Below are 130,081 nucleotides of genomic sequence, written 5' to 3' on the forward strand. Positions count from 1 at the left end.
AAAGGGTTTTGTGGGGGGGGGGTCCTAAGGGGGTGTGAGGAGGTCCTTGGGGAGGCAAAGAGTTTTGGGGGGGTCCTGGAGGGGTGGAGGTGGTGTTAATTTGGGGGAGGGGTCACTCACCGGTGCAGTGGTTTTGGGGGGGCGTCTTGACGTAGCCGGGGGGGCAGTGGCACTCGAATCCCCCCGGGGTGTTAAAGCAAACGGCCCCCCCCCCCCCGCACGGGTCCGACCCCCCCTCGGCACACTCGTCCACGTCTGGGGGGGGGCAGCACCGGTGGGTGACTTCTCCCGATTAAAGACCCCCCCCCGATTGAAGACCCTCCCCCAATCAAAGAGCCCCCCCAGGAACCCCCCCCAAGAAAAGACCCCCCCCCATTAAAGGCCCCCCCCAATTAAAGCCCCCGCAAAGAAAAGAACTCTCCCCCGAAGAGCCCCCCCAGTTTAAGTCCCGGGGGGGGCTGGATTTTGGAGGGGTCTTTACCGACACAGTGGAGGCCGGGGGGGGACCCCGGGGCGGGGGTCTCGGGGGGGGGTCCCTCCCTGTAGCCGAGGCTGCAGGAGCAGTTGAACCCCCCCGGGCTGTTGGTGCAGGTCTGGAAGGGGCCGCAGCGGGGGGGCAGCTCCAGGCACTCGTTGATGTCTTTGGGGGGGGTCGCAAGGAGACCTCAGACCCCATAATGGGCACTGCCCCCCCCCAGGTCCCTTAAATGCTTCCCCCCCCCTTAAGCCCCCTCCAGAATGTCCCCCCCGGCCCTCTCCTGCCTCCCCCACAAATACCTCCTTGGCCCCCCCAGGTGACCCCCCCAGCGCCCCCCACAACCCGCCCCAGCCATCCCAACACCCTCCTTGCTCCCGCTAGTGACCCCCCCCGGCCCTCTCCTGCCGCCCCCCAGTACCCTCCACGACCCCCCCAAGGCCCCCCCCTCACATCCCCCTCCTGCCCCTCCCCCAGCCATCCCGACACCCTCCCAGCCCCTCCTCAGTGCCCCCCCACCAAATTGACCCCCCCCAATTGCCCACCCCGGAATTGCCTCCCCCAATTTGACACCCCCCACATCGCCCCCCGCCCCCCCTCACCGTCGCAGCTCTGCAGCAGGGGGGGGGTCCTGCGGCCAGGGGGGGGGCAGGTGCCCGGGGGGGCAGCCGCAGTGAGTGGCGTTCAGGCAGCGCGCGAGGGGGCACTGCGGGCAGGGCAGCAGCTCTGGGGGGGGCACAGCGGCAGCAGGGTCGGACCCCCCCAGTTCCGTCCCCCAACCTCAACCCCCCCCCGGGCCCCCCACAATTCCCCTCCCAGCCTCCAATTCCTCCCTCGGACCCCCCCAACCCCAAATCCTCCCCCCAGGCTCCTCCAGTTCCCCCCCCCAGTTCCCCCCCAAGCCCAATTTACTCCCCCCCTCCTCGAGCCCCCCCATATTGCCTCCCCCTGCCCAAATTTACTACCCTCGGACCCCCTCGACCCCCCCCGCCCCCAATCCCCCTCGGACCCCCCCCCAACTCCCCCCCCCCCCACTCCCCCAACGCCCCTCCGCCCCCCCAGACTGCCCCCCCCAAACTGACCCCCCCAGGCTGCCCTCCCCAAGACTGACTCCCCCCAAACTGCCCCCCGCCAACCTGACACCCCCCCAGACTGACCCCCCCGTGTCCAGGCCACGCTGCTCAGCACCAGGCACAGACCTAAACCGGAGGGGGGGTCGCGGGGGGGGGGGGGTGTCGAGTTTATGCCTCTCGATCCTCCCACCCAGCCCTGCCCCCCCCCCCGCGCGCCCTGACCCACGCTGGGGGGGGGGGGGGGAAGCAAAGCCCTGAGCACCCCAAATCCCTCCCCCTGCGGGAGCCCCCCCAGTATCATTGATCCCCCCTCATTATTTTCTGTCGTATCCCCCCCAGTTATTTAAGCCCCCCCCCCGTTGCTGGTGCCAATTGAGAGCTGCTGGGGGGGGGTACTATTCAGCACCCCCCCCGTGGAAACGAGGACCCCCCCCAAAGAAAACCCCGCGGGGGGGATCGAAGAGGAAATCAAACATCCGCCCCCCCCCCCGGACCCTCCCGCACCACCCCCCCGCATCCAACTTCCCCTTCGCCCCCCCCCCCGCGAAAAGGACTCGAGAGTTTCCCACGGTGCCCCCCCCCCCGCTTAAATTAACCCCAAAGTGCCCCCCCCAGACCTAAATTAACCACAAAGAGCCCCCCCGGAACACAAATTAATCCCAAAGTGCCCCCCCTGGAGCGAAAATAACCTCAAAATGCCCCCCCCAGGATCTAAAACACCCCCAATGAGCCCCCCCCGCACCCAGCCTCCACCTCAAATCACCCCAAAGTTGCCCCCCCCTCAATATTTTAGGAGGAGTTCGGAAGGGACCTAAATGGGTAAGGGGCGAGCGGGGGGGGGGGCAAAAGAAACCCGGGGGGGGGTAAAGGAAATGGGGGGAGACAGGGGACACTCGGGGGGGTTAAAGGTGACCCGGGAGGGGGTGGTCCAGAAGGGATTCATTGGGGGAGTAGGAAAGACCCGGGGGGGGCAAAAGGAATTTGGTGGGGGGGCGAAAGGAACTTTAGGGGGGGGGGCAAAAATAATTGGGGAGGGCAGAAAGGACGCATTGGGGGGGCAGGAGAGACCCCGGGGGGGGCAAAAGGGACTCTATGGGGGGGGTTAGAAGGGACCCACCTGAGGGGGGGCAGAGGAAGGTTTTTTTTGGGGGGGAGTCCCGAGAAGGACTCATTTCGGGGGGGGTAAAAAGAAACTTTCGGGAAGGGGGGGCGGTCAGAGGCCGTTATTTGCGGGGGGGTTACGGGGGGGGGCGATATTGGGCGGGAGGGGGGAGTGGGGGGGGGCGTGGTGTTTATGGGGGGTCCCGGGGGGGGTCTCGTTTCTCACCGAGGCTCCTGGCGGGACCCATCGCGGCCACGGGCGCGGTTGGGGAGGGGGGGGAAAGAGGGGGGGCTCTATTTATAACCTCGGGGGTGGGGTTTGTGGTAAGGCCACGCCCGTTTGGGGCGTGGTTATGGGAGGGGCGTGGTTACGGGTGGGAAAGCTCCGCCCCCCCGGCACTGTAACTGCCTCAGGCTCGGCTCGGAGCGCTCCGGGAGCCCCTCGGGACCCCCCTCCCGTGACCTGCAGCCCCACAGACCCCTCTGGCCCCTCCCCCCTCCCACCCCTGACACCCCCCAGACCCTCCCGACCCCCCCAGTCCCCCACCCACCTCTAAACACCACCCCAGACCCCCTCCCCAGTCCCCCCTTTGGGACCTCCATGTCCCACCCCAGGACCCCTCTGTCCCCTCCAGGACCCCCCTGTGTCCCCCACTGTGTCCTCCTCCTCCCCCAGCACCTTCGGCCCCCCCCCAGCCCCTCCCCATGCCCCCCCATACAGAGGTGACCTTGACCCTGCTCCAAGATCTGTGTCACCTTTATTGGTTCCTCTCCTCCACTGTCCCCATGGTGACCCCGCGGTAACCTTGACCCCACGGTGACCTTGACCCCACGGTGACCTTGACCCCGTGGTGACCTTCCCTGCCTTCTGCTGTCCCATGCTGGCCCTGGCCACGCCCTCCGGTGGCCTTGCTGGCCCTGATTGTCCCTTGGTGGCCTGGCAGTGCCCTGGCAGTGGCCCCGGTGGTCCCCTTGGCTCTTCCCGGGGGGGCCCCATGGTGGTCCTGGCTGTCCTCCCAGTGACCTTGGTGGCCCTGACTGTCCCCTGGACCCTTCCCTTGGTGGCCCCACGGTGACCCCACGGTCACCCTTGGTGGCCCCATGGTGACCTTTGGTGGCCCTGTCTGTCCCCTGACTTCCTGTGGTGCTGGATCCATGGTGACACTGACGGCCCTGGGCTGACCCTGCTGACCCCACGCTGACCTCGGTGGCCCTTGGTGGCCCCACGGTGACCCCACGCTGACCTTGGTGGCCTCATGGTGACCCTTAGCAGCCCCATGGTGACCTCAGTGACCCCACGGTGACCCCACGCTGACCTTGGTGGCCTCATGGTGACTTTTAGCAGCCCCATGGTGACCTCAGTGACCCCATGGTGACCCCATGGTGACTTTGGTGACCCCATGGCGACCCCACACTGACCTTGGTGGCCCAATGATGATGTCAGTGGCCCTTGGCGACCCCATGGTGACCTTGCTGGCCCCATGGTGACCCTTAGTGGCCCTTGGTGACCTCAGTGACCCCACAGTGACCTCAGTGGCCCCATGGTGACCTTGGTGATCCCTTAGTGACCCCACGGTGACCCTTAGCAGCCCCATGGTGACCTCAGTGACCCCATGGTGACCCCACGGTGACCTCAGTGGCCCCATGGTGACCTCAGTGACCCCACGGTGACCCCACGGTGACCCCATGGCGCCCCCTGTGGCCGCTGTGTCCTCCTCGACCCAAAGTTGGTTTGGCAGAAATAAAGGGGGAGGGAGGGGGAGGGAGAGGGGAAAGGACCCCCCCAAAACCGCGGGGGGGGGGGAGGGGACCCCAACATCTTGGGGGGGGAAGGGGAATCCTCTTCCTAACCCCCCCCAAATTTGGGGGTCCCCAAATAGGGGCTGGGATGGGGGGAGGGGAAGTCCCCCCCAGAAATGAGGAAGGGGGGAGGGGGACCCCAAAAAATTGGGGTAGGCCTCCCCTGGGTGTGGCCCTCAAATTTAAGGGGGGGCCCCAAAAATCGGGGGGGGGAAGAATTTAGGTGGTCCCCAAAATATGGGAGGGGGTCCCTGAAATCTAGGGGGGGTCCTCAATATCTGGGGAGGGGCCCCCAGATGATGAGGGGGGGTCCCCAACATCCTAGAGGGGGGTCCCCAAATTGCGAGGGGGGGCCTCTATATACTGAGGGGGGGTCCCCCAAATTCCATGCCCCCCGACGAATTTTGGGGAGGGGCATCCTATACTTTGGGGAGGGGTCCCAGATTCTAGGGGGGGTCCCCAAGTTTTAGAAGGGGGAGGGAGAAGAGAGCTATGTGCGGGGGAGGTCCCCCTGCTGCCCCCCCCTCCCTTCCCCCTCATTACTTTTGGGGGGGTCATTCCCGGGGGGGGTCTCCCCCATCCCTATTTACAACGTGGCGAGACCCCCAGACCCCCTCCAATTCCCCATCCCCCATGCCCCCCCCAGGGTTGAATTTTTGGGGGGGGGGGTGGGGGCTGGGTTTGTGCTTCTGGGGGGGGGTAAATGGGGGGGGGGCAGGGATGTTTGGGGGGTCCATTTACAGCTATATTACAATTGTGTCTTTCGGGGGGGGGATTTTTTGGCAACAAAAATGTCAGCCGGGGGGGGGGGTGGGGGGGTTTAGAGGGAGTCCCCCCAAATTTTACCCCCCCTTTCCCCCCTCCCCTCTCCTCCTCTCCTCATCCTCACCCCCAGCTTGGTGCTGCCAAAGATACTGGGGGGGGGTGCGGGGGGGGGCCACTCCCTTGGATGGCTTTAAGTGGGGACCCCCCCCAAAGATAAAGGGAGACCCCAAGCCCCCCACCAACAGTTCCACTGCGGGACCCCCTCCCCACCCAGGTGTGACCCCCTCCCGCCCCTCCCCACCCCTCCCGGGTTTGGTTTTTGGGGGGGGGCACAAGGATCCCCTCCCCCTTCCCCCCCCCCCATCCTGTCCCCTCCGCAATGTCCTGGGGGGAGGGGAGGGGGCACAAAGAGCCTCGGGGCGGGGGGGAGGTTGATGGGGGGGGAGGAGCCCTCGTGCGAGGCAGTCCTCGTGCACAGCCTCGTGTGAGGGGGGGAGGCCTCGTGCAAGGCCCAGTCCTGGTGCGCTGCGGGGGGGGGCGCGGGGGGGGCTCCTTGTGCAGCTGTCGGGGGGGGGGGGGGGGTGGTCCTCGTGCAAAGCTCTGTCCTCGTGCGAGGCTGAGTCCCGTGCAAAGGCAGATCGCAGCTGGGGCCTGGGCCCGGCGCGGCGCGGGGGGGCCGGGGCGTGTCTGTGCCCCCCCCGCCCGCGGCTGGCTCCCGGTGCGTGGGCAGCAGCTCCTGGTGCCGGCGGTGCCCGGGCCGGGGGGTCCTGGCGCCGGGGGGGGTCCTGGCGCCCAGCTGCTTCCCCCTGCCCCCCTCCGTGCCCCCAGCCCCTCCTGCCCCTGGGGGCTCTTCCTTCCCCCTCAGGGGGGGCTTTTGGGGGGGCTGCCGGGGGAGGGGGTCCGTGGGGGGGAGGGGCTCCTGTGGCACCCCCCGGGGGGCTGGGGGGCGCAGGGCAGTGTTGGGGGGCAGGGGACCGGCTGCGCCCCCCCTCAGAGGCTGGTCACGAGCTGCATCTGCCCATCCGCCTCGCCTCCCCCCGGCCCCTCCCTGTCCGCGCCCCCCCCGAAGACGCCCCCGAGGAGCCGGGGGGGGCCCCCCAGGTACGGGGGTGCGGGGGGGGGGGGGCGGGGGCGGGGTGGGGGCCTCGGGGCTGCTGTCGGGGCAGGAGGAGGAGTCTCGGGTTTGGGGGGGGGGCAGCGGCGGGGGAGGGGGAGCGGCAGGGTGGGGGTGGTGGGGGGGGGTGATGCGGGTGGTGTCCCCCGCCCCCCACCCCCGCGCCACGGGGGGGGTCCGGGTGGGCTCCCAGCCCCCCCCCGCCCCCCCCACCGGCCCGGGTGAGCTCCTGGTAGAGGAGCCCGAGCTCGGGAGGGGGATCTGAGGGGGGAGGCGGAGGAGGGGGCGGGGGAGGGGGGTGAGAGCCCCCCCCCGCGCCCCCCCCGCCCCCGCGCAGGTTGTTGTGCACGAGCTCGGAGATGATCATTTTCTCCAGGGCGGCTGCGTCCGGGGGGGGGCCCTCGGCGGGGGCCCTCCAGGGGCGGGGGAGGTGGGGGAGGACCCCCCCGATTGGGGGGACCCCCCCCCAGGCCGCCTTCAATCCCTGCCCCCCCCCGCAGGCTGTAGCTGTTGTTGAAGTTGCCGTTGAGGGGGAGGGGCTCCGGGGGGGGCTCTGGAGAGGCAAAGGTGGGGGGGGGCAAGAGGGGGGGTTAATAAATGGGGGGGGAATAGAGTGGGGTAGAAAAGTGGGGGGGGAGGAGTGGGGCATAAAAATTGGGGGGGGTCACATGGGGGTGCAGTAAAAAGGGGTCCTGAGGGGGTAAAAAAGTGGGGGGGGGGGCGAGGGGGGGATGGGGGAGGGGGAAGGGGAAGGGAGTGGGGCATAAAAATTAGAGGGGGGGCCCCGGGGGGGTTATGTATGGGGGGGGTAATAAGATGGGTGGGGAGGGAGGAGAGATAAAAGGGCAGGGGGGGTCAGAGATAAATTGGGGGGCAGAGATAGGTAAGGTGGGGGGGTCAGAGATAAATTGGGGGGCAGAGATAGGTAAGGTGGGGGGGGTCAGAGATAAATTGGGGGGGCAGAGATAGGTAAGGTGGGGGGGGTCAGAGATAAATTGGGGGAGCAGAGATAGGTAAGGTGGGGGGGGGTCAGAGATAAATTGGGGGGCAGAGATAGGTAAGGTGTGGGGGGGGTCACTTACTGCTCTCTCGGAAGCTCCCTGGGGACAGAAGCAGCAGTAAGGGGGGGTCAGGGGGGGTCTGGCACCATCCTACCCCCCCCCCAAATTTCCATCACCCCCCCCACAAAGGCCCTGCCCTCCACCCCTCCCCTTAATTACCTCCCCCTGGGGGTACCCTTGGGGGCTAGGGGGGCAATTTTGGGCCACTTAGGGGGATTTTGGGTGCGGGGGGGGGCACCCCCCGGTACCTACCTGGGGAGGTGAAGGCGGGGGGGGAGGCTGGGGTGAAGCCCCCCCCCTCCCCAATCAGGGTGTTGTAGGGGCTGGACCCCCCCCGCGGCTGCAGCACAGGATTGGGCAGGAGGTGGTTGCCCATGGTCCCTGAGGGGGGCAAAACAATGGGGGGGGGGCGTCAGAATTCATTTGGGGAGGGTCTGGGGGGATCCTAGAGGAGTCTGGGTGGGGCTGGGGTGGGGCTGAAAGGGTCGGGGGGGTCTAAAGTGGCCTGGGGTCTGGGGGGGTCTGAGATGGAGCTGGGAGAGGGCCCAGAAGGGTCTGAAGGGGAGGGGGGGGGGCTGGGGCTCCCAAAAGGGCCTGGGGAGGCCAAAGAGTGTTGTGGGGGGGGTCTGACGGTTCTGGGTGCCCCCTCCCCATAAGAGGGTGGCCGGGAGGGGTTATACGGGGAGGGGATGGAAGGAGTGGGGAGGGGTCACAAACTGGGGGGGGGTCCCGAGGGGGGCTCACCTCTGTTGAGCGTGGGGGTGCTGTTGAGGTCCCCCCCCATGAAGCTGGACTCAGTTTGCTTCCTGACTGTGTCGTTCCACATCCTCCGGATCCGGCTCTGGGGGGGGAGGGGTCTCAAATAAGACCCCCCCCCAAATTCCCACCCAACACCACTGAGGAACCCCCCTCCATAAGACCCCCCCCCAAAAAAAATCGACCCCTTCCCAGGTGTGGGGTCCTGAGCTTCCAGTTCCACACCTCCCCCCCAGAATAAGCCAAAGCCTGCACTATGGGGGCGACCCCCCCCCATTTAATCCATTCCCCCCCGTTTTAGATCCCCCCCAATTTAATCCACCCCCCATTTTAGCTCCCCCTCACATTAAGACCCCTCTAATTTACACTCCCCATCCCTCCCCCATATTTTAGGACCCCCCCTCAGTGTGTGTCAACTCCCCCTCGAAACTCCCCCCCCGATTTTAAGTGCCCTCCCCCCCCCCAAATGCAGGAGGGAATCTTTGGGTCCTGGGGGGCATTCTGGCGGGGCTTTGAGGGGGGAATTTTTGGGTCCTGGGGGGGTTGCTGGGGGTGGGAATTTTGGAGGGAGCTGGGGGGGGCATTTTGGAGTGTGGGGGGGGCAATTTTGTGGCACTGGAGTGGATTTGGGGGGGGTCTGTGGTTGCTGGGGGAGGGGCTGTGGGGGTGATGACCTTTGGGGTGTCATGGAGGGCATTTTGGCGGGGGGGAGGTGTCTGTCCCATCTCAGGGGGGGTCTGCTGTACCCCGGGGGGGGGTCTCCCCACCTGTGTGTAGTATCTTGGGTTGCTCCTCATGGCAGAGGTCTTGAGGCTGCCCAGGGGGGGCCCGGGGGGGCTGCGCAGGCAGCAGGAGCTGTGCCGAAGGCACTTCCCCAGCTCCCGGTGCACCTGGGGGGGGGTGAGGGAGGGGGCAGCGCCCATGGGTGACCCCCACTGAGCCACACAGGGCTCAGCCCAGCCCCACCCTCTCCCCCCCACACTTCACCGAGATTGGAAGAGGAAGAGGATGAGGAAGATTGAGCAGGATGAGCTCCTGCCCCCCCCAGTGGAGGTGGTAGGAGGAAGAGGAGGGTGAGGATGAGGATGGGAGATGGAAGATTGAGATTGATGATGATGATGATGATGATGATGGTGCCCCCACCCCAGCAGGTGGAATGGGAAGGGGAAGGGAGAGAGAGAAGGAAAGGGGGAAGGGGAAGCTGCTGACGATGATGAAGGAGCCCCCCCCGGCCCCACCTTCTTCTGCAGGGCGCAGTGGAAGACGAAGATGAAGGCTCCCTGCAGGGCGTTGCAGGCGGTGAAGAGCGAAGCTGTCAGCACCGACTCGCGCGTGACGAAGAGGAGGCCGAAGGCCCAGGTCAGGCCCAGCAGCAGCAGCAGCGCAATGGCCCCCAGGGCCCAGGAGCTGGGGGGGGGGCAGGCTCAGGGACCCCCCCCGGGCTCCCCTCCCAGTCCCCTCCCAGTGCTCTCTCAGTGCCCTCCCAATCCCCTCCCAGTCCCTTCCAAATCCCCTCCCAGTCCCCTCCCAGTGCCCCTCCCAATCCCCTCCCAGTGCTCTCCCAGTGCTCTCCCAGTGCCCCTCCCAGTGCCCTCCCAGTGCCCTCCCAGTGCTCTCCCAGTGCCCTCCCAATCCCCTCCCAGTCCCTTCCAAATCCCCTCCCAGTCCTCTCCCAGTGCCCTCCCAGCGCCCCCTACCGGATGCCATCCAGGCGGCTGCAGTCAGGTTTCAGTGCGGTTGAGCTCCGCAGCATCTTGTGCAGTGTCACCAGCAGGAACACCAAAGTCACCTGTGGGACCCCAGACCCATAGCAGAGACCCCAGACCCACACAGGGACAAAGTCACCTGTGAGCACAGCACTCAACACCAACCCCAGACCCACATAGGGACCTCAGATCCATAGCAGGGATCTCAGACCCACACAGGGACCCCCACTCATGGTCAGACCACAGACCCACACTGAACCCCAGAGCCACACAGGGACCCCCAGCCCCATAGAGGGACCCACAGCAGCCCACGGTGGGACCTCATCTTGGCAAGACCCCCAGCACCGACCCCTCCCTGGCTGAAGATCCCTGCAGGGGATCCCCAGCCCTGCCCCCCCAACCCCCAGCCCTGCCCCTGGAGCCCCCAGCCCCTGACCAGGATGACGACAGCCACAGGCCCCACGAAGCTCCACAGGAAGTGGTTGTCCACTCGCAGCCAGCACCTGCGGATGGGCGGGGCCTCAGTGGGGCACGCCCACCAATGACACACCTCTCACTTACCCCACCCATACAGCCCCCACCCCTCTGCATAGGACTCCGCCCCCATCGCCTGAGCCCAGCCCTTCCCAAAGGCCCTCCCCTCATTCCCAAGTCCCACCCCAGTCACAACCCCACCCCTTTTAGCCTCTCTTCTCCAATTCTCCCCCAGCCCCACCCATTTTTAAGCCACTCCCCTTCTATGGCCCTTTCTCACACCCCTCCCCCATTTGCAAGCCCCTCCCCTTCCCAAGCCCCGCCCCTTAACCCACTCCCTTGCCCTTTTCCCCCTCCCTTTCTCCCCTTTCTTCCTCCTCTCTCCACCTCCCCTCTCCTCCCTTCCCCTCTCCCCCTTCCCTTCTGCCTTCCCCCTCCCTTCTCCTTCCCTCCCCCCTCCTCTGTCTCCCTTCCCCCCTCCCCCCGGCTGCTCACGCCCGCTCGGTGCCATAGCCTCGGTGGTCCACGGCGGCGGCGCCGGCCACGAGCAGCGCGGGCAGGCAGTAGCCGGCGGCGTAGTAGAGCCTCGGGCGCCAGAGCTCGGCCCCGAAGGCCTCCAGCAGCAGCAGGTAGAGATGGACTCCCTCCAGGCACAGCCAGCAGAAGGAGGCCAGGAAGAAGTAGTGCAGGAGCCCGGCCAGGATCGGGCAGGCCACCTGCAGGGGGCGACACTGCCGCCCTCAGCCGGGGACGGGAGGGGAGAGGGAGGAGCAGCTCCTGGGCATGGGGGCACCAAGGGGGTGTGGGGAGGAGAGAGGGAGGAGCAGCTCCTGGGCATGAGGGCACCAAGGGGGTGTGGGGAGGAGAGAGGGAGGAGCAGCTCCTGGGCTTGGGGCACCAAGGGGACCTCAGCATGAGAGGTCCCATGGGTGCTGTGGGGGCTCAGCTGGGTGCCAGACCTGGTACTGTGTCTTGTCGATGCCCACGAGGAAGATGAGCTCTGCCAGGAAGAGGCTGATGCAGAGGTTCTTGTGGATGGTGGCACGGTCGGAGGGCAGCCCCCGCAGGCAGCACAGCGCCGAGATCGACACCCCCAGGCACACCAAGGCCACCACGATGCCCACCCAGGAGATGACTGACAGCAGCACCTCGTTCAGCCGCCCTGGGTACTGACGGAGAGCACCCGGGTGGGCACAGCCTGCGGGGCACAGCTGGCCCCGGCCCCCCGAGACAGCCTCAAGCCCACCCAGGGTTTGCTCTGAGGTGCCCCCAACGCCCCCCGAGGTGCCCCCAAAACCCTTCTGAGATGTCCCCAAACTCCTCCAAGGTGTCCCTAACCCCCTAGCGCACCCCAGCAGTATCCCCATAACGCCCCCTGGCGGCACCTCCCCTGGGGGTGTTGATACCTCCCCCCAGCTGTGCTCCCACAGTGCCCCACGGCGGTGCCCCTCAGGGATACCCCCAGCGCCCCCCATATTGCCCCCTGATAGTGTCCCCAGCGGTATCTCCGCAGCGCCCCCTGGCGGCGCTCCCGGGGGTGTGCATAGCGTCCCCACAGATGCGTCCCCACAGCGCCCCCTGGCGGCGCCCCTGCTCACGCTCTCGCGGTGCGCCATGAGCACGGCGAAGTTGGTGAGGTGGCTGCAGGCACAGGAGGTGTGGGTGCCGTTGGTGGCCAGCAGGCGGCAGCCCTGAGTGGACCAGTGCCCAGTCATGGAGCGCTCCGAGTAGTTCCAGAAGGAGCAGTTGGCGTTGAAGTGGTTCTTGGCCTGGGGGGAGAAGGAAGGGGTTCAGGGAGGGTGCCAAGGGTGGGTTGAGTGGCTCAGGAGGAGCTCAGGAGGGGCTCAAGGATGGGTGAGGAGCTCAGGGGGGTCTCCAGGGCAGGGGGAGGGTCTCAGGAGTGTCTCAAGGATGAGTCGAAGGTCTCAGGAGGGTCTCAAGGGCAGGGGGAGGGTCCCAGGGACGGGAGCTGGGGGTCCTGGGAAGGAATTTTGGGGTCTTGTGGGAAAGGAGTTGGGGTCAGAGAGTCCTGGGGGAGGTCTGGGTGGGTTTGGAGGGGTTTATGGGTCCAATGGGGGGGGGGGAGGAGGAATTTGGGATTCAGGGGGGGGGGGGGCGAGAGGGCGCTGAGGGCCCAGGAAAGACTTTGGGGGGGGACGGGGGAGGGTCTGACCTGCAGGTGGGGCAAGGTGAAGACCACTGGGTCGATGAGGAAGACCCTGCTGGACTCTTTGTTGATGGAGGCAGCAATCACCTGGGAGTTGACCACCAAAGGGGGGGGGGGGCGGGGAGGGGAAGCAGCCCCCCCCCCCGAATTCGGTGCTGCCTGCACTGCCCCCGCCCAGCCGCACGGTGGCGTTCTCCGTGGACAGGAACAGCCCCAGGTTGTTGTAGAGGATGAAGACCACCTTGACCACCCCTGCAGAGACCCCTGTCAGGACCCCCCTCTGAAGACCCCTCCCCTCAACTCAAACCGGACCCGACTCCCCTCCCCCGACCCCCAAATCCACCTCTGACCCTCCCAAATCCACCCTGAGACCCCCAGCCCCCTCCTGATCTCCTCCCAGTCCCCCCCCACCAAGGTCCCACACTCCCCCCCCAGGACCCCTCAAGTTCCCACCCCCAGGGCCCCTTGAGAGCCCCCAAAGACCTCTAAGACCCACCCCCCAGGATGCCCCCAGATAACCTCAGAACCTCCAGACCCCTCCCTCCCCCCCCCCCCCCCCCCCCGCCCCTCAAATGCCTTCAAGACTCCCTGGAACCCCAAAGACCCTCCCAGGACTCCCCCCAGACTCCTTCAGGACCCCTCCCCAAATAACTTCAAGGCTCCCAAGACCCCTCCCACACCTCTCAGGTGCCCTTAAGATGCCTCTGAGACACCCCAAAGACCTCCTGAGACCCCCAAGACCCCACTCAAGCCCTTAAATGCCCTCAGGACCCCTCAAGTCGCCCCCTACGACCCTCAAGCCCCCCATGAGACACCCTAAAGACCCCTGACGCCCCCCCCCGCCCACCGTTACGGCTGTTCTGCTTGAGGGTGTTGGCGGAGAGCTGGATGGAGCCTTCCCCCCCCCCGAACTCCTGCGGGAAGCTCAGCTCCTGGACCTGCCCCTCCGTGCTCAGCACTGTCACCTCCAGCACTGCAGGGGGCAGCACAGCGTCACCGCCCGCCCCTGCCACCGCCATTGCTGGTGTGGCACCAGCGCAGCATGACACCAGCACTGCTGTGGCACCAGCACACCCTGGCACTGGCATTGTTGGTGTGGCACCAGCACACCCTGGCACCAGCACTGCGGTGGCTCCCACACACCCTGGCACCAGCACACCCCTGGCACCAGCACTGGTGTGGCATCAGCACAGCCTGGCATCAGCACAGCCTGGCACCAGCACTGCTGTGGCACTAGCACATTCTGGCACCAGCACAGCCTGGCACCAGCACTGGTGTGGCACCAACACACCCTGGCACCAGCACCCCAGAGATCCCCAGGGTGGGAAGTGGGGGAGGGGCTCAGGCCCCACCCATTGTGCAGGGGCTAACCCTTGGCCACCTCCCAGGACAGGGAGCTGGGGGCACTCTGAGGACCCCTGTGAGTGGATGTGGGGAGTCCCTCTCTCCCCCCTTAGCTGGGGGTCCCTCTCCCCCCCTTAGCTGGGGGTCCCCCTCCCCCAGTCCCCCCTCAGATCCCCTCAGGGTGAGGCTCACAACACCCAGATGGGGGTGGGAGGCGCCCCCCAGGCAGCCTCGGGGGCAGCTCTGTTGGGTGGGGGTCTCCCAGTGATGGGGGGGCTCTCACCCAGGTTCTGGCGGGCGGCCAGGAAGCGGGCGGGCTCTTTGACATTGTCAGCCAATAGGAAGGCTCCCTCCTCCAGCACGTCCAATAGCATCGTGGCTGTGTGAGCCTGTTCCGAGCCGTTCATGTCCCGCCAGGACTCCAAAGCCTCTGGACGCAGGAGGTTGTCCACAGCCTCCACCACGGCCTGCAGGGGGCAAGGCAAATCCGGACACACCCAAATCAGGCCCCGCCTCGCCCCGCCACACCCATTAGCCCCGGCCCCACCCTCTGGGGACGATGCCAGCCAATGAGCACCAGCCCCACCTTCCTCCTCCAATCACAGGTTGCTCACAGCCTCCTCCAGACCACCAGGAGGCAGTGTGGGGCTGAGCACACCTAGATCAGGCCTCGCCTACTAGACCACACCCATTGCTTCCGACCCCACCCACTGGAGATAGCACCAATCAGTGAGTGACAGCCCCACCCTCCTCCTCCAATCACAGCTTGCCCACAGCCTCCCCCAGGCCATCAGGGGCCTGAGCAAACCCAGATCGGGCCACGCCCACTCGGCCCCACCCACTGAACAAGCCCCACTCACCCAAACAGCAACAACCAATGAGAAACATCTCTCCTTTGTAACCAACCGGTTGGTCACAAACTTCTCCAGGCCACCAGAGGGCAGTGTGGGGGTTGCTACACCTCTACCAAGTTCCACCCACTTCCGGACACACCCATGGGCTCAGGCTCCACCCACTGGGCCAGCACCAACCAATGAGCAAGAGCCCCACCCTCCTCCTCCAATCACAGCTTGGGTAAAGATTCCTCCAGGCCAGCAGGGGGCAGTACTGGTGCTGGCTACACCCATGCTGCATCTCTCCCACTTCTGGCCACACCCTGCCACGCCCTGCTCCCGGCCCCACCCCCTCACCTTGATGTAATCTTTGCAGGTTCGCTCTCGTTTGTGCATCTGGGGGGGGAGGGGGAAGAGGAGAAGACATCACTGAGGGACCCCCAAAGTGTGGAGTGGGACTCACAGGTGTGGGTGGTTGTGGGGGCCCAGCGTGGGGTTGGTGGACCCCAAAGGTGGGGGTGGGGTAGGAGAACTTCAACTTCTGGAGCAGGAGAGCCTCAGCTCCTGGAGCACCTCCACAGGAGAGCCTCTACAGGAGAACCTCAGCTCCTGGAGCACCTCCACAATAGAGCCTCTACAGGACAACCTGAGCTGGAGCACCTCAGCAGGAGCACCTCAACTTCTGGAGCACCTCCACAGGAGAACCTCAACTCTTGGAGAACCTCAACAGGAGAACCTGAAGAACTTCAACAGAAGAACCTCAGCTCCTGGAGCACCTCAACAAGAGGACCTCAGCTCCTGGAGCACCTCAACAGGAGCACCTCAGCTCCTGGAGCACCTCCACAGGAAAGCCTCAGCAGGAGAGCCTCAGCTCCTGGAGCACTTCAACAGGAGGACCTCAGCTCCTGGTGCACCTCAACAGGAGGCCCTGAGCTGGAGAACCTCAGCCTCCGGGGAGCCAGCGGCTGGCAGCAGCTGCCCGCGCCCGCGCTCTGCTGCTCACCTTGTTGTAGTTCTTGCCCGCGGACTCCCTCTCCACGGGCCGCAGCGCCTGCAGCTGCGCGTCCAGGATGTCCAGCAGCTGCTCCAGCAGGCGCACGGCGGAGCTGACGTCCCCCGCGTACACCGGGCCCCGCGTGTGCCGCGCCAGCTCCACCGCGATGTTGGCAGCGTTCTCCCCGCTCTTGATCTGGGGGCAGGGGGCACAGCGTGGTCACCCCCACGGGGATGCCCAGCAGCGCGATGGGGGCTCTGGGGGGGTCATGGTCAGGGGCTTTAGGGAGTGCTGAGGTTTCCAGGGGGTCCCCAAGGGCAGTGAGGTCTTGAGGGGAAGCTTCTGGTGAAGGTGACTCAGTAGGGTGGGATGGGGATGTGGCAGTGGTCACCTAGGAAGGGCTCTGGGGGGGTCGTCCTCAGTGATTTTGGGGGGTGCTGAGGGTGGTGGAGGTCTCCAGGGGGTCTCCAGGAGGTCCCCAAGGGTGGTCAGGTCTTAGGGTGCCCTTGGGTGAAGGTGACTCAGCGTGGAGGGACCTCGTGGGATGGAGACAGCCCTAGGAGGGGGGTTGGAGGGGAAATGTTGGGGAGGGTTGGGGTCTCCTCATTCTGGGCATCCATAACTTTGTTTTGGGGGGGGTGTCCCCCTTATTCTTTTGGGGTGTCCTCCCCTATTCCCCCCAGTACCTTCTGGGCCACTTGGTTGACCCAGGGGCTGGTGCAGTTGCTGAGGTCAGGCCCCCGAGGGTTCCAGACCCCCAGGCCCAACAGGCACTGGAAGGAGGCAATGCCTGGGGGGGGCACATGTTGGAGGGGGGTGTCAGGGGCACCCCCAAATGCATTGCAACTCCCCAGAGACCCCCCCCTAGGTCACCCCCCCCCCCCTGCAGTCCCAGTAGTCTCCATAGCTCCCCAGTAACCCCTCCCTCATAAACCCCCAGACCCTTGAGCTCATAATATCCCCCCCGTCCCCCCAGTCCCACATATCCCCCCCATAGCCCCCTCCCCTTGCTCCCCCAGCCCCTCCCAGCCCCTCCCAGTGCCTCCCACTCCCCCCAGCCCCCCCATATCACCCTCCCCTTGCTCCCCCAGCCCCTCCCAGCCCCCCCCCCCAGTGCCCCCCATACCTCGGGTGCCCTTGGGGCAGGGTCTCTCCACCACCACCCCCTGCTGTGCTGCAGGCCACTGCACCCTTCGCACCTCCCTGGCCTCGCACAGCCGCGCAGGGCTCCCCCCGGGCCCCCCCCCCGACCCTCCCGGGGGTCTTCGGGAGGAAACTGGAGGGGGAGGGACCCCAAAAACCCCCGGATTTAAGGGTGGGGGTCCCGGGGAGCCCCCCGGTGTGGCTGCACTGTGAGCAGGTCCCGGAGCACCCTGCTGGGGGGGTCCTGGAGGGGGTGGTCCTGGGCGGGGAGTAAAGGAACCTCCCCCTCTTTTTGCCGTGGGGGTTGGGGAGGGGGCAGCGGAAGTGCGGGGGGAGGTGGGATGAGGGGGGGGCGCGCTGGGGGCTGGAGTGGTCACCACACCTGGGGGGGGGAGGGGGCAGGACAAAAGGGGAGGAGGCAGGAAAAAGAGGACAGACAAGAAAGAGGGCACAAAAAAAGGGGAGGTCAGGGTGGGGCAAAGCCCCCCCAACCCCCCCCACAATTAGATCCCTCCCCCAGGATCCCAACCTTGGGGAGGGGGCAGTGAGTCTGGGGGTGCACCCCCAGATTGACCTGGATTCCCCCCACTGTAACTTAATGTAACCCCCAGCGTGAGCTGGGACCCCCACTGAGACCCCCAAACTGGGACCCCTAAACTGGGACCCTTAAAGTCAACTGGGACCCCCAAAGTGGGACCCCCAAATCAACTGAGCCTCCCCCCCCAAGTGAGCTCCAGTCTGGAGCCTCCATGGCCTTGATGGGACCCAACTGCAGACCCCAACCCTCGGCTCCGTCTCAGCCACGCTCAGCCGGGCCCCTGCAGGGCCTGCCCCCCACCCACGCTCCACTCCCCACCGGCGCTCACCACTGCCGGGCTCGGGTGGGGCGAACTCGAGGCCGTAGCGCAGCACGAAGTGGTTGTTCCAGACGTAGAGTTGGTTGTCGCGGGGGTTGTAGCCCACGGAGGAGATGTACTGGTAGGGGTTGGGGAAGGGCATCTCGAGGGGCAGGCCTCTCCTGGCACGGGTGTCGTAGGCGTATGCCAGGCTGTTGCCGGCGGCTTCGCTGTCGTCGTCCACGTAGACGCTGCGCAGGACGTAGAGGACGCCGCAGACCATGAAGGCGTTGGAGGCCGCGCGCTTGTCGTAGGAGGTCTCCCAGGTGCCCTCGAAGCGCAGCGTGTAGGGGTTCAGCTGGCTGACCACCAGCCTGCCCCCGTTGCCCTCCGTGGCGTAGATGACCCAGAGGCCCTCCTCGTCCACCGCCAGGTCGATGTCGGTCTTGCCGCCCCAGCGGTACGGGGAGGTGTCGTGGTAGTTGGCAGCCCCCACCACGGTCTCGCCGCTCTTGATGCGCGTGCGGAGGTCAAACTTGACGATGTTCCTGGGGGGGGGGAGAGGCTGGGAGGTGGCTCCGGGAGGTCAGCGGTGGAGGCTGGAAGAAGCCTCCAGGATGCTAAGGCTGGTCAGGGTTAGGGGCTGGAAGAGGCCTTCAGGAGGTCAAGGTTAAGGTCTGGAAGAGGCCTCCAGGAGGCCACTGGTGGAGGCTGGAAAAGGCCTCTCCTTGTTGCAGAAGGCAGCTCTGGCACCCCTGCCCATGCCCCCCTGTGCCTGCTGTGCCTGCACCTGGTGTGTTCCTTGTTGTAGAAGACAGCTCTGGCACCCCTGCCCCGTGCCCCCCGTGCCTGCTGTGCCCACACCTGGTGCGCTCCTTGTTGTAGAAGACAGCTCCGTCGTAGACCACGAAGCCGGTGCCGTCCACGCGGTTGGGCAGGCGGAAGGTGGTCGTGTGCCGCCCGCCCACGAAGTCGTCCCAGGTGGCGTACTCGGTGAGGGTGTCGCTGCGGTAGGGCACCCAGGGCATGACGTAGAGGCGGTCCCCAGCCTGCAGCGGGTCCCGGCACCAGGAGCCGGATTGGTGCTGAGACTCGTGGCTGGAGGTGGCGCCGGAGATGCGCTGCAGGACCCCCGGGCAGACGAAGACTGCGGGAGGGGGGGAGAGGAGGAGAGAGAGAGGGGAGGGGGGAGAGGAAAAGGGGAGAGGGGAGAGGAAAAGGGAGAGTAAAAGGGGAGAGGGGAGGAAAAGGGGAGAGGGGAGGAAAAGGGAGAGCAAAAGGAAGGAAAAGGGAGAGCAAAAGGAGAGAGGAAAAGGGAGAGGAAAAGGGAGAGGAAAAGGGGAGGGGCAATAGGAAGGGGAGGGGGGAGAAGGGGGCAGGAGGGACAGGTGGGCGTGGGGGCAAGGGGACAGAGAGAGGGAGGTAGGACATGGGGGCGAGAGGGACAGACGGAGACAGAGAGAGGGACGCAGGGGGGGGAGCACAGAGACGGACACGGCGGGGGAGGGGACACGGGGGAGGGACAGCAAGAGAAGAGAAGCAGCTGATCAGTGGCTGGGGGGGCACAGTGAGGACCCCTCCCCCCCCCAGCCAGCCCCGGGGGACACACCCCCAAACCCCAGGAGGAGTGGGACACAAACCGGGAACACCCCTGGGTGGGGGGGGAAGGGGACACTGGAAGGGGTGGGGGGAGGGGTCCCTAACCCAGGGAGGGGTCAAAGGGAAGGAGACAAAATAGGGGAGGCGGGGGCGAGGGCGACACAAGAGGGGAGACAGGAAGGGGGGGGGAAGTCCCCTCTGTGACCCACCCCCAAAGCCATGGGGCCTCTGCGACCCCTCCCCTTCCACTCCGGAGGAGCAGCCCTAGACTCCCTTTGCTTTTGGGGAGGGTTGGGGGGGCCCTAGACTGGGGACCCCTAAACTAGAGCAGCCCTAAACTGGGAGAGGCCTTAAACTGGGGGGGGCTGAAATTGGGGGGGGATGGCTCTATCTTAAGGAGAGGCTTAAACTGGGGGGGGGGTTAGGTTGGAGGGGGCTTAGCTTGAGGGGGACTTTTTCCCCCCCAAAAAAATTCCTGAGCCCCACCCAGAACGGTAACGACGAAGACAACTGGGGGGGGAATGGACCAGGGGGACCCCCTCCTCAATTTGGGGGTGGATCGAAGGGACCCCCCCCGATTTTAGGGGGGGAGGATTAGTAGAAAAGCTCCCCCCCGATTTGATTGCGAGGGGGGGGAGTGAGATAGAGGAGACCTCCCCGCGCCGCCCTGATTTGGGGGTACGGGGGAGGGGGTGCAGAGGTTGCAGGGAGGGGGGCTGAGGGGAGGGTGGATTTGGGGGGGAGGGGGGCGTGTTTTGGGGGGGGGGGGCGCGCGTGGTCCCGCTGCTCCGGCGCCGGCTGCAGAGAGGCTGGGGGAGAGAAATGGGGAGGGGGGGTTAGAGCTGCGGGGAGAAAAGGGGGAGGGGGCACGAAAAGGAGAGGGGGGGGCGAGGAGAAGCGGGGGGAGGATGACGGCCAAGGGTGGGGGAGGGGAGGGAAGGGAGACCCCCCCCCAGGGCAGAGACCCCCCCCAAAAAATGAATTTCAACCTACCCTCCCCCCAAGGTCTCTGCTCTGGGCGGGGGGGTGGGCATAGGGGGACCCCCCCCCACTGTGGGGTTTAGACCAGGCTGGGGACTCCTCCCCCTCCATGGGGGGTGTCTGTGACGTCATTAAAGGGCATTTCCCTCCCCCCCCTTCTGTGACCCCTCCCCAGTTAAAGGGCACTCAGAGTTCTGAGTCCTGCAGGATGCCTCCAGCCCCCTCTGGGGGTCTCCAGCCTGGCCTGATCCCCCCCCCGAATAACCCCCCCCGGGGTCACACGCATGTGCAAGGGGGTCCTGTGTGCCACACATACATGAGCAATAGGGTCCACGTGTCACACGTGGGTGTGCAAGGGGGTCCTGTGTGCCACACACAAGTGAGCAATAGGGTCCATGTGTCACACGTGGGTGTGCAAGGGGGTCCTGTGTGTCACTCACGTGTGTGCAAGGGGGTCCTGTGTGCCACACACACGTGAGCAATAGGGTCCATGTGTCACACGTGGGTGTGCAAGGGGGTCCTGTGTGTCACTCACGTGTGTGCAAGGGGGTCCTGTGTGCCACACACACGTGAGCAATAGGGTCTATGTGTCACACGTGGGTGTGCAAGGGGGTCCTGTGTGTCACTCACGTGTGTGCAAGAGGGTCCTGTGTGTCACACGTGGGTGTGCAAGGAGGTCCTATGTGTCGCACATGTGTGTGCAGGGGGGTCCTGCGTGCCACACGCGTGTGCGCGGCACGCCGAGGCAGGCAGCGCCGGGCCGCGGGAGTGAGCTGCGTACGCCAGGACCCGAGTGGGCAGCAGGACCCGAGTGGGCAGCAGGACCCAGCTGTGCCCCGCCGCGCGCTCCCCCCCCCTCTCATTTCGGGGGGGGTTAATTTGTGTGTGTGGGGGTCTCCCCCCCTTACTTTTCAGAGCGGGGGGAGGGTCGATACCGGGGGGGGGGCGTAAGGGGGGAGGAGGCGTGGGGAGGGGGGGGAGGGGACTCACAGGCTCGGGGGGGCCCCGCGGTCCGGGGGGGGCGGTGCGGCGGGGGTGGGGCCCTGCGGGAGGAGGAGGAGGAGAGAGAGAAGTTAGGGCCCCCCCCCCCCGCCATCCCCCTCCCCCCCCACATCACCCTGAGACCCCCCCCTCAAACATCCCCCCCCGGCGCGGCCCCTCCCCCGCTCCTGGGGCACCTGTGGGAAGAAGCCGCCGGACCCCTCCCCCCCCAAACAGCTCCCCCTCGCCCGCAGCCAGAGGCCACGCCCCCAGGAAAAGCCACGCCCCAAACGAGGCCACGCCTTCCTTAGGGCCACGCCCACCAACACATTTCCCTCCTCCCCTTTCCTGTCCCCCGCACAGAGAGAGAGAGAGAGACATGGGGGGGGACACCCACGTGTGACCCCCCCGACCCTAACTGACCCCCAAGTGACCTTCTTGACCCACGAGTGACCCCCCCCCGACCCACAGCTGACCCCTAAGGGACCCCCAAGTGATCTGCTGACCCCTCAGTGACCCACATGTGACCCTCCCCGACCCACGACTGACCCCCAAGGTACCTCCCTGACCCACGACTGACCCCTAAATGACCCACGAGTGACCGCCCCCGGCCCATAACTGACCCAAAGTGACCCCTAACTGCCCACTGACCCATAACTGACTGCTAAGTGACCCCCCCGGCCCATAACTGACCCCTAAGTGACCCACCAGTGTCATCCTGACCCACAAATGACCCCTAAGTTCCTCCCCCGCCCATAAATGACTCCTACGTGGCCCCCACGTGACCCCCCCCACTGACCTCTTGGTGACCCTTAACTACCCCCCCCCCGACCCACAACTGGCCCCTGGCTCCTAACTGCCCCTGCCTCACACCTGCCCCCCCCCCGTGTCCTGCCTGCCCCACACGGCCCAAAGCTGCCCTTAACTGCCCCCCCAGCTCCCCCCCCGCCCTGCTAAGTGCCCCCCAAGTGTCCCCAGACTCCCCCCCCCGAGCTGCTCCACGGGCGGGGGGGTGCGGGGGGCTTATAGTTTATTGGGGGGGGATTTTTGGGGGGGGTCTCTGCAGCATCTCCGGGAGGGTCTCCACAGCTGGGGGGGGGAAGGTGTGGGGGGCACAACACAAGGAGGGGTCATGAGACTGCCTCCCCCCCCCCAGCCAGAGTCCCCCAATATGGAGTGTCCTCAAGGGGGGGTCTGGGGACACTTGTGGGGGGGCTCCCAGTTCTGAGACGGTTCCCCCGGGGGGGGTCCTGGGAGGGTCCCCCAAATTTGGGGCACTTTGCGTGGGGGGTCCCAAGGGCTTTGGGGAGGTTTGTCCCAGGGTCCCTTAAGGGGACAAGGGAGACCCTGGGGGGGTCCCGAGGCGGTCACTAAAGAGTCTGGGGACACTTTGTGGGAGGTCCCAATGGGTCTGGGGGGGGTCCCCAAGAGGTCTTTGGGGAGGAGGAAATGTCTCTGGGGACACTTTCGGGGGGGGTCACTGGAGGGCCGAAGGGGACCTCGGGGGGGGGGGTCCCAAAGGGTCCTATGGACCTCCAAGAGGACACTGGGGTGGGGTCGAAGGATTTGGGGGGGGGTCCCAAAGACACTAATTAGTTGAGGGGGGCAGTTAAGCTCCCCTCAACACCCCTGAGCTTATGGGGACCCCCCTCAGCCCGGGGAGGGGGACAAGGAGGGGGGGGAAAGAGACACACGAGGAGGGGAGGGAGGGCTTGGGGGGGGGGGGGGGTTTGGGGAGGGTCTGAGAAAGAAGGGAGGGGTCTGGGAGGAGGAATTTGGGGAGGGGGTTCGGGGGGAGGGTTGAGTGGAACAGGATTTGGGGGCATGGGAGGTGGGTGGGGGTCAGGATCAATCCGGGGAGGGGAGTTTGGGGGGGGTTGGGAGGTGTTCTCGGGGGGGGGAGGTATAGAAGGGGTCTGAGGAGGTTTGGGGAGGAGTTGGGGAGGGTCAGAGGGGGGCGGGGGGGGCAAGGGGGAGGAGTTGAAGGGGGGAGGTAAAGGGGGAGGAAGTTTGGGGGGTTTAGAGGTCGGGGGGGGTTGGGTGTTCTAGGGAGGGGGTCAGGGAGGTGTGGGGGGGGTTGGGGTTCTGGGAGGTTTGGGGGGAGTCCGGGAGGGGTCGAGGGGGATTTCTTTGCGGGGGGGGGGGGAGTTACCTTTTTGTTCCACTTCTACTTTTAGCACCGGAAGAAAAGGCGGGGGGGGGGGATGGGAGGGGTCAGGGTGGTGCGGGGGGGGGGTAAGGGAGGGGGACACACGGGGCGGGGGGGGAGAGGATTTTAGGTTGGGGGGGGCGAGAAAGGAGACAAAGAGAAAAGAGATTAAAAGGCTTCGGCCCCCCCCCCCCGCCCCACCCCTCCTGATTTGGGGGGGAGGCTTGGGGGGGACTCGTGGGGGGGGAGGGGGTAGGGACCCCCCCCTGAAAAAGAATTGAATGTGGAGACCCTTCCCCCGCCCCCCCCCCAGCCAGGCTCCCCCCTCCTCCCTGCCCCCCCCCCCAACATCTGGTGGGGACTTTGGGACCCCCTCGGGGGGGGGACAGACGGACACGGGAGGAGGCATGGAGGGGGACAGATGAGGACAGAGGGACATGAGGGGGGGACAGACGGGGACAGACGGACGCGGGGAGGGACATGGAGGGGGACAGATGAGGACAGAGAGACACGGGGGGGGACAAGATGGGGACAGACGGACATGGTGGGGGACATGGACGGGGACAGACTGACACGGGGGGGGCTTGAGACAGACGTGGGGACGGACTGGGGACATAGGGATAGACGGACACAGGATGGATGGAGACAGACGGACAGGGGGTCCCAGGAGGTTCCGGGGGGGTCTCCCCTTCTCTTCCCTGCCCTCTCCCCCCCCCAACCCCCCCACTGCGGAAGAAGCAGCCTCGCGCGGCGGGCGGGGCCTGGCCCCCGGCACCTGCAAAGGAAAAACGGCCACGCCCCAGCCACGCCCAAACCCCGCTCCCGCCCCACCCTCTCCACCCACCCCTCGCCCCACGGCCCCGCGACCGCCAGCAGCTGGGGGGGGGGCTCGGTGTGTGCTCAGTGAGTGCCTAGTGAGTGCTGAGTGTGTGCTTAGTGTGTGCTGAGTGCTCAGTGTGTGCTCAGTGAGTGCTCAGTGTGTGCTGAGTGAGTGCTTAATGAGTGCTCAGTGTGTGCTCAGTGTGTGCTCAGTGTGTGCTTAATGAGTGCTCAGTGAGTGCTGAGTGTGTGCTGAGTGTGTGCTGAGTGTGTGCTTAGTGAGTGCTCAGTGTGTGCTTAATGAGTGCTCAGTGTGTGCTCAATGAGTGCTCAGTGTGTGCTCAGTGAGTGCTCAGTGTGTGCTTAATGAGTGCTCAGTGAGTGCTCAGTGTGTGCTGAGTGAGTGCTTAATGAGTGCTCAGTGTGTGCTCAGTGAGTGCTCAGTGTGTGCTGAGTGTGTGCTGAGTGTGTGCTTAGTGAGTGCTCAGTGTGTGCTTAATGAGTGCTCAGTGTGTGCTCAATGAGTGCTCAGTGTGTGCTCAGTGAGTGCTCAGTGTGTGCTTAATGAGTGCTCAGTGAGTGCTCAGTGTGTGCTGAGTGAGTGCTTAATGAGTGCTCAGTGTGTGCTCAGTGAGTGCTCAGTGTGTGCTGAGTGTGTGCTGAGTGTGTGCTTAGTGAGTGCTCAGTGTGTGCTCAGTGTGTGCTCAGTGTGTGCTTAATGAGTGCTCAGTGTGTGCTCAATGAGTGCTCAGTGTGTGCTCAGTGTGTGCTCAGTGTGTGCTCAGTGTGTGCTTAGTGAGTGCTCAGTGAGTGCTCAGTGTGTGCTTAGTGTGTGCTCAGTGAGTGCTGAGTGTGTGCTCAGTGTGTGCTTAGTGAGTGCTCAGTGTGTGCTCAGTGTGTGCTTAGTGAGTGCTTAGTGAGTGCTCAGTGTGTGCTTAATGAGTGCTCAGTGAGTGCTCAGTGAGTGCTGAGTGTGTGCTTAATGAGTGCTCAGTGTGTGCTGAGTGCGTGCTGAGTGCTTAGTGAGTGCTCAGTGAGTGCTGAGTGTGTGCTCAGTGAGTGCTCAGTGTGTGCTCAATGAGTGCTCAGTGTGTGCTCAGTGTGTGCTCAGTGTGTGCTTAGTGAGTGCTCAGTGTGTACTTAATGTGTGCTCAGTGAGTGCTCAGTGTGTGCTGAGTGCTTAATGTGTGCTTAGTGTGTGCTCAGTGAGTGCTCAGTGTGTGCTCAGTGAGCCTTTAGTGTATCCTTAGAGTGTGCTTAACCTGTCTTTGGTGTGTCCTTAACATGTGCTTAATATGTGCTTAACATGTCCTTATCATGTCCTGTGTGTGCACTTGGTGTGTCCTTAGTCTATCCTTGGTGTGTCCTTAATGTGTCCTTGGTGTGCACTTAGTTTGTCCTCAATGTGCCCTTGGGGTGTCCTCAGTGTGTGCTTAGCATGTCCTTAACTTGTCCTTGGTGTGCCCTTAGTGTGTGCCCAGCGTCTGCTTAATGTGTCCTTGCTGTGCCTTTCCCATGCCCTTAGTGTGCTCTTAACATGTCCCCAGTGTGCCAGGTGTGTACTTAGACTGTTCTGTGTGTGATGTATGTGCCCAGCATGTGCTTAGTGTGCCCTTAGCATGTGCCAGCCTTGCTCAGCACGCAGGCTGGCACCAGGGGTGCCTTTAGCATGTTCTATGTCCTTAGTGTGTCCTTAGCATGTCCAAGCCCTGCACCAGGGGTGCCCTTAGCATGTTCTATGTCCTGTGTCCTTAGCATGTGCCAGCCTTGCCCAGCCCCCGCAGCCCTGTGCCAGGCATCTCTTTAGTGTGCGGGGGTGCTCCTGGCATGGCCCTGGTGTGTGCTTGGTGTGTGCTGCCCCCAGCCCCTGCCCCACGCGTGTCGCGGTGCCGGAGGCTCCGGCGGCTCCCGGCTGCAGCTCCGGCGGTGGCTGCAAAGCAAAAGGGGGAGTCTGGGGAGGGGTCTAGGGGTGGGGTCCCGCGGCGGCGCCTGGGGAGAGATGGGACCGAGCGACCTCGCCCCTCCCTCCCCCCCACTGAACAGGCCCCATGAAGTGTAGGGCAGGAGCAGATGGGGGGCAGAGGGAGGGAGTCAAAGCACCCGCCGGACCCAGGTGTCAGGCCTCAAACTGGGGGGAGTCTCCATAAATGGGAGGGGACACGGGGCGGGGGCTGCACCCCCAAATCTATGGCGCAGCCCCAAATCTACGGGGCAGGCCCTGAGCTCTATGGGGCAGGCTTGCAGATACGGGGCGGGGGGGGAGGCACATGGGCCCCTCCCCCCAATTTCTACCGGGGGGAGGGTGGCGGAGGAGGGGCACAGCCTCGGCTTGCTCTATGGGGCAGCTGTGGGGCAGTCCCACCAGCAGGTGTGGGGTGACCTCCAGGAGGGGGGCCTGGGGGTGCTGCGGGGCAGGACCCATTGCGGGGCACAGGAGCCCATCTTGCCCCCGGGTACTAGGTGGCACCGGGCCGGCGCCGGGAGGCTGTGGGGCAGGACTCGCCGTGGGGCCGGCGCCGTGGGGCAGCACTCACTGTAGGGCACGCAGTCGTACTGCACCTCCAGGTACTTGTAGGTCCCGGGGCAGGGGTCGGGGAAGGCGTCGGAGCCAGCGACCACGACGCACTGCGTGCGGTTGTTGCACCTGCGGGGGCGCAACGCGAGGTGGCGCTGGCGGACAGCGGCACGGTCCCGCCGGGGACAGGAGTCCCCTCCCGGCCCCGCGGCGACACCATCAGACCTGTGCCCGGCGCCGGCACAGCCTCGGCAGGGCCCTGCCGCGTCCCCAAGCTGTCCCCTTCCTGTCCCCATCCTGCCCCCATCATGTCCCCACCATGGCCCCAGCCTGTCCCCGTCATGTCCTCGATCTGTCCCCATCCTGCCCCAAACCTGTCCCCATCCTGTGCCAAACTTGGCCCCAACCTGGCCCCAACCTGGCCCCATTCTGGCCCCAGCCTGGCCCCATGTCTCCTCTCCATGCCCATCCCCACGTCGCCACCACCCTCCAGCTCTCCACCTCCCCTCACACCTCCAGACCATGCCCAGGTGTCCCCAGACTGTGCTCCAGTGCCCACAAGCCGTGACCCAGAGCCTGCAGGTCGTGCCCCGGCGCCCCCATGCCGCGCCCCGGCGCCCCCATGCCGCGCCCCGGTGCCCACCTTTGTGCCATGATGCGGAAGGCCTGGGGCAGGTAGCATTGGACGTTCTCCATCTGGAAGGGGTCCGCGTCGCAGATCTTGTCGTCGGTGCGGCCGTAGTTGGCATTCTCCACCAGCACCACATCGCTGCCAGGGCAGCGCAGCTCCAGCGGGTACCCCTCGCAGGCCAGCTCCCGCCGCACCAGCCCGAAGGGCAGTGCCGCCCTGCTCAGCCCTGCCGGACCCACGCCAGTGGGGCCAAGGGGGGGCAGAGTCAGCCGGCAGCAGGCGAGCAGTGGGCAGGGTGGGGGGCAGTGCTTGGGCAAGGCTTTGCCAGAAAGCGCCAACCGCCCCACAGCTGACCCAAAAGTGACCCTTAAGTGCCCCGAAAGTGCCCAGCAGCACCGCCCAGCCCTAACGCAAGGGCCACCCACCCCTTGCACCAGCACTGCACGAGCGTTGCACGAGCACCACATGTGCCTTGCACAGGGGTCACAGCCCCACGGGGAGCCTTGCGCGAGCATGGCCCAGCCCTTGCATGAGGATCTCCCTTTGCACCAGTGCTGCACAAGCCTTGCACTAGGATCTCCCTTTGCACCAGTGCTGTGTGAGCCTTGCACTAGGATCTGCCTTTGCACCAGTGCTGCACAAGCCTTGCACATGGATCTCCCCTGGCACCAGAGCCTTGCACTAGGATATCCCTCTGCACCAGTGCTGTGTGAGTGTTACATGAGCATGGTGAGCATCTGCTGCCTCTTGCACCAGCACTGCACAAGCACTCATCCCTTGCACAAGGAGCACACAAGTGTTGCACGAGTTGTGAGCATCACCGATCGACTGCTCCCCTCACACGAGGATCGCAGGAGTGCTTCCCCACCACTGTGAGTGTTGCACATGCCTTGCACAAGCACCTCACGTGCCCTGTGCAGACATTACGCATGCACCACGTGTCCCTTGCACGAGGATCGTGCAGCCCTTGCACCATCACTGCACAAGTATTGCATGATTAGCATGGACATCACTGACTCCTTGAACAAGAATCACTCCTTGCACCAGCACCACATGAGTGCTGCTCCAGAACCACAGCAAACACGGGAGCATCATCTGCCCCTTGCACAAGGACCACACAAGTGTTGCACAAGCAGCACAGCAGTGTTGCACCAGCACTGCACCAGCATCACACATCCCTTGCACAAGCCCTTGTGCTTCTCCACTGCCAGCCTTGCACAAGCCTTGCACGAGCCTTGCAGGAGCTTTGCACAAGCCCTTGCACCTCTTGGGCATTCCACAGGCCATGCACAAGTGTGCCCCTAGCACAGGCATTGTCCAAGCCTTGCACACCTGTCACATGACCCTGGGCCACCCTTTGCACAAGCCTTGCACATGACTCACTGAAGTCTTGCACGAGCTCTGCATGCCCCTTACAGGACCCTCACTCACCCCTTGGACATCCTTTACACAGGTCTTGCACGACTCTTGCATCAGCCTCACACAGGCCTCTTACACTCCTTGCACTGGCACAGCTCAGCTCTTGCACGAACCTCACTTGCCCCTTGCACACCCACGGCTTGGGCCTTGCACATACCTTGCACTGCCTTTGCACACTTGCTCCACGAGCCTTGCACAAGCATCCCTCCCCCCCTTGCACCCACATGCCCAATGCACCACTCTTGCACCAGCACCACTGGCTCCTCGCACCACACTTGCACGAGTGCCACTGGCTCTTGGCACTGCCTTTGCACACTCAGGACACCCTGACCCCACCCCAGCCCCAACTCACTCCCCCTTCAAGCAACCCCAAAGTGACCCCCCCCCCCCCAAATTTTCCCCTCCCCAGTTGACTCCCAAAACATTCCCCGGAGTGACCCCCCCCCAACTGAGCCTCGCCAAGTGACCCCCTCCCCTTTCAATACCTCCCCACTGCCCCCCCAACTCCTTCCCCCACTCCCTTGGTGCCCTCCCCAGTGCCCCCCCCAGTACCTTTACTGGCCGAGGTCACCAGCACAGCTGTCACCAGCAGGCTTCTCAGGGTGGGGGAGGGTCCCGCCATGGTGGGGGGGGTGGGGGTGTCACGAGGAGGGGGTTTAGGGGGGGTGTAGGGATGAGGGGGGGTTGGGAGGGGGTCACTGCCCCCCCCTCAGCGAGAACCGACCTGAAATAGAAGGTGGGGGGAGGGGAAGTCAGAAATGTGGAGGGAGGGTCAGAGAGACCCCTCCCCAAAATAGGTGCTGGGACTCCTGGGACCTCCCCCTCAATATGAAACATAAGGAGCTGGGGGGTCCTAAACAAGGGTCTGGGCCCCTACCCCAAAATAGGGGCTGGGACCCCCCCCAATATCAAACAGGGGTCTGTGGGGGGCAAGGCTCTGGAATCCCACCCCATAAAAAACAGGTGTCCGGGGGGGCCCAAATTTAGGGTCTGGACTGCCCCCCAAATAAGTGACCCAGACCTGTGCCTCCCCCTTCATTTTCTCCTCCCTTCCCCACCCAGTCCGCAGCTCAGCAGCCCCCGGGTGGGGGCAGGAAAACTGCTTAGAGCCCAGTCCCTTCCCCACACACCAGGGGGAGGCCTCAGGAGCTGTGCTTCCCCCCCCCCGACAAAACCCCGAGCCCCCCCCCAAATAAAACCCAAGGCCTTTTACCCCCCCTCAGCACACAAATCTCCTCTTTTTTCCCCAAAAATGGCCTCGGGACCCCCAAGACCCCCCCCAAAGACCTCAACTTTTACCCCCCCGACCATAATCCCCCCCTCAAAATAAGACTCAAAGCCCCCCCCCAATAACCTCTGGAGGCTTTTACCCGCCCCCCCCCAGCACCTGGACCCCTCTTTGTGCCCTTCTCATCACCCTTACGACCCCCCAGGCCCCCCCTCGCTTCCCCCTCACTAAGACCCCAAGCCCCCCACAATAAAAAAGAGGCTCTCAGCCCCCCCCCAGCATCCACATCCTCTCTTTCTGCCTCCCTCCCTTCGCATCACCCTCAGGACCCCCAAGACCCCCCCCAAACGACCCCACAGTTTTAGTTCCCCCCCCCTTCCCCACCGTTTCGCTGCCGGGGGGGTGCCCCCCCCCGCCCAAAGCCGCGGTGCATTGTGGGCACCTCAACCCCAGCGCCGGGCAGCTCCCATCCGGCGCGTTGCCAGGGCAACGGCGAGCGCAGGGCATTGTGGGAAGCTCCCCCCGCAGCATCCTGCCCCCCCCCCCAGTCCCTCCGCCCCGCACATCCCACAGCCCCCCCCCCCCCCCCCAAATCCCAGGATGCTTTGCGAGCAGAAACCTTCCCCCCCTCCTTTTTCACTTTACCATTTCCCCCCCCCCCGTGGGGGAACGGGGAAGGGGTGGGGGCAAGAAGACCCCTCCCGCCCCCTCCGCCCCCCCTTGCACTTGAAGCCCCCCATTTTTATCCCTCCCCCTAAATTTGTGTCCCCCCCATTTTTACTGTCTCTGTGTGCCCCCCAGTCGCCCCCCTACGTTTTTGGCTCCCCCTCCCATATTGCCCCCCCCTTCATTTTTAGACCCCCCCCTAATTTTCACAGGACGCCCCTCCCATGCTGCTCCTCCCCCATTTTCACACCCATCCCCCCCCAGTTCCACCAGCCCCCCACCCACTTCAAGCCCCCCCTTTTTTCTGCATGACCCCCCCCTCATTTTTCAAAGCCCCCCCAATTTTCCCAGCCCCCCCTCCTATTGCACACAGCTCCCCATTTCAAGCCCCCCCCCTCGTTTTTACAGCCCCCCCCAGCATTTTCAGCCGCCCCCCGCCTCCGACCCCGCCGGCACCCCGAGCCCATCCCCCCCCTATTTCCCCAGTGTGTCCCCCCTCAATTTTCCCAGCCCCCCCGGCCCACCCTCTTCGTTCTCCCCCCACCTTTAACACCGACCCTCCTGCCACCATTTTTCTCTCCCCCCCCCATTTTCCTCTGCCCTATTTAGCACAGGCCCCCCCGGCAATTCAAGCCCCCCCCCAGTTTTTCCTCCCCTCATCCCACACCTCCCCCATTTTGCACAGCCTCCCCCTGCATTTCAACCTCTCCCTCCTTTTTTTCCTCAGCCCCCCCCCCGGCATTTCAAGCCCCCTCCCCACTTACAGAGCCCCCCCCATTACCCAGCCCCCTTCCCACCTTCCACAGCCCCCCCCGAGCATTTTAAGCCCCTTGCACGGCTCCCCTCTCCCTCCTCAGGCATTTCAAGCCCCCCCCCCCTTTTTCCACAGCCCCCCCTCATTTACAGACCTCGTCTCACTCTACAACCCCCCACGTTACGAAGCCCCCCCTCATTTACAGCCACCCCTCGCCACACGCTGCATCCCCTCTTTTCTCCCCAGCCCCCCCCATCCTTACAGGCCTCCCCTTAATTTCCCCCCCCGATCATCCTACAGCCCCCTCTCATTTTCTTACCCCCCCCGCACTTCCAGGTCCCCTCCTCTCCTTCTCTCCCCTCCTCATTGCTTTCTCCCCCCCCCAAATTTTTATCCCCCCCCCCATTTCTAGCCCCCCCTCATTATCTTTCTCCCCCCCCAGGTTTTTGTGTCCCCCCCCCCGGGTACCTGCGGGGGCTGCTCCATGCGGCGCGCGGCGCTGGGCGGTGCTGCTGCGCGAGACCCCCCCCGCCCCCCCCCCCCCCCCCCCCGCAGGACACCCCCCCGCGGCCACGCCCAGATAAGTCCCGCCCCCTCCCCCCCACCCTTGCCCCAAGCTGTCAATCAAACACCGATGCAGAAAGGCAGAGGCGGGGGGGGGAAACTCGGACTGGAATTTACTGGGAATGGGGGGGGGAGGCGGAACTGGGAGGAGATAAAACCTGAACTGGGACTCACTGGGAATGGCCTGGGAATGGAGGGCGTAGGAGGGGGGGAACCAGACTGGGAGGGAGGAAAACCTGAACTGGAGTTCCCTGGGAATGGATTGGGAATGGGAGGGGGGTAGGAAATGGGACAAGTGGAGGTAAAACCCAGATTGGAGTGGACTGGGAAAGGGTTGGGAACGGAGGGGAACTGGGGTGGGGGGAAACTGGGGCCTGGAAGGTGTAAAACCTAAACAGGAGTTGGCTGAGGATGGAGAAGGAATGGATTGGGAAGGGATGGGGGCAGGAAATGGGACTGGGAGGGGGTAAAAGCTGCACAGGAATTACCTGGGAATGGACTGGGAATGGAGGCAGAAATAGGACTGGGAGGGAGAAAAACCTGGCCTGGATTTACCTGGAGGCAAGCAGGGGAGAAAAGAAACCTGGACTGGATCAGTCCTGGAACAGACTGAGGCTAAACCCCAGCTTGGATCCATACTGGGGAAGGATCAGGGATAAAACCTGGCCTGGATCCACCCTGAGGGTAGAACTTGGCCTGGATCTGCACAGGGAATGGATCTGTGGTAAATCCTGGCCTGGATCTGCCCAGGAAGGGACTGGCAGAAGAGAGAGGTTAAAACCTGGTCTGAATCCACTCTAGGGGTAAATCCTGGCCTGGATCCATGTCAGGAATGGACCAAGGGTGTAAAACCTGTCCTGGGTCCACCCAGGGATGAATCAGAGGTAAAATCCAGCCTGAATCCACCTGGAATGGATCAAGGGGAGGTAAAACCTGGCCTGGATCAACCCCGGGAGTGGTCCCAAGGGGTAAAACTCAGCCTGGATCCCCCTGGGAATAGACCAATGAGGTAAAACCCGGCCTGGATCCACCTGGGAATGGACCAGTGAGGTAGAACCTGGCCTGGATCCACCTGGAAATGGACCAATGAGGCAGAACCTGGCCTGGATTCTCCCTGGGAGGGGCTGAGGCTCATTAGGGCAATTAATAAGGAGTCAGCTACCACTAATGAATAATTAAGATCAGTCTAAGCCAGGCTACTGATGGTAATTAGCTGATCTTCTAATTAACATATGCTAATGAGGGTGATAATCAAGCAGCAGAGTCATTAGATGGAGGGGGTGGGATTAATTAGGGCTTATTAACGCCCATGGGAGGGGCCAGCCTTAAGGGGGGTGGGGCTTTATTATGGTAATTAATGGGACTTTGTCCCATCCCCCTCTCCCTTCCGATTGGTTATGGGGGGCATGGGGCGGGCCCTAAACTGGGTGGGTCAGAACTGGGCGTCACCTCCCCTGGGGCTACCAAGACCCTTCTAGGGGCTACTGGGATCCTTCCCGCGCCTATTTGGACCCTACTGGGGGCTACTGGGACCCCCCCCAGCTGCCACAGACAACCCTCCTAGGCCAGCAGAATCCCCTCTGGGCCAGTGAGACCACTCCTGAGGCTACTGGGACCCTACCGGGGACTATCGAGAGACCCCCAGAATCCACAGACATCTCCCTTGGCCTAGCAGGACCCCTCCCGGGGCTACCGGGACCCCAAACCCCTCCCAACTTGACTCCCATCTCCATGGACGCTCAAGGACACCCCTGGGGCTACCCAGCTGCGGCCGTCGACCCTCCCCTCACTTAAGTCCCCCCTCCTTGGGCGACTCCCCGCACCTCTCAAGGGCTACCAGGACGCCTCGCGGGTACCAACCGCCCTCCCCCGGCGGCTACCGAGCCCCTCCCCGGGGCGCACGGACCCCTGGCCCCGCCCGCGCTGCCCATCTCCACCCGGGCCCCTCCCCCCGCCTGTCAATCACCACTGACCACGCCACAAACAGCCAAGCCACGCCCCCAAAAGGCAAACCCCACCCCGGGCACCGCCCACCGGCAGCCCCCGCCTTCTATTTTTATCCGCCAACAGCCAATCAACGACGAGGGAAGGCGGGCCCAGCGTCGGAGTGACGGCTCTGTCCATCAATAGAAACGCGACGCCTTCAGGAGCGGTCGGGTCCAATGGCAGCTGTTACGGCACTAGGCTTAACCAATGAGAGTAGTGTGGCTGAGACGACGTAACCAATGGGAAGCGGGGGGCGGGGCGCAGCGGGGCGGGCCGCCGGGAACGGGGCGGCCGGGCCGGGCCGGGCCGAGCGCGGAACCGCCGGGGCCCGCCATGGGCAACGCCGCTGCCGCCAAGAAGGGAGGGGAGCTGGAGAGCGGTGAGGGTGCGGAGCCGGCACCGGGAACCGAAACCGGGAGGCGCGGGGGATCGGGGGGGAACCAGCACTGGGAGGGAACGAACCGGAGAGCAACCGAAACCGGCGCTGGAGGGAACTGTTGGAAGCGGGACCGCAGGGGAAGAGGGACCGAGGGGAACGGAGGGAAGCGGTGCCGAGAAGCGGAGGGAACCGGCACTGGGGAACACGGGACCGGGGGAAAACGGGAAGGACCGAGTCCGGGGGGAACCAGCACCGGGGAGCACCGGCAATGAGAGGGACTGAGTGAGCCAGCGCCGGGAGGCAGGACCTGGGGGACTGGCCCGAGGGAACCGGAGGGTGGAACTCAGGCAGCCGGCACGGGGAACCTGGAAAGCAGGGGAACCGGGACCGGCACCGGGGGCGACCTGGCGCGGAGGAAGCGGGACCAAAGGAGAAGGGACCGAGCAGAGCCTGCGCCGGGGGGACCGGGAGGGACCGGCCCCGGGGGCAAGCGGGACCGGGAGGGACTGGAGCGGCTGCGGAGGAGTCCCCGGGGGTGCCTGGGAGGGTCCCGGTCCCCGAGGGGGATTCGTCGCCCCCTCCCGCACCGCGACGACAGGGGAGCGCGGGGGCGGGACTTAAGGTAAGGGGGCGGGGCCCGTGGGCTTACCATGGGGATGGGGCGGGGCCAAGGGAGCGAGGCGGGGCCTGAGGAATGAGTGGGTGGTGCTTGGGGCGGGCCAATGGAGATGGGCGGGGCCAAAGAGGGAGGGGCGGGGTCTTAGGGGCGAGTGGGCGTGGTAGGGGGCGTGGGCTGAGGTGTAGGCGCGATCGGGGGCTATGGAGGCGTGGTCTGAGAGGGTGGGGCGGGGCGTGCGGGGAAAAGGCGTGGCATGGTAATTAATTGGCGGGACCTGGGTGCTAGGGGAGTGGTTTGTATCGTGGGGCGGAGCCTGGTTTGACAATGGGGCGTGGTTTGGGGGCGCAGGTCGTGGGGTGGAGGTGTGGCTTGTAGCGGAAGGGGCGGGGCCTGGGCAGGCAGAGTGCTGGGGAGGGGTCCCCTGGAGGTATGGGCATGGGGCGGCCAACTGGGGTGTGGCCAGAGCAGGCCCCACCCATTCGGTCCCTGGGGGGGCTCCGGGAACAAAGCAGGGGCACGGCGGCGGTACCGGGACCGGAGAGGGGGCAAGGGGCACAGAGAGACCCCGAGGGGGGCGCCCCGGGGGGACATTGGGGTTCCCGCAAGGGGGTCCAGAGGGAGCAGAGCTGGCACCGCGGGGGGGGCGCCCCGGGGGGTGTTGGGGGTCAACGAGGGGGTCCGGGGACATTGGAGGGACCTAAGTGACACTTGGGGCGTTTTGGGGAGTCCTTCTGGGGGTCCTGGGGGTCCTCCCTCAGCCTAGGGTCTATTTGGGGACACTTGGGGGGGGCTAAAGGGACATTTTGGGGGAGGAGGGCCTGAGGTGGAGCTTGGGGGCTGGGGAGGCACTGGTAAGTTTTGGGGTCCCTAGAGAGGGGTCTCCATGAGCCCCGGGGGGGCGGGGAGGGGCTGGGATGCCCCCTCCCAGCTGTGGGTGCAGCTGCTGCTGTGGGGGCTGCTCCTGGGGAGGCTGCTCCGGTACTGGGGGCACTGGGGAGACCTCCCCCCAAAACACCACCCGGGGTGGGGGCACCCTAAAAGGGGAGAGGGTGGGGGTGGGATGACCCCCCCGGGGTCATATCTGATTGAGGAGGGGGTGGAGCAAAAGGACCCCCCTCTCCCACAAACCCTTAGGGATGTCCCCCCCCAATTAGCAATGCCTCCTCCCCAGCTCCGAGACCCCCTCCCCCCATCTAAAGCTGTGACCCTCCCAAATGAGAGGAGTCCTTCTCCCCCCACTTTAGGGGTGTTCCTCTCCCCCAAATTAGGGGGGTGTGCCCCTTTTGTCCCCCCCTCCACGTTGAAGGGTGCCCCACCCCCATTTTAGAGGTGCCCCTCCCTCATTTAAAGCCCCCCACATTTAAAGCCCCCCCTACGGCTCCCCCCATGTATTATTGGGGAGGGGGCTCTCCCCCCCTTTCCTTTTTAAGCTCTATCCCCCCCCCCCTCCCCCATACTGGGAGGACCGAACTGGGGGGAGAGGAGGGGAGGGAGGAGGTGGAGGGGAGGGCAGGGGGGACCTGACCCAAACTTTAGCCACGTGACCCCCGGGGGGGGCAAAGTCTGCTCCCCCCCCGCCCCCCCCTTCCCTGGGGCCTCTCCTGCAGCCAGGCCATGGAGGACGGTGAGGGGGGGCAGGGGGGGCGAGGAAGGGGTTTGGAGGGGGGGTCGGGATGGAGGTGACAACAGAGGATCTCCCCCGCGTGTTGCGGACTCCTCCCTCACGCGTGGGACCCCTCCCCCCCTCCCCCCCCCCCCAGTGAAGGAATTTTTAGCTCGAGCCAAGGAGGATTTCCTGCGGAAATGGGAGAGTCCTGCACAGGTAGGGGGCACCCGGGCACGGGACCCCCGTGTCACTCCCCCCGTGTCACCTCCCCCGCGTGTCTGCTCCCCCCCCGCGTGTCTGCTCCCCCCCCGCGTGTCTGCTCCCCCCCCCGTGTCTGCTCCCCCCCCCGTGTCTGCTCCCCCCCCGTGTCACCTCCCTCCATGTCACCTCCCCCCGTGTCCCCTCCACCCCGTGTCACCTCCCGGGGGTCTCCTGTCTCTTTGTCCTCCTGCCCCTGTGTCACTTCCGGGGGTCCCCTGTCCCTTTGGGGGTGTCCCCCTGGGGATGTCCCTCTGGAGCCGGCCCCGGGGGTGCTCGGGGCTGGTGCTGACACCCGTGGGGCTGCCCCAGGAGGGGCCGGGGCCGGTGCCAGCTGTGCTGCCCCCCCAGAACACTGCCAGCCTGGAGCAGTTCGAGCGCATCCGGACGCTGGGCACAGGCTCCTTCGGCAGGGTGGTGCTGGTGCGGCACCGGGACAGCGGCAACCACTATGCCATGAAGATCCTGGACAAGCAGAAGGTGGCACAGGGGGCGTGGGGGGCGAGCAGGCAGCGGGGGAGGGCATCGGGGTGGGGGTGGCATCGAGGTGCTTGGGGCTTGGTGGCTCAGGTCTGGGTGGGGTCGGTGCCCACAGGGTGGTGATGACCTCAGGCCAGAGGGGTCCCTGGTGCCCCCCAGAGTGCTTGGAGGCATCAGACCCGAGGGTACTTTGGTGCCCCCAGCTTGGGTGTGCCCTGGTGGCTTTGGTGTGCCCCCCTGTTGCTGCCATCCCCTGGGGGCCTCCTGGGTGTGCCCAGCCTGAGGGCACCTTCCTGGACAGCCTTTGGCTCTCCCCAGCACGGAGCTGCCACCTCTGATGCCCTCCTGGGAGGTCCCCAAGGTGGGGGAGGCCTTCAGGAGCCACCACCGTGCCTGGGGAGGGGTTGGTGACCTGGGAGCACGGGGATGGGGGTGCCAGAGAGGTGCCCAGGAGTTGAGCAGGAGATGTGCCCTGCAGGTGGTGAAGCTGAAGCAGATTGAGCACACCCTGAACGAGAAGAGGATCCTGCAGGCTGTCACCTTCCCCTTCCTGGTGCGCCTCGAGTACTCCTTCAAGGTGGGCACCAGCCCCTGCTGCCACCCTTGGTGCCACTCATGGCATCCCTGTGGCCCTGGGGTGCCCCTCAGGGTGGTGCCCCTCAGGGTGGTGCCCAAGCTGTGCCCTGTCCCTGGCAGGACAACTCCAACCTCTACATGGTCATGGAGTACATCCCTGGGGGGGAGATGTTCTCCCACCTGCGCCGCATTGGCCGCTTCAGGTGGGCACCTGGGTGGGGGCAGGGCGTCCTAAGAGGTCTTTGAGGGGTCCTTAAGGGTCCCAAGGGATCTTTGGGGGGGTCTCTGAGGTGTTCTTGGGAGTCCCAGAGGGTTCTAAGAGGTCTGTGAGGGTCCTTAGGGGATCCCGGGGGGGGGTGCTCGGGGTCCCAAGGGGTCTTTGGGGGAGGTTTTGGGGGGTTCTTAGGGGTCCCAAGGGGTGGTTGGAGGGGGCAGTTGGGGGTTCTTGGGGGTCCCAGAGAGTCCTAAGAGGTCTTTGAGGGGCCCTTAGGGGGTCCTAAGGGATTTGGGGGAGGGAGGGTCTTGGGGGAGCTCTTGGTCAAGGTCTGTGGTGCCCTGGGGGGGTCTCTTGGGTGGGCTTTGGGCGGGGGGGCAGGGCTCAGCTCATTCCCTGCAGCCCCAAAGCTGCCTCAGGGGGCACCTCAGGAGGCTCTTTGGGTTCCTTGGTGTCACTTTGCAGAGGTGACAAAAGCCTTGGGGGTGGGGAGGGGCTGGGGTCCTGGGGGCAGTCTGAACTCTTAAACTGGGGGAGGTCCTGTCGCGTGTCCCCCCCCAAAAGTGAGCCCCACGCCCGCTTCTACGCTGCCCAAATCGTCCTGACCTTCGAGTACCTGCACGCCCTGGACCTGATCTACAGGGACCTGAAGCCTGAGAACCTGCTCATAGACCAGCAGGGCTACATCGAGGTACCCCCGGGACCCCCCCGGGGCCCTCCAGCACCCCAAAACCCACCCCTGGGCCCCCAAAGTCCTTCAAAGTGACTCCAAACCCCCTCTGAGCTTCACCAATTAACCTTAAACTGACCCACCCCCCCCAGTGCCTCCCAGCACCCCAAAACCCAACCCCCCCAAACTCCTTCAGAGTGCCAGTCACCCCCTCTGACCCGCACCAACTGACCCCAGACTGCCCCTAAGCCACCCCCAGCTCCCTCAGTGCCCCCCCGTGCCCCCCATGTGCCCACCCAGCACCCTGAATCCCCCAGTGCCCCTCCCAGCCCTCCAACCCCCCCAGATCCCCCCTAGTGCCCCCCTAGTATCCCCCAAACCCCCTTTAAGACCCTAAATCCCCTCCAGGACCCCTCAGACCCCTCCTGACCCCTCCCCACCCCGGGGGGGGTCTCTGTGCCCCCCCAGGTCACAGACTTTGGCTTTGCCAAGCGAGTCAAGGGCAGGACCTGGACCCTCTGCGGGACCCCTGAGTACTTGGCCCCCGAGATCATCCTCAGCAAGGTGAAGGGGGGGGAGAGAGGCTTTAAACCCCACCTGGGGGGGAGTGGGCTTCTGTCTGGGGGGGGCCCCTAGAACGGAGCTGTCGGGCCCCCCCCAGGGCTACAACAAGGCGGTGGACTGGTGGGCGCTGGGGGTGCTGATCTACGAGATGGCCGCGGGGTACCCTCCCTTCTTCGCCGACCAGCCCCTGCAGATCTACGAGAAGATCGTCTCGGGGAAGGTGGGGAGGGGGCTCAGGACCCCCAGGGAGGGCACCTAAAGGGCTTTCAGGGGTCCCCAGGGGGGTTCGGGGGCTTTAAAAGGAGGTAAAGGGAGGTTGGGGGTCCTCTAGAGGCTGCTTTTAGGGTAGGGGAAGGTGAGGAGAGGGCTTGGGACTCCCCAGGGCAGGGTTAGAGGGTGGGGAGAGGGCTTGGGGGGTCCCCAGGGGGTTTTGGGTCCCCAAACTCCCCTTTCCCAAGCCCCCAACCCCCCCCCCCCCCAGGGCACCCCCAAGCCCCCTTTTCCCATCCCCCAACCCGCAACCTGCCCTTCCCTGACGGGCTCCCTGCCCCCCCCCCCCCCCCCCGCCCAGCCCCCCTGTCTGGCTGCCCCCCCCCAGGTGCGGTTCCCCTCCCACTCCCCTGTGCCCTCCCCCCCAGGTGCGGTTCCCCTCCCACTTCAGCTCGGACCTCAAGGACCTGCTCAGGAACCTGCTCCAGGTGGACCTGACCAAACGCTTCGGCAACCTTCGCAACGGCGTCGGTGACATCAAAGGGCACCGCTGGTTCTCCGCCACCGACTGGATCGCGATCTACCAGCGCAAGGTGCGCGGGGACGAGTCTGGGGGCGCCGGGAGGGGACGCGGCGGGGCCGGGCGGGGGTTGGGGTGCAGCCAGGAGGTCCTCCAAGATCCTGAGAGGGGTCTGGGGGTTCCAGGAGGGGTACAAAGGGCTCGGGGGGATGCTCGGGGAGGAGGGAGGTGTTAAGAAGGGGCTGGGGTGGAGGCAGGAGCTCCTAGAAGGCTCCGGGAGGGGCTTTGGGGATTCCAGGAGGGGGTCCCGGGGGGAGGTTAGGGGTCTTTGGGGAGGGATCTTTACCGTGTGCGGGGGGGGTCCCCTGTCGGCGCCGCCCCCAGGTGGAGGCTCCCTTCGTGCCCAAGTGCAAGGGCCCAGGGGACAGCAGCAACTTCGACGAGTACGAGGAGGAGGAGATCAGAGTCTCGCTCACCGAGCGCTGCGCCAAGGAGTTCGCCGACTTCTAGCGAGGGGGCGGCCCCCGAGCCCCCACCGACAGCCCCCCCAGAACACTAACCCCCCCTCCCCCACCCCGCAGCTGTAAAAGCCCTTCCTGGGGTGGCAGAGAGCAGCAGGGCTGCTGGGGAGGGGGAAGAGGCTTGGGGGGAAGAGAGGGTTGGAGGGGGTCTGGAGGCCGTGGGGGGGGGGAGCTCGCCCTAAATTAAAAGCTGCCTCCCCCCCAATTAAACCTCCTCCGGACCATAAGTCAAAAGCCCCTGCCCCCGTCTTTGAGGGGCACCCTTGGGGGGGCAATTAAGAAGCGATTTGGGCCCCCCCCAATTAATTAAGGGGTGATATATCCCCCCCGGGGTTAATAAACCTGGGGTTTATTAAGGGGCAGTTTCCCCCCCCCAGGTTAATTAAGGGATGATTTACCCCACCCAGGGGTAATTAAGGGCAGATTTATGCCCCCCCCCCCAGGGTTTGAGGGTCAGTTTGGGGCCCCCACCATGGGGCTAATTAAGGGTCAATTTGAGCCCCCCCCCCCCGGGGTTAATTAAGGGTCAGTTTGGGACCCCCGGGGATGACTCGGGTAAATTTGCCCTGTCTGGGGAGGGGTAGCTCCCTACGGGGGACTAAAGCACCCCCAAATTTTTACACTCCCTCCCCTTTTTACCTGCGGGGGGAGCACCTCTTCTGCCCTCCCATTTTAATGGATTTTTGTGGGTTTTGCCCCAGAAAGTGAAAGGGGGAGGATAGGATTTGGGGGGGGGAAGGGGGGCAGGATTTGGGGGGGGGGGGCTAAAAATCCTCTATGGGGGGGCCCCAAACCTGCTCCCCCCCAAGTTGTAAACTTTGAGACAAATTAATAAAGTTTTGGTTAAAAAAGGTTGAAATGGTGTGTGGGGGGGAGGAAAGAGGGGGGAGAGGGAACTGAGGGGAGGGATTTGCGGGGGAGCCAGGAGGAGGAGACCCCCCCTGGGCTTTGGGTGGAGGTCCTAAAGAATGGGGTTAAGGGGGGGCTGTGAGTTGTTTGTGGCTTTGTGCAATTGGGGGTGGGGGGGCTGTTTGGGGGGGGCTGGGTCCTTTAACTGGGTGTGTCCTGATGTTTAGGGCGTGGCGCTTCTTCCTGCAGGCGGAGCTTAGGACAAAAGGGGGCGGTGCCGTGCTTCTGGGCGGGGCTTCACTCTCCGGGGGCGGGGCTTGGAGCAGGGGCGGGTGGAGCTTTGTGGTTCTCTGGTCGGGGCTTGGAGGGGGTGGGCGGAGCTCATCCGCCCGGGGGGAGGGGTCGCTTCCCGGGAGTGGGCGTGGCGACGACGGCGGGGGCGGGGTTTGTCCGCGCAGGGGCGTGCCCGAGCCCCTCGGCGCGGCTCCACCTTAAGGCACGGCGGCGGCTCCGGCTCCACCTTAAGAGAAAAGCGGCGGCGAGGAGCGGCTGGGAGCGGAGCCGGGACCGGGGCGGGGGGGGGGGGGGGGAGCTGGGGCGGGAGGAGAGGAAGAGGAAGAGGAGGGCAGAGCCGAGGAAGAGGAAGGGGGAGGAAGGAAGCGGAAAGGAGAAGCGCAGGGGGAGGAGGAGGGCGGGCGGCAGGGGGGCGATGGCGGGGCCGCCGCCGCCGGCTCCGCCAGGCCCGGAGGCTACCCGGTACCAGGAGTGGATTTTGGACACGATCGACTCGCTGCGGTCGCGCAAAGCGCGGCCGGACCTGGAGCGCATCTGCCGCATGGTGCGGCGGCGGCACGGCCCCGAGCCCGAGCGCACCCGCGCCGAGCTGGAGAAGCTGATCCAGCAGCGGGCGGTGCTCCGCGTCAGCTACAAGGGCAGCATCTCCTACCGCAACGCCGCCCGCCTGCAGCCCCCGCGCCGGCCCCCGCACATCCCCCCGCCGCCGCCACCGCCCCCCCGGCCGCCAGTCCCCGCCACCCCCCCGGCCCCTCCCCACCCCACCCCCCCCGCCGCCGTGTCCCGCCGCTCCGACCCCCCCGTGAGCCTCCGGGATGCTGCTCGGTACCTGGGGGGGGACGGGAGGTTAACGAGGGGCAGGCTGCAGGGCTCGGCGCTGGCGGCCGATGGGGGGGGGTCGTCGTCTGCTGGTGGGGGGGTGGCGGGGGGTGCTGGAGGAGGAGGAAGGTTGGAGCGGACTCGCTTGGCCACCATCGCTATGGCCCGGGCGGAGAGAGGCCGAGGGAGCGCGGGGAGGGCCCGGAAGGTGAGGGGGGGGCGGGGATGGAATTGGGGAGGGGGGCGGGGGAAGTGGCACCGGGAGCTCGGGGTGGGGGGGAAGCGAGGGGACTCCCGGGAGGGGACGAAGGAGACTTCCCACACACAGAGGGACTGGGGTCCGGGGGAGACCCCGAGGGGATCCCCAGGGAATGAAAGGAGCTGGGGGGAGAGGGTCGGAAGGCGACCTGGGTGGTGGGGACCGGGAGGGGAATTGAGGGGGGGCGGACACGGGACCGGGGACTGGGATCGGGGGGGACACACCACGGTAAGGGGACCCGCAAGGGGTGCAGAGGGCGCTGGTGGGGCCGGGACCGGAGTGACGGAGAGCACCCGAGGGGTGAAAGGAGGCTGGGGGGGCACTGGGCAGGGGAATGGGACATGGGACCGGGAGGGGTCGAGGGGACACTGAATGGAACTGGGGGATGGGGGGGTGGACTTCGGGGGGGTCATTTGGGGTGGAAATGCTGCTGGGGGGGGTTGGGGGTTGGTAGATTTCTAACGAGGAAGGACTCCAAATCTGGGGGGGGGGGGGCGACACACGACCCACGCGACCCCTCCCTCACTATTTCCTCCCCTTCACTTGCAGCCCCCCCAGCCCCCCTGCAGCGAATCTTCAGCCAGGGAGGAAGAAGAGGAGGAGGAGGAGGAAGATGAGGAGGGGACAGGCTCGGACGCCTCAGAGGATGGGGCGGGACACCGACAGCTGAACGGGGAGGGCCGGGGGGGTCCCCCCCAGCTCCGTCCCCCCGGGCAGCCCCCCCCCCGAGCGCCCCCCGCCCCAGCCCAAGGCCTGCTCCCCGGGCGAAAGTGCCTGCCACCAGCTGCCCCCCCCCGCGCAGGAGGAGACCTTCGGGCAGCCGGACCGAGCAGGTGACCCCCCCGCGGCGGGGGGTGGGGGGCACAAGGACTGGGGGGTTAGGGTCCGGGGAGGGCAGAGCCATGGGAGGGGAGTGGAAGGGGTGGTTTGGAGTGTGAAGGTCCTGGGGGGGGCATCTGGGGGTGGTTTGGGGAGTTAAGGACCAGGGGGGGCACCTGGGGGTGGTTTGGGGAGGGCCAGAGGCTGGGGAGGCAGTTTGGGGGTTCTGGGGGATGGCTTTAAGGGAGTCAAGGCTCAGGGGGGTGCTTTGGGCAGGAGGGCCCCAACTTTAGGGCTGTGGGGGTCAGGGCTTGAGGGGGTAGCTTGAGGGGTTTCAGGGGGTAGTTGAGGGGGTCCCAAGGCCTGACACTGCTCCCCCCCTCCTTCCTATTTGTGTGTCCCCCCCCAGTGTCCCCAGCTCTGGCCGGGGCCGAGCCCTCGGTGCCACTGTCCCCAGGCAGGCCTGGCCCCGACGGGCCCCCCCCCTTCAGCTGCACGTGAGTCTGGGGGCACTGCCACCCCCCGCGGGACGTTTGCTGTCAACTCCCCCCCCCCCCCGGTGGCACTGGCCCCAGGGTCCCCTGCAGCTGCACCTGGGGGGCTGGGGGGGACACGACTCTGGTGGCTCCTGGGTGTGTGTCCCCTGCCCCCCTGTCCCTGTGCCCCCGTCTCTGTGCCCCCATCCCTGTCCCTGTGCCCCCATCCCTGTGCCCCCGTTTCTGTGCCCCTGTCCCTGTGCCTGTGTCCCTGTGCCCCCATCCCTGTCCCTGTGCCCGTGTCCCTGTGCCCACCTCCCTGTGCCCCTGTCCCTGTGCCCCCGTCCCTGTCCCTGTGCCCGTGTCCCTGTGCCCCTATCCCTGTCCCTGTGCCCACCTCCCTGTGCCCCCATCCCTGTCCCTGTGCCCACTTTCCTGTGCCCCTATCCCTGTCCCCGTGCCCACGTCCCTGTCCCTGTGCCCCCATCCCCGTCCCTGTGCCCCCATCCCCGTCCCTGTGCCCCCATCCCCGTCCCTGTGCCCGTGTCCCTGTGCCCACATCCCTGTCCCTGTGCCCACATCCCTGTCCCTGTGCCCACCTCCCTGTGCCCCCATCCCTGTCCCTTTGCCTGTCCCCCTGTTCCTGTCCCCCTGTGCCCCCATCCCTGTGCCCCCATCCCTGCCCCCGTCCCCATGCCCACCTCCCTGCTGTGCCCGTGCCCAGCCCCCGCCGAGACAAGGCTGCCGACCCTGTGGACTGGTCCGTGCGGGACGTGGTCGATTACTTCACCGAGGCAGGGTTCCCCGAGCAGGCCTCTGCCTTCCAGGAGCAGGTCTGGCACTGCCCCTCGCTGCCCCCTCCCCACCGCCATCCCCGCAGGGGCACCTAAACCCAGCCCCCTCCCTCCGCACCGTGTCCCGAGGGCACATCCCCCGGCGGTGCCCTCCCTGCTGCCAGCCCTGACGTGACTCCTGTGCCACTTCGGGTGCCACCTGGGGGTCCTCGGGGTGTGCTCTCGTGCCCAGGGGGTCCCCTTGACTCCGGAGAGGGGGTCCTGAAGTTCTCCCCTGCAGACTCCTCCCAGCCCTCCCCCACCACCCCCCCAGCCCCCTCCTTCCCCGACCCTGCGCCCCCTAACCCCAGGGCTACCTCTGACCTCCTGGGTGCCCCTACCCACGGGTGCCCCCCAGCTCCCTCTGGGCACCCTGCTCCCCACCCACGGGTGCCTCCTTCCCCTCTGTGGGTGCCCCTCAGCCCTCCCCACCACCCCCTCAGCTCCCTCCAGGCTGGCTCCCTCCTTCCCCTTCCCTGCGCCCCGCACCCCCAAGGGTACTTCTGACCTCCTGGGTGCCCCCAGCTGCCTGCGGGCCCCCCACCCACGCGTGCCCGCCGTGCCCGCAGGAGATCGACGGCAAGTCGCTGCTGCTGATGCAGAGGGCAGACGTCCTGACCGGGCTCTCCATCCGCCTGGGGCCAGCGCTCAAGATCTACGAGTTCCATGTCAAGCTGCTGCAGCGCAGCCACTTCCAGGAGGACCCCGAGCCCCCCCCCGAGCCCTTCCCCGCCTAACGCCCCCCCACTGCCCTCTCCCGACCCGCCGGGGGCACCCCCACGTGCCAGGGGGCACCCCCAAACGTGGGGGGGTGCAGCAAGAGGCAAGAGAGAGGCTCTGAGGGCAGCCTCCTGCCCTCCTCTGGCTGCCCCGCGGCTGCTCCCTGGGTTCTGGGGACCCCCTCTGGAATAATTCGGCCCCAAAATACCCTCGGAATTGGAGGGGGCAGCCCAATAACCCGGGTGCAGCCCCCCCATCCCAACCCTGCCCTCAGGAGTCTTGGAGGGGGCCCACAAAAAGGGGGGACCTCAATATCTGGGAGCAGCTCCAGGCCTCCCCCTCCCCTGTCTGCAGAGAGTGTGGGGGGGGATGTGACGGACCCCCTCTTCTGGGGGTTCCCTTATCTGGGGGGTCACGCCTTTAATTTGGAGGAGTCTCTGAGGGGGGGCACCCCTTTTCTGGGGGCTGCTCTCTTCTGGGAAGGGGTGGTCCTAGGGGAGTCTCCCCCCTCTTTTAGGGAGGGGGTCCTTAAATTGGGGGGGGTCACCCCTCTGCTGGGTGGGGGAGGGTTTACTCTTTTGGGGGGGGTTGGGAGCACTTCATGGGAGGGCCTCACCCTTTTTGGGGGTTCTCCTGTTGGGGTTCCTTCCTTTTTAGAGCCCCCCCCTTTTCTTGGGGGGGAGGATTTTTATGGGGGGGAGGGGTCGGTTTGGGGGGGGCCCACCCCAAGGTGTTTTAAATTGTCCCAGCCTGTGCCTCCCCCCTCCCCCCCAATTTCCCCTTAATCTCTTTACCCAATTCAGGGGGTGCTGCAACCCCCCCCCCCATGTTTTGTCCCACTCCCCCCATCTGTGGTCTCTGTCCCCCCCCCCCGCCCCAGGCCTGGCTTCTTTTGGGTTTTTTTTAATTAAAAATGAATTAAATAAAGGCAAAAAATAGATTTAATTCACCCCCGTCCCGGGAGGCTTTGGGAGGGGCTGGAGGGGAGAATCTGGGGAGGCTAAGGGCGGGGCTAGGGGGTAATGGGGGCTGTAAGTCAATGTTGGGGGGGGTCTGGGGCTCTTGGGGAAAGTCTAAAGGTCCTCTGGGGGCCTAGGGGTCATCTGGGGGGAGGTCTGTGGATGGGGGGGGGGCTGGGGGTCCTTTGAGGGGCCTGGGGCCTTTTGGGGAGGGGGTGCCAAGGAAGGGGGCGTCTCTATAGGGGACGCTTGGGGGGGTGGTACTGGCGGGGGGATCGCTCAGAGGCAGCTCTGCACTCATGAGCCTCCGGTCCAGTAGGTGGCGCTCTCTGCATGCGCACCTGTCGCTCCTGGCATCAGACGGTGGCCGGCAAGGCTCACAAAGCTCCTGCCCGCGAAAAGACCTAACGAGGCCCAAAAAGGCCCAGCCGAGGGGGGCGGACGGTGGCCGGCGAGGCCTACGAAGGCGCCGCAGTGCGAAAGGACCACAAAGCCCTCCCGCTCAGGGTTACGGACGGTGGCCGACGAGGCTCACAAAAGCACCCACAAAGGGGCACCGACGGCAGCCGGCTAGAGCCATAAAACCCGCTCCCGGCAATGCAGACGGTGGCCGGCGAGACCCAAACTGCACCTGCACTGCACCCACCCCCCCCCCCCCCGGTGAGCGGACGGTGGCCGGTGAGGCCCAGCAAACACTCACTGAGATATACGGACGGTGGCCGGCGAGGGCCAAACTTCCCTTCACAGAGCTGCGGACGGTGGCCCTCGGGGCCCATTCCGCGCCTGCGCAGGGGCCTGTTTGTGCATTCTGGCTGCGCGGCGGCGGTGGCGGCGGCGCGGGGCGGAGATGGCGGCGTCCTCGCTGGAGCAGAAGCTGTCCCGGCTGGAGGCGAAGCTGAAGCAGGAGAACCGCGAGGCTCGGCGCCGCATCGACCTCAACCTCGACATCAGCCCCGCCCGCGCCCGGCCCAGTAAGGCTCTGCCTGAGAGGGACTGGCGGGGGGGGGAGCTGGAATCGGGCCCGGGGTAGGGCCCGGGCCCAGGCCCAGGCTAGGGCCACTTAGGCCTGTGGGGTTGTGCGCGAAGGGCTCCGAGGGGGAGGCTGAGGGCGCCTGGGGGGCGGCCGAGGCTGTTTGGGGGTGCTGGGGGCCGCTCGGGGGTGGTTGAGGTAGTTAAGGCTGCCTAAGGGATTCTGAGGGGCAGTTAAGGCTGGTTAGGGAGGAGTTAAGGCTGCCTAAGGGGTTCTGAGGGGCAGTTAAGGCTGGTTAGGGAGGAGTTAAGGCTGCCTAAGGGGTTCTGAGGGGCAGTTAAGGCTGGTTAGGGAGGAGTTAAGGATGCCTAAGGGGTTCTGGGGGGTAACTAAGGCTGGTTAGGGAGGGGTTAAGGATGCCTAAGGGGTTCTGGGGGGTAACTAAGGCTGGTTAGGGAGGGGTTAAGGATGCCTAAGGGGTTCTGGGGGGTAACTAAGGCTGGTTAGGGAGGAATTAAGGCTGCCTAAGGGGTTCTGGGGGGCAGTTAAGGCTGGTTAGGGAGGGGTTAAGGATGCCTAAGGGGTTCTGGGGGGTAGTTAAGGCTGGTTAGGGAGGGGTTAAGGCCTACCAAGGGCTGCTGAGGGATAGTTGAGGCCTGTCAAGAGGTGATGAGAGCAGTTGAGGGTGGTTGAGGGGCACTAAGGGGTAGTTAAGGCTGATTAAATGGTTGTAAGAGGTGGTTAAGGCTGGTTAAGGGCCAGTTAAGGCCTGCCAGGGGGTGGTGAGGGGCAGTTACAGTTTGTTAAGGAGCCAGTGGGTGGTTGAGAGGTAGTTAAGACTGGTAAATGGGTGGTGGGGTGGTTAAGGTTGGTTAATTTGTGTTGAGGGGTGGTAAAGGCAGGCTGCTAAGTAGTTCAAGTTGGTTAAAGGCTGACGAGGGGTAGTTAAGGTTGGTTAACGAGTGCTGAGGCATAGTTAAGGCTGGTTGGGGCTTGCTAAGGGGCAATGAGATGTAGTTAAGGCTGGTTAAAGGGTTCTGGAGGGTGGTAGTTAACGCTGGTTGAGGGGTATTGAATGGTAATTAAGGAGCAGTTATGGCTGGTAAAGGGGTTCTGGGGGTAGTTAAGGTTGGTTAAGGAGCAGTTAAGGCTGGCTAAGGGGTTCTGGGGGGTAGTTAAGGCTGGTTAAGGGGTTCTGGGGGTAGTTAAGGTTGGTTAAGGAGCAGTTAAGGATGGTTAAGGGATCCTGGGGGGTAGTTAAGGCTGGTTAAGGGGTTCTGGGGGTAGTTAAGGCTGGTTAAGGAGTTCTGGGGGGTAGTTAAGGTTGGTTAAGGAGCAGTTAAGACTGGCTAAGGGGTTCTGGGGAGTAGTTAAGGCTGGTTAAGGGGTTCTGGGGGTAGTTAAGGCTGGTAAGGAGTGCTGGGGGCAGCTGAGGTTTTTCACACGGGTTTTGCTGGGGTAAAGGCCAGGGGGGGCCATGCTGGGGCTCACTGCAGGCCACACTTTAAGCCTTCCCAGAGTCGTTTTTAAGGGGGGAGTCCCCACTCCAACTCTGGGGGTGTCCAGTCCTTGCTCCCTCCAGCACCCCTTTCCTTGGTGGGGGAGAGGAGAGCACAGCACCCACGGCAGGGGATCCCTCACCCCTCACTGCCCCCTCCCAGCTGAGACTTTTGCCTTTCTCTGGAGAGGGGATGGGGAAAAATCCCAGGCTGGGGGCTGGGGGTGTCCAGAGCCCCTCCCCTTGCCCCCCCCCCCATATTTATTTCCCCCCCCCCATATTTATTCCCCCCCATATTTTCCCTCCCCTCCATCTCCCCTCCCCCCCATCTAATTTCACTTTCTCCCCAGTTTAATTTTTCCCTGGGGGGAGGGTTTGGGGTTTTGGTTTTCTCCTTTTGGGATTAATTTTTTCCCTCCTTTTTTCCCCCCATTTTTGTTCTTCCCCTCCGCCCCCCTCCCCTTCATCCCCTTCCCACTTCCCCCCCCAACTCCCTCCCCCAATTTTGACCCCTCCCCCACCTCCCCCCTCCAGTCATCGTCATCACCCTTAGCCCTGCCCCCGCTCCGTCCCAGCGAGCAGGTACCAGCCCCTCCCTCATTGTTCTGCGACCCCCCCCAATTCTTTAACCCCCCCTCCCCGAACTCCCCTAACCCCCCCACTTCCTTACCCCCCCCTCTGTCTCTAACACCCTCGCTCCATTCTAACCACCCCCACACTGGGACCCTCCCCACTGCTCCCAGTTAAACTAGTTTGATACTCCCACACCCCCCCCCCCAGTTCCAGTGCACCCCTAAACATGACCCCCCCCGTCCCCCCAATCTCCTGCACCCCTAAAGCTGACCCCCCCCGCATCAGTTTCCACTTCACCCCCCCCACTTCGGGAGCAGCTTTTGTGCCCTCCCCCCCCCATCCTCAGTGTCCCCTCCTGTGTGTCCCCCCAAAAGGTGTCCCCCAAGTGTCCCCTCTTGTGTTTTTCCCAGATGTGTCCCCCGAGAAGTGTCCCCACTGTGTGTCCCCAAATGTCTCCAAGTCACCTCCTGTGTCCCCCCAAGTCCCCCCCCAGTGTCTCCTCAATGTCCACCTGTGTCTGTGTCCCCCAGTGTCCCACTCAGTGTCCCCCCCGTGTCCCTCTGTCCCTTTGTCCTCCCCAATGTCCTTCAGTGTCTCCCTCTGTCCCCCCAGTTCCCTTTGTCCAAGTCCCTGCCAGTGTCCCCCTGTGTGTCCCTCCCCAGTGCCCCTCAGTGTCCCCTCTGCATGTTCCCAGTGTCCCCTCAATGTCTGTCCCCCCCCCCCCCGTACTGGCTGTCGCATGGAGTGTGGCCCCCCCAGTGCATGGCCCAGCCCCACAGCGCATGTGGCATGGGGGGCACTGGGGGGCAGATTGAGGTGGGAAAGGGGCAGGAATGGGGCAGGCTGGGGGGGTGGCTCTGGTCCATGCTTTGGGGTCCCCCATATGTGGGGGTGGAGTCCCTGCCCCTATCTGGGGGGGGTCTCTGTCCCCATTGGGGGAGCAGTCTCTGTCCCCATCTTGGGGGGTGGTCCCTGCCCCTATCTGTGGGGGGGGTCGCTGCCCCACTTTGGGGCTCCCTGCCCCTGTCTGGGGGGGTGGACCCTGCCCCCCCCAGTGGGGGTCGCAGGCGCTGCCCCCCCAGGCCTGCCCTGTCCCTCTCTGTGTCCCCCCAGCCCTGCAGCTGCCCCTGGTGAGCGATGGGGGGGTGCGAGGGGGGGGTCCCGCTGAGGCCCCCCCTGCGGTGCCCCCTGCCCCTGCCCGTCCCCGACAGATGCTGGGGCTGCCCCCACCCCCCTTCCTGGTGCCCAGGAGCCACGAGAGGTGAGGACACTCCCACCCCCTCCCCCTCCCATTGGCTGCCCCGGGGTGGCCTTGCACCTTATTGGCTGCTGCCTGGGAACTGCCCCTGGAGGGGGCCTCGGGGAGGTCGGGGGGAACTGCTGTGATTGGCTGGGGGGTTGGAGAGATGCTGTGCTCTGCTTGGCCAGAGGGCCAAGGGAGGATGGATCTGATTGGCTGGAGGAGAGGCCAGAGTGTCTGGCGAGCTGATTGGCTGCAGGGACAAGGAAACTGAGAGATCTGATTGGCCAGAATACTGAGAAATCTCAGGCTCTGATTGGCTGGAGGTCCTGAAGTATCCTGTGCTTTGATTGGCTGGAGGAGGGCCAAGGGATCATGTGATCTGATTGGCCAGAGGTCCAGAGGAATCAGGTGATCTGATTGGCTGCAAGGCCAAGAGATCTCAGGCTCTGGCTGGAAATACAGAAGCCTCCTGTGCTGTGGTTGGCCAGAGGGCTCTGAATGAGTGATCCTCTGCCCTGATTGGCTGGAAGTGCAGAGTGATGAGATGCTCTGACTTGTTGGAGGCTCAGAGAGATTCTGTGCTCTGATAGGCCAGAAGGCCAGAAAACTCTGTTCTCTGATTGGCCAGAGGTCGTATAGTCCAATGAGCCACAGGTCCACAGGGATCCTGTGCTCTGATTGGCTGGGCAGAACATCTGTGCTGTCCTGATTGGCCAGGCTCCCTCCTGGAACATGCTGACTGGTCAGATGCCCCCTGCCCTATGTGCTGATTGGCCCTGCATCTCCTTTTGCCCCCTACTGATTGGCCAGGCCACTCTTTACCTCATTCTGATTGGCCCAACCCCATTGTTCTCTAATGCTAATTGGCCAGGCCACTTCCTTACCCAGAGCTGATTGGCCAAGGTCATTCTGTGCCTCATTCTGGTTGGCCAAACCTCCCCTTACCCCATGCTGCTTCCTCTTTTGCCCCATTCTGATTGGCCAAGCCCCCCCCCCCCCCCCTTTTACCTTGTTCTGGTTGGCTGGGACCCTTCCTCACTTGATGCTGATTGGCTGGGCTCCTTGGCTTTCTTCTTGCCCCTTTCTGATTGACTCTTTCTTGTCCTCAGCATTGAGATCGACCAGAAGCTGCAGGAGATCATGAAGCAAACAGGATACCTCACTGTGGGGGGGCAGGTGGGAACCCCTCAAGTACCTTCCAGCCTCTGACCCATTGGCCCTGAATCCCCCTCAGCCCCCACTCAAAGCCCCTCAAACCCCTCCCCAATTTCAGGGGGGGTCCTGACCCCTGTCTCCCTGCCCCCCCCAGCGTTACCAGGCTGAGATCAACGACCTGGAGAACCTGGGGGAGATTGGGAGCGGAACCTGTGGCCAGGTCTGGAAGATGAGGTTCAGGAAGACAGGAGACATCATTGCGGTCAAGGTGGGCTTGGAGCCCCCCCCCCGCCCCGTGGAGCCCCTCCTGAGCCCCTTCCCCACCCTGAGCACCCCCTAAAATGGTTCATTTCTGGGCCCCCTGCCCTTCCCCAGCAAATGAGGCGCTCGGGGAACAGGGAGGAGAACAAAAGGATCCTGATGGACCTGGACGTGGTGCTGAAGAGCCACGACTGCCCCTACATCGTGCAGTGCTTTGGCACCTTCATCACCAACGTGAGCCCCGCAGGCACCGGCGTGGGCACCGGCGGGGGCGGGCACAGGGGTGGAAATGGGCATAGGAGCCTCCGTGGGGAGGGGGCAGGGAGCGGAGATGGACATGGGGGGAGGTTCCAGGTGATCGAGAGAGGGACCTGAGGGTAGAGATGGGGGTTTGCTGGAGGCACAGGGCTGGCAGTGGGCACCACTTGAGGCCCCACCATGGGCATGGAGCTGGACATGGAGCTGGGCATGGGACCCCCTCTAGGGGTTGGAAATGGACTCAGTCCCCCCATTCCATGGAGACTCCCCCCCCCCGCCCCCAGCACCCATGGTCTCCTGCTCCCCATTGTTCCTTTCCCCCCCAGCACCTCTTTGCCCCACCCAGTGCCACCCACCAGGAGCCCCCAATGTCCCCAAGCCTCCAGGGGTCTCCCCTCCCCCATTTTAACCCTTCCCCCTCCTCAGACCGACGTCTTCATCGCCATGGAGCTGATGGGGACCTGTGCTGAGAAGCTGAAGAAGAGGATCCAGGGCCCAATCCCAGAGAGGATCCTGGGCAAGATGACAGTGGCAGTGAGTGAGGGGGACACCTGGGGACATTTTGGGGGGGTGGCACCACTGCTGGACCGCCCCCCCCCCCCCCCGTAGGTCCTTGAGGGTGGGTTGGGGACAGCTTGGGGGTGGCTGTGGGTGGGGAGGGGATACCTGGGGACACTTTGGGGACATCCTGAGGGTCTGAGGGAGGTCCTTGCTGCTGCCCCCCCTCTTCCTGCAGATCTTGAGGGGCCTGTGGTGGCTGGAGGAGGAACCTGGGGAGGGGTTCAGGGGATCCTGGGTTGGCCAAAGCTGGCAACCAGCAAGGAGGTGACACTTGGGGACACTCCAGAGACACCCTGAGGGTCTTGAGGGGGAGGGCCTCATTTCCTGCAGGTCTCGAGGGGCCTTTGAGAGCTGGAGGAGCCACTCGGGGAGGGGTTCGGTGCCTCCTGGCTCGGCCAAAGGTGACGACTGGCAGGGAGGTGACAGCTGGGGACACTCTGGGGACCCCCTGAGTCTGTGGCCTGCTTGTCCCCCAGATCGTCAAGGCCCTCTTCTACCTGAAGGAGAAGCATGGAGTGATCCACAGGGACGTGAAGCCCTCCAACATCCTGCTGGACGAGAGGGGCCAGGTCAAGCTCTGCGACTTCGGCATCAGCGGGCGCCTGGTGGACTCCAAGGCCAAGACCCGGAGCGCAGGCTGCGCTGCGTACATGGCCGTGAGCACCAGGGGGCGCCCGCGGGCGCTCCGGCCCAGGCGCTGTGCGCGCTGTGGGGGGAGGCTGAGAGGGCATCTGGCGGTGCTGGAGGGTGGTGGTGGAAGGAGTCTGAGGAGGGCTTCGAGTGCCCGTGGGTGCTGCTGGAGTGGGTTAAAGGGGGTCGTGGGCACCCACGGGTGCTGGGGGAAAGGGGCTCAGAGGGCATCTAATGGGGGGGGGGGGCTTGAGGGTGGAGGTGAAAGGGGTCTCAGGTGGGCTTTGAGCACCCATGGGTGCTGCTGTGTGGCTTAGAGGACCTCTGGGTGCTGCTGGAGTGGGTTAAAGTGTGTTGTGGGTACCCATGGGTGCTGGGGGAAGAGGCTGAGAGGGCATCTGTGGGGGGCCTTCAAGGCCCTGGAAGAGGTCAAATGGGGGGTCAAAGGGGGCTGTGGGCACCCACGGGTGCTGCTGGGCTGGGTGCTGGGGGTCTCCCCAGCAGGCTGTGGGCACCCAGTCCCCACAGCCCCCTCCCCTCTCCCCAGCCCGAGCGCATCGACCCCCCCGACCCTACCAAGCCTGACTACGACATCAGGGCTGATGTCTGGAGCCTTGGCATCTCCCTGGTGAGAGCTGGCACCAGCTGGCACTGAGGAACCCCCAGCCCCACCCTGCCACTCTCAACCTGGCCCCAACCCCTGCCTGGGACCACAAAGTGACCCCCAACAGGTCCCAAGCCCAGCCCTGGGGTTCCCAACCTGGCCCCAACCCCTCCCCAGGTCCTCAGCTTGTCCTCAAGGTGTCCCAAACCCCTCCCTGAGACCCCAAAGTGACCCCAAATGTCCCAAACCCCTCCCTGAGACCCCAAAGTGTCCCCAACCTCTTCCCAAGACCCCAAAGTGTCCCCAAGGTGTCCCAAATGTCTCCCTGTGATGTCCACCACATCCCCTGCCACCTCTACCAGGAGCCCCTACCTCGATCCCCCTCCACCCCACTGCCCCCCGACTGTATCCCAACATCCCCCAGGTGCCACCAAGTGTCCCCCCCCGTTGCCCCCCCAGGTGGAGCTGGCCACGGGGCAGTTCCCCTACCAGAACTGCAAGACAGACTTCGAGGTGCTGACGAAGGTGCTGCAGGAGGACCCCCCCCTGCTGCCCCCCTCCATGGGCTTCTCCGGGGACTTCCAGGCCTTTGTCCGGGACTGGTGGGTGACGGGGGGGGGCAGGGGGCAACCCCCCAGAGCTGGCCCTGTCCCCAAGGGCCACCCAGGGTGGCCCCCAAAGCCCTGACCCACCCCTTCCTTCCCTCCCTCTTCTGTTTGGTCTCCTGCAGCCTCACCAAGGACCACAGGAAGAGACCAAAGTACAACAAGCTGCTGGTGAGTGCCCAGTTGGCACCAGCTTGGCTCTCTCACACCTTTATGGCCCCAGTTTGGTCCCTTTCAAATCTCTGTGGCTCCAGTTTGTTCCCTTCACACCAGTGTGGCCCCAGTTTGGCTCCAGCTTGGCCCCTTCACAGCTCTGTGGCCCCAGTTTGCCCTTTTGTCCCTGTTCCTGTGCCCATGCCCCCTGTGCCCCCTGCACCCATACGCCCGTGCCCCCTGTGCCCCCATGCCCCCTGTGCCCCCATGCCCCTGTGCCCATGCCCCTGTGCCCCTGTGCCCGTGCCCCCATCCCCCGTGCCCCCTGTACCCATGCCCCCCGTGCCCCCCTGCCCCCCTGCCCTGTGCCCACGCCCAGGCTGCCCCCCAGGAGCACCCTTTCATCAAGCGCTTCGAGACACTGGAGGTGGATGTGGCCTCCTGGTTCAAGGAGGTGATGGCCAGGACAGAGTCCCCTCGCGCCGCCAGCCTCGCCCACCACCACCTGCCCTTCTTCACCAGGTAGCACCCGGCACGGCCCCCCCCGCGGGCAGAACCCCCCTCCCCCCCCGCCACAGGGGGCACCCTGTGCAGTGGTGCCACCCAACTGGGCCACCCACGGTGGCCCTGACACCCACCCCCATGGTGACCCCCAGAGTCCTGCTGTGTCCCCAGGGTGTCCCCTGGCCAAGGCTGCCCAGGTGTGCCCCTCCTAGAAGCTCAGAGCTGGCACCTGCGTCTGCCACTGTCCCCACCCCCAGCCTGGGGACACTTGGGCACACCGGCAGGTGGCACAAGGAGCTGCCACCCATCCAGCTGGCCCTGGGATCTGACACTTGGGGACACCAGGAGCTGGCAGCAGGAGGTGACCTGCAGCTGTGGCATGGGGACAGCAGGGGGGCACCAGGAGGTGGTGGTGGCAGCTGGAGCTGGCACAGGGGATGTGACATGGGGGAGGTGGCCTGAGGGGGGGCGACACAGGGAGATGTGACATTGGCACGTGGCATGGAGATGGCACAGAGACAGGGGACAACGTGGGGACCTGGCAGAGGTGGCACCAGCATGTGACAACGAGGGCAGAGATGGCAACAAGATGGGACGTGGGGACAGAGGTGGCACCAGGATGTGAAAGGGGACAAGAGATGGCAGCAGGACAAGGGTGGCACCAGGACAGAGATGGCACCAGGATGTGATAAGAGAACAAAGATGGCAGCAGCATGTGGCATGGGGGACAAAGGTGGAACCAGGATGTGAGAAGGGGACAAAGATGGCACCAGGATGAAGATGGCAGCAGGATGCAGCATGGAGACAGCGGTGACAGCAGGATGTGGCACAAGGACATGGCACTGGAAGGCGGCACAGAGGTGGCCTGGGCACGCCAGGAGGGGTCACAGCCCCGGAGGTGGCACAAGGGGTCACTGAGGTGGCATAGCCCAGGGCCACGCCACAGAGGGGACAATGTGGGGTCACCAGGACACGCCGAGGAGGCAATGCCACCGTGGAGGAGGGCACAAGGAGGTGGCAGAGGGACACTTGGAGGTGGGGGAGGGGAGGTTGGGGTGGGGGCAGAGGGGACACAGGGGGTGGCCCTCGGGTGCCACCAGGGCCTGTGGTGACAATTGAGGCATGGAGAGTGGGGGTGGGGGTCACCTCCTACCTGGTGTCCCCAAGGTGTCCCCTCCCCCAGGCTGGCAGCAGGTGCAGTTTTAGTGCATTGGGGGGAGGAGGCGCAGGTGAGGGTCTCCCCGCGGCTCCCCCCACCCCTGCCCCTCCCCCCCCCCGGGCACTGTCCCTGTTAATTATTAATTATTAATAATTATTGTTATTATAAAGGAGCATGAGGAGCACAGCCTCTGCCTGCAGCCCCCCGCGGACTACTGCAGCCCCCCCCCCCCCCCAGAACCCTGCACACCCCCACGGACCCCTGCAGACCCCCCAGGCCCCTGCAGCCCCCCACGGACTATTACAGACCCCCCCCCCAGAACCCTGCACACCCCCACGGACTACTGCAGACCCCCCCAGACCCCTGCAGGTGTCTGCAGCTCCCTGCAGACTCCTCACAGCTCTGCACAGACCAACCCCGACCCAAGCCCCACCCAGCCCCACCCAGTCGAAACTCAACCCAAAGCCAGGCCCGAACCCAGCCGTGCTGGGGGTGGGGGGGTCACAGGCGTGGGCTGGAGCCGTTGGGGTTCTCCGATGCTGTTCAGAGCCCTCCCCCCCCTCCCCTCCCCCCCTCGAGACCCTCTCCTCCAAATTTCTTTTATGTTAAAATCATTTCAATGTAAAATACAAAAATATGCCCCAGGTACCCCCCCCCCCCACTGTGCCCCCCCAAAAACCTCCTCCCCCAGGTGCCAAGGGACAGGGTGAGGAGGGGGCTGTGCTGTTTACCCCCCCTCCTCACAGCCCCTCCCCCCGAGGTAGTCAGTGCGATTTGGGGGGGGGGGGGTGTGACAGTGTGTGACAGGCTCAGATTGGCACTGGGTAGGGACACACGGTGGGGGGGTCCTGCATCCTATTTGGGGGGGCACAGGGCTGCCTCCCTCTGCTGAAAGCCCCTGGGAAGGGGGGAGGTAAATTAGGGGAGCCTTGGACCTCACCCTGGGTGAGAGGGTGGGAGATTAGTGTTGGGGGGGACGGACCCTTCAGTGGGAGGGTCCCAAGGGCCAGAGGCCACAAATGGGGGGGTGCCAGTTCATAAAATGGGGACCTCCCAGTTAAGGGGGGGGTCCAATAAATGAGGGGTCCTAGGTCCATAAAGGGGTTCCCAGGAAATGGGGGAGGGGGGCACCTGCTTGGGGAGTCCCAGGCTGCCTGGGGGGTGGTTTGTAGTGGTGGTCCCATGCTGGGGACCCCCTGACCTTCAGATGGGGGGGGGGGCACCCAGATCCATTGGGCAGGTGTCCCAGTTTGTAGTGGTGGGTCCCATATGTGGGAGGCGGGGTGTGGCTGAGAGCTTAAAGGGGGGGGGGGGGGTCTGGAGTTGGTGTTAGGGTACCCAGGTATAGAGAGGGGGTCCTGGGGTCGGGGGGGGGTCCCATCTGGGGCCCTTCACGGGGGAATCTTGGGGGAGGCTCCCTCCTCCCTTCTCTAGCAGATTTACTGGGGGGGGGGGGGCTCTGGCTTTCTTAAGTGGGGTGGGGAGGGGGTTTGGGTGCCAGTCCTGGCGTAGAGCTGTGGAGCCGGTCAGGGGTGGGACCCTCGCCCTCCTCCCCACCCAACGACGCCAAAGTCCTGAGGGGGGGGCCCGGTGCTGGGGGTGGGTCTGCAGCGCCCCCTAGCAGCGCCCGACCTTGGCGTCGCCAATGGCTCCCCAGACGTCGAAGACAAACTCGTCCGGGAAGGCGAAGTCCCCGAGCTGGGCATCCAGGGCCTGTGCCAGGGCATCAGGGTCCCCCGCGTCACGACCCAGCTCCACCATGGTGGCAGCTGCGGGCACAGGAGGGGCACTCAGAGGGGCCCCCCAGGGCGGAGTGCCCAGAGCAGAGGTGGGGTCCCAGCTCCCATTTCCAACTCCCCGTGCCCAGGGGGTGCCAGCTCACCCAGCTCGCTGTCCCGGATGCCCATGTAGCTCTCCAGCAGGTCGTCCACCTTGGCCACTGCCAGCTCCTCGAAGGCAGAAGGCTGGGGCGGGGGGGGCAGGGGGCACAGACATTGAGGTGGGGGGGGTGGGACTAAGTTTTAAATTGGCGGGGGCGGGGCTTAAAGTGCCTCCTTACCTGCTCCTCAAGGGTGGCAGGGCCTCTGGCACGCAGCCTCAGGGTGCCTCGGCCACTGCCCACCTGGGTGCCCCCACTGCGGCCCCCCCCACTGCGGGGGCCAATCAGATCTGCAGGGAAATTTGGGGAGGGGATTATTAATGCTTCCCCCCTCCCACTTCCACCTCCCCCCACCCCAAACCAAATCAGGACCCCCCCCCCAATACCCAGTGGGTAGGTGGGCAAAGGGTTTGGGGAGTTGGGGGTGGGCTTCTTATGCACTCCCTGCCCCTCCCTCGTTTTGAGACTGTCCTCAGGATTTTGGGGTTCCCCACACAAAGGTCTGCCATCAGCTGCCCTCCCCCACCCCGATTTTAGGGTCCCCATGAGGACCTCCTCCCATATTTTGGCATCTCCACCAGGACTACAGATCCCCATGAGCCCCCTCCCCCTGATCTACAGGTCCCTGTAAGTGCCCCCACCCCGCGATTGTGGGGGGTGTGTCCCCCCCGAAGTTCAGGGCCTCATCAGCTCTCCCACTCGCCATATTTTGGTCCCCAGGAGCCCACTCAGGCTCTGGGGTTCCCAGGGCTCTCCCAGTGCCCCCTCAGTAATCCAGCATGGGGTCAGTCGCCCCAGGCTGGTGGTGGCATTGCCATGAGGACCTCCCCAGTGCCCCCCCCCAGCCCCCGACAAGTGCTCCCGGTGCCCCTCACCGAAGGCCTTGCGGGGCTCGGTGAGGCGCAGGGCGAAGGTGCGGCCCCGCGGCAGCTCCTTCAGCATCTTTGCCACCTCGTAGTGCCTGGCACCCACCAGGCTGTGCCCATCGATGGCCTCGATCATGTCACCCACACTGATCACTGGGATCCGGTCGATCACGCTGCCCTCGCGGATCCGCTGCCGGGGGGCACCAAGGTCACTGCCACAGGGCACGGGGGGGGGGGGGAGGCACTCCCCATGCCCACCTTGGCCTAGGAACCCTCTGAGGTGCTCTAAGGGTCCCCATGGCATGCCAGGGTGCTCCTCCCCATGCCCACCCTGCTCAGGAGCCCTCTGAGGTGTTCCTCTGCCCCCCCCCCCCCCCCCCCCCCCCCAGGAACACCACCCAGGACCTCCCTTGGCATCCTCCTTCCTCACCCCCACCTCAGCTTGGGCACCACCCGAGCCACCCCCCACTCCTCGGGGCCCTCTCCCAAGGCCCTCTGAGGGGCTCCCCAAGGGTGCCCAGGCTGTGTGCCCCCCGAGGTGCCACCTTGATGAAGGCATAGCCTGCGCCATTGTCGGTGATGGTGAGGCCCAAGGCCTCCTCCGACTTGAAGACCTCAACCTCCTTGCGCTGCCCTTTGGTGTGGGCAAAGATGAAGTCCTCCAGCCCAATCTGCCCCCCCAGCAGCTTCTCCATGTCCACCTTGTGGGTGTTGAGGGTGCAGAACATCACCTGGGAAGGGTGGCACAGAGGGTAGAGCAGGGCTGGGGACAATGCCAACCCCACCCTCGCATCTCCCTGCCAAGGTTACCTCCTCTGGCACCATGATGGTGAGAAAGGATCCTGACCCTGGGCACACTCAGCTCGCCCAGCTGCCATGGGTGGCTCCCAAACCCCTTCAGGTACCCACCTCTGGCTCTCCCTCACAGCACTGTGCCCCCCAAGCCCCTCCAGGTGCCCAACCCTCACTCTCCCCCACACCCCTGTGCCCCCCAGTCCCATCCCGGTGCTCCCCAAACCCTTCCAGCTGGCCCATTTCAGCCCCTCCCGCATCCCCCCCCCAACCTCTCCCCTCTCTGGTGCCCGTCAGGGTGCCCACCTCGGCAGGGGGGATACGGAAGGCCTCCGCGATCTTGCCGTAGAGCTCCCGCACGTTGCTGAAGCCCTCGACCCTGCCCGTGGGGCTGCCGTGGGCCAGCTGCGTGTGGAACACCAGGCGAGGCCGCAGCGCCGCTGGCGGCGGAGGCAGCCCCGGGGCCGCGGACAGGGCCCCGGCCCCGGCCGCACCACCACCCCCCGGGGCGTCCCCGCCGGCTCCCCCGCCGGCCCTGCCCCCCGCCGCCTCCTCGTTCTCCACCAGCGGGGGGGGCTTCTTACGGCGACCCAGGCCCAGAGGCATGGAAGGGGTTGCGGGGGAGAGGGGGGCAATGAAGTGAGGGCTTTTCTTTGGGGGGGCGTTGGGGGCTGGGTGCCCCCTCCCTGAGGAGGGGGATAGGGGAGGTCCTGTGGTGCTTCTGCGGTGGGTGCTGGAAGGAGAAATGGGGAGTGAGGCGCTGAAAAATGGGGGGTGAGGGGCAACGCGGGGGGGCGACACTGAGGCACGGGGGGCGAGGAACAAGGGCTTGGAAGGGGAGGCGGTGAGAGGGAAGGGAGGGAAACTGAGGCAAGAAGAGAGTGAGAATGGGGAGGGGGAGCTGAAGGGCGAGAGGCGGAGGCAGGCACCGGAGAACGGGGAGGGGGCGTCTGGAACGAGATGGGGCCAGAGACCAAGGGAGGGGAGGGAAGGGGGGGAAAAAGGGGGAGTGCCGGGAGGGCAAATGGGGGGGAGCTGCGGCACTTAGTAGGAGGAATTAGGGGGTAAATGGGGAGGGGGTCGGGAGGGGTCTTAGGCACTGGGACCCGACTCGGGGCGGGGGTGTCCGGAGCCCCTCGGACCCCCAGGGCAGTCTAGGCCCGGTGAACCTCCCCCGCCCCCCCCAGGAAGTAGAGTCCCGGGGGCTAGACGAAGCCTCCTCTGCCCCGGGGCCCCCTCAGGGCTCGATGCCCCCCGACCCCGGGGACCCCCTAAGCCCTTCTCCGTTCCAGGACACCTCCGGACCCCCGCAGGCCCCCGCTCACCTCTCGGCCCTTTTCGCCGGGCGCTGCGCGAGACCGGCACTTCCGGGAGGGCGGGGCTAGGCGCGCCCAGACCAGTCAGAGGCCTCGCCCCTAGCCTGCTGGCCAATGAGCAGCGAGCGCCAGGGGCGGGGGCAGTGCGCAGGAAAGGGCGGGGCTCAGCCCTCCCCCCCGGGGCCATGGGCGCGCCCGGCCGTGCGCCCCCGCGGATGGGGCCGACAATAACCAATCAGAGGCGAGAACTGCGAGTCTGGGCGTGCCCGGCACGGCCAATCAGGGGAGGGAAGCGGGAGCAGGGGCAGGACGGGAGGGGAGGAACAGATCCCATGGGGGAAGTGGGCAAGGAGATCCCACTGGGGAAGGGGGCAAGGAGATTCCACTGAGGAAGGAGATCCCATGGGGGAAGGGAGCAAGGAGATCCCATAGGGGAAGGGGGCAAGGAGATCCCATCAGCGGAGGAGGGCAGATCCGGAGGTGGGGGGCGGTGTGTGTGGAACAGATCCCATCGTTTAGCGGAACAGAGCCACAGGGAGGAGCAGCTCCTGGGGGGGTTGGGAGTGGGGCATCCCCTCCTTCCCTCTCCCCCGTTCCCCTTCCCAGCCTCCCAACCTGACCCCCACACGCTCCCCAGTACTCAAACCCCCCCCCCCCCTTCCCCTCGCCCCCCCCCCCCCCCCCCCCCCCAAAGACTTCCAGAGCCAAGTGGAGGTTTCAGTTCTTTATCAGCAGCTCCCAAGTCTGGGCAGTTTCACCCCCAAAAAAAAGGGGTGGGAGGGCCCTGCCCTGCCCCGCCCTGAGCCGCCCGCGGCCCCCTCACTCCAGAACATCCCCTCCTTTGGTGGGGGTGGGAATCTCTCTTAACCCCCTCTACCCCCAATAATGGAATGAGATGGAAGGTGGTGAGAACAACCCCACGACCCCCACACACAACTCCCAGTGCTGGGAAGAACCCCAAATTAGGGTGTGGGGAAAGCTGGAGACCCCCAAAAATGGGGGGTGGGGAAAGCTGGAGACCCCACAAAGTGGGGGGTGGGGGAAATGGAGACCCTCAAAATGGGGGGGTGCACACAGACATGGGGCTGAGGGCACCTGGAGACACTCGAATTATGGGATAGGGGAGTGGCACACACCAGGCAAGGCCCCCACCCCCCTTCAAAGACCCCCAAGATGAGAGGACAACACCAAAGACACTCCATAACCCTCATGAGGTGGGTGAGGGGGGCAAGGACACCAGGAGCTCCCCCAAGACGGGGGTGCAAGGGACCCCAAGATCCCCCCTGAGGCCAGAGATAGGGGGGACAAGGAGGGGGAGGGAAAGGACAGCAGGAGCCCCCCCACGATGGGGGGAAGGGAGGGACAAAGAGACCCCAGGGCCACCACAGCACAGAAATGAGGGAACAAGGACAGCAGAAGATGGAGAGTGGGACACTCCAAGACCCCTCAAGATGGGGATGGAGTGGCACAAAGACACCCTGAGACCTCCAGAGCTTCGTGGGGGGGGGCAAGGACATGTCAGGATCCTCAAGGTGGGGTGAGTGACACCAAAGACACCCCAAGATCTCAAAGAGGGGGACACCTCAGTGCTCCCAGAGACCCCCCCAGCATGGGGTGGGAGATGCCAGAGACAACCCAGGCTCTCAGATTGGGACACCAAGGGCACCTCACCACCCCCAGACCCCCAAGACAGATTGGGACATGCACCAAGCACACCCCAAGATCTTCCACCTGGGGACACCAAAGACACCTCAGGATCTCCAAGATGAGCACTGAGGACCCCACACTCACCCCCCCAACCCCTCCACGATGAGGCCGAGGACACCACAAGCCCCTCCCAGCCTGCAGCCTTTCGCGGAGCCCTCCTCAGCCAGAACCTGCCTCAACCCCTCTAAGCCCCCTCCCAAGCGTGGTCCCCTAAGAGGTTCAAACCCTACCCCAAGCCCCCTCCCCCCCTTCCCCATTCCCCACCACAACCGGGTGAGGGGTGGCGGGGACGGGGGGTGCAGGGCAGGGCTCGGGGCTAGACCGGCAGGATCTGTTCCAGCAGGGTGCGGGAGGCCTGCGGGATGCGGTCCGGGAACTTGACCTCAAACTCGATGATGAGGTCCCCGCGCTGCTCAGGGCTGCGGGGGTAGGGCAGACCCTCGCCCGGGATCCGCCGCTTCACGCCGGGCTTCAGCACGTCCTGGAACACCATGGGGATGGTTCTGCCGTCCAGCGTCGGAGTGTTCACTGTACAGCCACACAGCGCCTGCGGCAGCCACGCCAGAGCTGTCACCGCGGGGCACGGGCACCACACGGGGCACCGGCACCGCGCGGCCCCCAGCACCGCCACAGCAGGAGGAGGTTACCCCGTGGGCAGCGGGGATGCCAGCACGGCCCTGGCACAGCACGGCCATCGCGGGTTACACGGGGACAGCACAGCCTTGGCACCTCACAGCCACTGGGGGCCACCACAGCTGCCTGCCTGACTGCCAGGCTTGTGCCACTTAGGACCACCACTCAGAACATCCCCATCACCACCCCCCACCACGACCACCACCAGCCAGACCACTCCTCCACCCCCCTACCACATCTCTACCACCAGAATCAATGACCCCATCACGTCCACACCACCCACTGAGACCACCCGCCCAGACCACCTCCCATTGTGTCCCCACCACCCACTGTGGCTGTGTCCAGGCCACCAAACAACCACCCAGCACGGCCTAGCACCCAGATCCATCCCCAGCATGTCGTCCCCGTGAACAACCACCTCCCGGGTCTGTTGCCACCCAAAGCAACCACCCCTCACATCCTCAACACCACTAAGACCAACCCAGCTCAGACCTCTTCACCACGGCCAAGACTGACCCACCCCTGATATCCTCACCAAACCGCTCTGGTCAGCCCCACTGCAACCCAGACCTTGGTGTCTACGAAGGCCAACCTGCCTTTGACATCCCTCACCACCGTGACGACTCAACTCGGCCCTGCCTTCCTCACCCTGCCCAAGACCAACCTGTCCTTGCCATGGCCAAACTCTTGCCACCCCTACCATGGCCAACCTACCCTTGACATCCTCACCACCACCAAGACTCAACCCACCCCTAACATCCCCACCATGGAGGAGGCCAACCTGCTCTCACCACCCCCACACCTGGCTGCCTCCGACCCCCCACCCACCTCGCGGAGGCTGATCTTGGCCGGGTAGACAATGTCCGAGCCCTCGCGGCGGAAGACACCGTGGGGTTTGTCCTTCAGCACAAAGACGACGTCGGCAGGGATGTTGTTGGGGGTCTGGTCGCCCTCCTTGGGGAAGGTGATCTTGGTGCCCTCCTTCCAGCCCCGTTTCACCTCGATGGTCAGGATCTTGTCCTCGTTCCTCATCGTCTTCCCGTCGGGGTTGAGACGCTTGTGGGAGATCTTCATTTTCTTGGTGCAGCCGCTGTAGATCTCCTCCAGGGAGACCTTCAGGTCGTAGAGCACTGGGGGGTCCTGTTTGCGGCAGGAGCCGTCAGCACCGGCGCGGGCCCGGGGGAAGCCGACGCTGCCGAAGCCTCCCACGTGGAAGGTGGTGAAGGAGTCGTCACCGTCCTCATCGTCGCCGTTGCGCTGCACGAAGAAGGTGTCGAAGGGGTTGCGGCCGTCGAAGAATTCGGCAAACATGGCGTGGGGGTCTCCGCGGAAGGTGTAGGTGAAGGTGGGCCCGTTAGAACCCCCAGGCCCGGACGTTGGGGTCCCTCCTTTCAAGCCTAGGAGACAGGTTGGAGTCGGTGGCCTTGAAGGGTCTCTCCGCTCCCCCTCCCCCCCGAAGCAGAAGCGATTGGTGGCTGTTGGGAGGTAGCCATCAGGCCCCCGCAGGATGCCGGAGGTGGCCAGGGCAGGGCAGGGCAGGGCAGGGCGTGGGGCGAGCCGCAGGCAGGGTGTGGGGCGGGCGGTGGCGGCGGCGAGCTGGCGCCGGGAGCGGGAACCGGTTCTGCCCGGGCACAGCTCGATGCTGCTGACGGCCCCGGACGGGCCCCAACAGGCCCAGCCGGCTCCATCCCCACCCCCGGCACACCTCGGGTGAGGCTGCCGGCATCCCTCGGGCTGCAGGCACCCCTGAACCTGCCTACCCCTGACCTCCCCAGACCACCGCTTCCTGCCCTACTTTCAGTCATAGCTCCCCCCGGGCCCTTCACCCCCTGACCCACATCCCCTGCCCTACTTTCAGCCAGAGCCCCCCCCCAGGCTCCTCATCTCTTGCCCTGCCTCCACCTTCATCCCCCCGACCCCCACCTCCTGCTCTATTTCTACCCAGAGACCCCAGACCTGCCCCCACCCTGACCCCCCTCAACCTCCATTTCCCTGCTTTGCCTCCATCCTGACCTCCCCCAACCCCATTCTGTCTCCACCCTGACCTCCCCCCAACCCCCTCCCCTGCCTCCACCTTCACCCCCCAGACCTCTCAACCCCTGTCCCGCCTTCATCCTAACCTCCCCAAGACCACCACCCCACCACACCAGTCCCCCTGCCCGGCCCTCAGCCCCATTGTTTGCCTTCATCCTGAACCCCCTCGCTCCAGATTCCAACCCCTGCCACCTGTCTCCCTTATCCTGCCTTCAACCTCGATCCGTGTCCCACTTTACCCTGACCCCCTCAACCCAAGCTGATCCCTTCCAGACCCCACAACCCGGCCTCTATCAAGCCACTTCTCACTGTCCAGACGCTCCCACCACTACTGACTGACTCCCCCCAGCCTGCTGCTTCTATCCTGCCTTCATCCTGCCCTCCCCAGACTCCCACCACACTGCCCTACCCTCACTCTGACTCCCTCCAAGCCCACCACCCTCTGTTCTTCACACTGATCCCCCCAGACTCCCATTCCCCCGCCCTGCCTTCACCCTGACCGCACCCTCCCTCCCTGTCCACTCCGGGGCCCCACACTCCCACCCTACCTCCACACTGCCTCCCTTCCCCAAGGCCCCTCATCGCCCTGGTTACGGCGGCCCCCGGCGCCGCCCCCGCCGCTCACCCTCCTCCCCGTACTTGTCGAAGATCTCCCGTTTCTTGGGGTCGCTGAGGACATCGTAGGCCTCGGCCACCTCCTTGAACCGCTCTTCAGCTCCGGGTTCCTTGTTCTTATCAGGGTGGTAGCGCAGGGCCTGCCGGCGGTAGGCCCGCCGGATATCCTCGGCTGAGGCCCCACGAGCCAGCCCCAGCGTGCGGTAATAATCCTTCCCCATGCCGGAGCCGAGCAAGGCCCCGCCGCTGCCGAGCCGCCGCTGCCGAGCCGCCGCCGCCACCGGAGTGAGGCAATGGCGGAACCTTCCAGAGCCCGCGCCCGCCGCGCCCCGCCCCGCGCGCCGCGCAGCCAATCGCAGAGGGGGACGTAACGGAAGGGGGCGTGTCCAGCGGCAATACGCATGCGCGGCAGGGCAGTGCCGGGGGGGGAGGTTTCTTCCTGCCTCCTTTACCTGCCGGGCCGGGGAGGGGAGGGGGTGTGTGCTGGAAAGGGAGGTGTTACCATGGCAACCGCGTGCGGCCTGGGCCTGGCACCCTGACGGCCTGGGCCTGGCACCCACCGTGACAGCGCGGCCTTGCCACCCAGAGCCACCGCCACTCCCAGTGATAACGCTGTCACCCTCAGGCCACTGTCACCCCCAGTGACAGCCTGTCCCTGCCACCATAGGGTGTCATCACCATGTCACCAACTGCGATCTCAGACGCCCCCTTATGTGCCCTAATGGGGGTCAGGAGAATTCGGGACATGGAGATGCGGGGACACGTGACAGATAAATGGACATGGAGACGTCAAGGCCATAGATCTGGGCACGTAAGAATGCGGGGACATGGGAACACAGGAGACAGAGATACAGGGCCATAGGGGATGGAGGGACATGGGAACACAGGAGACAGGGATACAGGGCCATGGGGAATGGAGGGACATGGGGACACAGGGAGATGTCCTTAGGCCTTGCCCTGTGCCGGTGTACGCCAAATTGTCCCCATGTCCCTAGGCTCTGCTCTGTCCCTTGTACCCCAAATTGTCCCCGTGTCCCCACACCTTGCTTTGTCTCCTGTCCCATGAATCGCCTCCCCTGCCCCCTGTATCCCGAAGTGTCCCCACGGGGTCCTTCCATGCCCAACCCGGTCCCTGCCACCCCCAAGCCCTGCCATTCCAGGTCACGTTGGGCTGCCTCCTTTCTCCATTGGCTAGCTCCGCCGTCACTCGAGCCCCACCTCCCCTTCCGATTGGCGGCAGTGCCGCCGGGCGTTGCCGTTGTTATGGAAACAAGGCAAGACTGGGCGAGGGGAGGGGACAGGAACGCTGCCGCGGAGCTCCTGGCTTCTGATTGGCTACTTGCTTCCACTCAGCACTGCAGCGATTGGCTGGCGCCCCCCAAGCTCCGCCCTCTAGATGAAACGGGAGGATCACGTTAAGGAGAACGGGCGCCCGGCGACAGCAGAGGCGGCGGAGCAGCGGCGGCCATGAAGCACTACGAGGTGAGGCGGGGCCGCCTGCCCTGTATGGGCCTCAGCTCCGTGCCCCGGGACGCGGTCTGGCTGCGGCCTAACCCTCCCGATCACGGCCCCGGCCCCTTCGACTCCCGCGGGCAGCCGCGGGCACAGCCGACGCATGCGCCGGGCCGCAGGTCGCGTGAGTGCGCATGCACGGACCTGCCCGCCCCTCGTTCCGCGCATGCGCGCCAGGGCTGCGGTCGGCCCGGCGCATGCACGGTGCAGGGGCGAGGATGCGGCCTGGCCGCTATCCCGGGGTCCGCCGCCCCCCGTGGGGCCTGGCGCGCTTCGGTGGTTCCCTGCGCGTCTTTAGCAGGACCTGGGCTCGGACGAGGGGTTCAGGCGGTTCAGCGGGATCCAGCTGGACTCGGGCCAGTTCATCAAGGCCCAGCCGCTCCCCTTGGGCCTGCCCCGCTGTGCCCGGGCCTGCCCTGCCGGGCCTGTCCTGTCAGCTCTTTTGCAGCCGTCGCGGCGGCACCGGTGACGGCTCCAGGAGGGGCAGCCGCCCACGGCCGCATCCCACACGGGAAGCGAGCGAGGCATCACCCCAGGGCGGCAGGGGCACAGTATGCCCTTGGAGATGGCACAACGAGAGGGCCCCGCTGCCCCCCCGGGGGGTCGCGGCGCTGTGCCGCCCGTACCGTTCCGCGCCGCCCCACGCGCATCTCACTGCCACCCCCCGGGGACGCTGGGGCAGTGCTGGGAGGGCAGGGCGCATCCTGCTCTAGGCACTGCCAGCCCCGGCCTGCCCAGCAGCCGTACCCTGCTGGCGGGGGGTGAGAGCCGGGGCCCTGGCAACGGCTTCCCCTCGCCGTGGTGCTGCCTCCGGGGGGTGGCACTGGCACTGGCACGGCCTCACTGTCCCCAGGAGAGTGGCACAAGGGACATGCACACCCCTGGGGTGGCCTCGTTCACCACTGGTGGTGGCAGCAGGTCGGGTGAGGCCGTGGGCAGATGCCTGGCATAGCTCAGTGGTGAGGTGGCAACGACGCTGCCGCAGGCAGGACGCGGCCCCACGAGGTGGGGGAGGTGGCAGAGCCAAAATAAACCACACACCCCTCCCCCCGCCCCGGGCCCTGGCACTGTCACCGTACCTGGGCCACCCTCGTGCCTCATGTGGCATGTCTGGGAGTGCCGTGGCAGTGTCACAGCCCTAGGGTGACGGAGCCCTGTGCCCACCAAGGGGGTGCTGGGGTCGATGATCACCCCCGTGCCCAGTGGAGTGTCCCAGGGTGACTTAACCCTGTTCCCCAAAGATGCCACAGGCTGGTCCGTGCCACCCCCGGGCCTCAGCCCCAGCCTCACACAGGGCCCAAACCGGTCCCCTCCTCGCGGTGACCCTGGGGGTGGCACCAGGCCCTGTGGCCACACTCTGGCCAGCCCTGCCCCTACCTTGGTGCCACCGAGGCCCTTGGGCACTTGAGGGGGGGGGGAACGACTCCAACCTTACCTCCCACCCTTGCTGTGCTCCTGTCCCTTCTGTCCCTGCTGGCCACCAGACCCTGTCCCTCCCAGGCCACCTCCAGGGCCACTATGGCCAATAGCCACCTCGGGGTGGGGAAGGGAGGGCATGGGGGGGTTATATTTAGCAGCTCCCCTGAGAGCGATCTGGTTTCAGCCTGGCACTGGTATCCCCTTGGGGACTTGGGGACATGGAGGGGGCAGGGTTGGCAGGGGAGGGGTCTCCGGTGGCCCTGACACCCCTGCCAGGGCTGTGGCCCCGAGCCCCCCACCCTGGGAAGAAGCTGAAAAAGGCTTCACTGTGCTTCGAGGTGGAGATCCTGGATGCCAGGACCCGAGACAAGCTCTGCTTCCTCGACAAGGTACCCCCACCGATGCCCCCCGAGCCTCTGTGCTAGCCTCTGCCACACCCCCCCCCCCCCCCACCTCAGATGGGTCACCCTGCCTGGGCTGGTCACCTTCTGCCTGCTGGGCACACCCTACCGGGGCTGTACAGCCCCCCCCGCTGAGCAACCCCTGAGTGGCTGGAAGACTTATGTGGGCTGGGCACCCCCTGCCTCAGCTGGGCACCCCCTCCCTGGCCTGGGCACTCCCTCTCTGGGCTGGGCACCCCCTCGCTGGGCACACCCTCCCTGGGCTGGGCAGCCCCTTCTTGGACTGGGCACTCCCTGATGCCCTCTCCTTGTCCCCAGGTGGAGCCCCATGCCACGGTGGCAGACATCAAGAATCTCTTCAACAAGGCTCGTACGTGCTGGAGGGGGTACCAAGACCCTCCCTGGGCTGCTGGGGACCCTCGTCATGGTTGGAGACCTGTCACAAGGCCTGGGGACCCTCCATGGGGACCCCCATGGGGACATTGGGGACCACCCATGGGGCTATTTGGGTCTTCACAGTGCCTGGGGACCTCCATGGGGACACTGGGGTGCCATAGCAACCCATGGGGGCATCCTGGGCACCCCGTTGTGCCCATGGTGCCACCCTCTCACCCCCTTCTCTCCGGCAGATCCCCAGTGGTACCCAGCCAGACAGTCCCTGCGCCTGGACCCCAGTGAGTGCCAGCATGGGGGAGGTCTGGGGTGCCCCCAAAGTGCCCCCAAGCCCACGGGGGTGGCAGTCACCAGGCTGTGTGTGTGCCCGTCCCCGCAGAGGGCAGGTCGCTGAAGGACGAGGATGTGCTGCAGAGCCTGCCCGTGGGCACCACTGCCACCTTCTACTTCCGGGACCTGGGTGCCCAGATCAGCTGGGTGACGGTGAGGCCTCGTGGCCCCCCATCCAATGCCCTCCCCCTCCCCCTCCCCATGCCCCTCTGCCCCTCCCCATTCCCCTCTGTCTCTCCCCGTGCCCCCTGCTCCTCTCCTTGCCCCTTCCTGTAACCCCCTGTTCCTCCCTGCCGCTCCCTGCTCCAGCTCCCCCTGGGGGTCTCCCGCAGGTGTTCCTGACGGAGTACGCAGGACCCCTCCTCATCTACCTCCTCTTCTACTTCCGAGTGCCCTTCCTCTACGGCCCCCGCTACGACTTCACTGCCAGCCGCCACTCTGTTGTCCAGTGGGCACCGGGGGGGATTCGCTGGGGCTGGTTTGGGGGCAATGGCACCCGGGGGGGCTGGTTTGGGGGTAATGGCACCTGGGGGGAGGGGCTTCTCCTGGGTCTGTTTTGGGAGTGATGGCACCCGGGGGGGCTGGTTTGGGGGTGATCAGCCCCTGGGGAGGGCTTTACTGGGGATCTGCACCCGAGTCGTACACTGGAGGGGAGAGGGGGGAGGTGGTCATGGATTTAATTTGGGGGGTGGAGGTCCCCACACCCCCAGGATACCAATGGTGGAGGCAGGGCAGGGGGGCAGTACCACTCAGTGTGGCTGGGGACAGGGTGGCACAAGCAGGGTTTGGCAGGGGTGGGGGTGCACCTTCGGGGTGCATTCCTACGTGGTCCCCTTTGCCCCCTTGTCCTTATGTCCCCCTCCGTGTCCGTGTGCCCCTGCCCCTTCCTCATGCCCCCAGCCTGGCCTGCTGCTGCCACTCCTTCCACTACATCAAGAGGCTGCTGGAGACCCTCTTTGTGCATCGCTTCTCCCATGGCACTATGCCCCTCCGGAACATCTTCAAGGTGCCACCTCTGTGCCCTCCCTGGCCCCAACCCTCCCCACTCCTTTTTCCCACCCCTCTCCAACCCCATCCCTTACCCCCAGCACACAAAACCACCTCCGGGCTCAGCTCTCTGGTCCCTGGGTGGCACCGAAGTTGGCACTGCCTTCTGGTGGCCCTAATGTGTGTCCTCTCCCCCCAACCAGAACTGCACTTACTACTGGGGCTTCGCGGCCTGGATGGCCTATTACATCAACCACCCTCTCTACACGCCCCCGGGTGAGCGCCCCTGCCTCCGCCCTCCGCCGCCTCTCCTCATCCCCTCCCCTCTCCCCTCCCTGTCCCCTTTCCTGTCCTTGTCCCCTCCCCTCTCCCTGTTCCCTCCCTGTCACTCCCTGTCCCCAATCCCTCCCCTGCTCTCTGTGCCCCTCTCTGTCCCCTCCATGGGGACACTGTGACAGGGGCAGGAGATGGCACTGTCCCCTGACCCCCCTCCCCGTGTCCCCAGCCTATGGTGACGAGCAGGTGAAGCTGGCACTCGCTGTCTTTCTGGTGGGTGCTGGGGGAGGTCCCATGGATGCTATGTGGGGCGGTGCTGGGCGGGGGGGAGAAGTCCCAGGGTGGGTGCTGGGGGGGTCCCGGGGTGGTCCCATGGGTGCTGGGAGATGCTGAGGGGACACTTGGGGATGGTGGGTGAGGGTCCCATGGGTGCAGGGGCGGTGCTGGGCGGGGGGGGGAAGTCCCAGGGGTGCTGTGAGGTTCTGGAGGTGTTCTACAGGGTGCTGAGAGGTGGTCTCAGGTGGCAGCCTCAGCTGAGGACCCCTCCTCAAATTGTGCCCCCGCAGTTTTGCCAACTGGGAAACTTCTCCATCCACGTGGCCCTGAGGAACCTGCGGCCTGCAGGTGAGGGACAGGGGACAGGGGTGGGGGTGACAGGGGTGGCAAGGGTCGGGGTGGCACAGGAGGGTGTGGCATAGGTGGGGGAAGCATGGGGTGGGGTGTGATGGGGGTAGGACATGAGTGGGGATGACAGGGGTGAGGGTGGCACGGGTGGGGGTGATGGGGGGGGTGACAGGGGTGGGGGTGACCGGGGTCGGGGGGGGGGTGATGGGGGTGGGGCTGGCACGGGTGGGGGTGACGGGTGGGGGGTGACAGGGTGGGGCTGGCACGGGTAGGGGTGGCAAGGGTCAGGAGTGCTACTCGTGGGGTCCCCCTGGTGCTGCCTCCTGCCCGCAGGCTCCAAGGCTCGCAAGATTCCCTACCCCACTCGCAACCCTTTCACGTGGCTCTTCCTGCTGGTGTCCTGCCCCAACTACACCTACGAGGTGGGGGTTGGCACTGGATGGCACCTGGGGGCAATGGCACTGCTTGTGGGGGGGGCAGCTGGGGGCAATGCATTGCTGGGCGGGGGGCAGTGGGTGGGGAGGGCTTAATTTTGCGGTGGGGGTGTCACAAGTAGCAGTGGGATGGAGTGGGGGCACCTTGAGGGGCCGGCAGGGCTGGGGGGGGTCCCACCACTGTGTGGGGAGGGCTGAGAGGTTGAGGGGGGAGCCCTCAAGGTTGGGGGAGGTGTCACATTGGCAGTGGGGAGGGGGTGACAGTTTGTGCCCCACCCCCCAGGTTGGGTCCTGGATTGGCTTCACCATCATGACCCAGTGCCTGCCTGGTGAGTGGGTGGCACCCTCAGGTTGGGGAGGGCACCTTAAGGGGGGTCGGAGCACCCTGAGAGGGGAGGGGCACCCTAAGGGATTGGGGGGTACCCTTAGGAGGCAGGGGGCACCCTAAGGAGTGGGCAGCAACTCCAGGTGTCGGGGTGGGGACACCCTAAGGGACAGGTTGGCACCCAAGGATGGGGGGCACTACCCTAAGTGTGGGGGGGACACCCTCGGGTGGTGGTGCTAATTTTTGGGAGGGTGTCACACCCTGACTGGCGAGGGGCTCACGTGCTCATTTTGGGGGGGTGTCACACCCTGATTTACGGGGGGTTGCCCTGATTTGGGGGTGGTACCCTGATTGGGGGGGTGTCAGTCTGACCTGGGGGGGTTTAATACCCTGATTTAGGGGGGGCCACCCTGATTTATTATAGGAGGGTAACACGGTGATTTGGGGGGGGTCCAGCCTCACTGGGGGAGTCAACATCCTGACTTAGGAGGGGCTCACCCTGACTGGGGGGGAGGTCACCCAAGGATGCCCTCATTTGCCCCCACCCCCAGCTCCCCCTGGCTCCTTTCCTCCCTGTGCCATTCTCCCTTGGGGTCTCCACCCCTGCACACCCCCTGCAGCGCTGTCACCTGCACCCCCTCCAGCAATGCCACCAACCCCACCCCCCTCAAGGCGTGCCCCTCCCCCCGCAGTGGCGCTGTTCTCGCTGGTGGGCTTCGTGCAGATGGCAATCTGGGCGCAGGGCAAGCACCGCAGCTACCTGCGCGACTTCCGTGACTACCCCCCGCTGCGCTCCCCCATCGTCCCCTTCCTGCTGTGACACCCGGGGGGCACTGAGGGACACCTCAGAGCCTGTCCCTCGTTGTCCCCTTCCTGCTGTGACACCCGGGGGGCACCGAGGGACACCTCAGAGCCTGTCCCTCGTTGTCCCCTTCCTGCTGTGACACCCGGGGGGCACTGAGGGACACCTCAGAGCCTGTCCCTCGTTGTCCCCTTCCTGCTGTGACACCCGGGGGGCATTGAGGGGACACCCCCAGAATCTGTCCCTCGTCGTCCCCTTCCTGCTGTGACACGCGGGGGGCACCGAGGGGACACCCCCGGACCCTGTCGGCCCACCCCCAGCTGGCCTTGTCCCCCTCCTGCTATAGAGGGACACCCCCAGAGCTTGTCCCTTGTTGTCCCCTTCCTGCTATGACATCTGAGGACAGCCTGAGCTGTCCCTGTCCTCCTCCTGTCCCATGCTGACCCCGGTGGGGGGCAGGAATTTTGACCCTCCCTGTGCTGCCCGTGGGGCCCAATCAATGCCCCTCTCTTGTGCCTCTCCCCCTCCCCTGGCCTTGTCCCCTCATGCAACAATAAAAACGATGTCACCTCCCCTGCATGTGGCTGTCACTGTCACACCCCCGGGGGACAAACGGCAGAGGCACAGCCCTCCCCCTGTGCCCATGTACCCAGGCACGGTACCAGGCATCAGCTGGGTTTATTTCAGGGGGGTTGCCCCCAGGGGTGTCCCCTGGCACCGTGGCTGCTGTCACTCGCTGGTGACCTCCTGCTGGCGCAGCCTCTTTTGGCGCTGCAGCAACCTCCGCTCGCGCTCAAACTCCTTCATCCGCATCACGTAGCTGGGCACACACAGCGGGCATGAGTGCACCTCTGCCACCCTCCCCCTGCCACCCACTGCCCCTGCTGCCACCCTCCCCTGCCACCCACTGCCCCTGCCCCCTGCTGCCAGCCACCCCATGCCACCCATTGCCCCTGCCCCCTGCTGCCAGCCACCCCATGCCACCCACTGCCCCTGCCCCCTGCTGCCAGCCACTCCATGCCTCCCACTGCCCCTGCCACCTCCTGCCAGCCACCCCCCTGCCACAAGCCACCCCACTACCACCCACTGCCCCCTGCCACCTGCCCCCACGGCCACCTGCTGCCAGCCACCCCTCTGCCACCCACCATCCCCTGCCACCTTATCACCCTCTGGCACCTGCTGCCAGTCACCCCCCTGCCACCCCATCACTCTCTGACACCCCATTGCCCCTCGTCACCTGCTGCCAGTCATCTCCCTGCCACCCATCACCCCCTGCCACCTTCTGTCACTTCCCATCACCCACCATGTGCCCCGTGTCCCATATGCTCTCCATGTACTCATGGTGCTGGCATCCCCCCTGCCCCCATCCTCATGGTGCTGGCACCCCCCCGCCCCCATCTTCATGGTGCTGGCACCCCCCGTGCCCCCATACTCATGGTGCTGGCAGCTGTCCCAGTGGTGGCGCAGGTCGTTGCAGAGCCAGAGCAGGGGGAAGGCGTCTCGGCGGCAACGCATCAGCCGCAGCAGGTGGTGGGCACAGAAGTCTCTTTGCTCCAGGGGCACTCGGCCCTCTGCCAGCTGCTCCGCCGAGGCCACCATCACTGGCACCAACATGGGGACACGTCAGGGAGGAGACACCCGGGGGGGTTACTCGGAGACGTCACTCGAGGGGTCTGACCCGCGGGGACACCTCAAGGGCAACCCCGAAGAGGGTCCTGTGGGGCAGGGTCGGGGCCTGGGCAGTGTCGAGTGTGTCCCCTTCGGCGTCCCCCGCGGTGTGGCCGTGTCGTGTGGAGTGGTCTTCCCCCCTCTCCCCGTTCCGCGCGTGTTTCCCACCCGTGGGCCCGTCCCCTCCCCTGGCTCGTACTGACCGCGGGGCCGGCGCTCGGGCAGCCCCAGCTGGGGTGGGAAGGTCGGCATCTGCAGAGGGTCCGGCTCCGTCTCCGCATCCCCCAGGTAACGGCGAGCCAGGTGAGCGCCCATCACGACCCCGGGACGGCCACCGGAACCGGAAACGGCGCCCAGGGACCGGAAACAGCGAGAAGAACGAACGCGGAGAGCGGAACTATCTAGCTGGAAAATGAAACCCACCCGGACCCAAGAACGCAACGGACACAGAAGGGGGCGGAGCCACGCGCGGGACGGCTCCTTCGGTAGCTGGAAAAGGGTTTAGAGATCCCAATCCTGCTCCGACTTCGCTCTTGAAGCGGCTTCGGGAGAGCGGAGCCCCTGCGGCAGCGGCGCCGGCGCCGCCTCAGCGAGCTGGCGCCCGCACGCTAGAAGGCGGATCGCAGCAGCGCGTTCTACAGAATTGGCGCACACTGAGTGGAGCCGAATGGAGCCAAGCGGAGCGGAACCAAAGCCGATCCGAGCGGAGCCGAGCGGAGCCTAGCGGGGCGGAGCCGCCGTCCTCTTGGGGCGGGGAAAGGAAAACCTGTGGAAGCTGAAGGTTGTCCTCCAGGCATTGCAGTGCTGGGATTGTGAGCTTGAGGCAAGGTTTGGTGATCTCAAAGGTCTCTTCCAGCCTGAGCAGAGCTGTGGTTCCATGATTCTGAAATGCCAATCAGGAGAGGGCAGTTAGTGTCAGCTGCATATAATTTAATATTTACTTATTTACTTCATGGCTCTTTATTATGCTCAAGGAATCTGCACAAGGCTGCCCAGGGAGGTGGTGGAGTCACCGTGCCTGGAGGTGTCCAAGCAGTGAGATGGAGGTGCACCCTCAGCAAGTTTGCAGATGGCCCCAAGCCGAGTGGTGCTGTGGAGAAAGCAGAGGGACCAGGATGGTATCCAGAAACCACCTGGGCAGGCAGGAGAGCTGGGTTGGGAGTAAGCCTGCCTGTCACTGCAGGCTGAGGGTGGAGGTGATAAAAAGCAGCCCTGAGAAGGCCTTAGGAGTGCTTGGGAGAAGTTGTCTGAGCAGACTGTGTGAGCTTGCAGGCCAGAAGGAGTCTGTCAGAGGCGTGTAGGTGTTTGCAGGCTTCTATAGAGGTCTTCAGGCATATGCAGGGGCATGTAAAAGTCTGTGCATGCCTGTGTGTGTCTGTAGGGGCCCGTTAGAGGTCTGTAGGGTTCTACAGAGGCTTGTAGAGGTCTGCATGGGTCTGTAGGTGTCTTTGTGGGTCTGGAGGAGTCAGTAGTTAGATTTTAGGGGTTTGCAGGGATCTCCAGATACCTGTAGGCATTTGTCGGTGTTGTGAGAAGTCTTTGAGTGTCCGTAGGCATCGCGGGTGGAGTCGAAGGGAGCGGAAGTGAAGCTGCGCCGGCTACAGCCGAGCGGCGCTGAACAGAGCTGCAGGCAGGCAGGGCCTTTCGGGCCGAAGGGAAGCCTCACGCATTCCCCGGCAGAGCTGCGTTCTTTTTGTCTCACAGCAGAGGAGTTTGGGCAAGTGAGTTGCTCAGCAGCGGTGCATCTGAGACGCGTTTTACAACAGCTGCCGTAAGCCATTGCGGCGCTGTCTGCACGTGTCCCTGTGCCGCATGTACTGGGCTCCCTGGTGCTGCTTTGGCAGGGGGGGTTGCGCTGGTAGCTTTGCACAGGTCCCTTCCAAGCGCTAACCTCCTGGGTTCTGTGATCACACTTGCAGCCGGTTGCGTGCTCGGCTTCCCGTCCCATAGTAATTAGAGCTCTGCCAGCGGCTGCAGAAGGTCCCATCCCAGCTGCCTTTGAACACTGCTAAGCTTGGAGCCTCCTCAGGCAGCCTTTTCCAGTGTCTCACCGCCACAGCTGCTTGCTAGCACCAAGTAAAGTTGGAGTGAAGACTTCTTTAGAAAGGGAATCTTTCCCACCCTAGATTACCAAGAAGTGGTTTGTTCTCTTTCTCTTGGTCCTGTTCAGGTGCTTGGAGAGTACAAGCCCGCAGTGGTGTGCAGTGATGGTGCTGTGCAGGCCAAGGCAGGCTTTGAGCAGGCTGTCCGAAGGAAGCAGCTGTCCGGTGCCGGCAGAAGCTGGAGCGGAAGCTGGCAGCCCAGCACAGGTAACCGTGAGAAGCATCTGAGTGCTGCTTGCAGTCTGCCTTTTGCTGTCTCTTGCAGCACTTGACCTTTCCAAAAGAATAATTGTGTTCAGCTGGCTGGATGGATTTGCCTGCACTCAAGCTGTTGCCAGGAGCACGTGCAGCTGGTGCTTCCAAAGCCACTCTGTGTAAATCTTTGCTGCTGTTGAATTCTGCAGGTCTCTCCAGCAAGCATGAAATGAGCTGAAGGAGCATCAGAAGCAGCATGGCCATTTCCCCAGGCAGCAGGATGTTTCAGACAAGCACAAGCTCATCCGGAGGAGCAGATGCTGAGGAACATCCCCCACGAGACGCAGGTGGCCAAAGAGGCTGGGTCAGGTAAAGCTTTGTGTCGAGTTTGTGCTCCTTCTGGCAGTCAGTTGCACCTATTCAGATGAGTAGACGCATGGAGTGGTTGCTGTTGGAGAAGAGCTTCCAAATCATCCAGTGCAGCCCTTAAGGCAGCACTGCCAGGTCACCCCTAAAGCATGTCCCTGAGCAGCACAGCTGTAGGACTTTTCGCTCCCCCCACAGATGGGGACTCCAGCACTGTGCTGGACAGCCTGTTACAGGGCCTAAGACCTCTTCTGGGGAGGAGACTGTTCCTCCTGTCCAACCTAACCCTTCCCTGGTGCAACCTGAGGTCATTTCCTCTCATGCTGTCATTTGTTAGCTGGGAGAAGGGATCCAGCCCAGCCTGGCTCCAGCCGCCAGTGAGAGGGTGTCCAGGACCCCTGGGCAAGCTGTGCCAGTGTCTCCCCAGCCTCTCTGTAAAGAAATTCTTCCCAGTGTCCGTTCTGAGTCTCTCCTTTTCCAGAGTCAGTCCCTTCCTTTCTGACTTCCTTACCAGAGAAAGGCTACTTTTTTTTTCCCGTGGTGTGAGCAGGAATCCATTAAAGGTCTGGAGTGGGCTGCAGGGTTCTGTAGAGGTGCAGAGGAGTCTGTGGGGGTGTGTAGAGGTCTTAGGGGTGTGAAGAATTTGCAGGGATCTATAAGGGTCTGCAGACACCTTTGAAAGGTCTGCAGTTGTCTGTAGATGTCTCTAGGGTGCTGCAGGGGTCTGCAGGCACCTCTTAAATGTCTGCAGGGGTCTGTAGAGCTTTGTAGAGTAATGTGGGTGCCTGCAGCTGTCTCTAGGGGTCTGCAGCACCTCGTCAATGTCTGCAGGGGTCTGCAGTTGTCTGCTGCTGCAGGAGGAGTGGGCTCGCGGAGCCACGCCCCCCGAGCTGTGGAGCCACGCCCCCTCCCTGGCCTTTCTTGCCTGGCTCTGGTTGCTGCCACTTTATTTGTATAGCCCCACCCCCTTTCCCCTTGCTGTCTAGTCCCCGCCCCTTTCTGAGCCACACCCCTTCCCTGTTCTGTCCAGTCCCCGCCCCTCCATAGCCACGCCCTCTCCCCCATGCTGTGCCTGGTCCCGCCCCTTCTGCCCCGCCCCCAGTAACCAATAAAATGGTGACAGATTTGGAGCTTCCTTTGGAGGAGGAGTTCAGGAGGTGGCTGCTGATTGGTGGATTGTGGTGGGCGTGGCCTGCCACTTGTTCTGCCTTCCTCATTTGCATACATTTCAATATCAGGCTCTGCCTTTGAGTACCTTGGACATGTGTTGGGGGTTGGGGAGGGGTTACTGGGAGGGTCAGCAGCTGATTGGTGGATCCTGTGGGGGCTGTGAGCATGGTCACCCCTGTGCCCCACCCCCTCATTTGCATAAATGAATGCAGGGTCCACCTGGCAGAGTTTGGTGCTTTATTTGGGGGGGGGAACTGGTTGAAACTGGTTAGGACAGGGAGGGTCAGCAGCTGATTGGTGCATCCTCCGGTGTGGGCGGGGCCTGCCCCTGCCCTGCCCCTCCGAAGCGCTCGATGGTCTCCAGCACCAGCCCCAGCAGCTCCAGGAAGGAGGAGACCTCCCCCCGCAGGCCTCGAGCCCCCCGGGAGACCCAGAGCCTGCGGGGAGAGGGGTCAAGGACCTCCAGACCCTCCTAGGGACCTCCAATGACCTCCCAGGGGCCCCCAGACCCTCCCAGGGACCTCCAATGACCTCCCAGGGACCCCCAGACCCTCCCAGGGACCTTCCAGGGACCCTGAGACCCTCCTAGGGACCTCCCAAGGACCCCCAGACCTTCCCAGGGACCTCCAATGACCTCCCAGGGTCTTCCAGACCCTCCCAATGACCTCCCAGGGACCTCCAATGACCTCCCAGGGACCCCAGACTCACCCAGGGACCCACCAGACCTTCCCAGGGACCTCCCAGGGACCCCGAGACCCTCCTAGGGACCTTCCAAGGACCCCCAGACCTTCCCAGGGACCTCCAATGACCTCTCAGGGAGTGCCAGACCCACCAGACCTTCCCAGTGACCTCCCAGGGACCCCCAGGTCCTCCTAGGGACCTCCCAGGGACCCCCAGACCCACCCACTGACCTCCCAGAGACCCCCACTCACCTCCTTGTATGCCCCCATTAATCCCCCAGCCCCTCCCCGTCCCCTCCCAGCGCCCCCCAGTGCTCACTCACGCCCTCAGCTTGTCCCCGCAGCACTGCAGCCTGGCCTGGGGGCGCTGCTGAGGCATCCCCCCGGGCGGGGCTGGGGGCTGCAGGTCTGGGCCCAGCGCCCTCAGTGCCACCTGTGCCAGGCCAGCAGGCAGCGGCAGCAGCACCTCCCTGGCAGGGCAGGTCAAGGAGCCTCGGGGGAGGGACCCCAGCACCCCCCAGTCCCCTCCCACTGCTCCCAGTCCCCCCCCAGGCACCCCTGGGACTCTCTACGTCACCCACAGACCCTTCCCCTCCCCCCAGCCACCTCTGACCCCCGTCAAAACCTCACCCGGGGATCCCCCATGACACCCCCAGACCCTCTCTCTGCTCCACTGCCCCCTCCCCAGTCACCTCTGACTCTTCCCAAGGCGCCCCCAACCCCGGGGCCGCCTACAACACCCCCAGACCCTCCCCCTACCCCCTTCAGCCACTTCGGACCCCCCCCCCCTCAAATCCCCCTGCGACCCCCCCAAGCGTCCCTGGGAACCACTGACTCATCCCCAGACCCTCCCCCCCCTGCGCCCCCCCCTCCCCACCTCCGCCACCTCATCCCCCCCCGGCACCCCTCAAACCCCCCTGGGGTCCCCCCGAAGCTCCTCTGGGACTCTCCAAAACCCCCCAGCCCCTTCCCCCGCCCCCCCCCCGAGCCCTCTCGGACCCCTCTCGGGACCCCCCAACTCCACCTAAGACCCCCCCGGGGCTGGATACAGCTCCAGCACCTCGCTCCGCGCCGCCATCTTGCCTCTGTGCCGTCACTTCCGGTTGGCAGGCGACGCTCTGGGCCGCTCCTCTCGCTGGTCAAAGCCGCTCTAGGCCTCCGAGGTCCTCCAGGCGCCACTGCGAGCGGCTCTGGGCCAAAGCAATGATTGTGTTCAGCTGCAGGGATGGATTTGCCTGCACTCAAGCTGCTGCTGCCAGAGCCCCTCCGTGTCAATCTGTGCTGCCGTTGGGTTCTGCAGCTCTCTCCAGCAAGCATGGCATGAGCTGAAGGAGCAGCAGGAGCAGCATGGCCGTTCCCCAGGCAGCAGGAGGGTTCAGCCCAGCACCAGCTCATGCGGGAGGAGCAGATGCTGAGGAACATCCCCCACGAGACGCAGGTGGCCAAAGAGGCTGGGTCAGGTAAGGCTTTGTGTGGAGTTTGTGCTCCTTCTGGCAGTCAGGTGCACCGGTTCTGAGGAGTAGAAGCATGGAGTGGTTGCTGTTGGAGAAGAGTTTCCAAATCATCCAGGGCAGCCCTTAAGGCAGCACTGCCAGGTCACCCCTAAAGCATGTCCCTGAGCAGCACAGCTGTAGGACTTTTCCTCCCTCCAGGTAGCTGCAGCCAGCAGTGAGCTCACTGATCAGACTCTGTGCTCAGAGCAGAGCTGCTGCAGCCCTCTCACCATCTTGGTGGCCTCCTCTGCACTGGCTCCAACACTTCCATGTCCTGGTTGTGCTGGGGGCTCCAGAACTGCCCCCAGGACTGCAGATGGGGTGTGAGGAGAGCAGAGGCAAGGGGCAGAATCCCCTCCCTTGCCCTGCTGCCCACACTGCTCTTGCTGGAGCCCAGCACAGGGTTGCTGTCTGGGCTGCACTCACACTGTAGGCTCCTCTTGAGCTTTGCATCAGCCCAGACCCCCAGGGCCTGTTCCTCAGGGCTGCTCTCAGCCGTTCCCCATCCAGCCTGGAGTTGTGCTTGGGATTGTGCCCACCCAGGTGCAGGACCTTGCACTTGGCCTTGATGAATGCCATGAGGTTGGCCTGGGCGCACCTCTGCAGCCTGCCCAGTTTGTAACTGGGGCTGTAAAGAATGGTTATGCATTGCCTCTGCTTCTGATTTCAGGAGAGTCCCATTTCACTCTTGATGCTTTCTTTAAGAGAGGCATACAACTGAGCTCCCTCAGAGAAGCAGCATGAAGTGCATGAAGGATGCTGGCTGCACTCAGTACAGACAAGGCACATTGGAGTAGGTTAACAAGATGCTTGACATTTGCCCTTAATGGTCATTGTCTTCAAATGCATCATTCGGGAGTGAAGTTGCTTGGCATTTGCAGTTGACTACTTCTTCTCTGGCCTTTGGAGTGAAGGAAGGGAAAAACCAGAGTTGAAGATGTCAGCTCTGTAAGTTTTCTCTGGGTGATCAAAGCATGCACAACATCCTGTGCTTGTGCTCTGGAAGATTCTAGGAGCTTCACGGGGACTCAGGGAGCACAAGTTCTGGATTTCTGTGGGCTGTCTCTAGATGAACACCTGAATGCAGTGAATCTAAAAGCAGCTGTCTCTCATTTGAAGTTAAAGTGATGTGAGTGATCTGGTGCTTTATAGGTGCCAAAAAGGAGACCTTCTTCACCTGCTTCTCCTGTGCAAGCTCTTCTGTCTGTCTGCTGAGATGTTTCTGCCTGTTTCTCTGGCAGAGAAGTGTTTGCTTTTTGGGCTGGGTAAGTAGGAGATTTGTTTTGTTGATTTGCTTTGTTTTGTCGCTGAATACTTGGTGCAGCTGGCCTCAGATGCTGTTTCTTCACAAAGGACACACTACTGTGTGATTGGTGGGCATAGAAGCAGTAATTGCTGACAGAAGCACGCTTGTGAACTTGGCTGTAAATTCATGAACAGGCATTACAGTGTTTCTGTCTCTGCAAGCCAAAGTACTCTCATGCTGAAGAACTTCTTCCTCAGATCCACTCTAAGCAGCCCTGCTCTCCCTCAGCTTCAAACCATTCCCCTTGCCCTGTCTTTAGACACCCTTATGGAAAAAGTCCCTCTGCAGCCTTCCTGCTGCAGGTTCCCTTCAGGTACTGGGAGGTAGCTTTAAAGTCTCCCTGGAGTCTTGTCCCCTTCAGGCTGAGCAGCCCCAGCTCCCTCAGCCTATCCTCTTAGAAGTGCTCCAGCCCTTGGCTCATCCTCGTGGTCCTGCTCTGAACTGGTTCCAGCAGTTTTTCGTTCTTCAGCTGGACTGTGGCCATGTGGAATGTTTTGGGTTGTGCTTTTGCCTTTGCATGCTGAAAGACTTCCTGTGTTACCTTAGTAGTACGTTTCATGTGCAAGGTTCCTGTCTGTGATCTCTTGCTGCTGGGGAAGTCATGAGCTACCTGTGGGGGGTGTGAAATGCAGTAAGCTTCCATCGCGTTGCCTGCACGGATGTGAGGGGACAAAGTACTGCTGAGAAGCCTTTTTGTACCATTCTCTTCCCCCTTCCCCTCTTGCCTTTAAGGGAACACACACAGGGAGAAGCTCACTGAGCGCCCTCTGACATGCTGTAGGAATTCTTTGCTTTGCAGTGTTTTACACTGTGGCTCTTCAAACCTGTAACCCATCTGCTTTCCATTGCCAGCGAGCTGACCATCCGTACTACCGTCGCCTTGAATGCCTCCAACCAGCAGTGTTTGCTGCCAGACAGACACCTGGAGAAGACAGAGGACATGGTTAAGTTCATGAAGGATATCTTGGATGGTGCTGCTGAAGTAAGTCTTTGTTGTGGCTTGAGATATATTGGTTGGTGTTTGGTTTTTCCCCCCTTAGCTGCGGTGGCTCGATTGTTACGCCGTGTGATTTATCTTCCTGTCCTGGCTGTCTTCCCGTGCTGGGTGCTGGCAGTGAATACGTGGTGAGGAGTGCTTGGGGTGTGCCATCCTTTGCTGTTCTCACTGTGGGAACTCCAAGAGCCATGGAATGGGTGCGTTATGAGTGATGCACAATTAATAACCAATATTAATGTTGGTATCCAGGCAAAGGTTGTTAATAACTACAACCAACCTGTTTCTTATCATTCAGTCTCTGCAGAAAGCTTATTGACAAGGTTCAAAGCACACAGCTGGGGTATTTGTACACTTAGAATCATGGAATCAGCCAGGTTGGAAGAGACCTCCAAGCTCATCCAGCCCAACCTAGCCCCAGCCCTCTCCAGTCAGCTAGGCCATGGCACTAAGTGCCTCATCCAGGCTTTTCTTGAGCAGCTGCAGGGACGGCGACTCCCTAGGCAGCCTCTGTGGTCTGAGAGCAGAGCAGCAACTTGCTGTTAGTTTGCTGTGATGGTCTCAAACAACTGTGGGAGAGTTTGGCATGAGCCTGTTGGAATGCTTAGCCTTACTGGAGGAGCTGGGAGCGTCTGGGCAGCATGAAATGCAAGAGCAATTGCTTTTCACTGCCTTCTTAAGGGACTTAAGGGTTGGGAGGTCTGAAGAATGAACTGTTGGGATCATAACTGCAAAGTGTCAGCAGTTTTGACATGGTTCCATTTGACATTGCAGGCACAGGCTGGTGATGGACTTCTGCAACGAAGCAAGAGAGTCATCTATGAGGCCAAGGCTGCTGTAATGGTAGAGTTCATTGCTTATTCAGTGAGGTGATGCTCTTGTCAGTCAAGAAGGACTTAGTTGCAGAGGCTTTAGAAATGCTTTGATGTAAGCTTGTTGCTATGCTGTGCCTAGTGTATCTATTGTCACTATTTAGAACTAGGCTTAAACCAAATGAACTTCTGGATTAAAACAGCCAATCATGTCTGCCACAGTTCTAACTGTTCCACCTGCATGAATTTCACGTTTTTCACTCTGCTGTTAGTCTGATGTATTTTAAGGGACAGAATCATGAAAATCCAACCTCTTTTCCTTGAGCTTTTTGCCATCGCTTCAGAGGTTCTTTTGTGTTCTGAGCAATGTTTTGGTTTCAGTCTGTCCCAGTCCTCTGTCAGCCTCCCAGCCAAGAAATCTCTGCTCCTGGTGAGGCGGAGCAGCTTCTGTCTGTTGTTACTTGTCCTAGTGCTGAGCACCACCAAGCAGCAGCTGGCACCTTGGTGCTGACCCCTGCCCCTCGGCAATGTATAGACGTTAAGGAGATCCCTTCTCTTCCCCAGACTAAACATCCCCAGGCCTCTCTCTCTTCTTTCCAGCCCCCTCCCACCCCCCGCTCTTGCCCCTCCCCCAGTCCTCTCTCACCCCCTCCACCTCCTCTCTTCACCCCCCCCACCTCCTCTCTTCACCCCCCCACCTCCTCTCTTCTCCCCCCCACCTCCTCTCTTCACCCCCCCACCTCCTCTCTTCTCCCCCCCACCTCCTCTCTTCTCCCCCCCACCTCCTCTCTTCTCCCCCCCACCTCCTCTCTTCTCCCCCCCACCTCCTCTCTTCACCCCCCCACCTCCTCTCTTCACCCCCCCACCTCCTCTCTTCACCCCCCCACCTCCTCTCTTCACCCCCCCACCTCCTCTCTTCACCCCCCCACCTCCTCTCTTCACCCCCCCGCCTCCTCTCTTCACCCCCCCCACCTCCTTCTTCACCCCCCACCTCCTCTCTTCACCCCCCCACCTCCTCTCTTCTCCCACCCCTCCTCTCTTCACCCCCCCACCTCCTCTCTTCTCCCACCCCTCCTCTCTTCACCCCCCCCACCTCCTCTCTTTCCCACCCCTCCTCTCTTCACCCCCCCACCTCCTCTCTTTTCCCACCCCTCCTCTCTTCACCCCCCCACCTCCTCTCTTTTCCCACCCCTCCTCTCTTCACCCCCCCACCTCCTCTCTTTTCCCACCCCTCCTCTCTTCACCCCCCCACCTCCTCTCTTTTCCCACCCCTCCTCTCTTCACCCCCCCACCTCCTCTCTTTTCCCACCCTTCCTCTCTTCACACCCCCCACCTCCTCTCTTTTCCCACCCCTCCTCTCTTCACCCCCCCACCTCCTCTCTTTTCCCACCCCTCCTCTCTTCACCCCCCCCACCTCCTCTCTTTTCCCACCCCTCCTCTCTTCACCCCCCCCACCTCCTCTCTTTTCCCACCCCTCCTCTCTTCACCCCCCCCACCTCCTCTCTTTTCCCACCCCTCCTCTCTTCACCCCCCCACCTCCTCTCTTTTCCCACCCCTCCTCTCTTCACCCCCCCCACCTCCTCTCTTTTCCCACCCCTCCTCTCTTCACCCCCCCCACCTCCTCTCTTTTCCCACCCCTCCCCTCTTCACCCCCCCACCTCCTCTCTTTTCCCACCCCTCCCCTCTTCACCCCCCCACCTCCTCTCTTTCCCACCCCTCCCCTCTTCACCCCCCCACCTCCTCTCTTTTCCCACCCCTCCCCTCTTCACCCCCCCACCTCCTCTCTTTCCCACCCCTCCCCTCTTCACCCCCCCCACCTCCTCTCTTTCCCACCCCTCCCCTCTTCACCCCCCCCACCTCCTCTCTTCTCCCACCCACCTCCTCTCTTCTCCCACCCACCTCCTCTCTTCTCCCACCCCTCCTCTCTTCTCCCACCCACCTCCTCTCTTCTCCCACCCACCTCCTCTCTTCTCCCACCCACCTCCTCTCTTCTCCCACCCACCTCCTCTCTTCTCCCACCCACCTCCTCTCTTCTCCCACCCCTCCTCTCTTCTCCCACCCCTCCTCTCTTCTCCCACCCCTCCTCTCTTCTCCCACCCCTCCTCTCTTCTCCCACCCCTCCTCTCTTCTCCCACCCCTCCTCCTCTCTTCTCCCACCCCACCTCCTCTCTTCTCCCACCCCTCCTCTCTTCTCCCACCCCTCCCCTCTTCACCCCCCCACCTCCTCTCTTCTCCCACCCCTCCCCTCTTCCCCCCCCACCTCCTCTCTTCTCCCACCCCTCCCCTCTTCACCCCCCCACCTCCTCTCTTCTCCCACCCCTCCCTCTTCACCCCCCCCACCTCCTCTCTTTCCCACCCCTCCCCTCTTCACCCCCCCACCTCCTCTCTTTTCCCACCCCTCCCCTCTTCACCCCCCCCACCTCCTCTCTTTTCCCACCCCTCCCCTCTTCACCCCCCCACCTCCTCTCTTTTCCCACCCCTCCCCTCTTCACCCCCCCACCTCCTCTCTTTTCCCACCCCTCCTCTCTTCACCCCCCCCCCTCCTCTCTTCTCCCACCCCTCCCCTCTTCTCCCCCCCCCCTCCTCTCTTCACCCCCCCACCTCCTCTCTTTTCCCACCCCTCCCCTCTTCACCCCCCCACCTCCTCTCTTTTCCCACCCCTCCCCTCTTCACCCCCCCACCTCCTCTCTTTTCCCACCCCTCCCCTCTTCACCCCCCCACCTCCTCTCTTTTCCCACCCCTCCCCTCTTCACCCCCCCACCTCCTCTCTTTTCCCACCCCTCCCCTCTTCACCCCCCCACCTCCTCTCTTTTCCCACCCCTCCCCTCTTCACCCCCCCACCTCCTCTCTTTTCCCACCCCTCCCCTCTTCACCCCCCCACCTCCTCTCTTTTCCCACCCCTCCCCTCTTCACCCCCCCACCTCCTCTCTTTTCCCACCCCTCCCCTCTTCACCCCCCCACCTCCTCTCTTTCCCACCCCTCCCCTCTTCACCCCCCCACCTCCTCTCTTCTCCCACCCCTCCCCTCTTCACCCCCCCACCTCCTCTCTTTTCCCACCCCTCCTCTCTTCACCCCCCCCACCTCCTCTCTTTTCCCCCCACCTCCTCTCTTTCCCCCCCCCCTCCTCTCTTTCCCCCCCCCCTCCTCTCTTGCCCCCCCCCCTCCTCTCTTTTCCCCCCCCTCCACTTTTTCCCCCCCCCTCCTCTCTTTGCCCCCCCCCCCTCTCTTTTACCCCACCCCCTCTCTTTTCCCCCCCCTCCACTCTTTTCCCCCCCCCCTCCTCTCTTTCCCCCCACCTCCTCTCTTTTCCCCCCCCTCCTCCTCTCTTTTCCCCCCCCTCCTCCTCTCTTTTCCCCCCCCTCCTCCTCTCTTTTCCCCCCCCCTCCTCCTCTCTTTTCCCCCCCCTCCTCCTCTCTTTTCCCCCCCCTCCTCCTCTCTTTTCCCCCCCCTCCTCCTCTCTTTTCCCCCCCCTCCTCCTCTCTTTTCCCCCCCCTCCTCCTCTCTTCCCCCCCCCACCTCCTCGCCTTTCCCCCCCCTCCTCCCCCCCCCCCCCTCCTCTCTTTTCCCACCCCTCCCCTCTTCACCCCCCCACCTCCTCTCTTTTCCCACCCCTCCCCTCTTCACCCCCCCACCTCCTCTCTTTTCCCACCCCTCCCCTCTTCACCCCCCCACCTCCTCTCTTTTCCCACCCCTCCCCTCTTCACCCCCCCACCTCCTCTCTTTTCCCACCCCTCCCCTCTTCACCCCCCCACCTCCTCTCTTTTCCCACCCCTCCCCCCCTCCACCCCCCCACCTCCTCTCTTTTCCCACCCCTCCCCTCCTCACCCCCCCACCTCCTCTCTTTTCCCACCCCTCCCCTCCTCACCCCCCCACCTCCTCTCTTTTCCCACCCCTCCCCTCCTCACCCCCCCACCTCCTCTCTTTTCCCACCCCTCCTCTCCTCACCCCCCCACCTCCTCTCTTTTCCCACCCCTCCCCTCCTCACCCCCCCACCTCCTCTCTTTTCCCACCCCTCCTCTCTTCACCCCCCCCACCTCCTCTCTTTTCCCACCCCTCCTCTCTTCACCCCCCCCACCTCCTCTCTTTTCCCACCCCTCCTCTCTTCACCCCCCCCACCTCCTCTCTTTTCCCACCCCTCCTCTCTTCACCCCCCCCACCTCCTCTCTTTTCCCACCCCTCTTCTCCTCACCCCCCCCCCATTTTTCTCTCCCTCCCCACCTCCTCTCTTCTCTCTCCCCCACAATAACGAGAGCCACACCAGAGGCCAGAGCTGTGCTGTCGCAGCAAGGAAAGGGCAAAGGAGGCAACGAGATGCTGTAGGGACTCTGACTCTTGCTGCCAGGCTGCAACAAGAGGAAGGGAGAGTCTGGCCCCCAACAGGTGAAAACAAGAGAGGAGCAAGGCAGGAAGCACAAAAGCAAACCTATCTCATGAAGGAAACAGCACAACTTCAAGCACAGCTTTAAGCACAGCATACCAAGGAGGAACAGAAATCCCAAGCAGAGCAAAGGGGAGGAGTGGCTTAGAGAAAAGCAAAAGCATCCTACAAAGGACACAGCCAAAACACCACCCCACAAAGGACACAGCCAACCTACCCCCGCAAAGGGGATCAGCCAAAGGCTTCTGCCTCTCCTGGGGCAGCTTAAAAAGGGGAGGTCAATTGAAGTCTCCTCCCACCCCAGCTGTGGCCACTTTGCCCTCCCTGCTCAGTGCCCTTTATAAGCAGTGCAGGAGGAGCCCAGCCCCAAGCTGGGCCCATTGCGGGCCAAGGGATCCTCCGCCTGGCATCCCAGGTGAGTGCGCACGGGTGAGCACCGGGTGCGTGGTGGAGGGTTTCAAAGGCCGGGGGGCCTGGCTGGCCCCCCTGGCTAGCTAGGGCCACCTTAGGGCTGGGCTACTGACCCACTGCAACATCCACCTTAGCTCACGGGTGCTAAGTCTGTGTTGTTATTGAGGTTGAGTTTGCTTTAGGAGTTTGGATCCTCAAAGGTTTTGCTCTGGGTTCTGCGATGGAGGCAAAGATGGAGCAGGAGCACAAACTGGAGCTGGTAACGGACGAGGATCTTCAAAAGTTTTACTCTAGGTTCTGCGATGGATGTGAACGTGGACCAGGAGCCACAGCTGGTAATGGAACTGGTAACAGCCAAAGCTGGTAACGTAGAGTGGAGAGGAGGAAAGCAGCAGAGACTGCCCAGGGGAAGGTGGAGGGCAGCGGCAGGATGGCAGGGGCTGCCCAGAGAGGTTGTGGAGTCTCATTCTCTGGAGCCTTTCAAGGCCTGTCTGGATCTGTTCCTCTGTGAGCTGAGCCAATCTGTATGGTCCTGCTCTGGCAGGGGAGTTGGACTCGATGATCTCTTTGGGTCCCTTCCAACCCCTGACATCCTGTGAGTCTGTGATTATGTCTAAGCTTGACTTCAATATTGTCTAGGAGCTTGAATTCAGCATTACGTATAAGCTGAAATTAATTACTCTAATCACAGCCAGTTGCTAATCTTTTCCAGCCCCTTTGGTTATCTAGTCTCTGCCCACTGCAGCTGTGTGTGGGGTGCTCGGCTGTTTACAGCTCCATTTGCTGAGCTGACTGGGAACCAAAGATGTTCCCAGCATGGGTTGCTCATATTTATCAATTCTTGTGTGCTGTGCTAATCAAGAATTTCTCCAACAGATTATTTAATTTGACCCAGGGGAAAGTTAAGATGGAAACTTTGTCAAAATAGAGAAGTGAAGAATATTTAATCTATTTCCTGAAATTTCCTTAGCTGATATCAGAAATTAAATTGCATTACTGCTCAAGGCGAAACCAATAAAGCACTTCAAGCACAAATAGCAAGGAACTGGAACATTCTTACCAATGGAACTGGAGAATAGAGAGGAGTGTGGAGCACTAAAACTAGCATCATAGAATCAGTCAGGGTTGGAAGGAACCACAAGGAGCAGCCAGTTCCAAGCCCGCTTGTGGTGCAGTGGTAGAATTCTCGTCTGCCATGTGGGAAACCCAGGTTCGATTCCCCAAAGGGGTGGGTGTTGTGGTGTAGTGGTAGAATTCTCGCCTGCCGTGTGGGAAACCCATATTCGATTCCCCAAACGGGTGGGTGTTGTGGTGCAGTGGTAGAATTCTCGCCTGCTGTGTGGGAAACCCAGGTTCGATTGTCCAGACGGGGGGATGTGTTGGTGGCACAGGTTCGAGTCCTGGCCAATGCACCTAAGAAGGAGAGAAGTCTCCGTTTGGAAAAAAGCACCCAGAATTGATGAAAAAAGCACCAAGAATTGATGTCCCAGGTTGGGCAAGTTGCCCCCTGGGTAGAAGTTGACTCAGCACAACACAAAACCCATCCTTTTTTGAAAGTCAGGGAAAGATGAAATTGTATTTTCTTATAGTATAAGTATAACAATGTAAAGAGAAATAATAACTAGAGAAGGAAGGAAGGAAAACAAACAAACAAACAATACAATAACCTTAAGGGAGATGGGGGAGGGGTCAAGCGGCGGCAAAGCAGCAGAAGCAGCAGTAGCCAAAACAGCAGCCGGGGAAGATAGGCAAAGCTGCAGCAGCAGAAGCCAGCGGGAGAAGGGGGAGAAGAAACTGTGCTTCTAGACATTAAGTTCTTGATGCTCCAATGAAATTATATTAATTTAGCTATTGTTGCCATTTATGTGGCCTATCCCTGGAATGTTCATCTCTCCCCTATGTCTGAGCTAGAGGATCAGCTCAAACGGCCACAAGAGGGGCCGGGGAAGGTGTTGGGGTGGTTTGATAACCCCTCCTGGGGACTTAGGTTTCTGGGAGGGGAGTTGTGCTTCTGTATTGTTTACCCTTTGTATATTTCTGTATATAACTGTATATATTGTAAATATCTGCTTGTGTATTTGCTGCTGTAAAATAAATAGCTTCATTTATATTCCCAGAGGCCGTCTGAGTTAGCTGGGGCAATTCCAAAAGTGTGGGGGGGGCGGGAAAGAGCCCAAACCATGACAGCCCCTCTCTCTTTGCTCCCCGGGTTGCCCCCCCCTTTGCTCCCCACGTTGCCCCCCCCTTTGCACCCCGGTCTCTCTCTCGCTGTGCCCCGCTTTGCCCCGGTCTCTCTCTCGCTGTGCCCCGCTTTGCCCCGGTCTCTCTCTCGCTGCGCCCCGCTTTGCCCCGGTCTCTCTCTCGCTGCGCCCCGCTTTGCCCCGGTCTCTCTCTCGCTGCGCCCCGCTTTGCCCCGGTCTCTCTCTCGCTGCGCCCCGCTTTGCCCCGGTCTCTCTCTCGCTGCGCCCCGCTTTGCCCCGGTCTCTCTCTCGCTTTGCCCCGCTTTGCCCCGGTCTCTCTCTCGCTGTGCCCCGCTTTGCCCCGGTCTCTCTCTCGCTGTGCCCCGCTTTGCCCCGGTCTCTCTCTCGCTGTGCCCCGCTTTGCCCCGGTCTCTCTCTCGCTGTGCCCCGCTTTGCCCCGGTCTCTCTCTCGCTGTGCCCCGCTTTGCCCCGGTCTCTCTCTCGCTGCGCCCCGCTTTGCCCCGGTCTCTCTCTCGCTGCGCCCCGCTTTGCCCCGGTCTCTCTCTCGCTGCGCCCCGCTTTGCCCCGGTCTCTCTCTCGCTGTGCCCCGCTTTGCCCCGGTCTCTCTCTCGCTGTGCCCCGCTTTGCCCCGGTCTCTCTCTCGCTGTGCCCCGCTTTGCCCCGGTCTCTCTCTCGCTGTGCCCCGCTTTGCCCCGGTCTCTCTCTCGCTGTGCCCCGCTTTGCCCCGGTCTCTCTCTCGCTGTGCCCCGCTTTGCCCCGGTCTCTCTCTCGCTGTGCCCCGCTTTGCCCCGGTCTCTCTCTCGCTGTGCCCCGCTTTGCCCCGGTCTCTCTCTCGCTGTGCCCCGCTTTGCCCCGGTCTCTCTCTCGCTGTGCCCCGCTTTGCCCCGGTCTCTCTCTCGCTGTGCCCCGCTTTGCCCCGGTCTCTCTCTCGCTGTGCCCCGCATTGCCCCGCATTGCGCCCCGCATTGCGCCCCGCTTTGCCCCCGTCTCTCTCTCTTTGCGCCCCGCTTTGCCTCCCCTCTTTGCGTGCCGCTTTGCCCCGTCTCTCTCCCTTTGTGCCCTGCTTTGACCTGTTTCTCTTTGTGCCCCGCTTTGCCCCCTCTTTGCACGCCGCTTTGCCCCCGTCGCTCTTTGTGCCCTACTTTGCCCTCCCTTTCCACCCCGATTTGCCCCCCCCATTGTGCCCCGCTTTGCTCCCCGTCTGTCTTTGTGCTCCACTTTGCCCTTCCCTTTCTTGGTGCCCCACTTTCCCCACCTCTCTTTACGCTGCGCTTTGCCCCCCCCTTTGTGCCATGCTTTGCCCCCCCCTTTGCGCCCTACTTTGCCCGCTCGTGCTTTGCACCCCACTTTGCCCCATCTCTCTCTCTTTGCACCCCACTTTGCCCCGTCTCTCTCTCTTTGCGCCACGCTTTGCCCCCGTCTCTCTCTCTTTGAGCCTCACTTTGTCCACCCCTCTCCCTTTGCGCCTCACTCTGACCCTGTCTCTCTCCCTCTGTGCACTCTTTGCCTGTCTCTGTCTTTGAGCCCCTCTTTGCCCCCGTCTCTCTCTCTTTGCACCCCGCTTTGCCTCCATCTCTCTCTTTGCACCCCGTTTTGCCCCCGTCTCTCTCTCTTTGCGCCCCGCTTTGCCCCTTTCTCTTCCTCTTTGTGCCCCGCTTTGCCCCGTCTCTCTCTCTCTTTGTGAACTGCTTTGCTCCCGTCTCACTTTGCGCCCCACTTTGCCCCCCCCTTTGCTCCCTGCTTTGCCCCCTCCTCTTTCCGCTTCGCTTTGCCCCCCCTTGCGCCCCACTTTGCCCCCGTCTCTCTCTTTGCACCCTGCTTTGCCTCCATCTCTCTCTCTTTGTGCCCCGCTTTGCCCCGTCTCTTTGCGCCCCGCTTTGCTCCCGCCTCTCTTTGCGCCCCGTTTTGCCCCTGTCTCTCTCCCTATGCGCCCCGTTTTGCCCCTGTCTCTCTCCCTATGCACCCCGCTTTGCCCCATCTCTCTTTGCGCCCCGCTTTGCCGCCTCCCCAGTTTGCGCCCCGCTTTGCCGCCTCCCCTCTCCTCTTTGCGCCCCGCTTTGCCGCCTCCCCTCTTTGCGCCCCGCTTTGCCGCCTCCCCTCTTTGCGCCCCGCTTTGCCACTCCCTTTGCGGACCGCTTTGACTCCCCTTTACACCATGGTTTCCCCCCGCTTTACCCCGTCTCTCTTTGCGCCCCACTTTGCCCCCGCCCCCTTTGCGCCCCACTATGCACCCCCCCCTTGGCACCTCATTTTTCCCCACCTACTTTGTGCCCTGCTTTGCCCTCCCCTTTGTGCCCCGCTTTGCCCTCTGTCTGTATTTGCGCCCCGCTTTGCCCCCTCTCTCTCTTTGCGCCCCGCTTTGCCCCCTCTCTCTCTTTGCGCCCCGCTTTGCCCCCTCTCTCTCTTTGCGCCCCGCTTTGCCCCGTCTCTCTCTCTTTGTGCCCCGCTTTGCCCCCCATGTCTTTGTGCCCTGCTTTGCCCCCCTTTTCTCCACGCTTTGCCCCCCCTTTTCTTCATACTTTGCCCCCCCTTTGCTCCCTGCGTTGCCCCCCCTTTGCTCCCTGCGTTGCCCCCCCTTTGCTCCCTGCGTTGCCCCCCCTTTGCTCCCTGCGTTGCCCCCCCTTTGATCCCCATGTTGCCCCCCTTTGATCCCCGCATTGCCCTGCCCTTTGTGCCCCACTTTGCACCCCGCTTTGCCCCCGTCTCACTTTGCACCCCGCTTTGCCCCTGTCTCTCTCTCTTTGCGCCCCGCTTTGACCCGTCTCTCTGACTTTGTGCCTCGCTTTGCCCCCTCCTTTTTGCCTTGCTTTGCCCCCATTTCATTGCGCCCCACTTTGCCCCCCCTTTGCACCCCGCTATGCCCTGTCTCTCTCTTTGTGCCCCGCTTTCCCGTCTCTCTCTCTTTGTGCCCCGCTTTGACCCGTTTCTCTTTGTGCCCCGCTTTGCCTCCCCCTTTGCATCCCGCTTTGCTCCCCCCTCTTTGAGCCCCACTTTGCCCCATCTCTCTCCCTTTGTGCCCCGCTTTGACCCCTCTCTCTTTGCGCCCCACTTTGCCCCGTCTCTTTCTCTTTGCGACCCCTTTGCCCACCCTTTTGTGCCTTGCTTTGCCCCCCTCTTTGCGCCCTGCTTTGTCCCCCTCTTTGCGCCCTGCTTTGCCCCACCATCATTGCCCCCTGCTTTGCCCCCCCTCTCTTTGAGCCCCGCTTTGCCCCTGTCTTTGCACCCCGCTTTACCCCTGTCACTCTTTGTGCCCTACTTTGCCCTCCCTTTCCACCCCTATTTGCCCCCCCCGTTGTGCCCCGCTTTGCCCCCCGTCTGCCTTTGTGCCCCTCTTCGCCCTCCCCTTTCTTGGTCCCCACTTTCCCCACCCCTGTTTGCACTGCACTTTGTCCCCCCCTCTTTGTGCCACGCTTGCCCCCCCCTTTGCGCCCCACTTTGCACCCCGCTTTGCCCCATTCTTTGAGCCCCACTTTGCCCCCGTCCCTCTTTGCACTGCACTTTGCCCCCTCTCTCTCTCACTGCACCCCACTTTGCCCCCTTCTCTCTCTTTGCGCCCCGCTTTGCCCCGTCTCTCTTTGTGCCCCGCTTTGCCCCGTCACTCTTTGCGCCCCATTTTGACCCTGTCTCCTTGCGCCCCGCTTTGCTCCCCCCTCTTTGCGCCCTGCTTTGCCCCCCATCTTTTTGAGTTCTGCTTTGCCCCCCTTCTCCACGCTTTGACCCCCCCTTGCTCCCCAATTTGCCCCCGCACTTTGCTCCCCGCATTGCCCCCCCTTTGTGCCCCGCGTTGCCCCCGCTTTGTACACCGCTTTGCCCCCATCTCTCTCCCTTTGCGCCCCGCTTTGCCCCCTCTCTGAGCCCCGCTTTGCCCCCTCTCTGAGCCCCGCTTTGCCCCCTCTCTGAGCCCCACTTTGCCCCCCTTTGTGCCTTGCTTTGCCCCCCCTCTTTGTGCCCTGCTTTGCCCCACCATCGTTGCCCCCCGCTTTGTCCCCCCCTCTTTGCACCCCTTATTGTCCCCTCCCTTTGCTCCTCGCTTTGCCCCCCCCTCTTGGTGCCCCACTTTGGCCCCCCCATCTTTGTGCCCTGCTCTGCCCCCCCCTCTTTGCACCCCGCTTTGCCCCCCTCTCTTTGCACCCTGCTTTGACCCACTCCTTTGCTCCTTGCTTTACCCCCATCTCTCTTTGAGCCCTGCTTTGCTCCCGTCTCTCTTTGTGCTCCGCTTTGCCCCCGTCTCTCTTTGCACCCTGCTTTGCCCCCGTCTCTCTTTGCACCCTGCTTTGCCCCCGTCTCTCTTTGCACCCTGCTTTGCCCCGTCTCTCTTTGCGCCCTGCTTTGCCCCCATTTGCGCCCCGCTTTGCCCCCCCTTTGTGCCCCGCTTTGCCCCCCCTTTGCACACCACTTTGCCCCCCGTTTGCGCCCCACTTTGCCCCTGCCTCTTTGCACCCTGCTTTGCCCATCGTTCTTTCTTTGCACCCTGCTTTGCCCCCATCTTTCTCCCTTTGTGCCCTGCTTTGCCCCCATCTCTCTTTGCGCTCCACTTTGCCCTCTCTTTGCATCCTGCTTTGCCCCACCCTCGTGCATTCCGCTTTGCCCCACCCTTGTTGCACCCCGCTTTGCCCCCCCTTGCGCCCCGCTTTGCTCCCGTCTCTCTTTGTGCTCCGCTTTGCCCCCGTCTCTCTTTGCACCCTGCTTTGCCCCCGTCTCTCTTTGCGCCCTGCTTTGCCCCGTCTCTCTTTGCGCCCTGCTTTGCCCCCATTTGCGCCCCGCTTTGCCCCCCCTTTGTGCCCCGCTTTGTCCCCCCTTTGCACACCACTTTGCCCCCCGTTTGCGCCCCACTTTGCCCCTGCCTCTTTGCACTCTGCTTTGCCCATCGTTCTTTCTTTGCACCCTGCTTTGCCCCCGTCTTTCTCCCTTTGTGCCCTGCTTTGCCCCCATCTCTCTTTGCGCTCCACTTTGCCCTCTCTTTGCATCCTGCTTTGCCCCACCCTCGTGCATTCCGCTTTGCCCCACCCTTGTTGCACCCCGCTTTGCCCCCCCCTTGCGCCCCGCTTTGCCCCGTCTCTCTCTCTTTGCACCCCGCTTTGCCTCCATCTCTCTCTCTTTGCACGCCACTTTGCCTCCATCTCTCTCCCTTTGCACCCTGTTTTTCCCCATCTCTCTCTCTTTGTGCCCCACTTTGCCCCCATCTCTCTCTCTTTGCTCCCTGCTTTGCCTCCCCCTCTTTGCTTGCCGCTTTGCCTCGACCTCTTTTCTCTCTGCTTTGACCCTCCCATTTGCACCTCATTTTGCCCTCCTCCTCTTTGCGCCCAGCTTTCCCCCCCCTCTTTGCACCCCGATTTGGCCCCCCCTTCTTTGTGCCACACTTTGCCCTCCACTTTGTGCCATGCTTTGCCCCCCCTTTTGCGCCCCGCTTTGCCCCCCCTCTTTGCCCCATGCTTTGCCCCACTGTCTCTTTGCGCCACGCTTTGCCCCATCTCTGAGACCCGCTTTGCCCCTTCTTTGCGCCCCGCTTTGCCCCCCCTTTGTGCCTCATTTGCCCCCCCTTTGCGCCCCACATTGCCCCCCTCTCTTTGCGCCCTGCTTTGCTCCCCTCTTTGCGCCTCGCTTTGCCCCGTCTCTTTGCACCCCGCTTTGCCCCCGTCTCTCTCTTTGCACTCTGCTTTGCCCCCCCTTCTATGCCCCCCTCTTTGCTCCCCCTCTTTGCGCCCCGCTTTGCCCCCCTCTTTGCGCCCTGCTTTGACCCCCTCCTCTTTGCACCCAGCTTTGCCTCCCCATGTTTGCGCCCTGCTTTGCCCACCCGTCTTTGCGCCCATCTTCGCGCCCATTTTTGCTCCCCGCTTTGAGCCGTGCTTTGACCCCCCCTCTGCACCCTGCTTTGCCCCATCTCTCTCTCTTTGCACTCCGCTTTGCACCTATCTCTCTCTCTTTGCGCCCCACTTTGCCCCCATCTCTCTCTCTTTGCGCCCCCCTTTACCCAGGTCTCTCTTTGCTCCCTGTTTTGCCCCCCCTTTGCGCCCCACATCTCTTTGCACCCTGCTTTGCCCCCATCTCTCTTTGCGCCCTACTTTGCCCCCCATCTCTCTTTGCGCCCTGCTTTGGCCCCCCTCCTTGCACCCCGCTTTGTCTCCATTTCTCTTTGCACCCCACTTTGTCCACCCTCTCTTTGTGCCCCACTTTGCCCTTGTCTCTCTTTGCCCCTGCTTTGCCCCCCCATTCTATTTGCGCCCCTCTTTTGCCACTCCCCTCGCTTTGCACCCCTCTTTTGCCACTCCCTCGCTTTGCGCCCCTTTTTTGCCCCCCTGCTCGCTTTGCACCGCCATTTGGGCCCCCCCTTGCTTTGTGCCCTTCTTTTCTCCCGACCTCTCTTTGTGCCCCTCTTTTACCCCCACTCGCTTTGCGCCCTTCTTTTGCCCCACCCTCACTTTGTGCCCCTCTTTTGCCCCCCTGCTCTCTTTGTGCCCCCATCTTGGCCCCACCCCGCTTTGTGCCCCAATTTTGGCCCCCCCTCACTTTGCACCCCTCTTTTGCCTCCCCTTTTGCCCCCCCACTCACTTTGTGCCCCTCTTTTGACCCCCCTTGCCTTGCGCCCCACTTTTGCCCCCCTGTTCGCTTTACACCTGTTTTGCCCCCCCCGCTCGATTTGCACCACTCTTTAGGCTCTCCACTTGCTTTGCGAGCCTCTTTCGGCCCCCCCCTTGCTTTGTGCCCAGCTTTCACCTCCCCCTCGCTCTGTGCCCCTCTATCACCCCTCCCCTCACTTTGCGCCCCTCTTTTGCCCTCCCCTCACTTTGCGACCCTCTTTTGCCCTCCCGCTCGCTTTACGCACCTCTTTTGCCCCCCCCTCGCTTTGCACCTGTCTTTTGCCCCCCCTTGCTTTGCGCCCCTCTTTTGCCCCCGCTCGCTTTGTGCCCTCCTTTTGCCCCCCGCTTGCTTGCCACCCCGCTTTTGGCCCCCCATCACTTTGCGCCCCTCTTTTGCCCCCCCTCGCTTTGCACCCCTCTTTTGCCCCCGCACTCGCTTTGCACCCCTCTTTTGCCCCCCCACTTTGCGCCTTTCTTTTGCCCCACTGCTCGCTTTGCGCCCCTCTATTGCCCTCCCTGATCACTTTGCGCCCCTTTTGCCACCCCCTCGCTTTGCCCCCCTCTTTTGCCACTCCCTCGCTTTGTGCCCATTTTGCCCCCCTCACTTTGCACCCCTCTTTTGCCCCCTCCCTCACTTTATGCCCCTTTTGCCCCCCCCCACTTTGCGCCCCTCTTTTGCCACTCCCTCGCTTTGCGCCCCTCTTTTGCCCCTCACTTTGCGCACCTCTTTTGCCCCCTCCCTCGCTTTGCACCCCTTTTGCCCCCGACTTGCTTTGCACCCCTCTTTTGCCCCTGCTCGTTTTCACAGTATCACAGTATCATCAGAGTTGGAAGAGACCTCAGAGATCATCAAGTCCAACCCCTTACCACAGAGCGCAAGGCTAGACAATGGCACCAAGTGCCACGTCCAACCCTGCCATGAACTGCCCCAGGGACGGCGACTCTACCATCTCCCTGGGCAGCCCATTCCAGTGTCCACTGAATCTCTCAGTGAAGAACTTTCTCCTCACCTCGAGCCTAAATCTCCCCTGGCGCAGTCTGAGGCTGTGTCCTCTCGTTCTGGTGCTGGCCACCTGAGAGAAGAGAGCGCCCCTCTTTTGCCCCCCTGCTTGCTTTGCACCTGTTTTGCCCCCCCGCTCGATTTGTACCACTCTTTTGGCTCTCTGCTTGCTTTGCGAGCCTCTTTTGCCCCCCCCTCGCTTTGCGCCCAGCTTTCGCCTCCCCCTCACTCTGCGCCCCTCTTTCACTCCTCCCCTCACTTTGCGCCCCTTTTGCCCTCCCCTCGCTTCGCGCCCCTTTTGCCCTCCCGCTCGCTTTGCGCCCCTCTTTTGCCCCCCGCTCTCTTTGCGCCCCTCTTTTGCCCCCTCCCTTGCTTTGTGCCCCTCTTTTGCCCCCCACTTGCTTTGCGCTCCTCTTTTGGCCCCCCGTCACCTTGCACCCCTTTTCCCCCCACCGCTCACTTTGTGCCCCTCTATTGCCCTCCCCGCTCACTTTGCGCCCCTCTTTTGCCCCCCTTGCTTTGTGCCCCTCTTTTGCCCCCCTCGCTTTGCACCCCTCTTTTGCCCCCTCTCTCGCTTTGTGCCCCTCTTTTGCCCCCTCCCTCGCTTTGTGCCCCTTTTGGCCCCCACTTGCTTTGCGCCCCTCTTTTGCCCCCACTCGCTTTGCACACCACTTTTGCCCCCCTGCTTGCTTTATACCTGTTTTGCCCCCCCGCTCAATTTGCGCCACTCTTTTGGCTCTCCACTTGCTTTGCGAGCCTCTTTTGCCCCCCCTCGCTTTGCGCCCAGCTTTCGCCTCCCCCTCGTTCTGCACCCCTCTTTTACCCCTCCCCTCACTTTGCGCCCCTCTTTCACCCTCCCCTCACTTCACGCCCATCTTTTGCCCTCCCCTCGCTTTGCGCCCCTCTTTTGCCCTCCCGTTCGCTTCACGCCCCTCTTTTGCCCCCCCTCACTTTGCGCCCCTCTTTTGCCCCCCCTCGCTTTGTGCTCTTTTGCCCTCCCTTGCTTTGCGCCCCTGTTGCCACCCCATCGCTTTGTGCCCCTTTTTTGCCCCCGTGCTCGCTTTGCTACCCCATTTAGGTCCCCCCTTGTTTTCTGCCCCTCTTTTGTCCCCACCTCGCTTTGCGCCCCTTTTTTGTCACCCACTCGCTTTGCGCCCTCATTTGGGCCCCCCCTTGCTTTGTGCCCCTCTTTTGTCCCCACCTCGCTTTGTGCCCCTCTTTTGCCTCTCCCTCGCTTTGCGCCCCTCTTTTGGCCTCCCTCACGTTGCACCCCTCTTTTGCCCACCACTCGCTTTGTGCCCCTCTTTTGCCCCCGCTCGCTTTGCGCCCCTCTTTTGCCCCCCACTTTGCGCCCCTCTTTTGCCCCCGCTCGCTTTGCACCCCACTTTTGCCCCCCTGCTCGCTTTGCACCTGTTTTGCCCCCCTGCTCGATTTGTGCCACTCTTTTGGCTCTCTGCTTGCTTTGCGAGCCTCTTTTGCCTCCCCGCCGCTTTGTGCCCAGCTTTCGCCTCCCCCACGCTCTGTGCCCCTCTTTCACCCTTCCCCTCACTTTGCGCCCCTCTTTTGCCCTCCCGCTCGCTTCGTGCCCCTCTTTTGCCCCCCGCTCACTTTATGCACCTGTTTTGCCCCCCCCGCTCGCTTTGCTCCCCTTTTGCCCCCGCTCGCTTTGTGCCCCTCTTTTGCCCCCCACTTGCTTTGCGCCCCTCTTTTGGCCCCCCATCACTTTGCACCCCTTTTGCTCCCCCGCTCGCTTTGCACCCCTCTTTTGGCCCCCCGTCACTTTGCGCCTCTCTTTTGCCCCCCCGCTCACTTTGTGCCCCTCTTTTGCCACTCCCTCGCTTTGCACCCCTCTTTTGGCCCCCCGTCACTTTGCATCCCTCTTTTGCCCCCCCGCTCGCTTTGCACCCCTCTTTTGCCACTCCCTCGCTTTGCACCCCTCTTTTGGCCCCCCTCACTTTGCGCCCCTCTTTTACCCCCCTGCTTGCTTTGCACCTGTTTTGTCCCCCCGCTCACTTTGTGCCCCTCTTTTGCCCTCCCCGCTCGCTTTGCGCCCCTTTTGCCCCCCTCGCGTTGCGCCCCTCTTTTGCCCCCCTCGCATTGCGCCCCTCTTTTACCCCCCTCGCTTTGCGACCCTCTTTTGCCCCCCCATTTGCTCCCCTCTATTGCCCTCCCCTTTGCTCCCCTCTTTTGCCTCTTTCGTTGCTCCCCTTTGCTGCCCAGGGAGGTGGTGGAGTGGCCGTGGCTGGAGGTTTTGAAGCCAAGCCTGGCTGGGGCTCTTAGTGCCATGGTCTGGTTCAGTGGCCAGGGCTGGGTGCTAGGTTGGACTGGGTGAGCTTGGAGCTCTCTTCCAGCCTGCTTGATTCCATGATTCTAAGGAGATCTTGTCATGGAGGGTAGCAGAAGCCCTTAGCAGGCCTCCCTGCTGTAAAAGTTGCAGTGTCTCACATTTTAAGCCAGAAGCATCGTAAACCAAAACAGTCCTTCAGCCCCATGAGAAAGTCTCTCCCTAGTCGAGATAAAGGTAAACAATGGCCACTGTTTTGGCTAGGGGGAATGGCAGTTCTCATGCCCGCTCGACACCTGGTGTGGGCCGAGCTTTGGGTGGTCCTACAGGTTGTTTTGGTAAGAACTGTCCAATTATATAGGTTAATTGTAATTTTGTGCCAATCTGCAAGAATAACGTAAAATAGCCTGGACTGGAGGGTTACACCTCTTTTGAACATTATAAAAATGGTGTGCCTTCCTGGATCGGGGCGCTTGCTGGCTTGAGCTTGCTGGTATTTGCTCCTACCGCTCGCTCGCTAGCCTGCCTGCCTGCCTGCCTCGCTCCTGCCGCGGTGCCCTCACATTCCTGATCGGCCCTGCCCGACGAGGGGCTCGCAGATGCCTGAAACCTGCTTGGGCCCGATCCTGACGAACAAAGGGACACCGCCCAAAACCTTCGAACTTTGCTGAACTGAACTACGAACAGTGAGTAAATTGGAGGAAGAACTCTTTACCTAAAGACTGAGTAACTTTAAAGACTCAAAGGAACTCTAAAGAAATCACAGACTCTCTTTTATCTGCTATTTTCTGAACTGTTATTTTACAACTTCAATCCAAAAGAACTCACGTGGCGAATTTAGTTCGGGAGGGGGATCTCCATGTTTGAGCAATAAATCACTTGAAAATCCACAAGTGAGTCTCCACGTATTTTCCCCACAACCTCCCAAACTACCTTCCTTGACAAATTGGCGACGAGGATGGGATTGTAACCGTAGAATAACTACAGATTTATGGCAGAAAATATCATGATGGAGCAGCAACAGCCGCAGCTACAGGCTATGGCAGCTGAAGCAGAGTCTGAGTCTGCCACAGTGGAGGCAGAAGATACAGTGGAGGCAGTAGCAGATGATCCAGTTGTTAAGTTGATGTCTGTTTTTGAAATCGCTCACATACGAAAGACTATGGACGCACTTGCAAATGATACCATGAAACAGGTCACCGATAATTTAATAGATATGGTTATTAAGCTATATAAAGCTTTCCAAGACGTGGAAGGAATAGATAAAGAAAATCTTCTTGTGCTGGCAGTAGGCTTAATTCGAGCTCAAGATAAAGTAGATGAATTGGAGTATGAGTTGAAACAGGCGAGTGACGAAGGAGACAAGTTAAGGAGAGAAGTTGATTATCTCGATAAACAGCGAAAATGTTGGAGGCAGATCGGCCAGAAGGCGAGACAACAGGTTGAGGAGTTGAAAGCTGAGAATAGCAGGTTGAGTAGTGAGATTAATCGCGTGAACGTACCCGCGGTTACCGATCAATGACTTCGGGAGTTGGAGGAGAGGCTAGAGGGGAAGTTTCTCCAAGTCCTTCAAGAATTACAGCTGCAAATGTCGCCATCGCAGTCCCCGCAGCCGCGCGTAGGGCAGCAGGGCCCAGAGGCGCTGTCGCCGCAACAGTCCCCGGCATGGCCGGCACCCGTCCCTCTGCCGCGGACCTCAATTCGGCGGACGTCTCAGACTGTGCCACCGCTGCTCTCTCCACAGATAACTGTTTTGCCTTCTCAGCCCCTGCCGCAAGCCCAGCCGGCTCCGCCGCCAGCGGCTCCGATACCATCTCAGCCCATGCCACAGCTGTCCCCACAGCCGCAAACGGCTCAGCAGCCCGTGCCGACGTCGCTTTTGCAACCGGTTTTGCCAGTCCCAATGCCTTCTCAGCCTCAGGCAACGGCTCAGCTGCAATTAGCGATGTCTTTTCAACCGATTTTGTCTCAGCAGGTTCCGTTGCAGGTTCCGTTGCAGGTTCTGATTCCGCAGGCCATGCCGACGTCCATCCCGGTTAAACAGCCCGCGCCGCAGACGCCATCTTCTTCGCAGCCACGCCCACAGACGCCATTATGGAGCGACAAGGACAGCGCGCCTGCGCAGCCCCACTCCGAGCCGTCACCCGCAATCGCGTCAGTGAGCAGCGACACGGAAGTGGAGGAGATAACCGACAGCATGAGGAACGCATCTGTCAATCCCGTTTTCAAGACAGAAACTGTTATAGGACCACGAGGACAGCGCACCACGACTCAGAAAACTCGACCATACACCGCATTGCAGAAGCAGGACATAAGGGAAAGGTATTCCCGATTGCCTAACGAGACTATAACTGATTATGTTTATAGAATTATAATGAATGATGCTGAATCTGTAATTTTGTCTCTTGAAGAGGTAAAGGGATGTTGTTGGGGACCTGAAGTGTTTCTAGGGAATGGTCCCGAGGGTGAGCTTGCATTGAGTTCTAGAATCCTTTATTGGGCTGGTGCTTATCATCCTTCAGACAGAGATGAGGTAATCAGATGTCGTATTTCAAATTGTGATCAGTTAGTTGAAACAATCACAAAGCTGGCTTGTATACAGGCCGTGGATAATCGTGGAATTAACCCAAATCCTATGAGTCTCCCAATTGCACCAAATAGGCTTCATCCTTTGGTAAAAGGTTTGCCAGGAATTTTGAGAACTGTGTGTGAGGCTAGAAGGGAGCATATTGAGAAAGCGATACAAGAAAAGGTAAGAACAGGAGATAACACATTAAACCACACTACGTGGGGAGAACTCCTAGAAGAATTAATGTTTAAAGGGCGAAATCTAGGTTATACTGATACCACACCTTTACATCCATCCTGGTACAAATCAAGAACATCTGACTGAAGGAGCAAACCTCCACATGGAAAGAAGCCAGAAGTGAGGTATGCCAAAGCTTATGGTGGTCCAGAAAGCCCTGTGGGAAGCCCCAGGACGAGCTCACGGTCGAGCCCCAGGGGGAGCCCTGAGATCAACCGTCGCTCTAATTCGAGAACATTCTGGGGGCGGAATTCCTATTATGGGCAAGGTGACTACCCGAAGAAGAGACTGATGGAGTATGACCCCATGAAGACTGAAATTGGTGCTATGGGTAAAGCCATCATTGATGAAATGAAAAAACTATTAGGCCAGGATGGAAATAAGACAAAACAGGGACGAAAGAGGGGTTCCAGAAACACCTCTCCCAATAAGTCAGGTCAATCTGATCAGCAAAGGGCTAAAAACAAGTCAAAAAACTAGAAGCAGCGATGAATGCTTCAGGCCACACTCATCGCGTCGTTTCTGCTTGTCAGTGGTCTGAAAAACCTGAACCCTTCATTATGATTCCAACAGGACCAGATAGAACTGCTGTTAAGTACCTAATAGACACAGGTGCACAAATTACTGTGTTGAATGAGCAATTGGCAAAACGCCTCAGAATTCTGCCATCTAGTAAGAAGATAAAAATAACAGGTGTAACAGGACAGCCTGACATATGCCACTTGGCTAAAACGAAACTATGGTTGCCTAGGGAGAAGAGAAGTACCCTGGTAGAAGTAGCATTAGCTGATTGTCGATATAATATTCTCGGATTTGATGTTTTAGCAGGTAGAAGGTGGCATCTTCCAGATGGAACATTATGGAGCTTTGGTGCTTATGAGGTGAGAAATAAGAGGGGAAAATTAGTACATGCTCGTGTTCATTGGTTACAAACTGCTCCTCCTTTGCCAAAGTCGCACATTACCTGTGTTGCACAATATCCATTGCCAGCAGCAGCTAGGCAAGGTATTACTGAAGTGATAGCTGATCTTGAGAAGAGAAAGATCATCACCAGAACTCATTCTCCTTACAATTCACCTGTCTGGCCAGTCCGCAAACCAGATGGCCGATGGAGATTAACGATTGATTTCAGAAAACTTAATAGTAACACTCTTCCTCTCACTGCAGCAGTTCCTAGTCTCTCATCCACAGTAACAGCGATCCAAGCAGCCTCTCATGCCTGGATGGTGACTCTGGACGTGAAGGACATGTTTTTCATGGTACCACTAAGAGGACAAACCGCAATTTGCATTTACTTGGCAAGGTATTCAATACACATTCAACAGTCTCCCACAAGGGTACAAACACAGTGCAACTATTGCGCACAACACACTTGCAGCTTTGCTTGACACTGTTCAACTTCCTAAAGATGTTAAGGTGTATCATTACATTGATGACATCTTGGTGGGAGGGAATGACAAAGAACAAGTTGCTACAGTAGCTGAGAATATTCGAAAGCTGTTAACTGATAAAGGGCTAACTATTCCAAAGGAAAAGTGTCAAGGTCCAAGCCAGGAAGTTAAATTCTTGGGATCCTGGTGGATAGCAGGTGCAATATCTGTGCCAGAGGACACCCTTCAAGAAATTGAAAAGGGTCAGATACCCCAAAACAGGAAGGAGCTGCAACAATTGTTAGGTACCTTGGGCTACTGGAGAAAACACATCCCAGGTTTCTCTGTAATTGCTCGTCCTCTGTATGATTTGCTTAAGAAGCACAAAGTTTGGGATTGGACTCCACAACATTCTGAGAGCCTGAAAGTTCTCAAAGATTAACTGAAGGCATATCAGAAGTTGGGGCCCTTGCACCCAAAAGACGCCCTGAGGGCTGAATGGGTTTTTTCCGAGAATGCCTCATACTGTGGAATTTTTCAGAGAGGACCCAATGGTCCCAGTAGAGCTCTTTTGTTTTCCTCAACAGCGTTCAAAGAGACCGAGACACGGTACTCGGAATGGGAAAAGGGGCTCCTTTCCCTAACTCGAGCTGTCAAAGAGGCAGAAAAGCTTCGCACTACACAAGACATTGTAGTGCAAGGCCCATTTCCTCTGCTAAAATCGATCCTCAAAGGATCTTCTCCACCAGAAGGAATTGCCCAAAAGGCCACTTTAAGAAAGCGGTATGCCTACCTAGAGGGAATCTCACAGCTTATGCCGCTGAGAGAAGGACCTACTAAGGTATCCAAATTACAGCAGCCCATCAACCCTGACAAGGCACTACTTGGTCAGCCATATAAGCCTTCTCCTATTCAGGTGGCCCCAGAAATGACCGCAGACTCTGATAAATCAGGAGTATGGTTCACAGATGCATCTTCTTGGAGAGTGGGGTCAAAGTGGCGCTACAAAGCCGCTGCCTTGGAGATTGCTACAGGCCAAACCATCACTGAGGAGGGTGATGGCAGTGCACAGGTAGGGGAGCTGCGTGCTCTCATGCTAGCAGCAGAGCACGGAGCAACAACCATTTACACTGATTCCTACTCTACATTCAAAGGTGCCACTGAGTGGATTTGCCAGTGGGAAGCGAATCAGTGGAAGGTTTCAAACCTGGAAGTTTGGAGGGCTGATGACTGGAAAAGACTATTAGAAATAGGCCGATCCAGATCTCTTGAAGTTGGTTGGGTTAAAGGGTATTCTAAACAGCAAACTCCAGCTGCAGCCTGGAATAATCAGGCAGATTTTCTGGCGAGAATAAACATAGTTGAAGATGAGAAAGATGAATGGTGGAGATTAGCTGAATGGCTACACATTAAAAGAGGCCATTCAGGAAAAGCAGACCTCTACTACGAGTGTAGATCCAGAGGATGGCCAATTTCTATGACTACCTGCGGGGAAATCATTTCAGCTTGTCCACAGTGTAAAGTTAGGCTTAGAACCGATCACCCCAACCTAGCTCCAGCACAACATATTAGAGAAGGCAAGAAGCTATGGAGCACATGGCAAGTTGATCATGTGGGTCCATTTAAACCCTCACATGGGAAGAGATACATACTGGTGGGGGTGGAAGTAGTTTCAGGATTAGTCATGGCTACAGCAACTAGTGCTGCTACAGGAGCTCAAACTATTGAAGCTTTAAAGCAGTGGTTTAGTTTCTTGCCAATGCCAGAGTACATCCAAAGTGATAATGGATCTCACTTCACAGCGTCTTCTGTACAAGACTGGGCTAAGGGTGAGGGAGTCACATGGGTATTCCACACTCCCTATTATCCTCAAGCCAATGGTATTGTAGAGAGAACAAATGCTCTGATTAAGAAACATGCCATTGTATCTAAAGGTAACTGGGATAAACGTTTGCCATATGCAGTTTTCATCGTGAATAACCGATGGGGTAACTATGGTAGTCCTAAGATAAGAGCATTTTGTCCTGACAAGCCAGTGGAGAATGTCAACCATCCACCGGATAAGTCTCGACACCTTCAACAGTCATTACACAGGTTAAAGGTGGGACAACCAGTAATGGTAAACTTACCTTCAATCGGAGTTGTGCCTATGACCCTGTCAAAACCAAATGGGTTGTATGCATGGGAAGCAACTGATGTAAGTGGGAAAACTCATCGCATCAGTGTACGATGGATTCTCCCAGACTTCTGAATTGCTTTCGCATATACCAGGTTTTCTTGCTTTGTAAATATTCAATAAAGCTGTATGTTATTCAGGGGGTGGGCATATATAGGATTAATCTGTTTTAGGTTGTAGTAATGTTTATGTATTAGTATACTGTTTATATCTGTATAATAGTTAAGAATACTTGTATTTTGTTTTGTTTTCCAATTTTTGGCTTAATGTGAGCCAGGGGGTGGAGTATGTCATGGAGGGTAGCAGAAGTCCTTAGCAGGCCTCCCTGCTGTAAAAGTTGCAGTGTCTCACATTTTAAGCCAGAAGCATCGTAAACCAAAACAGTCCTTCAGCCCCATGAGAAAGTCTCTCCCTAGTCGAGATAAACAATGGCCACTGTTTTGGCTAGGGGGAACGTCAGTTCTCATGCCCGCTCGACACCTGGTGTGGGCCGAGCTTTGGGTGGTCCTACAGGTTGTTTTGGTAAGAACTGTCCAATTATATAGGTTAATTGTAATTTTGTGCCAATCTGCAAGAATAACGTAAAATAGCCTGGACTGGAGGGTTACACCTCTTTTGAACATTATAAAAATGGTGTGCCTTCCTGGATCGGGGCGCTTGCTGGCTTGAGCTTGCTGGTATTTGCTCCTACCGCTCGCTCGCTAGCCTGCCTGCCTGCCTTGCTCCTGCCGCGGTGCCCTCACGTTCCTGATCGGCCCTGCCCGATGAGGGGCTCGCAGAGGCCTGAAACCTGCTTGGGCCCGATCCTGACGAACAAAGGGACACCGCCCAAAACCTTCGAACTTTGCTGAACTGAACTACGAACAGTGAGTAAATTGGAGGAAGAACTCTTTACCTAAAGACTGAGTAACTTTAAAGACTCAAAGGAACTCTAAAGAAATCACAGACTCTCTTTTATCTGCTATTTTCTGAACTGTTATTTTACAACTTCAATCCAAAAGAACTCACGTGGCGAATTTAGTTCGGGAGGGGGATCTCCATGTTTGAGCAATAAATCACTTGAAAATCCACAAGTGAGTCTCCACGTATTTTCCCCACAACCTCCCAAACTACCTTCCTTGACAGATCTCCCATGTCCCACCCTAGCTGGAAAACATCTCCCATGCGCCAGTCTGGTTGGATGCTCTCTCGATGAGACTTCGAGGTTTGATTTGTTCGATTTCTCACCTGGCTTTTAGCCAAATCTCTCCCTGGTCAGATTTGGTGCCATTTGTTTGTTTTGCAACTTCTACCCCCGCAGCACCTGAAATCAATTGAAGTCTCCTCCCACCCCAGCTGTGGCCACTTTGCCCTCCCTGCTCAGTGCCCTTTATAAGCACTGCAGGAGGAGCCCAGCCCTGCCCGACATCCCAGGTGAGTGTGCGTGGGTGAGCACCGGGTGCATGGTGAAGGGTTGCAAAGGCCGGGGGGGCCTTTGAAGACGGCGGGCGGCGGCGGGACAAAGAGGCCGCCGCTCGCTCCGCGCCCCCCCCCCCCTCCGCCGCCGCCGCTCGCTCCGCGCCCCCTCCCCCGCCGCCGCCGCTCGCTCCGCGCCCCCCCCCCCTCCGCCGCCGCCGCTCGCTCCGCGCCCCCCCCCCTCCGCCGCCGCCGCTCGCTCCGCGCCCCCCCCCCTCCGCCGCCGCCGCTCGCTCCGCGCCCCCCCCCTCCGCCGCCGCCGCTCGCTCCGCGCCCCCCCCTCCGCCGCCGCCGCTCGCTCCGCGCCCCCCCCCTCCGCCGCCGCCGCTCGCTCCGCGCCCCCCCCCTCCGCCGCCGCCGCTCGCTCCGCGCCCCCCCCCTCCGCCGCCGCCGCTCGCTCCGCGCCCCCCCCCCTCCGCCGCCGCCGCTCGCTCCGCGCCCCCCCCCTCCGCCGCCGCCGCTCGCTCCGCGCCCCCCCCCCTCCGCCGCCGCCGCTCGCTCCGCGCCCCCCCCCTCCGCCGCCGCCGCTCGCTCCGCGCCCCCCCCCTCCGCCGCCGCCGCTCGCTCCGCGCCCCCCCCCTCCGCCGCCGCCGCTCGCTCCGCGCCCCCCCCCCTCCGCCGCCGCCGCTCGCTCCGCGCCCCCCCCCTCCGCCGCCGCCGCTCGCTCCGCGCCCCCCCCCCTCCGCCGCCGCCGCTCGCTCCGCGCCCCCCCCCCCTCCGCCGCCGCCGCTCGCTCCGCGCCCCCCCCCCTCCGCCGCCGCCGCTCGCTCCGCGCCCCCCCCCTCCGCCGCCGCCGCTCGCTCCGCGCCCCCCCCCCTCCGCCGCCGCCGCTCGCTCCGCGCCCCCCCCCCTCCGCCGCCGCCGCTCGCTCCGCGCCCCCCCCCTCCGCCGCCGCCGCTCGCTCCGCGCCCCCCCCCTCCGCCGCCGCCGCTCGCTCCGCGCCCCCCCCCCTCCGCCGCCGCCGCTCGCTCCGCGCCCCCCCCCTCCGCCGCGCTTGGGAGAAGCTGTGTGCGAGCACGTGGTGTGAGCTTTGCAGGCCACGAGGAGCCTGTCCGTGTCTGCAGGCGTGTGCAAGCAGCTGTAGAAGTCTGTCCCGGTCTGCAGATGTCTGCAGGGGTCTTCTAAAAGGTCTGGAGGCTTTTCTGAGTCTGCAGAGCTGTGCGGGGGTCTGGAGGGCTCCCTGGAAGTCTCTGGAGTTCTCTGGGTGTCTGTAGGTCGTTAGGGGTTTTTAGAGGTGTCTGTGGTGCTGCAGGTGTCTCAAAAGGCTGTAAAGGTCTTGAAGTGCCTTGCAAAGGTCTCGAGGTGTCTGTAGAGGTCTTTAGAGGTCTGCAGGGGCCTCTTAAAGATATGTAGGAGTCTGCAGGGGTCTATTGACAGGTTGGGTGGGGTCCCTAGAGCTCTCTAGGAGACTGGAGTGGTCTGTAGGTTTCTGTAGGGGTTTGCAAGTTTCTGTAGCATTCAGTAGGTGTCTGGAGGTTTCTGTTAGGGGTCCGCAGGTGTGTGCAGGCATCATTTAAGGCTCTGGAGGGGTCTATAGATGTGTGCAGGGGTCTGTTAAATATCTGGAGGGGTCTGAAGGGGACTGGGGAGCTCTGTAGGGGTCTGTATGTGTTTGCAGGCAGCTGCAGGGGTCCGTAGATGCCTGTAGGGATTTGCAGGGGTCTTAGTTGTCTGCAGGGGTGGGTCGAGGTTTTAAATCGTTGCTGTAAATAGCATTTATGGCTTTAGAAGCCTCCTTGCAATTATAATTTAGATTGTGGGAAATTTTATTTTTTGTTAAAATAGAAAGTATTTACCCATATTTATTAAATTTATTTTGTAGGATGTTGTGGGTGTTCTTTTCTCTTTTACAGAGAATGAAGATTATGGAGGGGAAACTGAGGTGACTTCAGAGCAGAGAAGTGATATTTTGGAGGAAAAAGCTGAACAGGTCTATTGGGAAGGAAGCAAAAACTCTGGAGGAAAAATCTGAGGTAAACAAGAGGACACAAGTGACATTTTATAGGGGAAAAAAGTGAGTTAGTCTCTAGGGGATAAAAATGAAGACTGTAGGAGGGAAAAGCTGAGGTGATTGGGTGGAACAGAGCTGACATGATGCATGAAAAAACTTAGGGTAACCCATAGGGGAGACCATGACCATTTTGGAGAGAAATCCTGAGGTAGGTGAGGGTATGTGGGTAACATATTAAAAGAGAGACCTAAGGTAGTGTCTGTGAAACAAGATACTCTTGTGTCACCAGAGTTATAGTCAGAGGCGAGTCCCTTTGGCCAGAGTACCTTGCTCACCTCCCATTCTCCAGCCCGATGCGGATCCTCTTTGCGATGTGTCTTGCTTCGCGATTCCATGCCACGCCTCTTCCACCATCAGTGTCAGCTGCTGCTGAGGAAGAAGGATAGACTTAGGCTTCAGTAGCACCTCCTCCTCCATGCCCGAGGAAAACAGGGACCTCCCCAGAGGCACCATCCCTAGTCCGAGTGCCTTTGCGCTCAGCTGGCAGCCCGTGTGGGGTGCCCGCGTCCTTAGCGGGGTGCGGGTGTAGATGGCCCTAAACTGGAGAGAAGGAGCCTCCGTAGGCCCCTGGGACCAGGGTTGCCCTGCCGGTCGGGGCCCGCTCAGTGCCCTGGCGTCCCAGGCGCTTTTTGATGCCAGCAGCGAGTACAGCGCGCCGTAAGCAGGATCGTGTAGCCTCCGCGGCGGCTGCTTTGCGTGCCCAGCTGGATTTGTGCGGGGTTCCCGCCTCGCAGCCCGTCTCCAGTCCTGACCGGGAGTGTGCCGTGCGCCGCTTGGGTGAGACAAGGCAAAGTGGGAGGGCTTTGCGGCGCTGGGGCTGCCTGCGGGTGGGAAGCTGGCCGGGTGGTGCCCCTGGGGAGGTGCCCATTTCCCACGTGTGCGGAGGGGGAGGCGCCAGTGAGGCCTAAGCCTGCCCTTGCTCGGCGGTTGCTGGAGCCGACAGCGGAAGAGGCACGACAGAGAATGGCGAGGTAAAGGACGTTGAGAAGAGGCGGGCCGTCGGTCTGGAGAAGAGGAGACGGGCGAGGCGCTCTGGGCAAAGGGAGCCGCTCCTGACCGAAGGTGTGGTAAGTCGAGAGCTTTGCCGTCACCTCGAGTGTGGCCTGTGTGGCTTTGCGCTGGACAACCTCCACGTAAGTAGGACTCGGTCTTTGCTTGTGCCGTCGTTTGCCTTTTGGCGGTTTGGTCCTTTGGCTGCCCGGAGCCCGGCTGCCCTGTAAGGAAGGCGCGAGGCGGTGTCTCCACGCCCGTTGGGGAAAGGGATCAACCTGGTCCCCGAGCCCCCCCTGTAAGCGGGGTAGGGTCCTTTCCGCAGCCCCGGCAGCTTGTCAGCTGTGGGCTGCCTGTGCAGCGTGACCCCCTGTACTCGGGGCGTGTCGCGGCTTTTGTCCTTTGGCCGCCCCTGAGGGCCTTTGGTGTCCCGAGGCTTCCCTGAGCTCCGCAGAGTCTGGTGCGGCCAAGTCTGACCCTCTTCTCTCCTGCTGCGGGGTAAGGATGACTGTCCCATCGGTGGCTGCCCAGAGCTTGCTCCCTCTCCTGGGAAGAGATGTGCGTATGGCCCCCTCCCTTGCCTCTGTGTGTGTGTGCTTGTGTGCCTGAGCGTGCTTGTGGTGTAGGTTGCTGTGAAAAGTGCTGTAGCTTAGCTTAGGCTTCCCAGGAGGGAAAGAGGGGCTCTGGGCAGTAACAGGGGAGTCTCCTCGGAGTGCCCGAGCGGAGTGGGAGCTCAGCTTGCCCCTCCTTGTCCTGTAGGGACAGAGCGTAGGCCCTGTTGTTGAGGGCCTGGGTGTGTGCCTCCGTGGCAGCCTGTCCTGTTGTCAAGGTGGCATCTGAAGGGCCCTGTAGTCGGGGCCTGTGTGATGAGCTGTGGAGCCTTGTGTCCCTGTGTGTCGCCAGGAGCGGCCCGAGGTCCCGGTGAGCAGGTCCTAGGAGGCTGTTTTGGGCAGCTGAGTGGAGCGCACGTTCCTGGGCCCTTAGAGGGTGGAGGTGGCTCCCTGGGCTCCTGAAGAGGTGTTGCTGTGCTGCAGGCAGGTGGGCCGTCCCGTAAGTTGGGCGCAGTCCGGAGCCCGTGGCTCCGTAGGCGTTTTTGGGAGTGCCGAGGCGAGAGCGGCCGCCCTGTAAGTGGGGCCGTGCGTCGCGGTGCCCGGCGGGAGGTTGGAGGGAACCCCCCTGTAATCAGGGTGGGTATGTCTGGCCCCAGGCTTTCAGAGGCATGGCGTCAGGTTTGTTTATCTCAGCGTGTACTCCTCGGCCCCAGGCTTAGTGTTGGTGGAGTCTCCCGCCATGACCCAGGTCTTTGGCTGCGAAAGCCCGCTGCCTGGCTCCTGAGTCTGCTTCCTGTAGCTGCGGGGCTAGGCCACGCTCTCGACTCCCCGGCATCGACCCACCCGTAAGCGGTCCCCGGTCCGAGTGCCTTTGCGCTCAGCTAGCAGCCCGTGTGGGGTGCCCGCGTCCTTAGCGGGGTGCGGGTGTAGATGGCCCTAAACTGGAGAGAAGGAGCCTCCGTAGGCCCCTGGGACCAGGGTTGCCCTGCCGGTCGGCGCCCGCTCAGTGCCCTGGCGTCCCAGGCGCTTTTTGATGCCAGCAGCGAGTGCAGCGCGCCGTAAGCAGGATCGTGTAGCCTCCGCGGCGGCTGCTTTGCGTGCCCAGCTGGATTTGTGCGGGGTTCCCGCCTCGCAGCCCGTCTCCAGTCCTGACCGGGAGTGTGCCGTGCGCCGCTTGGGTGAGACAAGGCAAAGTGGGAGGGCTTTGCGGCGCTGGGGCTGCCTGCGGGTGGGAAGCTGGCCGGGTGGTGCCCCTGGGGAGGTGCCCATTTCCCACGTGTGCGGAGGGGGAGGCGCCAGTGAGGCCTAAGCCTGCCCTTGCTCGGCGGTTGCTGGAGCCGACAGCGGAAGAGGCACGACAGAGAACGGCGAGGTAAAGGACGTTGAGAAGAGGCGGGCCGTCGGTCTGGAGAAGAGGAGACGGGCGAGGCGCTCTGGGCAAAGGGAGCCGCTCCTGACCGAAGGTGTGGTAAGTCGAGAGCTTTGCCGTCACCTCGAGTGTGGCCTGTGTGGCTTTGCGCCGGACAACCTCCACGTAAGTAGGACTCGGTCTTTGCTTGTGCCGTCGTTTGCCTTTTGGCGGTTTGGTCCTTTGGCTGCCCGGAGCCCGGCTGCCCTGTAAGGAAGGCGCGAGGCGGTGTCTCCACGCCCGTTGGGGAAAGGGATCAACCTGGTCCCCGAGCCCCCCCTGTAAGCGGGGTAGGGTCCTTTCCGCAGCCCCGGCAGCTTGTCAGCTGTGGGCTGCCTGTGCAGCGTGACCCCCTGTACTCGGGGCGTGTCGCGGCTTTTGTCCTTTGGCCGCCCCTGAGGGCCTTTGGTGTCCCGAGGCTTCCCTGAGCTCCGCAGAGTCTGGTGCGGCCAAGTCTGACCCTCTTCTCTCCTGCTGCGGGGTAAGGATGACTGTCCCATCGGTGGCTGCCCAGAGCTTGCTCCCTCTCCTGGGAAGAGATGTGCGTATGGCCCCCTCCCTTGCCTCTGTGTGTGTGTGCTTGTGTGCCTGAGCGTGCTTGTGGTGTAGGTTGCTGTGAAAAGTGCTGTAGCTTAGCTTAGGCTTCCCAGGAGGGAAAGAGGGGCTCTGGGCAGTAACAGGGGAGTCTCCTCGGAGTGCCCGAGCGGAGTGGGAGCTCAGCTTGCCCCTCCTTGTCCTGTAGGGACAGAGCGTAGGCCCTGTTGTTGAGGGCCTGGGTGTGTGCCTCGGTGGCAGCCTGTCCTGTTGTCAAGGTGGCATCTGAAGGGCCCTGTAGTCGGGGCCTGTGTGATGAGCTGTGGAGCCTTGTGTCCCTGTGTGTCGCCAGGAGCGGCCCGAGGTCCCGGTGAGCAGGTCCTAGGAGGCTGTTTTGGGCAGCTGAGTGGAGCGCACGTTCCTGGGCCCTTAGAGGGTGGAGGTGGCTCCCTGGGCTCCTGAAGAGGTGTTGCTGTGCTGCAGGCAGGTGGGCCGTCCCGTAAGTTGGGCGCAGTCCGGAGCCCGTGGCTCCGTAGGCGTTTTTGGGAGTGCCGAGGCGAGAGCGGCCGCCCTGTAAGCGGGGCCGTGCGTCGCGGTGCCCGGCGGGAGGTTGGAGGGAACCCCCCTGTAATCAGGGTGGGTATGTCTGGCCCCAGGCTTTCAGAGGCATGGCGTCAGGATTGTTTATCTCAGCGTGTACTCCTCGGCCCCAGGCTTAGTGTTGGTGGAGTCTCCCGCCATGACCCAGGTCTTTGGCTGCGAAAGCCCGCTGCCTGGCTCCTGAGTCTGCTTCCTGTAGCTGCGGGGCTAGGCCACGCTCTCGACTCCCCGGCATCGACCCACCCGTAAGCGGTCCCCGGTCCGAGTGCCTTTGCGCTCAGCTAGCAGCCCGTGTGGGGTGCCCGCGTCCTTAGCGGGGTGCGGGTGTAGATGGCCCTAAACTGGAGAGAAGGAGCCTCCGTAGGCCCCTGGGACCAGGGTTGCCCTGCCGGTCGGCGCCCGCTCAGTGCCCTGGCGTCCCAGGCGCTTTTTGATGCCAGCAGCGAGTGCAGCGCGCCGTAAGCAGGATCGTGTAGCCTCCGCGGCGGCTGCTTTGCGTGCCCAGCTGGATTTGTGCGGGGTTCCCGCCTCGCAGCCCGTCTCCAGTCCTGACCGGGAGCGTGCCGTGCGCCGCTTGGGTGAGACAAGGCAAAGTGGGAGGGCTTTGCGGCGCTGGGGCTGCCTGCGGGTGGGAAGCTGGCCGGGTGGTGCCCCTGGGGAGGTGCCCATTTCCCACGTGTGCGGAGGGGGAGGCGCCAGTGAGGCCTAAGCCTGCCCTTGCTCGGCGGTTGCTGGAGCCGACAGCGGAAGAGGCACGACAGAGAATGGCGAGGTAAAGGACGTTGAGAAGAGGCGGGCCGTCGGTCTGGAGAAGAGGAGACGGGCGAGGCGCTCTGGGCAAAGGGAGCCGCTCCTGACCGAAGGTGTGGTAAGTCGAGAGCTTTGCCGTCACCTCGAGTGTGGCCTGTGTGGCTTTGCGCTGGACAACCTCCACGTAAGTAGGACTCGGTCTTTGCTTGTGCCGTCGTTTGCCTTTTGGCGGTTTGGTCCTTTGGCTGCCCGGAGCCCGGCTGCCCTGTAAGGAAGGCGCGAGGCGGTGTCTCCACGCCCGTTGGGGAAAGGGATCAACCTGGTCCCCGAGCCCCCCCTGTAAGCGGGGTAGGGTCCTTTCCGCAGCCCCGGCAGCTTGTCAGCTGTGGGCTGCCTGTGCAGCGTGACCCCCTGTACTCGGGGCGTGTCGCGGCTTTTGTCCTTTGGCCGCCCCTGAGGGCCTTTGGTGTCCCGAGGCTTCCCTGAGCTCCGCAGAGTCTGGTGCGGCCAAGTCTGACCCTCTTCTCTCCTGCTGCGGGGTAAGGATGACTGTCCCATCGGTGGCTGCCCAGAGCTTGCTCCCTCTCCTGGGAAGAGATGTGCGTATGGCCCCCTCCCTTGCCTCTGTGTGTGTGTGCTTGTGTGCCTGAGCGTGCTTGTGGTGTAGGTTGCTGTGAAAAGTGCTGTAGCTTAGCTTAGGCTTCCCAGGAGGGAAAGAGGGGCTCTGGGCAGTAACAGGGGAGTCTCCTCGGAGTGCCCGAGCGGAGTGGGAGCTCAGCTTGCCCCTCCTTGTCCTGTAGGGACAGAGCGTAGGCCCTGTTGTTGAGGGCCTGGGTGTGTGCCTCCGTGGCAGCCTGTCCTGTTGTCAAGGTGGCATCTGAAGGGCCCTGTAGTCGGGGCCTGTGTGATGAGCTGTGGAGCCTTGTGTCCCTGTGTGTCGCCAGGAGCGGCCCGAGGTCCCGGTGAGCAGGTCCTAGGAGGCTGTTTTGGGCAGCTGAGTGGAGCGCACGTTCCTGGGCCCTTAGAGGGTGGAGGTGGCTCCCTGGGCTCCTGAAGAGGTGTTGCTGTGCTGCAGGCAGGTGGGCCGTCCCGTAAGTTGGGCGCAGTCCGGAGCCCGTGGCTCCGTAGGCGTTTTTGGGAGTGCCGAGGCGAGAGCGGCCGCCCTGTAAGCGGGGCCGTGCGTCGCGGTGCCCGGCGGGAGGTTGGAGGGAACCCCCCTGTAATCAGGGTGGGTATGTCTGGCCCCAGGCTTTCAGAGGCATGGCGTCAGGATTGTTTATCTCAGCGTGTACTCCTCGGCCCCAGGCTTAGTGTTGGTGGAGTCTCCCGCCATGACCCAGGTCTTTGGCTGCGAAAGCCCGCTGCCTGGCTCCTGAGTCTGCTTCCTGTAGCTGCGGGGCTAGGCCACGCTCTCGACTCCCCGGCATCGACCCACCCGTAAGCGGTCCCCGGTCCGAGTGCCTTTGCGCTCAGCTAGCAGCCCGTGTGGGGTGCCCGCGTCCTTAGCGGGGTGCGGGTGTAGATGGCCCTAAACTGGAGAGAAGGAGCCTCCGTAGGCCCCTGGGACCAGGGTTGCCCTGCCGGTCGGCGCCCGCTCAGTGCCCTGGCGTCCCAGGCGCTTTTTGATGCCAGCAGCGAGTGCAGCGCGCCGTAAGCAGGATCGTGTAGCCTCCGCGGCGGCTGCTTTGCGTGCCCAGCTGGATTTGTGCGGGGTTCCCGCCTCGCAGCCCGTCTCCAGTCCTGACCTGGAGTGTGCCGTGCGCCGCTTGGGTGAGACAAGGCAAAGTGGGAGGGCTTTGCGGCGCTGGGGCTGCCTGCGGGTGGGAAGCTGGCCGGGTGGTGCCCCTGGGGAGGTGCCCATTTCCCACGTGTGCGGAGGGGGAGGCGCCAGTGAGGCCTAAGCCTGCCCTTGCTCGGCGGTTGCTGGAGCCGACAGCGGAAGAGGCACGACAGAGAATGGCGAGGTAAAGGACGTTGAGAAGAGGCGGGCCGTCGGTCTGGAGAAGAGGAGACGGGCGAGGCGCTCTGGGCAAAGGGAGCCGCTCCTGACCGAAGGTGTGGTAAGTCGAGAGCTTTGCCGTCACCTCGAGTGTGGCCTGTGTGGCTTTGCGCTGGACAACCTCCACGTAAGTAGGACTCGGTCTTTGCTTGTGCCGTCGTTTGCCTTTTGGCGGTTTGGTCCTTTGGCTGCCCGGAGCCCGGCTGCCCTGTAAGGAAGGCGCGAGGCGGTGTCTCCACGCCCGTTGGGGAAAGGGATCAACCTGGTCCCCGAGCCCCCCCTGTAAGCGGGGTAGGGTCCTTTCCGCAGCCCCGGCAGCTTGTCAGCTGTGGGCTGCCTGTGCAGCGTGACCCCCTGTACTCGGGGCGTGTCGCGGCTTTTGTCCTTTGGCCGCCCCTGAGGGCCTTTGGTGTCCCGAGGCTTCCCTGAGCTCGGCAGAGTCTGGTGCGGCCAAGTCTGACCCTCTTCTCTCCTGCTGCGGGGTAAGGATGACTGTCCCATCGGTGGCTGCCCAGAGCTTGCTCCCTCTCCTGGGAAGAGATGTGCGTATGGCCCCCTCCCTTGCCTCTGTGTGTGTGTGCTTGTGTGCCTGAGCGTGCTTGTGGTGTAGGTTGCTGTGAAAAGTGCTGTAGCTTAGCTTAGGCTTCCCAGGAGGGAAAGAGGGGCTCTGGGCAGTAACAGGGGAGTCTCCTCGGAGTGCCCGAGCGGAGTGGGAGCTCAGCTTGCCCCTCCTTGTCCTGTAGGGACAGAGCGTAGGCCCTGTTGTTGAGGGCCTGGGTGTGTGCCTCTGTGGCAGCCTGTCCTGTTGTCAAGGTGGCATCTGAAGGGCCCTGTAGTCGGGGCCTGTGTGATGAGCTGTGGAGCCTTGTGTCCCTGTGTGTCGCCAGGAGCGGCCCGAGGTCCCGGTGAGCAGGTCCTAGGAGGCTGTTTTGGGCAGCTGAGTGGAGCGCACGTTCCTGGGCCCTTAGAGGGTGGAGGTGGCTCCCTGGGCTCCTGAAGAGGTGTTGCTGTGCTGCAGGCAGGTGGGCCGTCCCGTAAGTTGGGCGCAGTCCGGAGCCCGTGGCTCCGTAGGCGTTTTTGGGAGTGCCGAGGCGAGAGCGGCCGCCCTGTAAGCGGGGCCGTGCGTCGCGGTGCCCGGCGGGAGGTTGGAGGGAACCCCCCTGTAATCAGGGTGGGTATGTCTGGCCCCAGGCTTTCAGAGGCATGGCGTCAGGTTTGTTTATCTCAGCGTGTACTCCTCGGCCCCAGGCTTAGTGTTGGTGGAGTCTCCCGCCATGACCCAGGTCTTTGGCTGCGAAAGCCCGCTGCCTGGCTCCTGAGTCTGCTTCCTGTAGCTGCGGGGCTAGGCCACGCTCTCGACTCCCCGGCATCCACCCACCCGTAAGCGGTCCCCGGTCCGAGTGCCTTTGCGCTCAGCTAGCAGCCCGTGTGGGGTGCCCGCGTCCTTAGCGGGGTGCGGGTGTAGATGGCCCTAAACTGGAGAGGAGGAGCCTCCGTAGGCCCCTGGGACCAGGGTTGCCCTGCCGGTCGGCGCCCGCTCAGTGCCCTGGCGTCCCAGGCGCTTTTTGATGCCAGCAGCGAGTGCAGCGCGCCGTAAGCAGGATCGTGTAGCCTCCGCGGCGGCTGCTTTGCGTGCCCAGCTGGATTTGTGCGGGGTTCCCGCCTCGCAGCCCGTCTCCAGTCCTGACCGGGAGCGTGCCGTGCGCCGCTTGGGTGAGGCAAGGCAAAGTGGGAGGGCTTTGCGGCGCTGGGGCTGCCTGCGGGTGGGAAGCTGGCCGGGTGGTGCCCCTGGGGAGGTGCCCATTTCCCACGTGTGCGGTTGGGGAGGCGCCAGTGAGGCCTAAGCCTGCCCTTGCTCGGCGGTTGCTGGAGCCGACAGCGGAAGAGGCACGACAGAGAACGGCGAGGTAAAGGACGTTGAGAAGAGGCGGGCCGTCGGTCTGGAGAAGAGGAGACGGGCGAGGCGCTCTGGGCAAAGGGAGCCGCTCCTGACCGAAGGTGTGGTAAGTCGAGAGCTTTGCCGTCACCTCGAGTGTGGCCTGTGTGGCTTTGCGCTGGACAACCTCCACGTAAGTAGGACTCGGTCTTTGCTTGTGCCGTCGTTTGCCTTTTGGCGGTTTGGTCCTTTGGCTGCCCGGAGCCCGGCTGCCCTGTAAGGAAGGCGCGAGGCGGTGTCTCCACGCCCGTTGGGGAAAGGGATCAACCTGGTCCCCGAGCCCCCCCTGTAAGCGGGGTAGGGTCCTTTCCGCAGCCCCGGCAGCTTGTCAGCTGTGGGCTGCCTGTGCAGCGTGACCCCCTGTACTCGGGGCGTGTCGCGGCTTTTGTCCTTTGGCCGCCCCTGAGGGCCTTTGGTGTCCCGAGGCTTCCCTGAGCTCCGCAGAGTCTGGTGCGGCCAAGTCTGACCCTCTTCTCTCCTGCTGCGGGGTAAGGATGACTGTCCCATCGGTGGCTGCCCAGAGCTTGCTCCCTCTCCTGGGAAGAGATGTGCGTATGGCCCCCTCCCTTGCCTCTGTGTGTGTGTGCTTGTGTGCCTGAGCGTGCTTGTGGTGTAGGTTGCTGTGAAAAGTGCTGTAGCTTAGCTTAGGCTTCCCAGGAGGGAAAGAGGGGCTCTGGGCAGTAACAGGGGAGTCTCCTCGGAGTGCCCGAGCGGAGTGGGAGCTCAGCTTGCCCCTCCTTGTCCTGTAGGGACAGAGCGTAGGCCCTGTTGTTGAGGGCCTGGGTGTGTGCCTCTGTGGCAGCCTGTCCTGTTGTCAAGGTGGCATCTGAAGGGCCCTGTAGTCGGGGCCTGTGTGATGAGCTGTGGAGCCTTGTGTCCCTGTGTGTCGCCAGGAGCGGCCCGAGGTCCCGGTGAGCAGGTCCTAGGAGGCTGTTTTGGGCAGCTGAGTGGAGCGCACGTTCCTGGGCCCTTAGAGGGTGGAGGTGGCTCCCTGGGCTCCTGAAGAGGTGTTGCTGTGCTGCAGGCAGGTGGGCCGTCCCGTAAGTTGGGCGCAGTCCGGAGCCCGTGGCTCCGTAGGCGTTTTTGGGAGTGCCGAGGCGAGAGCGGCCGCCCTGTAAGCGGGGCCGTGCGTCGCGGTGCCCGGCGGGAGGTTGGAGGGAACCCCCCTGTAATCAGGGTGGGTATGTCTGGCCCCAGGCTTTCAGAGGCATGGCGTCAGGTTTGTTTATCTCAGCGTGTACTCCTCGGCCCCAGGCTTAGTGTTGGTGGAGTCTCCCGCCATGACCCAGGTCTTTGGCTGCGAAAGCCCGCTGCCTGGCTCCTGAGTCTGCTTCCTGTAGCTGCGGGGCTAGGCCACGCTCTCGACTCCCCGGCATCGACCCACCCGTAAGCGGTCCCCGGTCCGAGTGCCTTTGCGCTCAGCTAGCAGCCCGTGTGGGGTGCCCGCGTCCTTAGCGGGGTGCGGGTGTAGATGGCCCTAAACTGGAGAGGAGGAGCCTCCGTAGGCCCCTGGGACCAGGGTTGCCCTGCCGGTCGGCGCCCGCTCAGTGCCCTGGCGTCCCAGGCGCTTTTTGATGCCAGCAGCGAGTGCGGCGCGCCGTAAGCAGGATCGTGTAGCCTCCGCGGCGGCTGCTTTGCGTGCCCAGCTGGATTTGTGCGGGGTTCCCGCCTCGCAGCCCGTCTCCAGTCCTGACCTGGAGTGTGCCGTGCGCCGCTTGGGTGAGGCAAGGCAAAGTGGGAGGGCTTTGCGGCGCTGGGGCTGCCTGCGGGTGGGAAGCTGGCCGGGTGGTGCCCCTGGGGAGGTGCCCATTTCCCACGTGTGCGGTTGGGGAGGCGCCAGTGAGGCCTAAGCCTGCCCTTGCTCGGCGGTTGCTGGAGCCGACAGCGGAAGAGGCACGACAGAGAACGGCGAGGTAAAGGACGTTGAGAAGAGGCGGGCCGTCGGTCTGGAGAAGAGGAGACGGGCGAGGCGCTCTGGGCAAAGGGAGCCGCTCCTGACCGAAGGTGTGGTAAGTCGAGAGCTTTGCCGTCACCTCGAGTGTGGCCTGTGTGGCTTTGCGCTGGACAACCTCCACGTAAGTAGGACTCGGTCTTTGCTTGTGCCGTCGTTTGCCTTTTGGCGGTTTGGTCCTTTGGCTGCCCGGAGCCCGGCTGCCCTGTAAGGAAGGCGCGAGGCGGTGTCTCCACGCCCGTTGGGGAAAGGGATCAACCTGGTCCCCGAGCCCCCCCTGTAAGCGGGGTAGGGTCCTTTCCGCAGCCCCGGCAGCTTGTCAGCTGTGGGCTGCCTGTGCAGCGTGACCCCCTGTACTCGGGGCGTGTCGCGGCTTTTGTCCTTTGGCCGCCCCTGAGGGCCTTTGGTGTCCCGAGGCTTCCCTGAGCTCCGCAGAGTCTGGTGCGGCCAAGTCTGACCCTCTTCTCTCCTGCTGCGGGGTAAGGATGACTGTCCCATCGGTGGCTGCCCAGAGCTTGCTCCCTCTCCTGGGAAGAGATGTGCGTATGGCCCCCTCCCTTGCCTCTGTGTGTGTGTGCTTGTGTGCCTGAGCGTGCTTGTGGTGTAGGTTGCTGTGAAAAGTGCTGTAGCTTAGCTTAGGCTTCCCAGGAGGGAAAGAGGGGCTCTGGGCAGTAACAGGGGAGTCTCCTCGGAGTGCCCGAGCGGAGTGGGAGCTCAGCTTGCCCCTCCTTGTCCTGTAGGGACAGAGCGTAGGCCCTGTTGTTGAGGGCCTGGGTGTGTGCCTCCGTGGCAGCCTGTCCTGTTGTCAAGGTGGCATCTGAAGGGCCCTGTAGTCGGGGCCTGTGTGATGAGCTGTGGAGCCTTGTGTCCCTGTGTGTCGCCAGGAGCGGCCCGAGGTCCCGGTGAGCAGGTCCTAGGAGGCTGTTTTGGGCAGCTGAGTGGAGCGCACGTTCCTGGGCCCTTAGAGGGTGGAGGTGGCTCCCTGGGCTCCTGAAGAGGTGTTGCTGTGCTGCAGGCAGGTGGGCCGTCCCGTAAGTTGGGCGCAGTCCGGAGCCCGTGGCTCCGTAGGCGTTTTTGGGAGTGCCGAGGCGAGAGCGGCCGCCCTGTAAGTGGGGCCGTGCGTCGCGGTGCCCGGCGGGAGGTTGGAGGGAACCCCCCTGTAATCAGGGTGGGTATGTCTGGCCCCAGGCTTTCAGAGGGATGGCGTCAGGATTGTTTATCTCAGCGTGTACTCCTCGGCCCCAGGCTTAGTGTTGGTGGAGTCTCCCGCCATGACCCAGGTCTTTGGCTGCGAAAGCCCGCTGCCTGGCTCCTGAGTCTGCTTCCTGTAGCTGCGGGGCTAGGCCACGCTCTCGACTCCCCGGCATCGACCCACCCGTAAGCGGTCCCCGGTCCGAGTGCCTTTGCGCTCAGCTAGCAGCCCGTGTGGGGTGCCCGCGTCCTTAGCGGGGTGCGGGTGTAGATGGCCCTAAACTGGAGAGAAGGAGCCTCCGTAGGCCCCTGGGACCAGGGTTGCCCTGCCGGTCGGCGCCCGCTCAGTGCCCTGGCGTCCCAGGCGCTTTTTGATGCCAGCAGCGAGTGCAGCGCGCCGTAAGCAGGATCGTGTAGCCTCCGCGGCGGCTGCTTTGCGTGCCCAGCTGGATTTGTGCGGGGTTCCCGCCTCGCAGCCCGTCTCCAGTCCTGACCGGGAGCGTGCCGTGCGCCGCTTGGGTGAGGCAAGGCAAAGTGGGAGGGCTTTGCGGCGCTGGGGCTGCCTGCGGGTGGGAAGCTGGCCGGGTGGTGCCCCTGGGGAGGTGCCCATTTCCCACGTGTGCGGTTGGGGAGGCGCCAGTGAGGCCTAAGCCTGCCCTTGCTCGGCGGTTGCTGGAGCCGACAGCGGAAGAGGCACGACAGAGAACGGCGAGGTAAAGGACGTTGAGAAGAGGCGGGCCGTCGGTCTGGAGAAGAGGAGACGGGCGAGGCGCTCTGGGCAAAGGGAGCCGCTCCTGACCGAAGGTGTGGTAAGTCGAGAGCTTTGCCGTCACCTCGAGTGTGGCCTGTGTGGCTTTGCGCTGGACAACCTCCACGTAAGTAGGACTCGGTCTTTGCTTGTGCCGTCGTTTGCCTTTTGGCGGTTTGGTCCTTTGGCTGCCCGGAGCCCGGCTGCCCTGTAAGGAAGGCGCGAGGCGGTGTCTCCACGCCCGTTGGGGAAAGGGATCAACCTGGTCCCCGAGCCCCCCCTGTAAGCGGGGTAGGGTCCTTTCCGCAGCCCCGGCAGCTTGTCAGCTGTGGGCTGCCTGTGCAGCGTGACCCCCTGTACTCGGGGCGTGTCGCGGCTTTTGTCCTTTGGCCGCCCCTGAGGGCCTTTGGTGTCCCGAGGCTTCCCTGAGCTCCGCAGAGTCTGGTGCGGCCAAGTCTGACCCTCTTCTCTCCTGCTGCGGGGTAAGGATGACTGTCCCATCGGTGGCTGCCCAGAGCTTGCTCCCTCTCCTGGGAAGAGATGTGCGTATGGCCCCCTCCCTTGCCTCTGTGTGTGTGTGCTTGTGTGCCTGAGCGTGCTTGTGGTGTAGGTTGCTGTGAAAAGTGCTGTAGCTTAGCTTAGGCTTCCCAGGAGGGAAAGAGGGGCTCTGGGCAGTAACAGGGGAGTCTCCTCGGAGTGCCCGAGCGGAGTGGGAGCTCAGCTTGCCCCTCCTTGTCCTGTAGGGACAGAGCGTAGGCCCTGTTGTTGAGGGCCTGGGTGTGTGCCTCTGTGGCAGCCTGTCCTGTTGTCAAGGTGGCATCTGAAGGGCCCTGTAGTCGGGGCCTGTGTGATGAGCTGTGGAGCCTTGTGTCCCTGTGTGTCGCCAGGAGCGGCCCGAGGTCCCGGTGAGCAGGTCCTAGGAGGCTGTTTTGGGCAGCTGAGTGGAGCGCGCGTTCCTGGGCCCTTAGAGGGTGGAGGTGGCTCCCTGGGCTCCTGAAGAGGTGTTGCTGTGCTGCAGGCAGGTGGGCCGTCCCGTAAGTTGGGCGCAGTCCGGAGCCCGTGGCTCCGTAGGCGTTTTTGGGAGTGCCGAGGCGAGAGCGGCCGCCCTGTAAGCGGGGCCGTGCGTCGCGGTGCCCGGCGGGAGGTTGGAGGGAACCCCCCTGTAATCAGGGTGGGTATGTCTGGCCCCAGGCTTTCAGAGGCATGGCGTCAGGATTGTTTATCTCAGCGTGTACTCCTCGGCCCCAGGCTTAGTGTTGGTGGAGTCTCCCGCCATGACCCAGGTCTTTGGCTGCGAAAGCCCGCTGCCTGGCTCCTGAGTCTGCTTCCTGTAGCTGCGGGGCTAGGCCACGCTCTCGACTCCCCGGCATCGACCCACCCGTAAGCGGTCCCCGGTCCGAGTGCCTTTGCGCTCAGCTAGCAGCCCGTGTGGGGTGCCCGCGTCCTTAGCGGGGTGCGGGTGTAGATGGCCCTAAACTGGAGAGAAGGAGCCTCCGTAGGCCCCTGGGACCAGGGTTGCCCTGCCGGTCGGCGCCCGCTCAGTGCCCTGGCGTCCCAGGCGCTTTTTGATGCCAGCAGCGAGTGCAGCGCGCCGTAAGCAGGATCGTGTAGCCTCCGCGGCGGCTGCTTTGCGTGCCCAGCTGGATTTGTGCGGGGTTCCCGCCTCGCAGCCCGTCTCCAGTCCTGACCGGGAGCGTGCCGTGCGCCGCTTGGGTGAGGCAAGGCAAAGTGGGAGGGCTTTGCGGCGCTGGGGCTGCCTGCGGGTGGGAAGCTGGCCGGGTGGTGCCCCTGGGGAGGTGCCCATTTCCCACGTGTGCGGTTGGGGAGGCGCCAGTGAGGCCTAAGCCTGCCCTTGCTCGGCGGTTGCTGGAGCCGACAGCGGAAGAGGCACGACAGAGAATGGCGAGGTAAAGGACGTTGAGAAGAGGCGGGCCGTCGGTCTGGAGAAGAGGAGACGGGCGAGGCGCTCTGGGCAAAGGGAGCCGCTCCTGACCGAAGGTGTGGTAAGTCGAGAGCTTTGCCGTCACCTCGAGTGTGGCCTGTGTGGCTTTGCGCTGGACAACCTCCACGTAAGTAGGACTCGGTCTTTGCTTGTGCCGTCGTTTGCCTTTTGGCGGTTTGGTCCTTTGGCTGCCCGGAGCCCGGCTGCCCTGTAAGGAAGGCGCGAGGCGGTGTCTCCACGCCCGTTGGGGAAAGGGATCAACCTGGTCCCCGAGCCCCCCCTGTAAGCGGGGTAGGGTCCTTTCCGCAGCCCCGGCAGCTTGTCAGCTGTGGGCTGCCTGTGCAGCGTGACCCCCTGTACTCGGGGCGTGTCGCGGCTTTTGTCCTTTGGCCGCCCCTGAGGGCCTTTGGTGTCCCGAGGCTTCCCTGAGCTCCGCAGAGTCTGGTGCGGCCAAGTCTGACCCTCTTCTCTCCTGCTGCGGGGTAAGGATGACTGTCCCATCGGTGGCTGCCCAGAGCTTGCTCCCTCTCCTGGGAAGAGATGTGCGTATGGCCCCCTCCCTTGCCTCTGTGTGTGTGTGCTTGTGTGCCTGAGCGTGCTTGTGGTGTAGGTTGCTGTGAAAAGTGCTGTAGCTTAGCTTAGGCTTCCCAGGAGGGAAAGAGGGGCTCTGGGCAGTAACAGGGGAGTCTCCTCGGAGTGCCCGAGCGGAGTGGGAGCTCAGCTTGCCCCTCCTTGTCCTGTAGGGACAGAGCGTAGGCCCTGTTGTTGAGGGCCTGGGTGTGTGCCTCCGTGGCAGCCTGTCCTGTTGTCAAGGTGGCATCTGAAGGGCCCTGTAGTCGGGGCCTGTGTGATGAGCTGTGGAGCCTTGTGTCCCTGTGTGTCGCCAGGAGCGGCCCGAGGTCCCGGTGAGCAGGTCCTAGGAGGCTGTTTTGGGCAGCTGAGTGGAGCGCACGTTCCTGGGCCCTTAGAGGGTGGAGGTGGCTCCCTGGGCTCCTGAAGAGGTGTTGCTGTGCTGCAGGCAGGTGGGCCGTCCCGTAAGTTGGGCGCAGTCCGGAGCCCGTGGCTCCGTAGGCGTTTTTGGGAGTGCCGAGGCGAGAGCGGCCGCCCTGTAAGCGGGGCCGTGCGTCGCGGTGCCCGGCGGGAGGTTGGAGGGAACCCCCCTGTAATCAGGGTGGGTATGTCTGGCCCCAGGCTTTCAGAGGCATGGCGTCAGGATTGTTTATCTCAGCGTGTACTCCTCGGCCCCAGGCTTAGTGTTGGTGGAGTCTCCCGCCATGACCCAGGTCTTTGGCTGCGAAAGCCCGCTGCCTGGCTCCTGAGTCTGCTTCCTGTAGCTGCGGGGCTAGGCCACGCTCTCGACTCCCCGGCATCGACCCACCCGTAAGCGGTCCCCGGTCCGAGTGCCTTTGCGCTCAGCTAGCAGCCCGTGTGGGGTGCCCGCGTCCTTAGCGGGGTGCGGGTGTAGATGGCCCTAAACTGGAGAGAAGGAGCCTCCGTAGGCCCCTGGGACCAGGGTTGCCCTGCCGGTCGGCGCCCGCTCAGTGCCCTGGCGTCCCAGGCGCTTTTTGATGCCAGCAGCGAGTGCAGCGCGCCGTAAGCAGGATCGTGTAGCCTCCGCGGCGGCTGCTTTGCGTGCCCAGCTGGATTTGTGCGGGGTTCCCGCCTCGCAGCCCGTCTCCAGTCCTGACCGGGAGTGTGCCGTGCGCCGCTTGGGTGAGACAAGGCAAAGTGGGAGGGCTTTGCGGCGCTGGGGCTGCCTGCGGGTGGGAAGCTGGCCGGGTGGTGCCCCTGGGGAGGTGCCCATTTCCCACGTGTGCGGAGGGGGAGGCGCCAGTGAGGCCTAAGCCTGCCCTTGCTCGGCGGTTGCTGGAGCCGACAGCGGAAGAGGCACGACAGAGAATGGCGAGGTAAAGGACGTTGAGAAGAGGCGGGCCGTCGGTCTGGAGAAGAGGAGACGGGCGAGGCGCTCTGGGCAAAGGGAGCCGCTCCTGACCGAAGGTGTGGTAAGTCGAGAGCTTTGCCGTCACCTCGAGTGTGGCCTGTGTGGCTTTGCGCTGGACAACCTCCACGTAAGTAGGACTCGGTCTTTGCTTGTGCCGTCGTTTGCCTTTTGGCGGTTTGGTCCTTTGGCTGCCCGGAGCCCGGCTGCCCTGTAAGGAAGGCGCGAGGCGGTGTCTCCACGCCCGTTGGGGAAAGGGATCAACCTGGTCCCCGAGCCCCCCCTGTAAGCGGGGTAGGGTCCTTTCCGCAGCCCCGGCAGCTTGTCAGCTGTGGGCTGCCTGTGCAGCGTGACCCCCTGTACTCGGGGCGTGTCGCGGCTTTTGTCCTTTGGCCGCCCCTGAGGGCCTTTGGTGTCCCGAGGCTTCCCTGAGCTCCGCAGAGTCTGGTGCGGCCAAGTCTGACCCTCTTCTCTCCTGCTGCGGGGTAAGGATGACTGTCCCATCGGTGGCTGCCCAGAGCTTGCTCCCTCTCCTGGGAAGAGATGTGCGTATGGCCCCCTCCCTTGCCTCTGTGTGTGTGTGCTTGTGTGCCTGAGCGTGCTTGTGGTGTAGGTTGCTGTGAAAAGTGCTGTAGCTTAGCTTAGGCTTCCCAGGAGGGAAAGAGGGGCTCTGGGCAGTAACAGGGGAGTCTCCTCGGAGTGCCCGAGCGGAGTGGGAGCTCAGCTTGCCCCTCCTTGTCCTGTAGGGACAGAGCGTAGGCCCTGTTGTTGAGGGCCTGGGTGTGTGCCTCTGTGGCAGCCTGTCCTGTTGTCAAGGTGGCATCTGAAGGGCCCTGTAGTCGGGGCCTGTGTGATGAGCTGTGGAGCCTTGTGTCCCTGTGTGTCGCCAGGAGCGGCCCGAGGTCCCGGTGAGCAGGTCCTAGGAGGCTGTTTTGGGCAGCTGAGTGGAGCGCACGTTCCTGGGCCCTTAGAGGGTGGAGGTGGCTCCCTGGGCTCCTGAAGAGGTGTTGCTGTGCTGCAGGCAGGTGGGCCGTCCCGTAAGTTGGGCGCAGTCCGGAGCCCGTGGCTCCGTAGGCGTTTTTGGGAGTGCCGAGGCGAGAGCGGCCGCCCTGTAAGCGGGGCCGTGCGTCGCGGTGCCCGGCGGGAGGTTGGAGGGAACCCCCCTGTAATCAGGGTGGGTATGTCTGGCCCCAGGCTTTCAGAGGCATGGCGTCAGGATTGTTTATCTCAGCGTGTACTCCTCGGCCCCAGGCTTAGTGTTGGTGGAGTCTCCCGCCATGACCCAGGTCTTTGGCTGCGAAAGCCCGCTGCCTGGCTCCTGAGTCTGCTTCCTGTAGCTGCGGGGCTAGGCCACGCTCTCGACTCCCCGGCATCGACCCACCCGTAAGCGGTCCCCGGTCCGAGTGCCTTTGCGCTCAGCTAGCAGCCCGTGTGGGGTGCCCGCGTCCTTAGCGGGGTGCGGGTGTAGATGGCCCTAAACTGGAGAGAAGGAGCCTCCGTAGGCCCCTGGGACCAGGGTTGCCCTGCCGGTCGGCGCCCGCTCAGTGCCCTGGCGTCCCAGGCGCTTTTTGATGCCAGCAGCGAGTGCAGCGCGCCGTAAGCAGGATCGTGTAGCCTCCGCGGCGGCTGCTTTGCGTGCCCAGCTGGATTTGTGCGGGGTTCCCGCCTCGCAGCCCGTCTCCAGTCCTGACCGGGAGTGTGCCGTGCGCCGCTTGGGTGAGACAAGGCAAAGTGGGAGGGCTTTGCGGCGCTGGGGCTGCCTGCGGGTGGGAAGCTGGCCGGGTGGTGCCCCTGGGGAGGTGCCCATTTCCCACGTGTGCGGAGGGGGAGGCGCCAGTGAGGCCTAAGCCTGCCCTTGCTCGGCGGTTGCTGGAGCCGACAGCGGAAGAGGCACGACAGAGAATGGCGAGGTAAAGGACGTTGAGAAGAGGCGGGCCGTCGGTCTGGAGAAGAGGAGACGGGCGAGGCGCTCTGGGCAAAGGGAGCCG

General features: G+C 63.0%; 9 protein-coding genes and 2 long non-coding RNA genes across 25 annotated transcripts; 6 read left to right on the forward strand and 5 right to left on the reverse strand.

Annotated features, from left to right (window-relative positions):
* Positions 1 to 24: 24 nt before the first annotated feature.
* On the reverse strand, positions 25 to 2,914 carry LOC135174571 (glyceraldehyde-3-phosphate dehydrogenase, testis-specific-like). Its single transcript, XM_064141896.1, has 5 exons — positions 2,876 to 2,914; positions 1,633 to 1,674; positions 1,078 to 1,201; positions 482 to 640; positions 25 to 255 (listed from the first exon to the last, which is right to left on the reverse strand). The coding sequence occupies exons 1-5, from the start codon at positions 2,895 to 2,897 to the stop codon at positions 192 to 194; spliced, it is 411 nt and encodes a 136-aa protein (XP_063997966.1). The 5' UTR covers positions 2,898 to 2,914; the 3' UTR covers positions 25 to 191.
* Positions 2,915 to 3,390: 476 nt separating this feature from the next.
* On the reverse strand, positions 3,391 to 31,928 carry ADGRL1 (adhesion G protein-coupled receptor L1). The gene is given in 26 exon segments (XM_064141897.1): positions 3,391 to 6,881; positions 7,411 to 7,428; positions 7,642 to 7,770; positions 8,134 to 8,230; positions 8,913 to 9,035; positions 9,384 to 9,552; positions 9,843 to 9,934; positions 10,288 to 10,354; positions 10,821 to 11,041; positions 11,285 to 11,494; positions 11,924 to 12,094; positions 12,499 to 12,639; positions 12,641 to 12,744; positions 13,340 to 13,465; positions 14,120 to 14,303; positions 15,027 to 15,065; positions 15,673 to 15,858; positions 16,350 to 16,453; positions 16,790 to 17,188; positions 17,673 to 18,190; positions 18,507 to 18,789; positions 23,356 to 23,373; positions 26,706 to 26,815; positions 27,330 to 27,543; positions 29,289 to 29,460; positions 31,853 to 31,928. Coding segments are annotated over 25 exon segments (4,470 nt in total). The 5' UTR covers positions 29,359 to 29,460; positions 31,853 to 31,928; the 3' UTR covers positions 3,391 to 6,204.
* A 2,274-nt stretch (positions 31,929 to 34,202) lies between these two features.
* LOC135174568 (cAMP-dependent protein kinase catalytic subunit alpha-like) lies at positions 34,203 to 41,404 on the forward strand. Of its 2 annotated transcripts, none has more exons than XM_064141892.1 (10): positions 34,203 to 34,319; positions 36,693 to 36,754; positions 37,148 to 37,276; positions 37,755 to 37,853; positions 37,973 to 38,055; positions 38,631 to 38,757; positions 39,205 to 39,300; positions 39,398 to 39,520; positions 39,939 to 40,103; positions 40,415 to 41,404. In XM_064141892.1, exons 1-10 carry the CDS (start codon positions 34,268 to 34,270, stop codon positions 40,538 to 40,540), a joined length of 1,062 nt encoding a protein of 353 aa, XP_063997962.1. In that variant the 5' UTR covers positions 34,203 to 34,267; the 3' UTR covers positions 40,541 to 41,404. The 2 variants fall into 2 exon arrangements, with proteins under 2 accessions (XP_063997962.1, XP_063997963.1); XM_064141893.1 differs by having other exon boundaries at positions 34,203 to 34,313.
* A 611-nt stretch (positions 41,405 to 42,015) lies between these two features.
* Positions 42,016 to 45,737, forward strand: LOC135174570 (sterile alpha motif domain-containing protein 1-like). Its single transcript, XM_064141895.1, is given in 6 exon segments — positions 42,016 to 42,721; positions 43,322 to 43,450; positions 43,452 to 43,605; positions 44,001 to 44,088; positions 44,792 to 44,900; positions 45,470 to 45,737. Coding segments are annotated over 6 exon segments (1,260 nt in total). The 5' UTR covers positions 42,016 to 42,109; the 3' UTR covers positions 45,638 to 45,737.
* Positions 45,738 to 47,329: 1,592 nt separating this feature from the next.
* Positions 47,330 to 57,399, forward strand: MAP2K7 (mitogen-activated protein kinase kinase 7). 5 transcript variants are annotated; one of them, XM_064141886.1, is made up of 13 exons: positions 47,333 to 47,550; positions 49,582 to 49,629; positions 50,734 to 50,881; positions 51,973 to 52,039; positions 52,173 to 52,286; positions 52,394 to 52,513; positions 52,964 to 53,071; positions 53,575 to 53,754; positions 54,276 to 54,356; positions 54,792 to 54,934; positions 55,063 to 55,108; positions 55,482 to 55,612; positions 56,924 to 57,399. In XM_064141886.1, the coding sequence occupies exons 1-13, from the start codon at positions 47,427 to 47,429 to the stop codon at positions 57,360 to 57,362; spliced, it is 1,749 nt and encodes a 582-aa protein (XP_063997956.1). In that variant the 5' UTR covers positions 47,333 to 47,426; the 3' UTR covers positions 57,363 to 57,399. The 5 variants fall into 5 exon arrangements, with proteins under 5 accessions (XP_063997958.1, XP_063997959.1, XP_063997956.1 ...); XM_064141890.1 differs by having other exon boundaries at positions 47,342 to 47,550; positions 56,102 to 56,939; XM_064141888.1 differs by lacking the exon at positions 54,276 to 54,356 and having other exon boundaries at positions 47,330 to 47,550.
* A 7-nt stretch (positions 57,400 to 57,406) lies between these two features.
* Positions 57,407 to 61,697, reverse strand: GIPC1 (GIPC PDZ domain containing family member 1). The gene is made up of 7 exons (XM_064141894.1): positions 61,616 to 61,697; positions 60,597 to 61,023; positions 60,044 to 60,229; positions 59,508 to 59,688; positions 58,813 to 58,922; positions 58,636 to 58,717; positions 57,407 to 58,522 (listed from the first exon to the last, which is right to left on the reverse strand). Exons 2-7 carry the CDS (start codon positions 60,894 to 60,896, stop codon positions 58,371 to 58,373), a joined length of 1,011 nt encoding a protein of 336 aa, XP_063997964.1. The 5' UTR covers positions 60,897 to 61,023; positions 61,616 to 61,697; the 3' UTR covers positions 57,407 to 58,370.
* A 618-nt stretch (positions 61,698 to 62,315) lies between these two features.
* Positions 62,316 to 66,918, reverse strand: DNAJB1 (DnaJ heat shock protein family (Hsp40) member B1). 2 transcript variants are annotated; one of them, XM_064141885.1, is made up of 3 exons: positions 66,606 to 66,918; positions 64,775 to 65,343; positions 62,316 to 63,860 (listed from the first exon to the last, which is right to left on the reverse strand). In XM_064141885.1, exons 1-3 carry the CDS (start codon positions 66,814 to 66,816, stop codon positions 63,630 to 63,632), a joined length of 1,011 nt encoding a protein of 336 aa, XP_063997955.1. In that variant the 5' UTR covers positions 66,817 to 66,918; the 3' UTR covers positions 62,316 to 63,629. The 2 variants fall into 2 exon arrangements, with proteins under 2 accessions (XP_063997955.1, XP_063997954.1); XM_064141884.1 differs by having other exon boundaries at positions 66,620 to 66,752.
* Positions 66,919 to 67,969: 1,051 nt separating this feature from the next.
* On the forward strand, positions 67,970 to 74,671 carry TECR (trans-2,3-enoyl-CoA reductase). 5 transcript variants are annotated; one of them, XM_064141898.1, is made up of 13 exons: positions 67,970 to 68,077; positions 69,865 to 69,915; positions 70,246 to 70,297; positions 70,557 to 70,601; positions 70,700 to 70,803; positions 70,983 to 71,098; positions 71,551 to 71,656; positions 71,841 to 71,913; positions 72,143 to 72,186; positions 72,480 to 72,537; positions 72,871 to 72,959; positions 73,255 to 73,300; positions 73,941 to 74,671. In XM_064141898.1, the coding sequence occupies exons 1-13, from the start codon at positions 68,063 to 68,065 to the stop codon at positions 74,114 to 74,116; spliced, it is 975 nt and encodes a 324-aa protein (XP_063997968.1). In that variant the 5' UTR covers positions 67,970 to 68,062; the 3' UTR covers positions 74,117 to 74,671. The 5 variants fall into 5 exon arrangements, with proteins under 5 accessions (XP_063997968.1, XP_063997971.1, XP_063997969.1 ...); XM_064141899.1 differs by having other exon boundaries at positions 67,971 to 68,077; positions 73,989 to 74,671; XM_064141901.1 differs by lacking the exon at positions 72,143 to 72,186.
* Positions 74,672 to 74,757: 86 nt separating this feature from the next.
* NDUFB7 (NADH:ubiquinone oxidoreductase subunit B7) lies at positions 74,758 to 76,139 on the reverse strand. Its single transcript, XM_064141911.1, has 3 exons — positions 75,970 to 76,139; positions 75,531 to 75,699; positions 74,758 to 74,918 (listed from the first exon to the last, which is right to left on the reverse strand). The coding sequence occupies exons 1-3, from the start codon at positions 76,079 to 76,081 to the stop codon at positions 74,828 to 74,830; spliced, it is 372 nt and encodes a 123-aa protein (XP_063997981.1). The 5' UTR covers positions 76,082 to 76,139; the 3' UTR covers positions 74,758 to 74,827.
* A 60-nt stretch (positions 76,140 to 76,199) lies between these two features.
* On the forward strand, positions 76,200 to 79,776 carry LOC135174580 (uncharacterized). 4 transcript variants are annotated; one of them, XR_010302015.1, is made up of 4 exons: positions 76,200 to 77,487; positions 77,937 to 78,075; positions 78,273 to 78,432; positions 79,221 to 79,776. It is a non-coding gene; the product is annotated as an uncharacterized LOC135174580 (long non-coding RNA). The 4 variants fall into 4 exon arrangements; XR_010302016.1 differs by having other exon boundaries at positions 79,261 to 79,776; XR_010302017.1 differs by having other exon boundaries at positions 76,200 to 76,589.
* Positions 79,777 to 110,681: 30,905 nt separating this feature from the next.
* On the forward strand, positions 110,682 to 112,053 carry LOC135174562 (uncharacterized). Of its 2 annotated transcripts, none has more exons than XR_010302000.1 (2): positions 110,682 to 111,516; positions 111,784 to 112,053. It is a non-coding gene; the product is annotated as an uncharacterized LOC135174562 (long non-coding RNA). The 2 variants fall into 2 exon arrangements; XR_010301999.1 differs by having other exon boundaries at positions 111,844 to 112,053.
* The last annotated feature ends 18,028 nt before the right edge of the window (positions 112,054 to 130,081 follow it).

This window comes from Pogoniulus pusillus, unplaced genomic scaffold (assembly GCF_015220805.1).
Source record: "Pogoniulus pusillus isolate bPogPus1 unplaced genomic scaffold, bPogPus1.pri scaffold_81_arrow_ctg1, whole genome shotgun sequence".
NCBI lineage: Eukaryota > Metazoa > Chordata > Aves > Piciformes > Lybiidae > Pogoniulus > Pogoniulus pusillus.

What these genes read in the sequence shown, in the direction of transcription:
- LOC135174571 (XM_064141896.1), bottom strand. Translation starts at nt 2,897, where the DNA reads ATGGGTCCCGCCAGGAGCCTCG. An exon ending in GGGTCCCGCCAGGAGCCTCG is followed by an intron (nt 1,675 to 2,875) that starts GTGAGAAACGAG and finishes CCTCCGGTTTAG; the next exon opens with GTCTGTGCCTGGTGCTGAGC. An exon ending in CGTGGCCTGGACACGGGGGG is followed by an intron (nt 1,202 to 1,632) that starts GTCAGTCTGGGG and finishes TGCCCCCCCCAG; the next exon opens with AGCTGCTGCCCTGCCCGCAG.
- LOC135174568 (XM_064141892.1), top strand. Translation starts at nt 34,268, where the DNA reads ATGGGCAACGCCGCTGCCGCCAAGAAGGGAGGGGAGCTGGAGAGCGGT. An exon ending in AATGGGAGAGTCCTGCACAG is followed by an intron (nt 36,755 to 37,147) that starts GTAGGGGGCACC and finishes CTGCCCCCCCAG; the next exon opens with AACACTGCCAGCCTGGAGCA. An exon ending in TCGCGATCTACCAGCGCAAG is followed by an intron (nt 40,104 to 40,414) that starts GTGCGCGGGGAC and finishes CGCCGCCCCCAG; the next exon opens with GTGGAGGCTCCCTTCGTGCC.
- MAP2K7 (XM_064141886.1), top strand. Translation starts at nt 47,427, where the DNA reads ATGGCGGCGTCCTCGCTGGAGCAGAAGCTGTCCCGGCTGGAGGCGAAG. An exon ending in CCCCGCCCGCGCCCGGCCCA is followed by an intron (nt 47,551 to 49,581) that starts GTAAGGCTCTGC and finishes TCCCCCCTCCAG; the next exon opens with TCATCGTCATCACCCTTAGC. An exon ending in CACCTGCCCTTCTTCACCAG is followed by an intron (nt 55,613 to 56,923) that starts GTAGCACCCGGC and finishes GTTATTATAAAG; the next exon opens with GAGCATGAGGAGCACAGCCT.
- GIPC1 (XM_064141894.1), bottom strand. Translation starts at nt 60,896, where the DNA reads ATGCCTCTGGGCCTGGGTCGCCGTAAGAAGCCCCCCCCGCTGGTGGAG. An exon ending in TCCGTATCCCCCCTGCCGAG is followed by an intron (nt 60,230 to 60,596) that starts GTGGGCACCCTG and finishes CACCCTTCCCAG; the next exon opens with GTGATGTTCTGCACCCTCAA. An exon ending in CGAGCCCCGCAAGGCCTTCG is followed by an intron (nt 58,923 to 59,507) that starts GTGAGGGGCACC and finishes ATTTCCCTGCAG; the next exon opens with ATCTGATTGGCCCCCGCAGT.
- DNAJB1 (XM_064141885.1), bottom strand. Translation starts at nt 66,816, where the DNA reads ATGGGGAAGGATTATTACCGCACGCTGGGGCTGGCTCGTGGGGCCTCA. An exon ending in CGACAAGTACGGGGAGGAGG is followed by an intron (nt 65,344 to 66,605) that starts GTGAGCGGCGGG and finishes CCTGTCTCCTAG; the next exon opens with GCTTGAAAGGAGGGACCCCA. An exon ending in CCAAGATCAGCCTCCGCGAG is followed by an intron (nt 63,861 to 64,774) that starts GTGGGTGGGGGG and finishes TGGCTGCCGCAG; the next exon opens with GCGCTGTGTGGCTGTACAGT.
- TECR (XM_064141898.1), top strand. An exon ending in GTCCCTGCGCCTGGACCCCA is followed by an intron (nt 70,602 to 70,699) that starts GTGAGTGCCAGC and finishes CCGTCCCCGCAG; the next exon opens with AGGGCAGGTCGCTGAAGGAC. An exon ending in CCCTCTCTACACGCCCCCGG is followed by an intron (nt 71,914 to 72,142) that starts GTGAGCGCCCCT and finishes CCGTGTCCCCAG; the next exon opens with CCTATGGTGACGAGCAGGTG.
- NDUFB7 (XM_064141911.1), bottom strand. Translation starts at nt 76,081, where the DNA reads ATGGGCGCTCACCTGGCTCGCCGTTACCTGGGGGATGCGGAGACGGAG. An exon ending in GCCCGAGCGCCGGCCCCGCG is followed by an intron (nt 75,700 to 75,969) that starts GTCAGTACGAGC and finishes TGTTGGTGCCAG; the next exon opens with TGATGGTGGCCTCGGCGGAG. An exon ending in GACAGCTGCCAGCACCATGA is followed by an intron (nt 74,919 to 75,530) that starts GTATGGGGGCAC and finishes GTGTGTGCCCAG; the next exon opens with CTACGTGATGCGGATGAAGG.